Here is a 144,179-nt window from a genome sequence, read left to right on the forward strand (position 1 = left end):
CTGTCACAGGAAACTTGTGCTTTCCCAGAAGCAGGTCAAGTATGCATCCTCATGCTTAATACTCTTTATGTAGTTCCCCATCAGGCTTGATGGAAGGGAACTAGCACCCTTCCAGGTCCTCTTGAGGAGCTAGGACAGGGAGACTGGCAGAGAACCAGCACAGCAAAATTTCTCTTCAATTGAATTGCTTCCAAAAGTTTCTTCCTGTTATACCCTTTCTATGTGAAAGTTGAGGAGGAGTGTCCAAGAACGCTGAAATTTCACATCTGGTGGTCTGCCTTATACTGTAGTATCTGAACCAGGAAAAGACCCATGTTAGCATTCTGGCAAATAGGCAAATCATTTCAGCCTACATTGAAGTCACTTCTCCAATCACTGCAACGGACCCACATTTACACTCAAATTATCATTTTAACAAAAAGTCTGCTACCACAAAATCACAAAATTCCTATTACAGTATTTTTTTTAAAGACTTTTGAAAGACATACCCATTCAACTAAGAATCATACTTTCTTTCCAATTTAAAATAATACCCAGCAATTCAGAAGGCAATCAGAGGATCCATAGCTATGCATTTCAGAAAGATCTCTTATGTACTTACTTCTTTATTTGTGTAAGAGTCCATAATTCCTTTGTGAATTTAAATATTTATTAACTAGTCTTGTGTCATTCTTCATGTCCTCTGAGAGTATGATGTTCAATCATCCTTAGGGTATGGAAAAAGGCACAAAATAAATGTGAATAATGAGGATGATTACTGAGACACGAACCAGGGACAAAAATCTCCATATTCTACATTGAATTTAAATAATCTTCACCAGAGTAGGAAAGTGTAATTCCTTCCAGCAGAGGGGTGCAATGATATAAACTGATGTGACAGATGGCCACTCCATAACCCACCCTGATTAGCATTCATTAGCATACCAGGTTGTATCTTGATTAGACACTGAACACAAGGTGTGCACAGAAACAGAGTCTCCATTAACCTCCCAGAAAAGAAAAATCTCTCTAACTCAGTGGGGGAAATTGGTAGGAAAATGATGCTATGAAATTTGGTGCTGAATCCTGTTCCACAAATTGAAAGGGTTTAGGACTTGGGAACCTGGACTGAGCTGACTATTCCTAAAGAGAAACAGGCCGAGTGGGAAACAGAGGAATGTAAGACTCTGGAGACATGAAGCACCTCTGATAGGTGAAGACAAAAGGGGAGCAGGGGAGGAAAGAAGATTGTTTTCACAGTTGTCCTTGAAGAAAGGTCATTATCTGATATTGAGGGGAGAGACCTTTTTGTTTATGTATCATTTCAGCGAATCTATGTTATCTTTGAAGTTAGTATGAAAAGCATTTTTTATCTGAGCTAAAAAAGAAACCAATGGGGAGAGAGAGAAGAAGGGGAAAAAAAGGAAAATGAGTGTACAACATCTCCTGTTTTCCTGGGAAGATAAAAAGTGCTCAAAGAAAACACGTGTAAGGTGCTTCGGACATAATAAATATTATACATATAGGCACTGCCCTTCAGGATGATGTTGGAAAAAACCACTTTCCTCTCCTAGGGCTGTGGGATCATCAATTGAAGGGAAATTGCTTCTGCCCATTGATAACGTCCAAATCCATATCTCTAATTTCAGATCCCTCTTTAGAGGCTGGCATGGGTATCTATGGGTTTGCAGGACACTCATTTATGGAGACATCTGTGTATTTCTGGAGGGTGTGTCATGCAGCAGGGACTGTGTAGTAAAGAATCCAGAGTTTATTGTTGAGTTTGGAAGGGAGATGAGTAAAGAGAAACTCTGATACAGCTGGGAGAGAGATGTCTGGAGCTGCTGGGCCTTGCAGCCAGAGCCCCACCCTGCCTGGGGTTTTAGACCCGGGGAGGAAATGATGTCAGAGCAAGGAAATGAGGCATGAAGTGGAATTACCCAGGGAAAGTCAAGGAATGGAGGCCATGAAAGATGAAAGAACAGATTCGGGCCACAGGTTTTTCAAATGCCTGGAGATGATAGAGATTATGGTGTATTTGATGAAGAAACAGTGAGATTTGGCCTTGCTGAATATCTAGCGATCTTAAAGCACTTGAAAATCCCATGTGTTGCTCCTTTTGAGTTTTTTCTTCTTGTGAATAGCACTACCATCTTTCCAGTATCTCAGGAAAAGTGACCTGCTCACCCTCCTATTCTCCTTTTCCATTCCTCCCTCAAATCCAGTAAACCACTGCCTTTTTCTCAGCCTTGGAAATGGCATTGCTCTTCTCCAATGCCCTCACCTCTCTCCTAGGTAGCCCTAACCATCTCCATACTCATCCTCCTGTCTTTACCTTGTCTGTCCCCAGCCGTGAATTACATCACATGGCAGTGATCACTGCAGAAAATGGAATCTGTGACCTCATCTGCCATCACCAGCCCCTCCGTGTTTTCCATGGCCCTCACAATTAGCACCCACTCCATCTCAGGACAAACGGTGTCTGGTGTGATCTGACCACTGCTCAACCTTCCAGACCCCTGTGTTCAGCCACTTCCTGACACATATTCTAAGCCCACTGTGTGGTTACTGGATCATACCCAATTCTCAGGTTTTGTTTTGTGCTTATTATTTCCTAAGTGAACCCACAGTTCCTTTTTGTCAACACTAGTCATTCTGTAATTCTCAGTGGAGACCTCACCATCTCTGAAAAGGCTCCTTTGAAAACTTCATTCCAGCCTAGGTGGGGGATCCTACAGGCTTCCAGGCATTCAGTGCTTACCTCTCCCATAGCAAGAAGTCACACCATATTTTTATCTTCAGTCTGTCTGTGTTTCTCATCAGACTCAATGTACTTTGGAGGCAGGAATCAAGCATCTCATCTCATACAATTTGAGTTTGGTACACTGTCCCCAATCTCTGTGCTTTCCACCTCTTCAAAGACAATGTAGCATGTTTCGATATAGTGTCTGTCCCACCCCAAGGCACGTTTCATGTAGTCAGGAGTTTGTTTTCTTAAGTCCCCAGCTCTGACAAAGTACCTGCCTGGAATAGGTGGTCAAATAATTATGCATTTGTTGAATGAATAAATAAATGCATTTGGCATTTATGCCCTTATTCTGACTTTGGCCCATTACTTCTTTATCAAGGAAAACCCTATCATTTCCAGCTTCCACTGATGTGAGGTTTTTCTAGTAAGCAGGTAACTGGCTAGCTAGGTGACATTGGACAAATTATCAAGACTCTCTCTGTCTCAGTTTTCCCTCTTGAAAAATGGCAGTTATAAAAGAATCTACCTTATTAAGTTTTGGGGAGGGTTAAATGAGTTCAAACACCTCCAATGTTTAAACCGTGCCTGGTACGTGGTAGAGGCCCAGTAAGTGTTAGCTATTCTCCTCCCCTTCGTGATCATCATCAAAATTGCTTCCATTTTAATTTTACATTCTCCACATCTTTAAAATCACCCTTTGACACATTTTTCCTCTAACCAAGTCTTCTAGCAATAATTGCCTCAACAATTTTAGAGGCCTTAGGATGGATTCATGCAGTTTTTAGAATAGTGTTAGATGGCTCTTAAATGCTGGACTAGAATGACAATTTGGAATTCTTCTTTTAAAATACTTACATTTTTAGGTACTGGTCATCTTTTTCAGATTGCCCAATACTATCGTGATCTGCAGTATTCAACAGAAAATGAATTTTGGTGAAACAGGTTTATCTTTTCTATTCTCCCACTCCAGTTATGAATAACAGTTATGAGCAGAATAGCAATAGCATTTCTATTTTTATACATGACATCCATCCACATGCTTTTTGAAACCTGACACCTGAGCCAGATACATTTCATCCTAGATTTAGAGAGGAATTTAGATTTGGGGAAAAAAATGTCCTCATGTGCTCCAAGAAAAAAACACATGGCCACAGCAGCATTTCCATAGAGATGTTAAAAAGCCATTCTGAATGTACTATTCCAGGTAGGCCAGACTGGTGCAAGTTACACACAATTTTTAGGCACAGTGGCTTGCGTTACCATTGTGCCAATAAAAACTTTTCTTCCCTGGAAATTCACTAATGATAAAAGCAAGATCTTATTGGTGTCTTTGATGGGTGCTTGTGGATACTTGAGTATGTAACCTGACCAGGTATGTATGTCTGTGTATATGCATCAAGTTTACGCATTGTCCAAAAGGTGGCACTGTTTGTGTTTCTATCTTGCTTAATTGCAAATGTCGTACTCTCTGGGCACATTAATGAAATAAATTGAGATGGAGGAGAGATTATCATCCTCCACACAAATCAAGCTGCCATATTATTTTAGGCCTTTTCAAACTCTTCATTTTATTCCTTAGCAAATTAATATGCCCAAGCTGCTAAATGTAATAACTGCATTGTCAGCAAAACTTTTACTTACTAAATATGTGGGTTTCTGTTTTCTGTTTTAAAGGGGATTCTGGAATTCACATTTGAAATCACTGTGGATGCACTGCAGAAAATGAGTGACTGAGACATATTAAACTTCTCAGTCTTGAAAAGCTAGAAATCCTCCTGATGATCTTTTAAATATGACTACATAGGAAACATACAACTGGTAGTTTCAGGTTATTAGCTATTTAAAAACATTGTTCTTTTAAATTACTTGTGAAGTAAAGGTGAATTTATTAAGGCAAATGGGAAATCAGTTCTGATAACATTGTTTACTCTCAAGATATAGTGGGATACTTCTGTATAAGAGTGGAACTTAATGATAGATGGTCTTTTAGGAGCACTTCTGGTGACATTGTATACACAAATATTTTTGTCTGTCCAGCATGTGTTTTGGAAATTGCCTTTCCCATTAAGTCATTTCCATTCACAGTTCATTGATCAACGCAAGTTAAATGGCAACCCTAAATTCAGCAAGTTAAGGAAAGGCAGGGCTGCCATGTTCCTGTAAGAGGAGGAAAACCAAATGTTCAGATAATGAGTACCATCATCTAAATCAGGATTTGGGTTGCATAGTCCTGGAAGCAGAAGCTAGTGAATGGTTTCACCAAGTTGGGGGAGGCAGGTATTGTTAGATATGGGGATAAATAAAATTCCTGACAAACACTGTTCTCTAATGGCAAAGGCTCATCATAAGGAAATAACACTGGATTAATGCACATACCTGGTTGGATGGGAGTGGTTTTTACTCCAACTCCTACAAAGTCACTTACAACAAAGACTAGATTAGAGCTTTATAGAGCAGAAAACATTTTTCCCTTATGCAAAAACAATGTTCAGAGAACTAATGTCCTTTCTGATACCAGCAGAAAGCAGTGTTAAGACATTTTTCTTATGATAGGTAGAATTTTAAATATGTCAATTATCTCCGGCAATATAAGAGCAGCAAGGGAATGGGGTGCAAGATTTTTGTAGCAAATAATTCTTTTAAAAACCCAATAAAGATTTCACTTATGCATATTTAATAATAGTTGAAGCTTTATGAAAATATCAGAATTTGGGGTTTTTTTCCTGTATATCTTGCTTCTTTTATATCAGTAATACTTTGCAGCATTCTCTCAGTGGCTTCATTATATTAACTTGTACTAGGGTTATCTGGTCACATTTTGTATTTCCTGAAGAACTGAGTATAAGAAAACAAAGACAGGACTCTTTTCCATGGGGAAAGTGCTTAGATACAGAAGAAGTTTTGGAAAAACTATGAAACTAACAAGCATAGAACTGTTTCCCTCAAAATGTTCTGGACAGGTACACATTGATGTTGTTGAGCATTTGGTTTCCCTGTGCTGCACATCAAGTAAGAACTGTTTGATGTCTTCTATATTGCATTTTAGGTACTCATTAAAAAGTGAGTTTGGGCTGGGCACAATGGCACACGCCTATAATCCCAGTAACTTGGGATGCTGAGGCAGGAGGATCATAAGTTCAAACCAGCCTCAACAACTCAGCAAGACCCCAAGCAACTTAGTGAGACCTGTCTCAAAATAAAAGCTTACAAGGACTGGAGATGTGGATCAGTGCAAAAAATTACCTTCCATTATGTGAGTGGACCTCATTTAGTCAGTTAAAGGTTTTAAGAGCAAATGGTTTCCAGAAGAAGAAGAAATTCTGACTCAAAACCAAAACATTAACACTTCCTTGAGTTTTCAGGTTTAGTCTTCCCTAAAAATCTTGACCTTGGTCAGTTATTATAATCACATGAGCCAATTCAAATCAATCTCTCTCTGTCCTTCCTTTCCTCCATTGGCTGTGTTTCTCTGGAAAAATCTGATTAATTCAATGCATAATGTAAAATCCTCCAGAATGTTCTTTCCAGAGACAGGACTACTCCTGATCTATGCACACTCTGAGCTCCAAGTATATATGGTTACTACAGGAGATGGAGCCAATATGCAGAACAGATGCCTCCTCTAAACAGCTTTAATGCCTCAGATGGCCTTTGAATTAGGATTTTGTGTTGCCTCCTCACAACGATAGCATATGCAACTAAATGATAATACAGACCTCCAAATGATGATACAAACCTTAAAAGAGGGACATCCATTGATGTCTCAGAATGTGTAAGCAAGCTATTGACTTTGGACACAAATATTTCATGTAGAGATGGTCCTCTCTCCCCTGACACAAGTAAATCTTCTATATCTTTGTCCCTGTAATTATATAATAAAGGGTCAGGAAATGAAAGTGATGCTTAGAATCACATAAGTGAACATTATTAGAAAAATCAGAAAGAATATCATCTTATAATGTTCTCTTAAGCCAAGAGAAAGCAGATTTATCTTTTCCTGTCAATCCAGATAAGTTTCAACCTAAGTTTGATTCCATAGTACTTCCTGACATCAAATCCAAGAAAAAGAGGTCTCCTTCCTATTTCCCCAGGGAACCTTCTCACTCCTTCCTGTCCTCACAGGGTCCTCATTCTATCAATTACCTCCACCTTCCTCCTTTAACAAACTTCACTAATGACAACGATGTGGGTGACGACGATGATGATGATGGTGATAACCTTCATGTATAAACATCGCACTGTGAAATAATTGTTAGTCTTCTCACTGTATTGATGAGGAACTGAAGCTTTGAGAAAAGTGCAAGTTGTATTGGCTGCAAAATCCCTGGGATTCAAAATCAGGCCTTTTCTATTAAATCTTTCATATCATACTCAGTTTGCTTAAGTTTATTCCAACAGTTACTGTAGTATAAGGTATAAGGTCATGGTTTCCTCAGCCTCTTTTAATTACAAAGTTTAGCCTCACAAAAGTCTGCCAAATGCTAACCTGGGATTTGGAAAATTCTTATGAGATTCTGAGCACTGACACTTCAGGTCTTCAACTCAGGCTTCTCTTATAATATGAGCTGCCAAAAACTGGCAGTAAGGTTGTGGGAGGAGGAAAACTTCCTACTCCTTTAAGGTTGACAGTTGAATTCCAGTAACTTAATATGGGAAAAGGTTTATTAAGGCCCACAATTTTAATTTTTAATTCCATAAAATTTGGCTCTTTTATTCTGGGCTTATGATGGCACAGTATATCTTGTGGGAGCAGGTGGTAGTGGAGACTTGTTCATGGCATGGCTGCCAAGAAGCTAAGAGACAGGAAGGGTCACAATATCCTTTTCCAGAGTTAGTCCCCAGTAACCTAATTTGCTTCAGCTAGGCCCCACCTCTTATTTAAAGTTTCCACCATCTCCCAGTAATGCCATGGACTGGGGTCCAAGGCTTTGGGGGACACTCAAGATACAAACTACAGCAACCTTTGAGGTTACAGGGAATACTGCTGCCTCAAAACTGGAGAGACAAGTGAAGAGATAGAATTACAACTTACCAGAGCAGACAGCCAGGAATGAAAACCTCCACAGGAAACTGTACTGAAGTTGGAAATCCTGAGTTATTATTGACAAATTGCTGGAGGCTCACTGTAGATGAGAATGAAATTAAAAACACTGGGGGAATCTAGTCACAGGAGGACTCCTACACTTTGTAAATTTTACTTTCTGGAGCTCAACTTGGTTTTTATAGAGAATATCAGAGAAAATTCCCTCATGCTTCCAGCAGGGAAAAAAGAAAAAGAACCATTTTGAAATATATGAGAGCATTCTGTTCTTAACCCTCAGGAAAAAAAATTGTTTAACCAGAGCCTAATCTGCTGGGGTTTTTATCAGTGCCTACCTGTCCTAGAGTAAGAAAAATATCCAACTCTAGTGCATCTGACCATCATGTCCTTCTTAAGGGTGAGGGGTTTGAGAAGCACTTGAGAAGTTCACATTCCAGTGACATGGCTCAGAAAAAGCTTGTAGAACTTTAGAATCCTTATCCTTCCCCCACACTTGCTACTGCATAACCAAAGGCCTGTTTATAGCAGATCATTTTATACAGTACCTCGTGTCTGGTAACAAGAAAAAAATTACAAGGCATACTAAAAGGCAAAAACAGTTTGAAGAGACAGAGCAAGTAGCAGAGTCAGATTCAGATATGGCAGGGATGTTGGAACTACTCTAATAGGAATTTGAAGCAACTATGATTGATAGGCTAAGTGTTTTAATGCATAGATAGTAAGCAAGAATGAATGATCATTATACTCAGATATATGGCAATTCTAAGAAAGAAGCCAAAAACCAATGCTAAAAATAAAAAGTGCTGTGAGAACTACTGTTCTATTTACATAAAGTATTAAATAGAATTGTAGAGCAGAATGGTGGTTGTCAGGAGCTGGGAGGAGGAGGGAAATGGGGATTTACTAATTGATGGGCATAAATTTTTAGTTAAGTAGGATGAATAAGCTCTAGAGATGTGTTGTGCAGTATTTTACCTATAGTCAATAGTAATTATTTATTATACACTTAAAAATTGTTAAGAGGGTAAATCTTGAGCTAAATATTCTTGCAACCAAGTCAAATCAAATCAATAAAAACAGGGCAATAACAACATTTTAACAGAAATGAAGAGTGTCTTTGATGGGCTTGTCAGTAGACTGAACAAAGCTGAGTAAAAAGTATCTGAGCTTGAGGATTTATCAATGAAAATGTTCAAAACTGAAAAGCAAAGAGAAAAGAGTTAAAAAAAAAAACCAAACAAAAATTAAAAAGCCTAGAACCAAATATCCAAGAACTGTGGAACAAGATGAAAAGTCGTAATGTACACATCATGGGAATATAAGAGGAGAAGAAAGAGAGAAAGGAATAGAAAAAAAAAAAAACCAGAAACAATAATGACTGAGATATTCACCACAATTAATGTCAGATACCAAACCATAGGTCTTGGAAGTTCCAAAAATGATGAAAAAAAAAATAAAATCCAAGGCAATGTATGTGGGGGAACCTACACATAGGCATATAATATTCAAACTACAAAAAATGATTAAAGATTAAGTGCTGAAAGAAGCCAAGGTAGGGGACACCTCATCAACAGAAGAGCAAAAATAAGAATGACTTCTGTCTTGTTCTCAGAGATCATGCAAGCAAAACAAGAGTGGAATGAAATATTTATAGTGCTGAGAAAACAAAACAAAACAAAACAAAATGCACAACCCAGAGTTCTGTATTCAGTGAAATTATCCTCCAAAGTGGAGCGAAATAAAGAATTTCTAAGACAAAAAAAAAAAAAAAAAAAAAAAGAGAGAGAGACAATTTCTTGCTAGTAGAACAACTTTACAAGACTTGCTTTAAGAGTTCTTCAGAGAAAAGGAGAATGATATAGGTAATAAGCTTGGATTTACATAGAGAAAGGAGGCACGTGGAATGTTTTCACATTTCCTCAAACACTTGGACAGACCTGACAAATTGTAGAGCCGTGATCTGAACCTGTTTTCAGTACTATGAGCAACAACAGCTGTCACTTTAGCCTCCCTGGTCACACCATCTGGCTTGAACACCAATGAGATGGGGAAGAAGTAGATGTCTGGAGTTTGCTCCTTCTTTCATCCACAAAGTCCACTCACTAATAAAAAGGGATAATAATGCTGCTCATGTGATAATTAAATTAGATTGTGTTAAGAATGCCTAACTCCAGCCGGGCACTGCAGCACATGTCTGTAATCACAGTGGCCCAGGAGGCTGAGGTAGGAGGATCTCCAATTCAAAGCTAACTCAGCAACTTACAAGACACTAAGCAACTCAGCTGTCTCTAAATAAAATACAAAATAGGGCTGGGGATGTAGCTCAGTGGTTAAGCACCCCTGGGTTCAAAAAAAAACAATGCCTAACATCTGGCTTCTACTAGGCACCCAGGGGACAGCAGTTAGCATCCCTTGGTTTCAGTGCTAGGTTTAGCTTTGGTGTCCCTTAGCCTGGATGTCTTCCCTCTTCAATTAACATACATTCCTTTCTTGTCAGGGATGCCTTCTCTTTTATCTCTAAAGACCTATGAGGTTTTCTGTACTTTAAAATTCTTATTTATATTGCAGATTTTAAAATACTTAAGCAGAGAATTACCATATCATCCAGCAATTTTCATTTTGGGGTACACACCCAAAATAACAGAAAGTTGGAGCTGGTGTTCCCATGTTCATAGCAGTACTATTTACTATAGCCAAAAGGTGGAAACAACCCAACCATAGTCCTAGTTTTGTCCAAATTGAAGGGTCTTTATTTAGCAGGCCAGCCAGCAACTGCTCCTGGCAGGACCCATAACTGTCTCTGCAAGGAATAGCCCAGAGCCTGACGTTTTAGGATGTTTAAAAGCAAAACTACATCTGGGTTGACGCAGCTGCAAGCAAGCAGGTTCAGAAGCTGAATTGGACAGTTAGCGAGACAATGCAATGGGTACATTGGCATTTCCCACGGGACTTTCCAGGTTGGCATAGCAGCAAGCAAGCCGAAGGGAAATGGGTTAAAATGACCCTAGTTGAGTACAAGTTAGAGAATGGTTACTAATGTCTAGACAATCAATCTCTGACAAGGTACATTGCCCAAGAAAAAATGGAAACCAAAGAGAACAATTTTACATTGTATAAGAATTGCTATTTTTTGTTGCCAAGTATGTTATGCAAGGTAACTATTAATAGATACAGAGGCCAAGCTTTCCCATCAGAGAAGCATTTCTTACATGATGTATAGAGTCTCAGGGTAAAATGGAATCTGTTTGGTCATTGCCCATAAAGCCTGGCAGTGTGCGGCAACAATCAAGGACCTAGGAAACACTATGCTAAGTATGGCAGTCACAAAAGGACAAATACTATATGATTCCACTTATGTGATGTATCTGGAATAAGCAAGTTCATAGAGGCAGAAAGGAACTTAATAGTTACCATGGGCTACAGGGAGGGCAAACAGAGTGACTGTATAGAGTTTGTGCTAGAAATGACAAAAAAGATCTGAAGATGATAGTGTGATAGTTGCACAATCACATGAATATACTCAACATATACTCAAAAGTCAATTTTTAAGTGTGACACCGAATTGCATACTTAAAAATAATTAAAATGCCCTGCTTGGGCATCCTGGCTTCTTTTCCATGTTCTTAGTAACTAAGTTGAAGGGACTGAGTCTGCAGCTCTGGAGTTGCCACCACTCAGCACCTGCTGGTTCTCAAGTGAGCTAGCTTGTGATTAGCCAGTTGAGCTAACTCGGGAGTTAGGACTTGGTTACTTTGTGCTCTGCATTTAAAATGTATAATACATTTGCTGTAGCCAGCAAGGTTTTAGGAAGCCGCAATCCAGCCAGCCTCGCCATGTGTCTGTCCATTTGCGGGCAGCATTCTCACTCCATCGAATGACTGCTTCTTGTTTACCCTTTGGAAGCCCTGGGATGATCAAGGCTCAGGGAACCCACCTGAGACCACTTAACAAGAAGTGAAGGCCACTAGGCTGTAACTAGAAAGAGATGGGGACTTGCCAGCAGATTCCTTCCAGCCTGATGAAATTGCCATCCAGCGTCTGTGTTCCTCATCAGTTAAATTCAAAGTCAGATGATTTGAACTTGCATTTGAAAATGTGACCATTCACAACACCTATCCTGCCTGAGGTTGTGGGAATTTTACACTACAATCATTTAAAGGTAAAAATTAGATAATATGGAGTTAACTTTAATGAGATGCATTATTAAGAAAACATGGAACATACTGAGGTTATAAATGTTGGTTTTTTTGGTTTGATTTCCTTTTTTCCTTAGACTAACATCAAAGCCAAAAAAGACGGTTTTTATCTTTACTGACCTAACTGTAAATATGTATCTAGACTGTTTTTAAATGTGTTTCTTCATGAATGCCTCATTTGGCTCCAGGAAGCCTGTATCACCTGTATAAGTTGGTACTTGGGCACTTTATATTTTTCTAAATATGTGTTTTGGATCTTGTACTCTAATAAATCTAAGTTTCTTTTAAAAAATTTTTCCCAAAGTTTGCTCCATTTAAAAAAGCCCTGTTATAAAATTAGAACTTTCACAATGCTAAAATATGAAATATTTGGATATAGTAACTTCTTCTCTTTAAATGAATGCCAAATTTTTTTTGTATAATGATTAATAAATGGAACTTACCCGGAGAAACCATGCCAAAAAATACGAAAAATTTTGTGTTACATATATTTTATTCCATGCATGAACAAAATCTTACATAGGACGGTTCTAACCAGCAATGAGAATCTGCTCCACTCAGGGACAGCAGGGGCAGGGAGGAGCTATTGCATGGAAAGTCCATTCTTAATTACTACCACAGCCCGCCTGCTCATCACTGTCTCCGGTGGGGGCTGTGACAGCCCCTGTCAGATCCCAATTGCCCTGCAGATGCTGCCTTCTTGGGCTGGAATTGTCTTTTTAGATTACCTCGGTGTGAGGACCATAATCATTTGCTTGAACCTGATTGTGTCCTCCGCATGACACTAGCGGCTGGGCATAATAGATCATAAATGGAATTCCACTGATTTGAAACTTGGTCTCCTTGATTGGCTTTTCCATGCCCCACCACCCAACTCTCCCTGCTCTGCTTCTCTGACTGCAGTGTAGCTTCCCCTCCTTCATCAATATCGGCCAATTGTCAGGGAAGAAATGGCATCTTGGTGCTCATCTGAGTTCCCCATCCATGACATTCATATCCGAAGAAGCTGTTCCATGCCGTAGATCGAAATGATTCTTCCCCCTTCCTCACAGCTGTCAGAAACAGTCGGATCACGGAGAATCAAATCTGTTCTGTGAGCTCATCTATCATCATTACCTACAACACAAATTTTGAAATCAAAGCTGACCTGGCAGTTTTATTGATGCTCAGAGCAGAACGCAGCCTGGGTCACCCTGAATCAGTTGTGCTTGGTTTTGCCTTGCTGACAACAAACACGTCACTGACAAAATCACCAGAGAAAAGATGAATCGGAGAGTTCAGTGCAGAAGGTAACTTGTCAGTGACAGAGGTGGGATATTTTCATCCTTATAACTCAATGCTAATGAAATTGGTGAGGATAACATCTGACTGAAAGCACCTTCCCCAGGGAACAGAGAGAAGCAGAAAGCACTGGAGTCGGCTTGTTTTCAAAGTCATTTTTCTCAGTACAGTCATGATTTAATCAGGTGGTCTTAACAAGCTAAGGAGTTGAGGACCTGAAGCCATAGCCAGGAAAGCCAGGTTTGCTACCCCTAAGGATCACCTAGGAGCAGACAATCTGTCACACCTGGATCTCAGTTTTCTCATTTGTGCAGTGGAAAGAATCACACTTCATGGCCCTTCCCTATGTAGAGGATTAGATGCTGTTTGTCAAGTGATTTGAGATCTAAGAATAGAAAAGAACCATAAACACAGGCACACCACAGTCACATTACCATTATTGGTGAGGCTAGAAGTGAGGAAAGAAAAATACTCAGTAAAGAGGGCTTATTGGTCTGCCAGTCTTTAAGGAATGGAGCTTTGCGGGAGGGAAGGAAGGAAATGACAAAGTGGGAAGAAAGTTGATTGGGGGAAGATAAGGAAGGAAGGAATAGTAAAGACATGATGCTTGGTGTCCCCAAATCCACCCTCAGGTTTGTAACTCTCTGGGAAATCTCATTAGATCCACAGAAGCTGTTGTACTCCTGGTTACAGTTTATTATAGTGAAAGGATACAGATTAAAGCAGTAAGTGAAGAACTGTATAGGTAAGAGTCTAGAAGAAATGTGGCACAGAGATCCTGGTTGTCCTCCCTCAGTGGAGTTATACAGTTTTATTCTCCCAGCAATGATGTGTGACAAAATGTAGGAAGTACTGGCAACCAGAGAAGTTCACCTGAGACTGGAAGGCAGGGTTTTTATTGGCGGTCAGTAATATGGGTGTGGAGGGTTCATGTGACTAACCTCAGCTACTCGGTCTCTATGGCCTGTGGAGGTGAAACTGACACAGTATGGCCCACAGCCTCAGACACACAAAACCGGGAACTTGCTATAAGGCAATTGCTAGAATAAACTAATTGGTGTGGTTATATATCTTATCAGGCAGAATATTCCAAGGACTCACAGGTTACCTCCTAGCAGCCGGTTAAGTCAGCCCTTCCTTTGGAATCTGCTGAGTTTGAGCACCTCAGGCCTGCTGCATGGCCATGGGAAGAAGTAGAGTCCAAATTCCTTTCATGCTCACACAGAGGAGACATGTGCTGGAACCCTTCTTGCTATGGTAACTGCTAAAATGTTAAAGTTGTAGAAGACACAATCCAACTATTATTGCTCCTATCTTTTGAGGTTCTTTTAATCTTTCCTAATCTTCATATTTGATTCACCAATTTTTCTGCAGAACTGAAGCCTAGAAATATGTTCACCTTCTCATGCTAACTTCTCATGTAATTCTTTCAAAAGCCCGTCAGCGGTATTGTGACTTAGCATCTTTTCTCTTATGGCAGAGGAGTCCTGCTTCCCTCATGGCATCTGGGAAGTGAAAAAGAAATATAGGAAGGGGCTGGAGTCCCAATAGCTCTTTCATGGGCATGTCCCTGCCAGCGACCTAACTTCCTTCCCTTTGGCCCCTTCTACTAAAGGTTCAACCAACCCCATAGCACCACAGTTGGGGGAAACAAGCCTTTATCACATGAGCCTTTGCAGGGCACTTGTCCAAACTATAGCTCCTCTTTGTACCCCATAAATGTGTTCAACCATAATTTGTAAGTGAATAATAATAAGGTATTTTTAAATCCCAGCTATTTAATATGATGGCTATATGGCCTTAGAAAAGTAATTTAACCACACTTTAAATGACTTTTCAAAGTGGTTGTGAGAGTTACAGACAAGGACATAAAGTGATTGGTGCTTGGTGGGTACTAAATAAAAGGTAGTTCTTATTACTTTTTCTTTCTTTCTCTTAACTATTTATTTTCATTTTGGGCCTGAGGGGTTTTGTTGTAGTGGTGGTTAATGTTAATATAAACCCCCTTAAGTTACTGTTGTCAACTGACAGGGTGTAAACATATAAACAACTTGTAAGAGTCTGGATTAGTCACTTTTGTGGTGGACATGAGAATAAGTCTTCCAGATCAGTTTGTGCTGGGGACTTGTGGGGCCACCTTCTTAGGGGCTGCTTTCCAATGAGTACCACAGGAATATAAGGCAGGTCATTCTTAGGAGATGTGATGACACTCTGACAAACAGTTTTGATCCCATAGCTATCTTGATTTTTCCTTAAAACTGCACTTCCTTTTGCCCAACCCTCCTTTCTTTCTCTCTCTCTCTTTCCCCTGGGTCAGTCCTACATAGTGGTCTGATGATTCTCTTAGACTCCCTGGGATCCCTCCTCATTTTCTCCTACAGGAGTGTTCTGTAATAAGCTTCTTCCATGTTGAATCTCATCAAGAGATCTTCTTCTTAGAAGCTCTAGAATATGATGATTGACAGAGTGGGAATTATTCTTTCCTTGTTGAGATGAGTCATAGCCATTGGAGACCCAGTGGAATACTACTACCTATATTGTACTGTGATCCTGGTGCTTCTTCTACATGCACATGAAATAGCTGGAGACGCTCTTCCTATTCTTCCTTGGGGTATGTGGTGGCATTTTGCAGCTTCTATCTTGGTCTGAGATTGTCCTAAACCAAAAGAAATGTCAGAAAGAGGGTTCCTGGTCCTCAGGAGGTAGATTTTGCTATTTTAAAGTTTTGATATGAGCGTATATAGACAGCATTTTCCTTCCTTAAACCAAACAACTCCCACCAAGGAATAATTCTCCTTGACTGCCTAAATTGTATTTTAATGCAGATTCTCAGCTGTTTACCTCTTCTGCCTTAACCAATAAGGTACGGAGAGCAAATAGCTTGATATCTATTAGCTGAATCAGTGTGAAAACATTGTTGAGCTTATTACTGCACCTCCAAATTTGTTCAGGTAACTGAAACTAATTGAAACTACTTTAAGGGTTCATAAATTTGGGACAGTTTTGATACTCTCTAGTCTTACTCTCAGCCAGGACAGTGATTCTTCTGAGCATGTCTGTTTTGCTAGAACATTACTCAGACTGACACTCAACAGGCATCATTTACCTATTTCAAGATACAAGCCCCTGTTATAACCAAGGCTCAGGCAAGGAAGGATTTTCATCCACAGTGAAGCCCAAAGGGCCTACTGAGGAGAGAGGGGACAGAGTAAGTACGTGAAGGGCATCATAAGCAGCCAGAGGCAGGCAGGGGGTCACAGGTTTACCACAGGCCAAGAGTTAAGTCTGTGTGTAGAGCCTTTGGAAAGGAATTTGTGGTAGATGGAAAAGACAGAAGAAATCATCATGGCCCATATTCCTCTGCAGCTAACCTAACTCTGGTAGACCCAGTAGTTCAGCTCAGTAGTTCAGTCCTCCTCTTAGTTGGGCCATGCTAGGCTTTCCTGTGTCCTTGGCTTAGTACTGGTCTGTTGCTGCCACTCCAGATTCAATGCAAAGGATGGAGTTTCCACTGGCACTTCAGCTTACTTTGTTAAAAGGATCTCTGATCTTAGGAGTTGTTTGAGTGATGGTACTATGGTCTGGCTACCACCACTATAAGCAATTGGTCTCTTTTCCTTTCAGAGGGCATCCAAGCTTATCTGTCCATCTTTCTTAATAAGGAAATCAGAGTATTTTCCCTTTGCTACCAGCGGATTCTGCAACTATGAGCAACAGGAAGCTGGGGGCTCTGTGGGTTCCAAGGCCCATTCACTCTGCCTTACCCATGGAAGAGGCTCCAGGTGTTCAGCCCCTGTTCTTACAATGACACTTCACTGTCATATCTTTGCTAACTCTTCCTCCTTTCTGAGAACTTCAATTTTTAGCTGCTCATTTGCTTAATTACCTCTATTGCTGATACTCACAAAAAGACTGAAGATGTAACAGATGGTGCCTTGGGAGGGATGGATGTTATGGATGCAGAACTGTCAATACACCTATCTCGATCCCATTTTAACTTTCACATTATGTCCCCCTGTGGACTGTTGGCAATGAACTAAGCTGATGTGTGCTGCTCGTGCCTGGATGCATAGCAAGCTTAGTAATTCTTTTTCCCTTTTTTGCTTTCTCTCTCCTTCCTCTCTATATTTGGCATCCCAGGGCTTTTGTAATGATCTCTGTTGCATCTTTAAAAACTATTCCACCTCATTTAAAATGTGGCATAAATGATGGGGTTTTGACAAATTACGTAATAATAAGAAAACATTTTCGATATTCTGTATTTTTCCATTAAGCTCCAAAAAAAATAGTGATTATAGGAGCACCATTCTCTCTTCACAGTTAACGATGTGTTAGCCTTGGTTTCATTAAAAACCTCATTATTCAAAGATTTATAACTCAGCTCAAAAAATCTCCTCTGAAGTTGGAAATAGATCCAATCTTAGTTTAGAAACTTTCTTTTAGAGTATTTGAGTGAGTATTGAATATCCAATGAGGAAACTGGTTCATAAATTAATGTCTTGGGATGTTGAAATGATGGACCAAAACCAACAGAATGGAATGTGACATGGATTGTGGTTGCATGCTAGGTGAGAGATAAAAGATTATAAAACAGAAAAGATATTCGGAAGTTAAGAGACCTGACTTTTGGTCCTGGCTGTTTCCAGATAACTATTTGAGTTATTCATAGGAATGCTCTGGGCTGAAGTTATCCTATCAATCTAAAGAAAGAGTACCATAGGATCTCTAAGATATTTCCAGGATTTTAAAATATCAATTGATTTAAAAATATCAGTATATACCCACACACATATATATATTTATCATCAACAGATTCAATTCCCCATTAAAAGAAACTATCACCCTTTGGAAAAGTGCTGGATCCAGGGCCAGCGCAGTGTAGATGAGCTTGGAATATTTTGCTCTGCCAAAAAAATAAGGAAGAAAGTGTTCAAAAAAAAAAATGATGGGGTATGCAGAAAGGCTGCCATGGCCAGCTTGAAGAGCTCTCACTGCCCAAGCTGGGACTCTCTGGGCACTAACATAGTTAAATATGGCAGTAAATTATGAGATAAAATAGAGGGTAAAGGATGAAGGAAGGGAAAAGAGAGTAAGAACGAGAGACACACACAGAGGGCAAATGATAAAGCAAATGGGGCAGAATGATTGTGAATCTAGGTAAAGGATATATGAAGTTCTTTGTACTATTACTCTCAGAGACCTTGAATTATTTTCAAAGGAAAAGAGGAATGGGTGCATGTGTTTAATGAGCAGATTCAGAGCTTCCTGGCTTTACGGTTCAGGTAGGAAAAATAAAAATCTGTTGAGACGTGCAATTTGGGGCCAGAAGTTTAATGTGCATTAAAATATCCTGTTTTAATGTTAGAACACAAGTCTGGAATGTTGACATTAGGTCCTGCTGAATTTTGCCATTAAATGAGACCCTGAGACACTGAGATATATTTGTAGTAAATTAACAGAACAGTGAAGGGTTTGGGAACAAGGTATAAAAAAAAAATTAGAGAAACTGGCAAAAGAAAACTGAGGTTGGTGTGAAGGAGATGAAAATTATTATCATATAGTTGAAGGACTGGAATATTCCATTTCAGACATAAGATTTATCCATGTCAGCTCTAGGGGATAGGACTGCAGGTAGATTTGATTTCATGTGAAGAAATAATCTTTCCTTATTAGATTTTTCCACAAATGAAGTAGCTAACCCACCATGCAGTGAATTCTTCTGTCTGAAAGTTTAGCCTTTACTCTACTTGCTCAGAAATGCTGTTCCCAAAAGTTTTACTGTGGGGATGATACCTAAATAATTGGCTATATAACCTTGAAAATCCTTGGATTTATTTCAAAGGATGCTCCAATCCACATTTACACAAAGTATAATCTTTAGGTCCAATAAGTGGTGTGTATTTCTTCATATTCATTGCTATTTAACTGACAAATAATTTCATTTAGTAGCCTTTCAGAATTCATACTATCCATATGATGTTACATCCTTGTTTCAGTTTCCATCAGTGTCCACAACATGCAAATATAATCATGCATGTTTAAAAGGGAAGTAGTTGTAGTAAAAATTGAGAACCTCTGGTCTAGATCAGAAGTTGGCAAAGTTCTCCTGCAAAGAGCCAGAGTTCTTTTTTAGGTTTTTTGACACATAGTCTCTATCACAACTACTTAATTCTGCCATCATAGCAGGTAAGCAGATAATATATAAATGAATGAGTGTGGCTGAGTATCCGTGAAGATTTATTTTAAAAAAATATATGGTGGGTCATACTTGGTCCATGGACTGTAATTTGCCAACCTTTTTTTTTAATCAGTTAAGATTTCATAACCCTGAAAATTGTGCTGATGTGGTTATTGTTAAGGGCTTACCTTTTGAAATTGTTTTTCCTTGTAGTCTCTTATCCTGAAAATAATATTTGTAGCAAATTTATTTGACAGCAGAATAATCTGCTTCATGTGTTGTCAAGTCTAAAAAAAGAAAAGAAATTCTTAATATGCCAAGCCGTTCAACTTTAAAAACTCTTTGAGCCTGAACAGTCCATTAATTCAGACATTTTCACTGGGATGTGTGACAGATCAATGGGCACCTTGCATGTGTCTTTGCCCTGAAAGAGGGAGGAGAATAATCTAAAATTGGTATGGTTGAACTAAATCATGACCTTTTATAAAATTGTGATATTCTATCAACATTGCCAAAGAGCCCAGAAACAGCATTCTTTGGAGGAAAAACCTCCCTTTTCTCAACTTGTCTACACCAATACTCTCATCTTCCTCTAAACTTACAAGCACACTTACCTACACGCACTCACACATGTGCACACATGCATACTGTCTTCTTTTGAAGACCTCAGATTATCAGTCTTTGAAATGGTCAACTTCACAAAGTCAGTTAACCCAAACTCATAATCATATTTCTATTCTATAATGCTCAAGAGTCTTAGTATAGGAATACAGAACATGTGTATTGAGGCTAAGTAGTAGTTGATGCTCCCACTGATGTTAGCTTATCTTAGCTCACCGTTTATCCAACTGGGCATTTTACAGGAAAATAGATTCAGAAACCAGATGTATTTGGAGATTATGAAGGACAATTTTTCTTTTCTTGGAGAATAAGAAACTGAAGTACACTTACACTATGTAAGTTGAACTTACATAGTGCTATGGTATGCATGTAGTCTGAGTGTTCCTGAAGTGTCCACTGTAGTGAAAAGCTATGTTAGTGCTATTGAGAGGTGATAAAACCCTTCAGATGCAAAGTCCAGTGGGAGGTCCTTAGGTCACAGGGAGTGGGGTATGAGGTAGTTTGTGTGTAACTTCCTTGAGTTCTCATGAGAGAAATGTTTATAAGGAACAGACCTGGTCCCCTGCTGCTCTCTTCTAGTTTGAAATGTAATCACTTGCTTATTCCCTGAAGCACTCTCACCATTACTGTCTGCCATGGTATGATTCAGCCAAGAACTGGGCTGATGTGCCAATGCCATGCCTCCGAACCTCCCAGACTATGACTTTATAAAGTTAGCTGCACTAACTCTTTCAGGTATTTTATTATAGTAATGCAGATTCAACTAATACAGCTTGTTAGAAGAGCTCTAATCTAGAAGACCTGCTCATTTGGTGATTAAATTGTCCAATACAGAGAGTTTTGTCATAAAAAAGTCACTCCATAATGTTTTAAAAATATGAAGGACTGAGAGAAAAGCCCACCCACATCTGTTTGAAAGACAACTTCATATGAGTCAGTTTTCAACATGAGCTATTCACTCCTCTCTTGTAAACGTCAGATGCCTATTTTAACTTTAGCAAGTTGATATAGATTGCTCATCTCCATTTTTTATAATATGTGTGCTTTTTTTGGAACTTAGTTATATGCAAATGACCAAAGAGTCTGGATGATATATAGAGCTTCCAAAAATCATACTTCAAGTATGAAACCAAAGTAAAAATATAATATCAAGAAGTTTTTCTTCCAGATTTTATGTGATATGTACTCAAAATAAAATTCCATTTTGTGTGTGTGTGTGTGTGTGTGTGTGTGTGTGTGTGTGAAAACCATACTCATCTCTTACTTAATACCTGTTTTAATACACCTCAGAGTTTTTTCCACATCTCTCAGCATAGGAATTGAAATAACTCATGTTCTGAACAGTAGGAAGGCTGATCTTTGACCCTCTGTCTTCTTCTTTTAAGTGGGTTCTTGCCAACCTCTTTGGTCAGAACATTTGAAAAAGGATATTGTCAGCAAAATCTGGGAACTAGTTATCTTGGTGAATAATGGGAACATCCTGTCTCAGTAGAGGAGATTAATGCTACTTCTGTGGAATGGACTCTGATATCTGGAGGAAATTTAATACCAGAGGCCAAAGTTTCAGCAATGTACCTTGGAGAAAGCAGAGTTCACTTGAAAATTTGGGACTTTCACTGTCCCAATGTGATATAAGATACAAAAATCATTGTTTATTACTGTGGAAAAAGATCTAGCTTCTCTTTTATATTAAAAAAATTGCTAATTTTTAAAAAAGTGAGACAAGAACTATACTTGTGTAGTTCAATGTATGTAGCAAGTTTGAGGATGATGCAGAAATATCAGTAAACATTTAAATAAAAGTTATTGCAGTATAATAATATATAATATATAATTATATTATATATATAATAATAAATAAAATATAATAATAATTATAATATATAATATATAATTAGTAATGAACATATGCTCAGAAAATTCTGGGAAATAAAATATCTAAATTCCTAGGTGGACATGGGATTTGGGGTTATTTATATTTCTACCCTTAAGGAGAATAACATAGTAGATCTTTCAATAGGAGAGTGTTTTTATTTTTGAATTGAGTGTTTTTCAAGCAAGAATACTATCACATGACTTCTCAAAGTCTATTTGAACCCAAAAATTCATGAAGAAGTTTAGGGTTGAGGCTGGAGTTTTAGTTCAGTGGTAGAGCACTTACCTCACAGATGTGAGGCACTGGGTTCAATTCTAGCACCATGTTAAAAAAAAATAATAAAGGCATTGAGTCCATATACAACTAAAAAGATTTTTAAAAAAGTTTCAGGATATCCACAATATCAACTGATTCCTCATTTACATTTATTAAATATATGGGTAAAATATAAATGAAGAACAAAAGATAGCCTTAACTTAAATGTGTAATTTTCAAAAAAACTTGGGGACTTGCCCTCTGATTGAAGAAGGCAGAGTAAACCTAGGTATTGTTATTTTTAATCTTTCTCCTTCAAGTCCCTCATTGAAGCATAATGGTACTAAAAAGGAGGATGGTTTCTGGTTCAACAATTCAAAAACATTGAATTTATGGAAGACAATATGCAGGCAGTATGCAGATATGAATGTTATATAACCTGTATGATAGAATGACTAACGAATAGAGCCAAAATAGCATTTCCATATACATCAAATGTCAAAGGAGATATTTTCACACTCTTAGGGATTTTGCAAATACCCTTCCAATACCAATTATGAAAAAAAAAATTACTTGAGGATGTAGTACAACCAGACAAGGAGGGGAAAGAGGGGCAATGTGACGTCACAGAAACAGGAATAATTTTTAATCAGGAATGAAAATTCCAGTACAACATCCATGCAGTTGCTATAGAAAGAAATGAATCCAACTTAAAGTAAGAAGTCAAAGAACTACATGCTGAATAGCTTCAAAAAGAAAATAGAGTTCATTACACAAAACGTGGATGTTTTAATTTATCAAGTTGAAAATGTGAAAATCTTTTGTTAACAAGGAAATGGAGATACATTTTCCAGGCCATGGGGAAAGGCTGCATAAGAAAGTCAAGGTCCATATATTTAAAAAGTAAAGCAGAGGGCTGGGAGGTAGCCCAGTTGGTAGAGTGTTTGCCTTGTATGCACAAAGCCCTGAGTTCAACCCCTAGAACCACATTAAACAAACAAACAAACAAACAAAACAGGATTACTTAAGGATCTGTAGATTATAAGAGATTTAACATTATCTTAATGGTTTGAATGTTCTCTTTGGAAAAGTTTATGTATATCTACAAAAAATTATATTTTATTTTTAATGAAACCAATTATAATCTGTCATTCTTGGACAAGTAGGAATTATTTGCATCCTGGAATGTAAACCTTTTTTTTTTTTTTTTTGGTACCAGGGATTGAACTCAGGGGCAATTGACCACTGAGCCACATCCCCAGCCCTTTTTTTGTATTTTATTTAGAGACGGGGTCTCACTAAGTTGCTTAGCACCTTGTTTTTGCTGAGGCTGGCTTTGACCCAGTGATCCTCCAGCCTCAGCCTCCCAAGCCACTGGGATTACAAGTGTGCATCACTGGGCCCAGCTGGAATGTAAACTCTTAATGGTAAGAATAGTGTTTGTCTTGTTCAATTCTGTCTCTGTAATGCCCTTGCTGGCATGTGGAATATCAGAGACTCTCAACAACCATATGCAGTTGACATAAAAACTGATTTTGGCAGCTGAAATTTATTGCTTGTAAAATAGCTATTCCTGTCAGCTTGGCTCACTCCAGAGATTGTTTTTAAAAGTGGACTTGGAGTACTAATAATTTTTAACCAAGATTTAGCCAACCCTTGAACCTTTAGCCTCATTCATGTGAGAAAATAAAGATCTGCTATGGTTTGGACATGAAGTGTCCCTCAAAAGTTACTGTTAATGCAGGAATGTTCAGAGGTAAAGTGAATGGATTGTGAGAACTGTAACCTAATGAGTACATCCTAGTTTGAATTGGCAGACTAGACCATAACTGTGGACAGGTGGATGTGGCTGGAGAAGGTGGGTCACTGAGGGGGCATGTCCTAGAAAGGTTCATCTGTTCTGTGTCCCCTCTCTCCTTCTCTCTCTTCCTCTCTCTGCTCTTGACTCCACACGAGCTGAACAGTTTTCTTCAGTGGATACTTTGGCCTTGATATGCTGCCCCATCTTGGACCCAGAACCATGGACTTGGTCCATGATGGATTGAAATTCTAATACTATGAGGCAAAATGAACTTTCTTCCGCTTGTTCTTATTGGGTATTTTGGTCATAGTGACATAAAAAAAATAAAAAAAAATTTAAAAACCTGACATAAAAACAATATCCTTGGTTAATTCTCTTCTAAGTATTTTTAGAACTTTAGAAGAAGGCCTCCTAACTAATATAGCAATTTTTTTCCCCCAGAAGTAAGCTGCTAGAAGTCACAGGTACTAAAATGTGGAATTTGCTGAGGAGTCATTAAGGTAAAGAATAGAGAGGTCAACTGTTTTCTAGGTTGGGCCCTTGGTGGACCCTGTCAGGTGAGGGTGAAATGTTATCAAATTGTACATTGTACCTTGGATTCAGCCCATATGCTGAAGGGAGTTAAAATGTGACAGGAAAAATTAGAGCACCTCTTGAGGCTTTTAGATTTGTCTCATAAGAAAAATAGGCAAACATAGTCCAAAGTTAGCACATCCAAAAGCACAGCATGAAGAAAACACAGCTTTGCTAAGAGAGGTGTTCTCTGGTCAGGGCTTGCCATGTAAGTTCATGATGAACACCATTAGGAAAGCTGCTGTGATCATTTGCAGAGGTTGATGGACTTCTGCCCAAAGTTTGGCTTAAATGTTGAGACTGATGATGCTATACACATGCCAAGAGGGCACATGAAGATTTATTATTTACATGATTGAAGTCTCTGGGGAGAGTAAGGCAGACCTCTTGAGCAGGCGCAAGAAAGAGTGAGGAAAGTCACTGGTCAGGTATTTCTTGAGGTTGGGGGATATGGCCGGGTGACTGTTTGTACCCAGGGAAGGAGTTAGTGTTGTTTGAATCTCCCAATGGAATAAAAGGAAGAGGCACCTGGTTTTCTTATCAGTTTTCCCAGATATAGAGCACAGAAGGAAGAGGGAGAGGTGACACCTAAGAGCTACCAGCAGTAAAACATTTTAAAATGTTTTAATGACTTCTCATTACCAAACCAAGGGTTTATATATTTTTTTAAATTTTTTAAAGTTGTAGATGGACATTATTTATTTATTTATTTATTTTTCTGTGGTGCTGAGGATCAAACCCAGTGCTTCATATGTGTGAGGCAGGTGCTCTACCACTGAGCTATAGCCCCAGCCCTGTATCCTTCTTCTACATAAGGGGAACAACACGCTTGGCAGAAGATAAGACTGGGTCCCTGGGCCTTTCCTAAGAATTAACAAAGGAACATCTGGCAGCCTTTATCAGATTGGGAGTGGATGGGCTCTCCTCTTCTGAATCTATCCTTTCATTTCCTTGAAAAAGGATCATGAGCAAAAGTCAGAAAACAGGAGACAGGAATTCTCAAAGGCCATATCTGGACAAGAGGCTTACCACTGATTATTTTATATTTCATGGAATTACTGGAAAATATCCACTGGAAGCCTGCTTAGTTATTAAGCATAACCAAAGAAAATTCAATGGTAGTAGTGTCAGCCTGTGATTGTTTTGCTTTTAAGGAAACATGAAGACCCTTGAATTTATCTGAGAGAAAGTAAGCTGCTAAATCTCTGTAGCTTTTAGAACTCTCTAATGAACTCTGGTTTTGGAGTGTGATGAGCAAACACTGTTTTCCAAGAGGGAAAAATCAGAACCACGAAGGACAATGGGCAGGAGAAACCGTCCCAGAGTGCAATGTTAGCAAACCAGCAAGACCTGGATCAGTGACTCTACGAGCTTTACCATCTTTTCCTTCTTCAGATGAGATATTTACAAACAAGTTTACAAGTTCCCTTTTCAGCATTGTATGTTGGGTATATTTAGGTGAATAACAATTTTTGAACAGAGGTTTCTGAGCCACAAGAAACCATGTTTAGTTATTGTGATAGCAAACACTGAACAGCTTCAAAGTTATTGAACTTAGAACTTGATATACTAACTGATGAGACTTGGGCTTTATTTCTTTAAGGAGTGACTGAGTGTTTTCTATGTAGGACTTGAGCATTTTTGGAAGTCCCTATATGGGAAAAAGTCTTTGTATAGAGATGAGGTAGCAAAAATAGGGAACAAATGGCAATTAGCTTAAGCCAATCACTAGTCTCTATGTGTCCAGTTTAAGTACTGGCATAGAATGCAATCTTGGCCAATAAGATATAAGAGAAAAGTCTCCTTATGAAATTACTAGCAAAATATTCCTCACTCCTTAAAAGAAACATAGGAAAAGACTGGATCTTTTCTGGTCTTGCATGCTGTTTTATTAAGTATGACTTCTGAAGTTAGATTGTAACTCTTGAGGGGAAAGCCAGAGAATTACAGAAAATCATGCCCAAAGGCTAAACATTCTTTAAATTCAAAATAACCAACATAGCCTACTTATTATGTGAGACAATAAACCCTTTCGTGTTTAAAAGACTTTTAGCTAGTGTCAAAAGACAAAATTACAACAAATTTAGTTATAGATCTAATTGGCTTTCATTTGGAATTCATGAGTCCAGGCAGGCTCCAGTCTACAAAACAGAATGAGAATGTCCCCATCCCCCCTGGGCAATAATAGAACAGTGGATTTTGTAAGATGGGAATAAGAAAACGGAACAATTCAAAACATGCTGATTGTTTGACATCAAGTTACTTATTTAGACCTTTTGGTAAGGTCTAAAGCTTAGAGAATTTCCTTATTATGAGGACTTGGGTAGGATGAAATCTGCTATTTTCAGGAAAAATAGAACTAATTGGCTTGTATTTGGAATCATGAGTCCAGGCAGGCTCCAGTCTACAAAATAGAATGATTTGTTTTGGGATTTATTTGCTTCTTTAAAATTTTAATTTGATTATGTGCCATTTAGCAGGAGTGGCTCCATTTTGGTTGGGTCTGGTTTGTTGGGGCCACTGTAGGAACTCAGTTCAAAACAATGCCCTCCCATATATTAACACTTGATATTCTATTATTTGTAGCCAATGTCAATCTAGTGAAAACATTTATATTATCATGATGTTGTAGGTGCTACAAGAGCAGGAGGATTGTGGGAGGTGGAGAGGCTGGTGGTTGAGGAAGTGGCTTGTGGGAAGCCGGTGGTGGCAGTTGGGCTCTGAGGGTTTTTTCCTGAGGAGCTGTTTTGTTTGGCGTGTGTGGTTCTAAAAATAAAGTTCGTTTCTTTTGACAAGTGGCTCCTGAATTGTGCCCAGCTAGACTGCGGCATTTGGTGGCCCATACGGAAAAAATCCAGCTCCTCAGGAAAAAACCCTCAGAGCCCAACTGCCACCACCGGCTTCCCACAAGCCACTCCCTCAACCACCAGCCTCTCCACCTCCCACAATCCTCCTGCTCTTGAGGCCGATTGGCTGGGTCGCGTGGGAAGAGCCAAAAAAGTCCCCCAATGAGCAGCTCCGTGGCGTGAAAGGGCAGGGAAACAGTCCAATGAGCTTCACCACAGAGGAGGCAATCAGCTGGATGTTGCTGGGGCCGCTGTGAGCCAATCATCAGCTGGCAGTCTGAAAGTTTGCTGGGGCCCCTTCGGCTGTGGCTCTCAACACTACTTCTTCCTTTCAATATTTAGAATCAACATATAGAAACAACATAGTATACTTACGTTCCCAGTTATATTCCCAGGGCCCAGGTCAGAGGCTATTGGGGCCCAGATTAACTGTATTCAGTAGCTCGTTAGAAATAAGAGGAAACAACATAAAAAGGAAAAATGAATTTAATCACACTCTGGCCCAAACTGGGAAGACAGCTAATCTGTCTTTATCAATTCTATAGACATGTTACAATTTCTGGGAAAAAAAGCCAAAAATATACATAAAGAAGTTCATCCAGACTTTCACTAGCCAGAGATATGTTATGATTCCAGTTTTGTTAGCACCACAGGCTCTCAGTTTCCCTTTCAGCACAAGGAAACTGGGATGTAAGAAATGCAGGTTACCAGGAAATAGGAAGGAGAAAACAATTCAGGGGTTTTAATTTCAAAGGGACCCCTTCACAGTTATAAAGCACAGTGTGAATGTTACAGACATTGACAATGTTTTCCCAAAATTCATGGATTAAGAACTAGAAGCTTCAGTATATTATTTATTTATATCAAATATATTCCCACAATAATTCAGGCTATTACATTTTCCTCCTTTCAGGAACAAAATGGAATTATTTTTCCTCAATCTTTTCACGTTGACTTGCTTTAATAAGTGAAATGTAAGTAGAAGTCATATATGTATATTTCGAGTAGAGGTATATAATTTTATATGGTAAGACAAGGCCCTTCATCTTTCCTGAGTGGTGGTGACAGTAGTACACATTAAGATGGAATCACCATTAGCTTAGGTCCCTGAATACAACAAGCAGGAGATATACACTCCAAATCTATGTAGATTTATTGCACAAGCTAGAAGTAAATTTGTGTTGTGTTAAGGCATGGAGCTTTCAGCATAGTTTATTTTCACAGTATAATGCAGCCATCCTGGTGGACGCAGATTATCCCAGTAGGCTTCATTGAAAACATGACATCTGAGCTTGGACTCAGAAGTGAAGGGGTCATCTGTGTGATATCCAAGTAGAGACAATAGCTGTTGCTAAGGCCCTGAGGCAAGAGTGTGCCTCGTATGTTCAAGAAAACATCCATATAGAGCAAGGGTAGAGGAGAAGTAGGTGATGAGGTTGAAGCCAAAAGAGATGGGGGAGGGAGTTGCAGAGCATGTACAACCTTGCAGTTCAGCCTAGAGATTTTAGCTTTTAATCTGAATGAAATATAGAGAAATGTCAGGGGCTTGAGCAGAGGAATGATATTAGCTAATTAAGGTTTTAACAGTGTAGAGAGTGGACTGCAGTGCTAAAAGCAAGGATGGCAATTGCATTAGGTTTCTCTAGAGAACAGAACTAGCAGAGTATATTTATAATTTTAAAAGAAGCAGGGCACAGAGGCACACACCTGTAATCTTGGTTACTTTTAGGTCGAGGCAAGACCTGTCTCAAAATAAATAGAAAAAGAAAAAGTCTGGGTTTGCAGTTCAGCTCCTAGCTTCAATACTCAGTACTTTAAAAGAGAGAGAGAGAGAGAGAGAGATTTATTGGATTGGCTTACATGATCAGAGACTGGATAGTTCTGCAATGCAGTGGTTGTCCGCAGGCTAGAAAGCCAGAGAAACAAATAGCTGCTCAGTTCAAGAAGCTGGAAGCCTCAGAACAAAAGGGATCAATCATGCAACCCCTGTTCAAAGCTGAAGGTCTGAAGGCACCATGGAGAGTCACTGGTGTGAGTCCCTGTTTCAAGGCTGAAGAAGCTGGAGTCTGTTGTCCATGGGCAATGGCAGCAGCTAAACATGCACCCACTCAAGAAAAATAGAGCTTGCACACACTAGAATGCTTCCTTCTTCCAGTTTTTGTTCCATCTGTGTCCCCAGACTGTTAGACCGTGCTACCCACATTCAGGAACCATCTTTCCCCCTCTGTTCACTCACCCGCTTGCCAATCTTCTCTGGAAACACCATCAAGGACATAGACAGAGTTTACAATCAAGACTAACCATCACCGCAGTGAGGGACTTTCCTTCAGCAAAAGGATGGTGGTGCTGTCTGGGATCAGGTAGTAGGTTCAGAAAGGGGAAGGAGTGGTTAGATTCTGTGTATGTTTGAAGGTGGAGTCTACAAGATTTTCTTGGCAGATTGGATGTAAAATGTGGGGACAAAAGAGTAATACAAAACGATTCCAACTTTTTTGGCTAGATGCAAAGGAAATATGGAGGCAAATCATAAAGGTCTAAAAGTCAGACAGGGAAATTTGAGTCATATCCATTTTGGGTTTGTGAATAGCAAGATTCGGGGATTAGAAATGAGGAGATGGATGTTGGAGACATTTTCTGGTGGCTTAGAGAAAGGATGGTGATAGATTAGATGGGCACTGATTTAAGAAAGGTCCTGATCAGTTCCAGGAACATTAACTTCCAGGAATGGCTCAACCTAAGTGTGACAAAGGAGAGGGTGACAAGGAAAAGCCAAGAAGTGGACAACGCGGAAGGGGGAAAGATAGCAAAAAAGTACATTCTGTTTAAAATTTACTTTGAAGGGATGGAAGGCATTGTGACAGCCATCCCGATGGCTCAGGGAGAGATGTGGCTTGCCCTTATTTTAAAAAGAAGATGCAAAGATCTCTTGGAAATGAGTGGAAAAAAGAAAGGGAAGAAGGAAAAAAGAGACCCATTGCTTTCTTTGGTTTCATGCTGCTTTAGTTTAGATAATGTTTCAAAGGCAAGTATTGGAACAGAAGGGTACACAGATCCACTGTTTTAGACTAGAGTGAGTTTGAAATAAATTGACTACACTTAACAATAAAGGAATAAATGGAGCTAATCCACCGATAAAAAATATGCTTTGACCTTATCAGAGCAGTGATAATAATAATCTCTTACTTTCATAAAGTACTATATAGTAGAAATAAAACTGTTTGAAGATTTCAGAACAGTAAGGCACATTTCTATAGCACAAACCACATTTTATCCTAGATATGCAAACTAATCTAGTCTTTGATGAAAAGAAAAACAACAATGATAAACAAAACAACATAAAAATACAGGTTTAGCATCCCTAACTGAACATTCAAAATCTGAAATGCTCCCAAATCCAAACTTTGTAAGTGCTGACATGGTAACAGGAGTGGAAAATTCCACACCATGAAACTTTGTTTCATGTGCACCATTATTTAAAATGTATAAAATTACCTTCAGGCTATGTATATAAGGTATGTATGAAATTAAAATGAATTTAGTGTTTAGACTTGGGTCTTATCTCCAAGATATTGCATTATGTATTGGAAATATTCCCAAATCTGAAAAAAAAATGTAAAATGTGAAACATTTCTGTTCCCACTCAATTTGAATAAGGAATACGCAACCTGTATATATAAACATAAATTTAATATTTCTCTTAAGAAGCAAAAGTTCCTTACTCTTTCCTGGTCTTCTGTTCTGTTGGTTAAATAGAGAACAAGTCAAATTATCAAATAACCTGTCTTAATTTTAGGTGTGAAAATTCATGAGTTCATCCATTTAAAAAAAAAAAAAATCTGACCTTTTTAGATGGCCTCAAGAAGCCCTAGTGGTCTGCCCCCTGCTTACCTTGCTATTGCCATTTCATGCCTTTCCTCCTCACTCACTGGTCCTCATCTGTAAGCCCACCTCCCAACTGTGCAAGCACCCCAAGCCCTTCCCACCTTGGAAGTTTCACAGAGCTTTCCTGCCCAGCATGGCTCCTTCTAACTCCTTCGTGGGACTAACTAACTCCTATTTCTAACAATCAAAATGCAGGCTAGAAGCAGAACACACACCAGATAGTCCAAGTGAAGAGACTTTAGAGGTGATGGCTAAGTTAGGAACAAACAAGAAGGGTCAGATGCCCAGAGACTGCTAACACCAGGAAGCCATGACCACATCTGAGATTGAAGAGACAAGGACAAGGAGAGGAGGTAGCACTTTCTGAGCCTTATAAGAGCTGGAACATGGGGAGGGGTCTGGGCATGCTATATATGTGGCTGCAGCCACAGATGTGACATCAAAGCCTGGGACATCTGGATCTCTATTCTTCCGACCCTCATGCTCTAGCCATCATCTCACTTTGTCAGAGCTGCCAGGAACAATGTTCATACAGTAATGGGGTCTCCAGGGATCCAGCCTCTCTGAGCATGAGCAAGGAAGAGAATGGCAGAGAGTGGAGTGTATGTGCGTAGATGGGCAGGGAATGGAAACCAATTAGTACATTGTTTTTTTAGTTCTCTGTTTGTTTGTTTATTAAGTGATGTTGGGAATCAAACCCAGGGTTTTGTTAGGTAAGCGTTCTACAACTCAGCTACATCTCCCATCCCTATTTCTTTAGGGAAATTATCACCTCCTCACAAAGTTCTTCTTGACCGTCCTGTCCATGAAGGTTGATTTTGGAACTTTCAGCATCTTCTTTTCTCACTATAAACACAGATAAGTCTGACTATTTGTTCACATGCTTGCTTCTTTTAACAGATGGTATGTATCATGAAGACAGGGACCTGCTGCTTTGCTTATTACTGGGGTAATTGGTGCTGGGCTCATAGGAGAGACTGAAATACCTGGGGGAGAGCGCGAATAATAAAGGGAAAAAGGTTAAAAGGGAGAATGGAAAGGCCTTTTTTAAAAAGAGAAAGAGTTTGTATTCATATATATAGTAATTTTAAACTTTTAACTTAACACATTACAAACAAAACCAAAATAGTTGAAAAGCCTAAAAAACCAGAAAAATAGAGCAGTCTAGTTGGGGAAAGATGATGAAGTAGTATATATGAATTGTTTATTTAGTGCCAGACACTCTTGCACATTATTTCACTTAATCTCTGTGACAGTGCTGAAAGACAAGGGAACATCATTTTCCATATATATATATATATTTCAGACATATTAAATTGCCTATTAATACTGCTCTGGTCCTGGATGGTATTTAAGCCCATTGCAATGTGAAATTAAAAACTGAAGCCTCTTCCATTAACTTCTGGGTGCTCTGGGTATTGTATAGGAAACATCCAGGACACTGTGTACCTTTTGTCCTTTTCAGACGACCCACTGTTGTGTCTCCTGGGCTTTTATCTTAAAACATAACACTTATCTATCTATTTGTCTACCTAAAAGTAGCTTTTGTGAAAGGTAATTTAGCAAGATGTTTTGTTTACGGGAGAGAAACAAAACCAATCAAGCTATAAAGATGTTCATCCTTGGGAACAAAAGTAGACGAGTAATAGATTGAATGTTAATTGAGGCAGATGCCTGTGAGAATAATTTGAAGTAATCTGTAAGCGATTAAATGAAAGAGGTACTCTTTCCCCTTGTCAAGCTTCCCCCACCTAATATGCTTTCTTTCTTGCAACTGCCCATGAGGCAAAGCTCTTTACTACGTCCAAAGAGACTCCTTCAAGCCAACAATTCAAAATTCTTAATTCTTGTAAGCCATAAAAGAGTGTACAAAATACATAATTACCTCACTACATTGTCATTAATTTTTTTCAACATACACCAAGTCTCCATAGCATTCAGTGTTTTAGCTGTGAACAAACATATATGTGTGAAGGCAAGATCAAAATATTCAAATCTCATACACATACGCACACGACTGGAAGTAGTAAGCTGTATTAGTAGCATGCACATGTGAATTCAGAACAGAGGTATGTTTGAAGCATTTGAGTTCCTATTGTCCTTTCCATCCCATTCCAAATTACTCCCTATTATACTACATGAATTATTAATAACATTATCACTGTTTCCCTTTTATTTGGATAGTCTAATTTTAACATCAGAATTTTCTCAACTTAATTTTTATCTTTTAAGCATAAAATAACATATTATTTCATTTTTCTTTGTTAAACATTGAGAGTAAATGTTGGCCTGTTGACTTGTTCTGAGGACTCTATCAGCACCAGTACTTGGGAAGGCTACACTGATTTGATTTATTGACTGATGCTAATGAGGTAACTTTAGGTTCAAAAAGTTCTGCCTTTACTTACTTAAAACAACTCTCACTGGCTTTTTATCCTATCTCAAATTAGAATTTTTAGTTAAAAATTACTTGCAAAATTAACATCAATTTCTAAATAATAGCTGCATATTTGAAATTTGATGGCCTCGAGAGCAGATCTTCTGCTACATGAAGAAATACCTATTGGTTCTATCCATTGCTATTTACCAAACTCAGCTGTACCTCTGAGAGCTGTGACTGATCTCCTTCCCTGAAATTTGGACAGAGCCTTGGGAGTGTTCTGACCAATGTGACAAAAGTGATGTTATTTCACTTTGAAGTTTACATCATAATAGCAATACAGCTTTTGCCTTGCTTTGTCTCTCTTTCTCTTGTTCTTGAAACCCAGTCACTTTACTATGGAGAAGCCCAAACTAGTCCATGTGGAGAAACTGCATGAAGACTCCAAAGGAGTCTCTAGCCAATAGCCTGCAACAATCATTAGACAGATAAGTGAATAGCTGTTCACTATTCTACCAGCTTTTGAACTGCTCTAGCCCACACCAAGTGGAGTAGAAATGAGCTGTTCCTATGGAACCTTGGCCAGCTTGCAGATTCATGAGGGAAATGAGTATTGGGGTTGCCTTAAGATAAGTTTTGCTATAACAACTTTAATAATAGTGTAAGAAACTTCCTTAAATTAATTGGGTAGTTGCCAATTCATTTTTCTTCTAAACACAAATATAATTTCAAATTTGATGCTTTCCCCATCTTCTCTTAAAATTTGTACCAAATTAAAAAAAATGTACAAAATAGGAACTGTAGCTTGGGATCAGCATTACAGAGGGGTCAGTTCAGGGCTGTTTTTAAATAGTGATTAGAAGATAATTTATAAGAAAGTTGTTTTCAAAAAACTTCAAATACTTGGTCTAAAATATTTTACTTTCCCAGCCATCTTCTTGTTAATGAATGCATCTAAAACTTGCAAAAAACCCCACATAATTTATACCCTTAGTCTCAAATACTTCTTAGATTACTAAATTTCAAAAGAACAATCTCAAGCTATAGCTCGAGTACGTACTGTTTATAATATGTGGGGATTTGGTTAACTAGGTCACACTAGCCCTATCCACATTGGTCTCACTTTGGGTCACATATAGCCCTGTTCATTTGCATCTGTCACTTCTGAGAGACTAATCTGCCCATCTGTCCTTGATAGAGTTTTATAACTCTCCTTACCAAATTACAAGTCATCTCTGAACTCTTCTAGCTGTTTCAAGCTTTTTTCTTAAGATTTAATAACCAGGATTTTAGAGATCTATTTAATGCCCTAACAAAGGTTTATTTATTGCCAACTATTTGTCAAGTTCATTGTGGGAACACAATAGTCAACAAGGAACATACAAAGTCTCTGGTCTTGTAAAATTAACCATCTAGTTGGGGGCAACATGAATTAAGAAGATAATATAAATATTTAGTTTCAAACTGAAATAAAAGCTATGAAGGAAAAAAAACATAGCTATGAGATAATGTAATGGGGATTTGCACTGATTGTCCATTTATTCCATGGATTGAGCACAGTAAAGTGCAAGCAGTTCACTTTTTTCTCTCTACTACCCTTTAACCTGCCACTCAACTGTTTTTCCTTAACTTGGTTAAAATTTTGAATTTATTCCCATATTTTTCTAGCCATTTTCAGCTATTAAATGCTCAAAGTGGTCTAATGACACAAACTTAGTTTCTCATGATCTGAGACTTTTCCCCTTCTCTCGCTGGCTTTCACTCAGAGCCTGGCCCCAGGGAAGGGCAGCATGGAAACTTCTTTCTCATTTCTGTTTTCTACCTCCATTCTTTAGACTAGAGGGTGTTCTTGGGCTCTGCTTTGGGCCCTGTTGGAGGAAGACAAAGAATTCTTTTTCTCTTCTCCTTCCATTGTTCCCTGATGATATCTGTCACTTTGTGGCACACCAATGTCTCCAAGAAGCAGTGAGGAGGAACTCTAGACTCTTTCCTATATATCTTGGTTGTGTAGCTCACATACCTTTTCCCCCCCATGTAACCTAGTTTGTGGAATCTTCACAAAACTTCACTCCAATTCATCTTTGTTATATAATACTTAGCCACCAGGAAGGCTCTAATATTGCTTACAGAGAGGGCAATGTCTTGGTACACGCCCTCATTTGGGTAATTTTTATATATGTTAAATAAAATGGGTACTAATTACTGAGTCTAAACAAGCTCTAGCTTTACATTATTGCATCCAACTTTTCCTTCTCTTAGCTTCTTTCTCTAAATTGATCTTTAAAATTTGTTTTGCAAAACATTTTTTAATACTTTTTAATTGTTTTGAGGATGGGAAATTGTCCACCTTTCTTCTTAGACTCTAAGTAATTGACACTTACTGGTTATGATTCCCTTGCTTATTTATTCCTTCAAAAACTAAAGAATTAGCTTCATGTTTCTTATCTAGAAACCACATAGTTTTTTCCACTTAATTCTCAATAATTCTAATTTTTGCTATTCATCTACCTGTTTGCTTGAAACCACTACTTTTGCACTCTATAAATCCTAGGGTCCCATTTATATTCTTTTCCATGAGTATGCATCACGATCAAGGGACATTGGGGTCATTTGTACTAAGAGTTGCAAAGTTTGGCCAATGGTTTTATAATTTCACTATTAACATTCATCAAAATGTTCTTGGAGTAGTATCCCTTGAATCAGTGTATTGAGTGAAAAGCTTCTGGGATTAATAGACGTGGGCTGAGATGCGGACTCAAGCATCAGGCATATCATACTGTAGGCACTTATTAAAGGTAATTGTCTTTGTTTTTGCTACACTCTAGATCAGCTCCAGAACATTCTGTGCAATAGTGATAATTTGAATTATAAATATTAACTTTTCAGATTCAAATGTTAATCTGGGAGTAGATATTATGTTAAGGTAATTTTAGCAACCAACTAGCCAATTAGTGCTTTTCTTCTCTTCTTTCTCCTTCTCCATCTCCTCCTCCTCCTTACCACCTCCTTTTCCTTCTTTTTTCCTTTATGTTCCCAGGCTAGTAAGTGTGGATTTGCCTTTTGGCTCCCACAAGTAAACAATAATAATAAGTCACCGAAAGGGGTTGTGACAGAGACAGAGGAGACCTCAACTCAGACCATCCAGGCTTTTGATGTATCACGGCAAAGAATTTAAGGATGTGTAAGTTTTAACAGAGAGAAACGAACTTTATTGGATAATAAAATGTGAAGATGCACATTCCCCAAGCAGAGACATGCTTTTGGGGTCTCAGGCTATTCTTTAAAGGAAACATAGTGAGGGTGGGCATGGGAAAGTGTGGAGGAACCACCTCAGTCTGGAGAACTCAGTTCTTAGATCCTAGAGCACAAGACATTCATTATGGTCTGATGCTTACCAGGATATTCAGGTTGACATTGTCTCCTTTAATTAACATTTGTAATGTACCTACATCATAGGTTTCTTAAAATACATCTCCTTTGTTTTATCTAATCTGAAAATACATTGTGTAGGCAAAAAAAAATGCATGTAAGCTTTAGTTAAAATAAGGCAATTTTCATAAACGTGCATTGATAGTAACTCTAAGATTTGTAGATTTCTCAGAAATTTTCTGAAGAAAAATGGGTTTGAGGAATAAGTCTGATCCTAGGGCTTGTAGAAGTGTAACTATGGTCGCCTTTCTACCTATCTTTATTTCTGCTAATCTGCCTCAGTAACACCCTTTATAGCAAGGGCCCATTTATTTAGAACTAAACCCTCTAAGGAAGGTGGCAGACCTGGACACGGTGTGTCTGGATATGTGACCTGTCTTGCCCAGACATTTGCCCACAATATTTGAAGGGATTGGCTATTTGTGAAAACCATGCAAAAGATAATCAATAAATAAGAATGTATTGATTATAAGAATTTATAATTCACTGATAATAAGAATTTATCCTATGAAATATATATTTTAGCATATAATTAACAATAGTTTATATAGCAAAATAGAATATGATAGTGTTCTGATATTAATTTTCAATTTCCCATCCTATGAAGTTGGAATCTGTTCATGTTTAAGAGATTTTTATCTTCTTTGGATTTCTTGGATTTCTCTTCTTGAATCCACCATATTTTGCTGGCCCTTTTTTAATGTGTTACAATTTTTTCCAAGGCTGATAGAATCAAATCAAAATTTGTTCAATAGGATTTTTTCAATGTTACATGTAAGGGAATTTCCATCTCACAAACTGCTGTTCAAACAGCTCCCACTACAGATGGTTCCCAACTTATGATTTGACTCACATTTTTTTTGACTTTATAAAGGTGCAAAATATAAACATTCAGTAGAAGTCATACTTCAAATTTTAAATTTTGACTTTTTCCCCTGGGTAATGATATGCAATAGGATACTCTCTTGTGATACTGGCAGCAGCAGTGAGTCACACTTCCTGGTCAGTCATTTGATCTCGAAAGACAACTATAGATACTCTGTGGGTGCGCTGTGTGGCTATGCTATGGTATTCAGAAGGTCAGGTGTATTAAATGAATTTTAAACTACAATATTTTCAACTCATGATGGGCTTATCAGGTTGTAACTCTATCATAAGTCTAGAAGCATCTGTAGGCACTTATCAATCAGCCCAGGGATGTCACACTCTGCTCTCTACCCTGAGCAGCTCTGTGTGATCAGCCTTCCGTCCCATAAGTCCTGTCTAAACTGTGATGAAGTGATAAGGTTCTTACCTCTTTTCCAGCATGAAAAATATTTTTATGATTGAGGCTCCACTAGAAAATAGGTTCCCCTCTGAGCAGAAACATGAATGTCGCTATGCTTTCTGGTTAATTCTATTAAAGGTCTGCCAGGCTGCTCAGCTCATTTACACCCACTGTAATGTGATTTGAATTTTAAGTTTCAATGTGTCCCAGAAAATATCCCCTGAGATGCTTATTGAAAAATGATTCCAAGGTAAGGTACATTGGACAGCACTGCTTTGATACTACTCTCTTATAAATCCTTATTGCACATTAGGGACTTACAGGCTTTGGGAAGTCCTTCAGTAAAAACACTTAGCCTAATCTAAAATTTTCCCCAACCTAATTTGAGCTGGAACTCTTACTTATTTTATTTTTGCAAAATACCTATTAACGTCTTCAGATACTTATTTCCTATGGGATATGTTGAGAATGCTGGTTAGGCTTTGAAAGTAAAAAGTACTCTTATAAGAGATTGTCATCTAAACACCACAACATTTTATCATGATGCAGAGACTAGGATCTAATTTTGCAAAAGAAGAATCTGATTCTTCAAGTAGTTAAGTAAAAAAACAAAAACAATTTTGATGTTGCCAGCTATACCTGGCAACTAACTATGCTATAGGCTTTGAGAAATGCTGCTGTGTCACTGTGTTTCTAAGGAGTATAAATTTGGTTGCTCAAAAAAGAAAAAATGCAATCTTCTGAGACCGTGTGTGTGTGTGTGTGTGTGTGTGTGTGTGTGTGCGCGCGCGCATGCGCGCGCATGTGTGTGTTTGTGTGTGTACATATATGCTTATTTATGGGTGCATGAGCTTGAGTTGAACTCAACTAAGATTTTGAAAAGATAAGGACAGTTGAACTCAATGCTTGGTCTGTTGGGTGGTCAAGTTCACAAGTCCAAGCCCTCAAACCAATGCTCTGAGGACCTCCATCACAGAAGTCATCATATTTTGTGGCCTGAGAAATAGAAGGTCTACTGATTTGAGCACAAGCCCAGAAACACACATTTTCTTTATACTAATCTAGTTCTCACAGTACTTAAGAAATTTTAAGTATAAAACCTATCTCAGTAATTTGGACATGAATCAGAAAAAAGAAGCCATTGACTTCATTCTGTTTCCTTTTCTTTGATGCATAAGTCTGTGGTGCCACACTGAAGTCTGAATGCCTCACAGTTGGATGGAAACTCACCAGACATTCATGGGCAGAATTTCCATTTGCGAACAGTAACCACCAAAGGGACATGTGGTTTTAAAGGTTTTTCCATGTTGGTCAGCAACCAAAATGCCTGACTTCCTGTTGCAGCTTATTAATAAGCCCAAATCTTGTTAAGTTGGAAATTTCCTCCATACAGTCTTTCCACAGTTTCTGCTGATGGGACTTTAGCAATCCAATTGTTTTTTATGACTTTAAGTGATCTTTTAGCACAGCTTCATTGCTTTCATAGCCAAAAGCTGTTCAGAATGGAGCTATTTTACCCAAACCCATGTCTGACAAATATGCTTATGTGCCTATTCTATGGGAATTTTAGAAGGGGGTGTCATGTTTTCATTATTTGTAACTGTATTTGAATGATTCATAGAAATTGAAGAATATTGATTTCTGTGGTACTTATTTTTCTTCATCAGGTTCTCTCTCTCTCCTATTCCCTGTCTATCTCTGTGTGTGTGTGTGTGTGTGTGTGTTGTATCTGGATGATCTGAATCCAAATAAACCTCATAAAATATCAGATTAAATCATGAGTTAGTTTGACCCTTGTGTCTAGTTACCTATGGGGAAATGGAGTTTATCATTAGGTCTGCCTGGGGTATTTTGACATCTAAGCGATTGGGCAAATAACAGGATCTGTCAGGTAGTTTTGATAGAAGGACTTTCTTTTGGTTAGCATGCCAACAAAGCATGTGTGTTAAGGCACCTGGATCTGAGCCTCATAGGCAATTAGCTCCTGAGCCCAATGTCTGGCCACTATCTTCCATTCCATTTACTGTTGTTCTTGTTTAACAAACTGCCACATTCCTTTCCATTCAAGACTGATCTCCCAAATAATTAGATATAAAATATTATTTATATCTAATAATAATTAGATTTAAAACATGTTACAAATATTTGGTGTTATATGGAAATCGTCTTATTGAGGAAATTGACTTGTCCAAAGTTTTGTGTTTTTCCAAATCTACCATCTCACCTTCCTGTATTATGGAAACCCCAGGAAGTGAAGGGTAAAGATGAGGGTGAGGAAAGATGTGTCTAGCAGAGTAGGGACTGCTCCGTAGCTGAGACAACACATAAGGATGAAGAATTTCAGGAACTGTGCATGATCTCTAGATTAAAAACATATACACATTAGAATGACTATTGGGCTCTAAGATGTTTATTATAAATAAACATTCAAATGAAATATAATGGTCTATATTTTTATAACAAAAAAACAAAGGATTTCTGAAAATGAAAAAAAAATTGTTGGTTTTCAGAAAAATCTTTATCACTTGTCATTTGATAACACCTAATCTGAAATAACAATAGAAAGGTTGATTATAGTAGTATTTTTTCCTTTGTGTGATAATTCATATTTTTCCTGGTGCAATATTAACACATTCTATTCTTGGAACTGGCTCAACCCCCCAAAACATGTTTTGTAAGCACCCCAGTACTGTATTTTAAAATTTGAAAAATTTTAATTTTGAAATATATCTGGTCCTAAAGTTTTGAATAAAAAATAATATCTTTTGTAAATTGTTTTTACAAAAAAACTAATGCTCATTGTAAGTTGCCAAGCAATATAGAAAAAATAGAAGGGGTTTAACTTTAGTTAAAATTTATTGTAAATAATACAACCCATAAATAATCATTGCCTATATCAGATGAAGATTCTCTGTATTGTTTCTCCATGCAATTATACAAAGAACAAGATGTTAAGCATAATTTTTATATAGTAGGGAAAATGTTTCCTCATCATGAGTGCTCTTAGTTTCTAAAGCATTTCTCCAAGTTTGAAGAAAGATAATGAAAAGCAACATGAGATTAGGATCATGATGTAAGTATGGATTTACTAATATGTGTCAATTTTAATCTTATCAATTGACTTTCTACTATAAATATGAGAAAATTAATCCTCTTATTCTTATCATACCTCCCCTTCTCTCAATTTCTCAATTTTTTACATATACATTCTATTTTGTTCTCATAATTCTCTCAGTTCTTTGAAATTTGATAAATTTTGACAGTCAGGCCTTTTACTATAGCTTATTCATTTCTGGTTTTCTTTATAATTTTAATTTATTTATGGTTAAAAAAATATAATCAAACTTTTTTTTCCAAGGGATTCTCTTGGTGCATACTTGATTTAAAGGACAACTTGGTTGGGTATAAAATTCTTGGGTCTCACTTGTAATAAAGTTTTATACACATTTTTGGGCATTAAGGTGATATAATTTTTTTAAAAATTTTAAGTAGTTCAAAATTTCCAGAGATTTCCATGGGATCCTTTCTTTATCACTTAAATTTATTAACTTTTCAAAGATTCAATACTTTAAGAACATTTGTCAATAACACACTGAATCTATGAAACATTTTGTAGTTATTATTTTGAGAGGCATTGATTAGGCAGAAAATGTTAAACATTTTTATCTTCAGTATGTGGAATCTTATTTCTAATTACTTGCTCTTTTTCACAATTTTTATTTTATATGATTTTTCTCTTGTTTTCCACAAATATTGCTGTTTTTAATCATGTTTTTCAGTTAGTTGTTTCTAGTATGATTTTTATTTTTCTCTTCTATTTCTTTCCTAAATTCTGCTATCTTACTTTTCCTCTTATGTGGTTTTATCATCCCTTCCTTGAGTACTGTAACTCTTCCTTGAGCTATCTTTTAAGGAAAAACAAAATATTCTGTCTTAAATTCCTTTTAAACAAACAATCTGTCTCAAATCCATACATTCTTTACCATGACAAACTTCAGGGTAGTCAGCCACCCTTGCTGCATAGTCTCTCACTTGTAACCAAAATATTCATGTAGCTGCATTTGTATCCCACAGTCTCCAGGGGACTCAAGCAAAGTTGCTTCAGTGATCACCTTGAAATATCTCTCATTTGGTTTGAGATGACAGAAACAGACCTCTTTCTTCCACTATGGCAGAGTTAGGGTGAGGATGTGAACGTGCAGGCTGGGAATAGAAAAACACCATCCATATTTATCACCCTTTTCCAGAGGCAGTCATACTCTCACTTGAATCTCAACCTATAGTGGGTGTTAGGTATAAAGAGAAAAGTCCAATTTTCTACATCATCTTTTGTAAGTTTTGCATTAGTCATCTAGCACCTCACTTTGAGAATGTTGGGGAACTTGGCTATTTGAAGCTCTGCTAAAACTGAGTCACAAACTTTCCCATGTTGACATTACATTACACTTACTTTTAAAAATCTTTTGCTTTTTGATTGAAGACTGAAGAAGTTTGTGTCAACTCTCAGGATCATTCCTAATTTTGGTCCAAATTTTATCAAATTTGGCAAATAGTCATTAAGTCTTATGGTTTGGTGTCATAAGTGTTTCATTTGTTTCAAGAAAATAATGATTTGACTCTACCTTTTCATTCATTTTGTTTTTTGATGAGTTTTGAGGCAAATAAAGTAGAAAATGGTTCACCAATTTTATCCAGAAGCATGTAAGTATATTTCATGGTGGTCTTATTGCAGGCACTCCCTGAGATGTTGCAATGGAAGAAAATCCTAGTATTGCAATAAATATGATCAATGATGCTGTTTTATACATAAAGTTCCTTTGTTTTCAGGCCATCACATTATAGGTGGCTTACTTACTAGTAATTTCCAGTACTTCATGTATCCCATGCTCCATGTGGTTTCTATTGGCAGCAGAGAGGAAGAAAAGGATCCATTCACTAAATTAAAGCAGAATGATTTGGTGTATAAATATGTTCTCAAGTTTTTCCTTGATAATCAAAGGCTTATTTAAATAATACTTTAAAACCTGCTCTCTGTTAAATCTGTTTCTAATTTCTCTCTGGGGCCCCTGGAACAGAACAATTTACCCTCTACTTATTCTCCCTTAGAATTTAGTAAGTGATTTATTTATTATATGGTTAAATTAGATATGTAGATGTTTTAATAAAATATGTCCCAAACTGAACTCCAAATATTGTCCCCAAATCTCATTCTTTCAGTTGCTCCAACTGAAAATTTTACTTCACTATTTCTCTTTCTCTTACTTCCCTTATTGATTCATCACCATTTTCTGTTGGCTCTATCTTCATGAGTGTATAAGTATTCTAGGCTGCTGTAACAAACTGCCACAGACTCTACAGTGTAAAACAATAGAAATTTTATCTGTCACAGTTTGGGAGAATAGAAGCCTGAGTGAATAGAAATCAGAGTGGGGGCAGGCCTGTGTTCCTTTTGCTGAATGTAAGAAGGAATTCTTCTTGCCTCTTCCTAGCCTTTGTTGGTTGCCAGTAGTCCTTGGTGTTCCTTGGCTTGTAGATATGGCACTCCTCTCTCTGCCTCCATTTTCACAGACTGTTTATTTTCCTGTTCATCTCCATCTTACAAGACCTTCTTAGAAGAGCAGCAGCCATTATCCAAATATTACTGTGCTCTGACATTTTGAATCATTCCAATCACTCTTCTCTATTTTTCTAATTTGTCTTCTCTATTTGCTATCTGCACTATGAAATAGAAATCCCTTAGGGAACTGATGATTTCTCTTCACTGCTCTGTAGCAACTGTCTAGAAGAGCACCTGGCAAGTAGTGGGTGCTCAATAGAGATATGTTCAGAATGAATGAATGTTACAAAAGTAATGTCTCTAGTCATATGTGTGGGAACAGAAAAGTGGTTACATTACATTTCATAAGGGACAGAATTGATTGTGATTTGTTTTCAAGGCTCCTTTTGAATGGGTTGTCGGTGGCCTTGGTTGCTTATCCATCACCCCTGTCCTGGGATGACTGAAGCTTTCCCATGGGCTCTGTCAGAACATGGATTAGTGGATTAAGGGACACGTCCTTTTTGCCCACAGTGAGAAAGGGCCTTTTCTATGAAAACAAGGAGAGTATGACAGGGGACTTCTTTCCTTCCTCCATGATAGTCAATGAAGAAGGGTTCCCATCCTCAGGGCAGCTATGTGCTATCCTCCCCCCAAAACACAGTCACCCCAGAATTCAGCTCATCATATTCAGGTATTGAGAAGACCTGAGCCAGCAGTAGACAGATTTGACATTCCTTGATGAGTAAGGGAAAGAAGTTGCTAGTGATTACATGCAATTTACTTCTGGTATCTCAAGGGCAGAACGAAGGAGGAGAAAACAAGATCAATTAGATAAGCAGAGGGTGAATTAGCCATTTAATCAAGTACCTACACCATGAAGCACACAGTTCTTCCAAGAGACACCATTATCTTTAATGGAGTTCTTTAGAGCATCTTCAATTTTTCTAATGAAGACAGAAAGCCCCATCTTTAGTAAAGTGCTACTCTTTGCTTGTTTGACCACAGGATTATCTATTCCATTCAGTTCCCTAGGGAGCTGATATTCTCCCCCTTTATTCCTCATAGAATTAGAAAGAGAGGAAATCTGTCCAAATTATTTAATCAAATTATTCTTTCCCTGGCCAATATAAGTGCTTAAATATCCACATTTAATACTTCTCCCTCTAATGATATTCACTTATCTAAAATTACCCCTTAATTGATAAGATATATGAGCAAAAATACTATTAGGCAAAATGTTAAATGAACTCAAACCATTTAGAATGTTTTCACGCCAACCCTTGAATTTACTTAATCTCCAGTGAGCGATCTAAAAAGATAGGACTTTATCTTCACTATGACTAGCCTGAAATAGCAAAGGGAAACAGGTTGGAGAAGAGGTGGCAAACAAAGAGAGGAAAATCTTTTTGGTTATTAATTTCCTTGCTGCAGAAAACTGTGTGATTTTTATTTGGTTCCTTCAATTTTCAGTTTTGAGGGGAGAAATATCTCAATACCTTTGGAAAGAGTGTCCACATATATGATAATGTTTCACTTGACAGTGGGAATTAGTTCTGAGAAGCGCATTATTAGGCAATTACATTGCCGTGCTGTTGTCACAGAGTGTACATTTTAAACTAAGTGATGCCAATGTCACTGAATGATACAAGCTTATGGGACTACCTGACTGAAATGCTGTTAGCAACATAAGACTGTGTTTCATAGAAGATGACTAAAATGCTGTGGAAGACATTATTAATTAGACTCATTAGACACTGACTAATTAGAATAACAATCTATTTCAAACCAGTTTTATGAGATATAACTTAAATAAAGTACTTATTGCCCTTTACTGTGGCTAGTTTTATGAATTTTGACAGATGCAAATGTCATGTAACCACCACTGTGGTAAAGTTATAGACATTTCCATCACTCCAGATTCTCTCTTATCTCTGTGGAATCAAACTCATCTCACTTCCAAACTCTGGTAAACACTTAATCTGTTTCTTCTCTTTGTTATTAGCATAACTGCAGCCATCTTCTTTTTCTCCACCCTTGCTTTATGAATGCTATTCTTATTCCCAAGAAATAGAAACTAGCCTGAGATAAAACCTACTGGCCTAGAGATGTGCTGGTCTCTCCCTGTTCTCTCACTGAGAGATGGGAGACAATTTACTGGCCCCCTGAGATGGGGACATACTGGTTTCCTTGTTCTCACCTTGAAAAGATAAAGGGACGGTTTTCCTGCTCCCCCTCTGAGGGAAACAACCTGTCTCTATTCCCAAGAAACAAACTTTCCTTCCACAAGATCAGGGAATGCTTACTCTGTCAGCCAAGACTGAACCTGCCCCTAGCACGCGACCATGATTCTAGCCTATAAAAGGTAACATTCAAGGGGGGAGTCGCTGCTGCTCTCCCTCCTTGCTGCTGCTGTCCCTCTCTCTGTGCAGAGCAGCTTTGTCAGACTCCTGACAATAAACCCGCTTCTTACCCAGGTGTGTGTGTGATCAGTCCTGCACCACTTTTCTTTCTCTTATAATTTTCTTCACCTTTTCCATAATGTCCTATCAATGGAATCATATGCTAAGTAGACTTTTAAGACTGGTTTCTTTCATTTATGATAATAGACTTAAAACTTAACCATGTGGTTGAATAAATACATCAGTAACTGATCCCTCTTAGTTGCTAAGGAGTATTTAATTTTCGCTATGAATAAAAGTTTTCTTTTTATTTACAACTTGTTGGACTTTGGATTTGTTTGCAGTGTTTTTTTTCCAAAGATAAGGAATAAAGCAACTATAAGTAAGTGTATAGTTGTTGTTTTTTTTTCCTGTGTATATACGCATTCATACTTCTTGAGAATGGGATTGCTGGGTCCTTTCGAAGGAGTAAGAAATGAACAACAATTGACTATGATTCTCAAAGCATGGTCCCAGATCCTCAGCAGCAGTCTCACATGAGAACTTGTAGAAATGCAGCTTCCTGAGTCTCAGTCCAGTTATAGTGAGTAAGAAACTGTGGGGGTGAGGCCCAGCAAGGTGCTTTGACAAACTTGCCAAGGGGATTTGATGAGTGAAGTTTGAGAACCACTGGTCTAAAACTATGCAGCTCTGGCCACAAACTTGCCTTCCCCATTCAGGTAAACCATCTCTTCCCCACCTACCTACAAATCTTAGAGGAGAATGTAGCAACCACCTATGGATCCTCAAGAATGCGCTTTAGCAATTCCATCCTTTATTCTCTAATTTTGCCTCAGTTACCACCATGATCAGAATTCATACTGGTAATGCTCCCTGAGAGGAATTTTGCTAAATAGAAAAACTTCCCTATTCTGTTACATGACATATTGATAACCTGAATTGATATCCTGACCCTTCAGGCCTTTCATTGTTCTATGTGACAAAATAGTACTCTACTGAGGTGTTCAGAAACTCCTAGGGTGGTGGTGGGTGGGTAGGGAGAATACTTTTTCTACTTTTGGTCTATTGTTCATTATTTCTTTCCTAAAATTAGTTGTAACTATGAATTTTGCAGTAGAGTTATTTCAGTGTGTTCTAAGGGAAAAACCAGGGTCTTAAATGACGGATGGAATGTGTTTAAGGGGTAAAGCTTCCTGTAGGTTTATGCTAAAATACAGATATTATGTTCACAGATTTCACAGTTTACATATTTAGAAGGAGGAGCAGGAAGAGAAGAAGGTCAAGGAACATACATATAATGCTTTGTGTGGGCCAGATACTCTGCTAAATCTTCAAGTGTTGCAAAAGAGAAAGTTGAGATATTGAGGAAGTAACAAATCTGGAAAAGGATTCCATATTCACATAAGAAATGGAGGTAGCTTCAAATTCATGCAGTCTAACTTTAACTTAGCTGTATTTGTAGACTGGATCTAATTTAGCTTTATATTTTATATTTATATATTCTAAAGCTTTATATTTTGCTGAACTATTAGTAATAAACATTGAATATTCTTAGTTGCTAAAATAAATATGATACACTTAATTTAAAAAATCAACATTAAACTATTAATGAAAAACAGATTTGGCTCAAGGAATAAAATGCTCTGACCATTATGTAGATAGACAAAATGAGGCAAAGAATAAATCAATTTGTGAAACATCACATGGCTAATAAATGGGGGAAAGCATCAACCAACTCTGATTTCAAAGCCCATGTTCTGAATTTCTACATGATTTTCACAGCAGACAAGATAAAGTCCAAACAAATTACAGCTGCTTAGGAAAGAAATGGTATTTCACATGTGGTACAGTGATGGGTGATCTATGAGAATGGAGTAGATAGAAAATTTAGATGCTTCGGTAGATTCTTTAGTGCTAATTAAGAGAAAGAGCACAGAGGGGAGTTATGAGCAACTGGCAAGGTAAAATTACTTAGTGATCAAATGGTAAGAAATGGCAAGAGTAGGTAGCTTACACAACTGAGTCTGGTGATGTCAGCCAATTAAGGAGCAAAGGAGGAACCAGTTGGGGGTAGGAAAAGCTAGTGGGTTTAATTTAAATATATCAAGTTGTAGGGGCCTGTGGAACATATCCAGGTAGAACTGTCTGGTGAGAAATATAGATAAGAGTTCAATAAATAGATTAGAGTCAATACAAATTAAATGGTTGCAGTGGATCAATAAAACAGTGTGGTCCACCAAAACATTGGAAATGATGCTTCACCCAAGGAGAAGATATAGAATAGAAAGGGAAGATAGCCATGTAGAAACTGACCAATTAAGAGAGGAAGAGAAATAGAAACCAATGAAAAAGACTGTGGAAGACTATGGAAAGGTGACCAGACAGGTCATGAAACGAAAAGGAGTTGAAACTGGAAGTCAAGTGAGAGCACAATTTCCAGAAAGAAGCAGCAGTCCCATGCCATATCTCTAACAGTCCGGGCATCCATCCTGGCTGAAGTTCAGCATTCATCTGTGACTTAAGAACCTTTGCCTCTTCCTATAAATATCCTGAGGTCCTTTCTCTCTCTACACTGCTATTCTTCATCAGCCACATGCCGACTGAAGTCACACTGTAGAACCACAAAACAATAATTATGAGCATATTAGTTCTCTTTGGGTTAACAGATAATTTTGCTGATTCAAGACAATTTTGCCACAAGAGGTTTAAGTTATGCGACATTTTAAAACTCAATTCTGTCATATATTGCAGTGACAAAAATCGATGATTAATGAAGGGTGCTCAAATGAGACTTGCTGAAGCTACTTTGATACACAAGGGAGCTGGCAATCTCTACTTCTGCAAATAGACACTATTAAAAGATGCAAAAAAAATTTAGATGTAGATTAAATAGGCTCTTTGAAATATTGTTTGTATATTTTTTTTACTTAGGAAATCCTTTGCTGAGAATAGTTCAAATGCTTCAGCCTCATTTGAAGAACTATAGTTTTTTTTATTGTTTAGTACAATTCTATGAGGTTTTGTTATTTGTGAAATTTACTGCTTCCTCCTGTCTTGATGGCTTTTTTCTTCCTTCTTCCTTGTTTAGTTGGTTGTATATCCTCCCCAAATCTTTCTTGCTCCCTCTCAGATTTAGACAGACCATTTCCTCTATTCTGAGGGCAACACTTCCTATTAAATAACACACTCTAGTGCTGGCCCTCACACATCAGGGTGAGGGGCGGATAACTTGTTTAGAGGATTGGAAACAGCTAAAAGTGACATTTAAGGATTCAAAAACAACATGGGTGGGAAATAAATCTTTGGCTGGGGAAAAAATGACTCTCTTTGCCAGGCAATAGCATTATAATTTATCATTTATTGAGAAAGAAGAATGCATTTTGAGAATCACATCAGATTAAAACTGATTATAGATATTAAGCAATGTCTCTGTGAGGCATTAGTCACTGCGTTTGTGAAAGCTATGTGCCTCTGGAAGGCGCAAGCTGATGAGTCACGGAGTGTGCTACAGCATTGCCATAATTGTTAGTATCATAAACAATGGTATATGATGGCAGAGAACAGATTAAAGAGAATGAAGTGTTTTGTGCCGTCTCCTCTAGAAGAAGAAACAAGATGTTATTTCACTGCGACATTAACTATTGATTTGGGCTTTTGTTTGTGTATAGTTCTTAATGGTTATGATAGCTCAAGAGAAGTATTCATGGCTTATTCATTTCAAAAGCCACCATAAATGATGGTTTAAACTGTTCCAACCTTGTGCTATGGCTTTTGAAATAACATGAAGGCTTCTTTTTCAATGTTAGAAAAGATTCAAGAGCACTGAACTAGTGTTATATCCTCAGGACCCCAAAGACCTCAGATCTGGATAAAAATGACTATAGGAGCTGAGGGCTGTTAGAATCAATGAGACCGGGCAACTCTCACAGAGAGTGCACAAGGTTCTTATTCATATCCCTGTTCGGCATTTGTCACTTTTTATATATTATATTTGTTTCAGATCATAGTTAAGCTATTTTGCTGGACTGTAAATATCTTGAAACAGAGATTGTATCTTATAAAGTTTTGCTCTCTCCTTAGTACCCAGCTCAGTAATGTATCAAAGTTGAATAAAAACATTACATCATTGATAAATAAATGGCATGAGTCACTGTGTTTATTGCAGCTCATTTCCATATCCTCAGTTCTGAAAATCACAAAAGCTAGATTAGCCAATCTTGCATAATAATAAACTAGCATGGTTCTTAAAATGAATGTATGTAATTATGTTTCTTTCTGACAGTCTTTAAATTTTATTATGTAAAGCAATACTGCTATTTAATAATATGTAAACATCATTTGGAAAGAGTTTTATCTTTGAGGACAAAAGTATGCCCTCAGAAAACATTTTAATGTCAAACCTTTTACAAAACCCACACCTCACTCTTCAAAATATGAAGCAAAAATTAGAATTACATAATTCCCTCTGGGGCTGTTAATTAAATGTGGGTATCTATGAAAATAAAACAGAGAGCCTGCGAGTATAACCCTTGTAAAGGCCATATCTAAAGGATCACATATGTGACATTTGTGCCTTCTGTTAGGTACATCTTTTTGCAAAGAGCTGGGCTAGTGATTGAAGGAAGCTCAGGTAGCCAAAGAATGCCTTGAATTAATTCCAAAATCTTCTTTCTGGAAATCCTCAGCCCTCCTACTTTAACTATCTCCAATTCCTTATATTCCTTTTTTTCATTTCTGTTTTATTATATAGTACTAATTATTATGACAGTGGCTCTAAATAACATTGACTAAACAATTAGAAGTTTATTTCTATCCCACAAGTCAAAGCTGCATAGCCAAGATACCAGTCTCCTCCTATCTTCTTGTTCTGATATCCCTGGTGAATTGCTATGTTTATCCTGATCAGAATGACTCACTATTGTGTCTGCATCCCAGCTAGTAGGATGGGTTTTTTTTTTGTTGTTGTTGTTGTTGTTTGTCTGTTTGTTTGTTTTTAAGTCAAGAGAGGGAACCCTCCTTTTCCTTAAGGGAAAGATTTGTAAGCTTCACATATTACCTCCTTTTCCATCCATTGGCTAGCATAGTCACATGGCTGTGACTGATAGAAATATCCTTTTAAATATGTAGTTAAGCCCACAGAAAGTTAAGGATAAAAATGTAAGACAGATTGACCATGGAACTGGACAACCAGAATGGTAAATGAAAGCCACACTTTCAGGGTGCTGCGGGCATTAGCAAATCTTGCTACCAAGAGTCTTAAGAGCTATATGAGGAATGAGAGATAGGTTAGGTCTCTGCAGGATGGATAGATAAGAGTGACACCCCCAAATAAATCTGGGACTCTGGATGGATTCCAATCTCAATAAAAGTTTGTATTACAAAATAACCCACCTAGGTTCTAGATGGGAAATAAAGCTTTGCTTGAAATTAGTAAACTTAGACTTGCTCTCAGATAGGTTTGGGGCTCAAATCCATAGTGAAGTGGTACCCCCTTTCCCCACAGAAAAGCCATCTTCACCATGGCTGATTTTAGGACTTTCAGCAAGAGTCTCTGCAAAAGAGTCCAATGTAGATTACTGTAAGCTTGGTCGAGTTCATTAACAACTTGAACATGACGCCAGCAGATTGGGCTAATATGTGTAAAGCTGTGCTAAATGGAGGACAATACCTGTTATGGAAGATTGCCAATGAGGAATTTTCCAAGGAGACGGCTAGGCGAAGTGCAGCAGCTGGTTATCCTCAGAGAAATCTAGATATGTTGTTAGGAAAGGGACCTTATGAGGATCAGCAGCAACAAATTGCATATGATCCTGGTGTATATTCACAAATTGCTGTAGATGCAGTTACGGCATGGAAGACTTTACAAGGACATGGAGGTTTACAAGGTCAATTATCTAAGGTAATACAAGGAGCTAATGAACCTTATGCTGAATTTGTAGATAGGCTTATTCAAACAGCTACCAGGGTTTTGGGGAATACAGAACAAGCAATGCCATTACTAAAACAACTGGCTTATGAGCAAGCGAATCGTTGGTGCAGAGAAGTCATTAGACCATGGAAACATGAAGATTTAAACACATATATTAAATTATGTAGAGACATTAATGAACAAGAGTAAGTCGTGGCAGCTGCAGTAAAACAGGCTTTAGATGCCAGAGACATTAATGAACAAGGGCAAATTGTGGCAGCTGCAGTAAAACAGGCTTTAGATGCCAGAGACATTAATGAACAAGGGCAAATTGTGGCAGCTGCAGTAAAACAGGCTTTAGATGCCAGGCCAAGAACATGCTACAATTGTGAACAAACAGGATATTTTAAAAGGAATTGCCCCATAGGAGGAGGGTTTAACAAAACTAGGTATCAAAGGAGTAGAATACTGGGTATTTGCCCACGATGCTGTAGAGGGAGACATTGGGCTAATGAATGCTGTTCTCAAACCACCATAGAGGGTACTCCATTATCAAAAAATGAACAAGGACCAGGTGTTTATCCACGATATCGTGGAGAAAAGCATCGGGCTCCATTGCCAAAAAATGGACAGGGGGGCCCAATGCTCCGGGGCCCAAAACCACAAATATATGGAGCACTGGAGGAACCCAGCAACCCCATCAGGGTAGTGCCCAGGACACATTGTCCATCAGATCCCTCATCAGACAAACCAGAGGGAGCGCAGGGTTGGACATCTGCGCCTCCGCCAGATCAGTACTAACTCCAGAGATGGGAGTTCAAATCATTCCCACAGGGGTAAAAGGACCTCTTCCCAAAGGAACAGTAGGCTTATTATTGGGACGCAGCTCTTCTACTCTAAAAGGACTTATGATAAGTCCTGGGGTAATTGATCCCGATTATGAAGGTGAAATAAAAATTATAGCCAGTTCTCCAAAGGGTATATCAGTAATTTCACCAGGAGATAGAATAACACAGTTACTAATAATACCCAGCCTACATGATAAATTTTCCAGTCGTACTGTAGAAAAAGTTTCCAAGGGATTAGGCTCCACAGGTGTAGATTGGGCTATGCTTTCTTTAAATTTAGATTATTTATTGCCCTTTCCCATATCATGAAGTTCTGTTTTGTTTTTTGAGCTCATATAGACCTAGGTTAATGTTTTGCTGATCAGTTCTATTTTTTTGACTGTAGAGTTTTTAAACATTGCAATGGAGATTTCACCTGTAAAAAGTTATAAGGCCTTTACTATTATATTATGTGTTGTATGTATTATATTATGTGTGCACACTTGTGTTTTGTGTTATATGTTTGAATGTATGTATGTCCACATATCATATATGATGAGCACTCATGAAAAAATGGATCCAAATATTTTTTTTTATTCACGTGATTTAAATGGTGTAATTTAAATTGCTAAACAACTGTTGAGGATTGTTTTAATATGTGAACAAAAAAGGAGGTTAACAGATCTGTTTGTTTACTTTCACCTTTCCTTTTCATTATATTTAATAATTCTCTTTAAGATAATGTAAATTGTTAAGAAAATTGTTTTCTTTTAGTGCGTTCTGGAATGTCACATAATTTTTTCTTTAGCCATTATTGCCAGAATTCCTATCTTCATCCCAGTGCCGGTGAAGACAAAGATAAAACCAATCTACAGCTTCTGCAATAGCTATCACTGAACTGCTTGCAGAACTTTCCTGGACTATGTATCACTTGTATGCATTGTGAACTCACTTTTATGCATTGTGAACTATCTGTTGATGCAGTGACTTGTGGTAGTGTTGGGGTATTTTTGCTGATGATGTCATCGGTGGTACAATTTTTCCAAAAGGAGCCGTCAATTGGCTTGGTGTATCTTCCTCCCTTCTGCTTGTCATGATCATTCAGCTAAAATTTGGGGGCCAACAGAGGTGAGGCAAAGAACCTCACCCCCCCCCGCTGGTACAAAGACCTATTCACAGGTGTGGCTGTATACTGGACCGGTAGTCAGTGATGGGTAAGATCCAATTGCAATGGTACCAACCTAAGACAGGAGGCTGATGCCTTGAGGTCAGCTCATCCGATAACGGGTAAGAACCATATGTACTATTGGACAACCTAAGGCAGGCACGGTCCCTAAGCCACATGCTTGTTGTTTAAACAGAGAGGGGGAGATGTTGAGAGCCACAGCCGAAGGGGCCCCAGCAAACTTTCAGACTGCCAGCTGATGATTGGCTCACAGCGGCCCCAGCAACATCTAGCTGATTGGCTCCTCTGCGGTGATGCTCATTGGGCTGTTTCCCTGCCCTTTCAGACCACAGAGCTGCTCATTAGGGGACTTTTTTTGGCTCTGCCCATGTGACCCAGCCAATCGGCCTCAAGAGCAGGAGGGTTGTGGGAGGTGGAGAGGTGTGTGCTTGAGGGAGAGGCTTGTGGGAAGCTGGTGGTGGCAGTTGGGCTCTGCGGATTTTTTCCTGAGGAGCTGTTTTGTTTGACATGTGTGGTTCTAAAAATAAAGTTCGTTTCTTTTGACAAGTGGCTCCTGAATTATGCCCAGTCAGACTGCAGCACCTGCTATCTTTGGTGCCTTGCCTCGTTTCTGCAGGATGGATAGATAAGAGCAACACCCCCAAATAAAGCTGGGACTCTGGATGGGTTCCAATCTCAATAAAAGTTTGTATTACAAAATAACCCACCTAGGTTCTAGATGGGAAATAAAGCTTTGCTTGAAATTAGTAACTTTGGACTTGCTCTCAGATAGGTTTAGGGCTCAAATCCATACTACTTAAAGATCCCAAGCCAAGGTACTTGGCTCAAGGAGTCCTGAGCTGGTAGGACCTTGGAACCATGTTAATCCTTTCTGGAAGGCCCCATAATCCAGGTAGGCATCATGAAATTTCCATAGATAAATGATAGTCAATCAAGTACTTACCATGTTTGAATTTTCATTCAAACACAAAGGCAAAATAAAGACAGTTTAAAACAAACAAAAAAGGACAAGTTATTCCCCAGAATTTTGCTAAAAACATCCAAAGGGCACACTTCAAAAAGAAAAAATAAGCTTACTCTTCCCTCCTCCAAACAAAGTCAGATATAAAAATAAACGTGTTTTTTGAAAATTTTTATTGTTGGTTGTTCAAAACATTACATAGTTCTTGATATATCACATTTCACACTTTGATTCAAGTGGGTTATGAACTCCCATTTTTACCCTGTATACAGATTGCAGAATCACATCGGTTACACATCCACTGATTTACATATTGCCATACTAGTGTCTGTTGTATTCTGCTGCCTTTCCTATCCTCTGCTATCCCCTCTCCCCTCCCCTCCCCTCCCCTCCCCTCCCCTCCCCTCCCCTCCCCTCCCCTCCCCTCTTCTCTCTCTACCCCATCTACTGTAATTCATTTCTCTCCCTTGTTTTTTTTCCCTTACCCCTCACTTCCTCTTGTATGTAATTTTGTATAACCCTGAGGGTCTCCTTCCATTTCCATGCAATTTCCCATCTCTCTCCCTTTTCCTCCCACCTCTCATTCCTGTAAAAATAAATGTTGATAAAATAAATACGTAAACTTGTAGGTAAATCTTAAGAAAATGCTGACTATATCATCCATAAATAATACTGTCCATTTTGTTGAAAAGACACAAAATAATATGGCAGAACAAAAAATGCTATACAACCATAACATGTAAGATGTATGGGAACAGATGATTTGATTTAAAATATCCTAATACCATGGATTGTTTCAGAAGAGGACAAAAAAATTAAAACTTTAAAAGTTAAATACACAAATTAAAATTTAAAAAAAATGGTTCCATAAAGTAAATAGACATAACATGTAGCCATTATAAAGAAGATTTATACCACAATCTCATCCAAAAGAGGAAATAAAGGGAGAAAAAGCAAGGAAATAAAGTAGCATAGACAAAACAGAGTACATAGCATAAATGAATATGAGAAAAATGAGATAAATCTAAACATATCAATAGGATACTAATCTCACTATTGAAATGATAGAAATTGTCAGTTTGAAATTTTAACCCACCCATCACTAGACACACACACCTAAATTACACATAATATTTGAAAATAAATCAATGATCAAGCAGGCAAAAATTCACAAACATATAAAAATAAACTTAACCTTATTATGTACACCATACATTGAAATTTGAAGTCTATAACATGATCATAAACACAAAAACATATGAAAAAATTCTAAACGTTATCCATATGCTAGGTCATAAAACAGAACTCATTAAATTTCAAAGAATTGGAACCATGATCACATCATGATGATTCTAAATTAGATTTTTAAAAACCAAAGAACAATGACAAGAACATAAATATTTATAATTTGAAAATTTTAAAACTTGCTATTGGGGGACAATTATCTGTTGGGTCTCTTATGTTTATTTCTTGAGAGCAGAGGTCCTGATTGCTTATCATCTGGATATCTTTACATGGAGATTTGTATGATAAGCAGCCTTGGGAAATAGAGCTTGTATCTCCCTCCAGAGTAGCAAGCAGGTATTTCTGTTATGGTATAGTAGCATAAAGACCATGCCTTCCTCTAAAGTTAAGATTAGGCATTCCATCATAAAAGATTTGGATTCTTTAAGCTCAGGGTTCCTCTCCTACAATGTAACCCACTGCATGTGAAGGCATCACCTGGTCCTTTCTGTACTGGCCTATCTGAATCAGAATTCAGGGAACTGGCACAAAGGCAGATACTCTGGATACAACTATTACTGTGAGCAATAAACTGTCCTTAGTCTCTGACCCAGACATCTCATGGTTTTTGCCAGCGTCTAGCATTCTGGCAGGCTAAACTTATTAGCTTGTAAGTAGAGTAAAATCTCACCCCCTTCACTGTTCTTGACACATGCTTTTAAATACTTATGTGTATTATGTAACAAAAATACAATATACTTATAATTAAATGATGGCAAAATCTTCCAGGATGAATCAAAACTAATCTTTAAAGACATACAAATAGACAATGTTCATATCAGAAAAGAAAAAGAAAATGAACTAAGTACTCACATGAAAAAGTTATGTTGTAAAAGACTAAAGTCAAAGAAAATAAAAATTACTTTAAAATAGAAGCAGAAATTAATTTGTTTTTTAAAAAGTAAAAAAATGGAGAAGACTAGCAAAGCAAAGATAGTTCTCTGGAAAGATTACTGTAATTGATAATTTCTGGCTACACTGATAAAAACACCCCACAGACATCACAAAAAGAAGTATAATATTTAGGAATGAAAAGGGGCATGTTATGTTGATATAAATTAAAGCAGTACATTTTTAATACTGGAATTCCAACAGTTACTGATAAGCTACTTAGATCATAGGAGAAAGATTTCTTTTAGCCTAGATATTCTTGCTTCATGTCTCAGTCTATAGCCAATGTATATTAAAATGCCATTACATTAAGATGACTAAAGGATTAACTCTTCAAAAAAAAAGTCATAAAAGACAAGCTGTATCACAATAATTACTTACTCTAGCTCTGTGCAGTGTACTATTCTAAAGTTTGCTCCATGGCTATTAATTCTAGGATTCCTAGCAACTCAAAATAGGCTGAAGGTTGGTGTATTAGTTTCCTGTGGCTGCTGTAACAAATTACCACAAATTCAATAGCTTAAATGTATTCTCTCATAGTTCTGGAGGCTACAAATCGAAAATCAAGGCAAAAACAGGGCTACACTCTCTCCAGAGGCTCTAGGCAGGTCATCCTTCCTTGTGCCTTCCAGCCTCTAGTGATGGTTGTCATTCCTTGACTATTGGCTGCTTCACTCCAGTGTCAAATCCCATCTTCCCATGACCTCTTCTGTGTCTTTCCTCTTCTGTCTCATAAGGACATTTGTCTTTGGCTTTAGGGTCCATCTGGATAATCTAAGAAGCTCTTATCTTGAAATCTTTAACTTAATTACATCTACAAACACTATTTTTCCTCAAATAAGATAACATTTACATGTTTGAAACATTAGGTCATTGGCATATCTTTGGGGAAGCCCCATTTAACCCATTATCAGGCAACTATTTCCAAATAGCACTGATTTCCAAATAGCGCTGTCTACCAGCCTTGCAATGTTGAAGTGTTCAAAAACACTCAACATCTTTTTTAATTGATTAATTAATTAATTTTAATTAATTCATGATCTAAACAGGATTTTATCTAACTTTCATCATCCTAGTGCCTTCCAGTGCTCTTTAAATTTTCATTTTTGTTTAAGAATTTAATGATATAATTTGGTTCTAAATTCCAGAGAAAATTCGTAAGTTTTTTTGAGATAAGTTATATTTTAATTTTAAAACAATTATTTCAGATTTCTGGCTTCAATATAATTACTGCTACTAGCATGACTCAAGAGGTAGCAAATATAAAGTGAGGTGATTTCCCTTTGAAAAGTCAGTATATTGTACTCAGAGTGCTTTGAAAAGTTACCCTATTTTGATGAAATAATACAATTCTGGGTGTTGTCACTAAGAATAAAGAATTTTCTCCATTTTTTTCATAAGGAATTGCATGTTGAACACAATGTTTTACTTCCCATGAGGGGACAATATCTCTTGTCAGGTAGAATTTTTCAGCTACTACAAAGTTTTATAAAACATGTCAATATTTTGTTTCAACTTCAGTGTTAAAGGACTGTGTAAAAAAATTTTACCATCATGAGTAATGGATCAAGAGACTGAGTGTTATATGATACGACATTCTTTTTAAAATAAAATACACATTTTTCCTGTGTAGTAGCAAAAGATGAGTTTGGGGGAGTTTTCATAATTTTTTATTATGTATATTATATATATTTTATCATGTATATAGCTTTTTGCTATACAACTTAATGTAACATAAAAATAAATTTGATTACAATGATTGGTATATGCTCCATATTTATATGAACTCATTTTCAATCAGTGGATTTTTATTAATAGATCTACTTTCATTAAAACTGCCTGGTAACTTCAGTGAATGTGAGCACAGAGGTAAATGAACATTGAGAAATGTGTGTCTGACATGAATTCACACCTTGGCCTTGTATTTAAAAGTGTTATGGTCCTACTCTGTAACTCTATCATACCATCTCAAAGGGGTACTACAGATTGTTGACAATCTGATTAATTGCTGGATGAAATGAATACTTGAATACTGGGTTCAGCACACTGGAAAAATAATAACTCTATTTGCCTTTTTCTAAAGTACTCACTTTTTTATTGAAGGGAGTCAGCTACCCTGCATTTTTTCCCTCCTTCAGGGATTAAATCATATTTAGGTGAATAGTCAGTTCATACCAGATTCAAAATGATCATACCAGTGGCTTGGCTTCATCTCTGTCTTCTTCAAAATTTTGAAGTTGCAGAATTTGAGATGGAATAATTTCTAGAATGTCTTATACTTGTAGATCTCACTGGTCTCTTCTGAGTTTTCCAAGTGCTGCTCCCACCCAGCCTCTCTCCTATTTTCTTGAATATAGATTACCATGTTGTATCACATGTCCCTGACACTCTAGCTTCAGCAGATTAGACCAAGGATAGATGTTTGCATTTGTGAGCTGGCCAGGGCCCTCCAGGTGCCTACTGCAAGATCTCTGCACAATGAGGACACACCATGAGCACAAGAACTAGTGGGCTGGGCAGGTTTCTTTGGGGGAAATTGAAGGCAAGACCTATGAAGTCAGCAGGGTGCAAAGTGACATAAACATGGAGAGCACAAAAGTAGTGTGCAGTAGCTATAAAGCTCCAAGCCATGAACAAGCAGAAAGTATGGAAAGTAGGGAGCATGACAGCAGAAAAAGGGAGGGAAGAAAATAATGGATATCAAAGTGGTAAAAAAAAAAAAAAAAAAGGACTAGTTGAAGGGAAAAGCTGGAACTGAAATATAAATTTGCCTCTGAAATAAGATTTTTGTTACTATCCTCTGGCTATTGTCATACCAAGGGAACTGGTGGTATATGCTGCATGTGTGAATGGTGTCCCAATTCTGCATGATCCCTTGTTTGCTTTATAAGACAGCATCAAGTCTTTCAAACTTCCTTTGTATTCCATTAACTAAAGTAACCTCAGCCTATTTCTACTCTTTGTTTCTATGAGAACCTAACAAAATGGTATCCTCCAGATGAGGCAAATAATATGGACAGAACTTTAATTAAAACCTAAGACCATAATTTTGACACAGAAACATGATCATTTAATAATATTTTCATTCAATGCTGTATGTGTCAGGCAGGCAATGTGCTTGGATATTTCATACATGAGCAAAAGATGTACTCTGGAAAAGGCAGTTCTGAAGGCAGAAAACCTGTTTTAATTTTGGGTTTGAGTCACAAGTGGCTACTTTTGGGGCTGGATTACCCAAAAGGTAATTAGAGTGTTTGTCCAGGGACCTTTCAGATGAACGTGATTGTCACCTTTATAAGTAAAAGCCACAGGAGAGAGTTGCCCAAGCAACCTTATTGCGTCCTAATGAAGATCTTTCCATCCACATTATATAATTGATATTTCTTTGTCCCTGCAGAATAATAGAGAGCAGTCTGTGCATGATTGCCTGTCTGGTGTCTCATGATCAGCATTTCTCATAAACAAGAGGTGATGGAGAAGCGGGGATGGTTGTGAGACTTTCCTAGTGTGCTGAGGTTTCCTTCCTCTGAAACTACCTTCGAGAGTTCTGTTATTTGAACAACACAAGCACACATTTTGCATTCCACTTTTTATGCTGTCATTTTAAAAATCAGACTCTGTTCTTCACAGACAAAAAAAAAAAAAAAAAAAAAACCAAAAAAACACACACACACTTTGCTTCATTGTCTTTCTTAGTTGAATTCCCCTTAGCAGTTGAAGGAAATTATTTGCATTTATTAACTACATCTGAAGCAAATTTCATCCTTCTGTGGCAATAAATGGCTTATCTATCCCTAGTGGGGCAGAATATCTTCTTCATTAGGAACAATTCCATTGTTTGCATGGCTCATTACATTTTGGGGGTACAACAACTGCTGTGTACTGTTTTCCAAGGTGAGCACAGAGCTAGAAGTCCCTGGGAATCATTGTAAAAACCAAGGGTAGAAAATGCTGTTAATAACCTAAATATTTATTCATAATTTAATAATTGTCAATGATAATTTCTAAATAGAGATTGTCGGGGTGGGGTGAGGGGAAGAGTATAGGGTTTGAAATGAGAAGACAAGGGCTAAACTTCCATATCTTCTGCTGGGAGCCATTAGCCAAGTAGGTATGACAATTTCCTTGCCAGCGTACCCCCATGTTGCTTAGTGGAAGGACTCCTAGAAGGTGACCTTGCTCAAGGACCAGGGCGGATCCGTGTTTAGGGTGTTCCCAGTTTGGGATAATCCGAGTTTAGGGCGTCCCGGTTTAGGAAGATTATTCCTGCTGGGAGTTCCCCTTGAGTTCTCACAGGATTCAGACAGTATTTTTGGGAGACAGAAGCCCAGTGGAGGTGTGGATTTGGGCAGAGAACATGGATTTCCCCAGAACGTGTTTGTAGAAGGCCCGTGTGAGATCAGGAATAAAGAATTGCTGTTTGAATCTACAAAGCTGTGAGTGGCTCGTGATTTGTGCCCAGCCAGACTGCGGCAATCTTCTATTTCCTAGAGATGTAACCTGGAGAGTCCCTGAGCAGCTCAGTTTCCTTATCTGGAGGGAACTGGTGATATCTCCCTGATCCTCCAGGCAGGCTGGTTGTAAATATCAAAAGGGACAACCTTGTGGAGAGGTCTATACAAATGAAAATTCCTTTCAAAAAGCATGGTAATAGGGTGGCAAATGCTGTGGCAGAAGGCTGCTTCAGTTGTTTGTTCCTAGTAAAAGTTACTACTGAGGGTGAGGGGGTGAGGGGTGTAGGCATAGTGGGAAGTATTCACAGTGAAATGCTCAGAATGCCCAATAAACAATCAGAACTTCACATTTACATAATTATTTCTATTTCCAAATTGAATTTGGGGTGACTATCCAGCTTTTTTCATTCCACCCTTTTCTCTAAAGTATCTATAGGAGTTGAATTTAACAAAATAATAGCAAATATTAAGTCTAATTTTTTTTTTACCCTATGTCTTAAAGATGATAACAAAGTGACCAGTAAGATTCATCCCTCCCCCCCATTTCTTTTCTGCTTTCCTCTCATTTGGGGGAATAATTTACATGCTATACATTTTGAAAAAAAATAATTATAGTAATCAGAATTTGACTTTTTATGAGCTATAAATTGAGAACCCATTTGTTCCTACTGACAACATAATTTTAACTAATAAATACCTTTAATTTGCCAATTGGACAACATACAACTAATGACACAGATCTATGTTGTCCTGTGGTTAATCAATTTTAAATGTGCAGGAGTTGGTAATATAGACTCTATCCCCTATCTGAGTAGTTGCAAAAAGAGCCAAGGAAAGGAGCATTTTATAAAAAGGTCTTTTGGGAAAAAAATGAAAATGGGGTGTTTTATTTTCCTGGGTACTTTCTTATTTCCAATCACATAACAGTTTTAGGGGATTAGTGGCTGTAAGAGACAGAAAAATGTTAGATTGCCAACTCAACAAAGTTACTCCAAAGAACAAAGACCCAGAGCTCAGAGTAATGTCACTACCATCTTCTAGTTCTATGAAGTGGAGAGCTGAGTAGGATCTTGACTTTGGATCCTATATCCCACCCAAAAAGCTATGTCCCATATAATTCCATAACATTTATCTGAAATATGAAATGTTTAAAGCTCATTTCTTCATGAGAAAAATTTTAGAACATGCCCCCCCTGGTTAAAAAGAAATATATTACCCTGATATATGATATTTTTCTGCACATTTGAATTTCTCCCAAACACAAGGGTAGATGCCTCATAGACAGCATGTGAATGAAGGAGGAGAAGGAGATTTTTACCCAGAAGGGGAGAGAAATTTCCTAAGGCCTTCCAGAGCTTAAGGCCCCCAATCAGAGGCTTACCATCTTTCAACTGCTGAGAGGGTACCCTTAGACTCAATTGCTGTAAAATGAAAGGCTTAGGAGATCCCTAACGTCCCTGCTGGCTCTAAATTTCTAGAATTCTAAGTGTTTCTGAGGTTTTAGCTGTTGCTTTATTTAGCTCTTGCTTGTGTGGACTTGAATGATTCACCTGATTTTTCTCAAGCTACCTCTCTTCTTCCTTCTGAAATAGTACTACTGCTGGTTGACTTTCTCTGACAGGAAAATATGCTCAAATACTTAGAAATGAGCAAGAGAAAGCAGGGTGTCCTTCATTCTGGGTATGCAGGACACTGTCTAGTGGATCCTCAGAGAATTCTTGGATTTTATAGAGGTGGCATATTCAGTTGGTTTCTGAGTTATTTTGGAACTCTGGAGAGGCAGAATTAAGTTGTAGAAAATTAAGAGTAATAAGAAAATTAAGAGTAATTTTTATCCATAGCAATATAAATGAATTCTGTTTGGTAAGTATATACATAATTTTGACCTGTAGAAACAAATTACTTCAAACATTACAATTTATTGTCTTATAGTTTGTATTAATTAGCAAATCCATTTCAATGATTTCTTATTGCCTGATTTTCAAATTCTTCAAATTCTTTGATAACAATTTTTGATCCCCCCTTTGAATAAAGAAATAAATAAAACATTTTACAGGAGTTTAATTTATGTAAGAGTTGTGATTTTTAACATTTTGCAAATTATACTTGAGCAGCAATTTAGCTAATGAAAGGTGTGTGTGTGTGGGTGTGTGTGTGTGTGTGTGTGTGTGCGCGCGCGCGCGATCGCACATGCATGTGTGCCCATGTGTGGTTGGGAGAGAAAAAAAGTGCAATTACTACAAAATTCCTTGCTCATTTGTTAACATTTATAACGACAAATAATCAGCTACCCCCACTGGGCTTTAGCCATATCCACATTAAATCAGTGTATTGTGTCTAATTTAGAAAGTTCATCATAGCCTAGGTAGATTGCTTTGCAGCTTTACAGGGTTCAAGAGGGATCACAGAGGCTGGCATTTAATGTAATTATAGAATAATGATTACCATGTGTAAAAAGAAATTCTGAGCATAAAGAAGCTAGAACAAAACCTGTCTTCAAACCAGATGGAGGTTATGAAATGGCTAATTGGTTCAATTGTCATTTCCTCCCACTCAAAGTTCAGTCCCTGAACCTTTCCTCTCCTGCATGAGGAGTCTGGTTAGCAGGAGTACTCAGTCAGGGGAACAGCTGGTGAGATATACTGATACAAATCTGAACTTGAGATATCGTAGACAGAGAATTGTAGCTCTAATGTGGAAATTTTGCTGTTGATATCAAATCATATAATTCCTATTCAGTCCTAGTCTTTCATGAATTGCGTAAGGATTAAGCCTCTGTTTCTATTGCAGGCTTTCAAATAAATGGGTAAGAGACAATTAACACATGGATTTTGGAATCAGACACAGGGCTTCTTCAGCTAATCTAACATCATTCTGGTGAGAGGATAGTACTCAGTTCCAACTGGAGAGAGGTGTAGCTGAGTCCCTCTTAATTTAGTCCAATTTTCATTTCTCTTTAAAATGTGTCAATACCATGTGTATTATGGGCAATCTTTATTGTTAGCTTACTGAATTATCTGGGGGTAGACATGAATAACAAATTAACCTCTCGAACCACTATTCACTCTTTCAGTTAATACGTTTTCGATTCACATACTAGGTATTTAAAAGTCAACTCTTATTGAAATGGAAACCTCATAAAGTGATTTCCAGACTGGAAGGATAATAATTGAGGAGATAGGGAAGTGATATAGTTTATTTTCTTGTGCAATGATTATGACAGGCTATGTAAATTGTATAATGCAAAACCCTAAATATATGGTTTTGCACAGTCAAGTTTTTGATTAAGCACAGATACTTTTTCTTTTTACAACTTGTTTTGAAATTTTAGAACATAATATTTCATGGTTTTATCCATTTTCCACCTGGATAAAGTAGAAAATAGAGACTAAATCGTCCTTTTGTTTGATTACTGAGAATCTGCAGTATTTTGGGGTTATTATAAACAACGGTGATCATTGAACAGTGGTTGCTGGGGAAGCAGAAGAATAGGAGTAAGAGAAGAATCCAGGACCATATAAAATGGCCAGTCCCCTAGAGTCATACAGTGCATACATAATCCATACAACTCAATCCTGGAGGTGGCTAAATTTAGCAGAGAGGATGGGTCTTGAAGAGGAATGTAAATGTGATCCTACTTGGAATAACCATATCTCAGAGACTCTGGATTGAGTATTTCAACACAGTCTACAGTCTTTACCCCAACAGTATGCAGGACTGGCTCATTTTAGCTCCTAAGGCGATGAAAGGTATAGGTAAATACCCCCAGGGCAAAATGCATTCCTACCTTATGCAGCTGAAAAATATTTTGCTCTGGGAGCAGTGGACACACAGCCAGAATTTCTCTTTCCTCTCTCAAAACTATAAAGAAATGCCACAGAGATGAAAAGATCTCTCACTACCTGGAAAGACTCTTTGGAGCCTAGAAAGACCTGACCAAGTCCTCAGCCCCATGCAATGGTATCACCAGCAGTTTGTACTCTGGTTTGAAAACTGTGGAGGCTAGGGAAACTGCATCTTTAATCCTGAACTTATTGCAAGGCCACTTGCCCCAGCCCAGACTCTTTTTCCCATGAAGTTCTTGCTTGTATGCCTTAAAGGAAGATAATTTGTATTCTTTGCTGGGTTGTTGGCAGCTTTCTCTCAATCACTATCCCTCTGAGACAACCGCCCATCAGCACATCCCTGGAATTAAAAACAACATCAACAACATCATTTGCCTCCCTGATGGGAAATTTTGTTGTCATGTATTGTTTTGTCCTAAAATAGGGAATAGAAAATGTGGGAGGGGGAAGGTGAGAAAGGGAGTTTTATTTGACTGTTACAATTAGTTAGATTTCTGCTAATGGAGGTCTTGCATATTCTTTTTCTTTTCTTTTTTGACATTTCTGCAAGATTGACTTCAGCTGGTGCAGAATATAATTATGAGCCTCTCCTCAGTGATATAGGACATTGATTTGCCTTCTTCAAGTGGTAAATTCTTAGTGACAGGAATTATCTTTTGTCAATTTCTTTTGTACAATGCCCAGAACGTGGCTAGACACATAAAATAATTTTGGATATATGTTTTGATTTAAATCAATTTGACAAGATGATTTGGAACAAGTTATTGAAATTTTCAGTTTTACTGTCTATGATAAAGACAGCATAAATAATTGTAAAATGTTTTAAAAAACCCTCATCATAGACCATTTGGTTATAGAAATTTATGTAGACTGACGAGTACATACTGCGTGGCAGATAGTAGGTCATCTCTAAATAGAAGTTGTATTAGTCAGGCATGGTGGCATGTGCCTAAAATCCCATTGACTTGGGAGGCTAAGGCCAGAAGCATCAAAAGTTTGAGGACAGGCAATATAAAGGGCTGGGGATGTAGTTCAGTGGCAAAGCAATAATGGGTTCAATTTCCAATACCAAAAAAAAGATAGTATTTGTATTGCCAATATTATTACTAATATAAACTTAAGCGCAGGGATTAGTTTTTAGAGATTATTATTAGGTCTAATGTCATGTGTTCATCTAAGGATGAGGTACTCTTGTTATTGGCAGGAGCTGGCATTGGGTTTGTGTTCCAAAGATTTGAAGGCTGAACACCATGAATGCCACTGAGGTAAGCAAGCATGCAGGAATTTTATTTAAAAGAAGAGTAAGATTCAGAACTTCTGGCACAGCATGCCTGGGAGGAGCATGAGTGCCCTTTAAATCTTAAATGCACTTAACTGTATTCCTTCTTTTAAAGGCACTTAAGAAGTTGACAAGCTCCTCTTGATTGGTTCTTTTTTTCAGTACCGGGGATTGACCTCAGGGGCACTCAACCACTGAGCCACATCCCCAGCCCTAGTGTGAATCTCAGAGACTCAATGAGTTGCTTAGAATCTTACTTTTGCTGAGCCTGGTTAAAAGACTTGCTATCTTCCTGCCTCGGCCCCCTAAACCCCTGGGATTATAGGTCTGGGCCAGCGTGCCTGACTCTTGATTGGTTCTTGATATTTCAGTTGTTCTGCAGAAGGGTGAGGACAGTTGCTTTTGGATGAAAATTTATGCCCTTTTTGAGAAATAGGAACTGTTTTACAACATGTCAAGGCAGGTTGAATTGGTTATTCTGCTTGCCTTCTTGTCGACCTTTACTGTCCCTTCTCTACTCTACATAACTATCCTTTTCTACCCCACTCACAGGAGTATCTAAGATCTGGACTTACATCCCAGAAGAAGTAAATCACCTTGGAGGTGGAATAATAATAAAAATGATGGTTTCAATTTATTGGGTATCTAATAAATGTCTTTTACCTTCATCTCATTGAATTTTCAAAATAATGCTAAAAATATTATTTTCCCCATTTTTTTGGTTGGTAAATTGAGGCCCTAAAACTTGCGCACGATCCTTCAACTAGCTAAGTGATGAGAATGGTTACTGTGAATTCAGTTAGTCCACTCTAGGCCCCATTTTTTTTTCTCTTCAACTTGCTGAATGAAAAGAGGTTCATCCAACCCTTCATCACTCAGAATCCTACAACAAATACAAAATGACCACTCAAGTTTATTGACTTTTGTTGGTACTGCCCAACTTTGCAGATATCTTCCTTGTCAAAGTGCTGTTGTTTGGCCTCACCAATGGAAGACTGCAGAATGAGCCATGCCTAGGAGAGGAGGAATTTAAAGGCAGGGATTAGTTTTTACAGATTATTATTAGGTCTAATGCCATGTGTTCATCTAAGGATGAGGTGCTCTTGTAATTGGCAGGAGCTGGCATTGGGTTTGTGTTCCAAAGATTTAAAGCCTGAACACCATGAATGCCACTGAGGTAAGCAAGCATGCAGGAATTTTATTTAAAAGAAGAGTAAGAGGATGACAATAGCAAAATGATCATCCAGATAAGCCAAGATAAGCCAAACTTTCCTTACTGGAATAAGATCTCTTCCATTCTTCTAGTTTTCATGGTCTCCTTGCAATCAAATTTTGACAGCACAAGATCCATTTTCCAGCACTTGAAACACTCAACAGTCTTGGGACTGGGGATATAGTTCTATTGGTAGAGTGCTTGCTTAGCATGCACAAGGGCCTGGGTTCAAACCCCAGCACCACCCACCCACCCCCCCCCCCAAAAAAAAAGAAAAGGAAACCTCTATGGTCTTGTATTATTTGCTGGTCAGAGTTAAAAAATAGAGCTTGAGGTGGACATAGATCATATACACAAATTGAACCATCTTAAACTTAGAAAAAAGGTGTTTCTTGTATGCTGGGTTCATCTTCCTAACTAGATTAGAGGTTCACTGAGCACAGGGACTATGTCTTACTCATCTTTATGGACTCCTCTCTTCCATATGCTAAAATAGTCCTGGGTACATGGTGGGTATTCAAAATGATACTAGGTAAATAAATCACTAGCATATTTTACCAGGAAAACTTCATACATTAAAAAAAGGAATTTTTTCCTCTTTGTCTTTCAATCTTCAGTTGTTTCACTACCTTACTCTGGGGAATATATATGTTTCACTCAGGACACATCAAAAGGCAATGTGGAGTGTTTTATGGTCTCCCAAATGTCCTGCTATCTTTGTTCAACAGGCACAGTGGGGTTACTTTTATTTCTTACTATTTATCTGTCACTGGAACAGCACTGCAGCTTCCCATTGATGATAGATTGGCAATATTTCATAACTTAAGCTTTGGCTTCTAAAACCTTTATTTTGATTAGCTAAGGGTTTCACATAAATTTTTTAAAAAGTTAAATGCACAAATGAAAAGCAACACAACTAAAGATCTCCCTCCTACTCTGTTCCTTGAACTCCCAGTTGCCTCCTACAAGAGTGACCACTGTTACCTACTCTAGTTACCATTCCAGAAGAAGCATATTGTCTTAGTTTGTTCAGGCTGCTGTAACAAAATACCTTAGACTGGGTAAACCATGAACAACAGGAATTTATTTCTCTCAAATCCAGAGGCTGGGAAGTCTAAAATCAAGACAACAGATTTGGTGTCTGGTATGGATCTTGTTTTCAGCACCCAAGATCATGCTGTCTTGCTATGTCCATGGCAGACTATAAAAAGAGATAAACTTTCTCCCCCAGATCCTTTTCTAAAGGCATTATTCCCTCACAGTCTGACCATTTTCTAAAGACTTCATCTCTTAATGCTGTTGCATTAAGAATTAAGGTTTAACATAAATTTTGGAGGGACACAAACATTCAAACCATAGCACAATCATATGAACAAATACACATTATTTGTCTCCATCTCTCCACCACCCCATTCTTTATTCTCTAACACATGATTACTATTCTTATTTTTTTGCAAAAAATAATTTGTAAAAAAATCTACTTTTTTCACTTAACAAAATTTTATCACTTATTAGCATAGTCATATCTACTTCAATATTCTAATGCTTTTTAAAAACTCCATTCCATTTCAATTCCAAATAATCAGGCATAATTTCTCTCTTGTCATATGACATTTGGTTTCTTTCAACATTATTAACTGCTGCTGCTGATAACCTTTTTATATGCATAATTACGGACATCTTGAAGAAGTTCCTGCATGATCAAGATCAAAATTTCCTACACGAAATTTTGACAGATATAGACAAAATTATTTTTGGAAATACTTGTGTTCATTTATTTCCCCATTTGCAATATGTGAAAGTGCCTTAGCATGAGTACATTATCAAAAAAATGTATCTTCACCAATTTCATGGTTAAAGTTTGGGTTTTTTTTAATATGTCTTATATTCCCTTATCATATTTGAACTGAAGTAGAGTGCCTTTTAGAATGTTTAGAGCCATCTATAGATTTTTTTTCTCTGTGATTTGTCAAGATGCTATGGCCATTTTCCTACAGAATTATTCTTTTTTCTATTGTTTGTACAGGCTTTTTATATGTTAAGGAAATCTTCCTCTTGGGTGATGAATTGCAAATAGTTTGTTTTGCTTTTTTATTTTGCGTGTGTAATCTTTATCTTTTTTATGTAGAACTTTAAATATTTATATAAATTTTTAAATTTTATATAGTTGAATTTATCAACTTTAAAAAATAATCATGTCACACTGGATAGTCTTTACATACTCTGAGACTTACAACAAAAAAAGAAAAGAAAAGAATTCTCATGTTTTTGTTTTGTTGGATTTTGAGGTTTTTCACGTGCAATTTTAATGGTTTGCCTTGCATAGAGTCTTTTAGGATTTGAGTTCATTTTGTCATTATTATTCTTTTATATTGTTTTGTTTGGGTATTGTTATTTTTCTAATATTAGAAGGAAAACAGTGTAGGCACATGTTGTCTAGCTACATCCTAATTGTATACTCCCTTTTATAATAAAATCTCTTGAAAGAGCTATATGTATTCACTATCTCTATTTCCTCTACTTCAAATATATGTGAGTGTATATATACAATTGTTTTTACTTTGTAAGGCTACACAAATAGCAAATGATATTTAATGGGTAGAAGAATTTCAAAGGAAAAAAGTAAACACCTGGATTCCTATAACCCAGCTTACAAAGTAGAACATGATTAATATACTGCCATTCAGGTGTGTGCTTTCTCAGCCTCAGCTCTCCCTTCTTCACACCTCAAGGGTGGCCATGATCCTGATTATCACAATCCAATTCTCATTCTTAAAAATGTTGCTCCACTTGTACAATTCCCAGGACCAACTTCATGGGCATGCACACAGTGCAGTTGCACAGGTTGGCACTCAGAAGGAGCCCCTATGGTTGCTGTTTAATACTCTCTGGTTGCCTCTTGAAATTCATAATAACGCTATCCTATCCTTTAGGTTTTGTGAGTGGAGTTGACAGGACACAAGAGCATGCTTCAGGGCTTGAAGCCTCAGTTTGTGTGGTCCTCCCTCCTCCTCCCACCTTCCCTGGGATAGATTTGTAGCACCTGCTCCCCTGCCCTAGTCCAGTGGCTGCTGCTACCCTTCACTCTTGGCAGTGACCTGGGAACGGGAGAGGGGAGGATCAATGAATCTTGTTAATGTCACTGTCCATTTCCACATTGCCAAATTCAATATTACATTTTTAAAAAATATTTATTTATTTATTCTCATTTGTTATACATGGCAGCAGAAGGCATTTCAATTCACAATACAAATATAGAACACAATTTTTCATTTCTCTGGTTGTACACAAAGTAGAGCCACACCATTCATGTCTTCCTACATGTACTTAGCATAATGATGTCCATCTCATTCTATCATCTTTCCTACCCCAACTCTGCCACCTCCTTTCCCCACTCTCCCCTTTGCCATACCTAAAGTTTCCTCCCATGCTTCCTACCACCCCATCCCCATTATGGATCAACATCCTCATATCAGAGAAAACATTTGGCATTTGGGTTTTGGGGATTGACTTATTTCACTTAGCACAATATTTTCCAACTTCATCCATTTACCTGCAAATGCCATGATTTTATTCTCTTTTAATACTGAGTGATATTCCATTGTATGTATATATATATATATATATATATATATATATATATATATATATATATATATATATACCACAGTTTCAGTATTACATTTTAATCCTTTTTCTTCTCATTAGGATGCCCCAGATTTCATCTCTTCTCTGTATATCCTCATACCTTAGGTGATTTAGTTTTAATCCTTAGTTTAATCCTTAGAATGCTATTTATACAACGATTCCAAAATATTTAGCCTTCCCTGAACTCCATACATAAATACCAATTGGTTTCTGGTCATCTCTAATTGGATGTCTTCAACAACCAAAACTTCACAAAATTGAACACTTGATTACTTCCCCCATCCAAAACTCAATACTCCCCTAGCATTCCTGTTTTGAAAATAACCAGTCACCCAGTTGCACAGTACAAATATTTGGAATTTTTGTTGAATCTTCTTTCATCCCCTATATCTAACCAATCATCAAATTCTCTTGGCTTCACCTTAAATATATATTCACAATTTCACCTTCACTCACCATTCCACTGCTATTTCTAATACACGCTTAGATGGAAACCAGAGAGGTCATTTAGGGATTTGGTAACGCATAAACTCAAACCCATTGTGGTCACTTATGCTTCAACTCCATGTGTTTCATAATTCTCACCTATAAGGTAAGGATGATCATCGTAAGCCCCTCATAGAGCTCTGATAGGATTAAATATGTTAATATAATATGAAACTCTTGAAATAGTGGTTGGTCATCTGTTATCATCATCATTATTACCATCATCAATCTCTTAATAATTAGTATCCTTGTTTATACTTACTTCCACAGACTTGTTTCTACTTGTACTTTGTACAGCAGCCAAAGGGATCCTTTAAAGTATAATTATGTCAATCATTCCACAAAGTCTGTTGAGAGCCACGGCCAGGTCAAGATGGTGCCTGGCATTTTGCCAGAAGGAGCGGTTCCTGCTGCCTCAGGTGCCCGCTATTTTTGAGCTCTTGCGGAGTTCCTAGAGAGTTCATGTGGGTGGAGTTCGCAGGTTGAGTTTCGGTTGAGTGCTTATGAGGTTCTCGAAGTTCCAGTGGAGCTCTCAAGGAGTTCCTGGAGAGTTTGCGTGGGTGGTGTGCGGTATGGGTTCTAAAAATAAAGTTTGTTCCTGCTTGAATCTTCAAGTGGCTCGTGATTTGTGCCCAGCCAGACTTCGGCATTTGGTGGCCCGCACGGGGAACGCCTGAAGCTTGGGAGTAAGTGAAACTGCTCACCCCTGAGGGCAGGGCGAGAGAATGGGTGACCATTTCAAAAAACAATGTGTTCTTGTTTTTGATTTGTTATGTTTCTGTTTCAAGCTACCTGCCCCTAGAAATAAATAGGATGCTAGAAAAGTTGTTCGGCCCTGAGGAAGAGATAGAGATAGACCACGGATATACATTTCAAGAAAATAGGAAAATTGATACAATGCATATTTGTTCCGTTTTTGTTTCATTCTGTTGCGGTTTTGTTTTGTATTATCTTGTTGGGTTGTGTTATCTTTGTAGCAGAAATATGGGGTCAGGAAAAAACAAACCGAAAGAGTGTTAAGTAAATTGTTAGAGGAAGGAGGTGCCCCAGTAAAACCAAGAAAAGTTAGGGCATACGTTGATATGATACAAAAATGTAGCCCATCACTTTTTAAGGAGGAGTTGCTGAATATATCACAATGGGACCATCATGGTGAAGACTTAAGGAAGAGGGAAAAGAAAAACCCAGGAATTTTCCAGTTGGCACATTGCCATTGTGGATGGATTTTGTTTGCCTAGTCCAAAGCTTTCAGTTCAGATTATGGTAGAAGACATATTAGATCAGGAAAAAGAGGAGGCCTCTTGAGATAGTCAGAAAGGGGAAGAAAGTTTAGAGGAGAAAAAGCTATCAGGGGAGAAGTTACAACAGGAGGCTGCTACTAACACAGTTCTATCACCAGAGGGCGTAATTCAACCAACAGCTCCATCTATGGAGACAACATATGCTGAGTGGCCCTCAACCCCCGTAGTTGATAGATGGGATCCTGAGACAGGACCTCAAAGATTAGCATGCCCTGTATTTGAGGAGGCAGGAGGGCAGTGAGTTCACCATGCTTTAGATTTCAAAACAGTGAAGCAGCTGAAAGAGGCTGTGACAACCTATGGTCCTCAAGCACCCTTCACTGTAAGTATGGTCAAATCCATTACCAACTTGAACATGACGCCAGCAGATTGGGCTAGTATGTGCAAAGCTGTGCTAAATGGAGGACAATATCCGTTATGGAAGGTTGCCAATCAGAAATTTTGCACGGAGACGGCTAGGCGAGATGCAGCAGCCGGTTATCCTCAGAGAAATCTAGATATGTTGTTAGGAGAGGGACCTTATGAGGGTCAGCTGCAACAAATTAGATATGATCCTGCCATATACTCACAAATCACTTCAGCTGCGGTTAGGGCATGGAAAACTTTACAGGGGCATGGAGATTTACAAGGTCAATTATCTAAGGTAATACAAGGAGCTAATGAACCTTATGCTGAATTTGTAGATAGGCTTATACAAACAGCTACCAGAATCTTTGGGGACGTAGAACAAGCGATGCCATTAATAAAACAACTAGCCTACGAACAAGCAAACAGATGGTGCAGGGAGGCCATTAGACCATGGAAACACGGAGATTTAAACACATATATTAAATTATGCGGAGACATTAATGAACAAGGGCAAGTCTTGGCAGCTGCAGTAAAACAGGCTTTAGGTGCCAGGCCCAAAACATGCTACAATTGTAAACAAACAGGACATTTTAAAAGGGGTTGTCCCATAGGAGGAGGGTTTTAAAAAACTAGGTATCAAAGGGGTAGAATACCGGGTATTTGCCCACGATGCCATAGAGGGAGACATTGGGCTAATGAATGCCATTCTCAAACCACTATAAAGGGCACTCCGTTACCAAAAAATGACAAGGACCAGGTGTTTACCCACGATATCATGGAGAAAAACATTGGACTTCATTGCCAAAAAATGGACAGGGGTGCCCAATGCTCCAGGGCCCACGACCACAAATATATGGGGCATTGGAGGAACCCTGCGGCAAAGTCCTAAATGGCTTACCAGAACACTTGGAATGAAATCCAGAATCATTATCGTGGTATATTCAGTTCTGTTTGAGCCAGGCCCAGCTAACCTTTTTAATATCATATTCTATTACTCTTCCCTTAGCTCATGATGTCTGGCTGTGCCGCAGTCTGGCTGGGCACAAATCATGAGCCACTCAAGCAGGAACAAAGTTCATTTCTGAACTCCACCAGCACATTCCACACACGCTCCCTGGGAACTCTCCCGAATGCCACCCACGCGACTCCTCCAGGAATCACCAACTGGGAATCCCTCCTCTGGCACTTCCCTAACCAATGCAAACTCTCCAGGAATCCCCGTGAGAACTCCAAAGTCGAGTGAGAACTCCAAAGTAGCGGGCTGAGGCAGACAGTAAAGGAAGGTCTAATATACAATTGAATCAATCCAGCATCATCTTAATGGCTCGCCTCTCAACCAATACTATTGGCAAAATGCCAGGGGCCATTCTGATTTGGTTGTGGCTGTCAGCATCTCCCCCCTTCTGTTTAATTAAACAACAAGCAATGTGGCTTAGGGACCGTGCCTAGGTTATCCAATACTACATATGGTTCTTACCTGTCATCAGATGAGCTGACTTCAAGGCATCAGCCTCCTGTCTTTGGTTGGTACCACTGCAATTGGATCTTACCCATCACTGACTACCGGTCCAGCATACAGCCATACTTGTGGATAGGCCTTTGCATCAGTGGTGGGGTGAGGTTCTTTGCCTCACCTCTGTTGGCCCCCAAGTTTGGCCTTGGTGCCAGTGGGGGGGTGAGGTTCTTTGCCTCACCTCTGTTGGCCCCCAAATTTGGCCTTGGTACCAGCAGAAGGGAGGTGGATGCAAAATGCCACGACACCAAGCCAAATGACGGCTGTTTTTGGAAAAATTGTACCACCGGTGACACCATCAGCAAAGATGCCCCAACACTACCACAATTTGCTGCACCAATAGATAGTTCACAATGCATACAAGTGATACATAGTTTTTTTGTTTGTTTGTTTTGTTTTGTTTTTTAGGTTCAAACAGCAACTACTTTATTTCAATTCTCACCGGCACTGCATGCGTGCTTTTCCGCCAACGCCACCCACGTGGCTCCTCTAGGAACCACCAACTGGAACTCCCTCCTCCAGCACTTCCCCAACCAATGCCAACTCTCCAGGAATCCCCTCCAAAGTAGCGCCAGAACTCCAAAGTAGCGGGCTGAGGAGGACAGTAAAGGTCTAATATACAATTGAATCAATCCAGCATTATCTTAATGGCTCGCCTCTCAACCAATACTATTGGCAAAATGCCAGGGGCCATTCCAACTTGGCTGTGGCTCTCAGCATGGCTGGTCTTTTTGTTTTCCTCAAATTCAGCAAGCATACTAGTATTTCAGAGCCTTAGCACTTGATGTTATCTCTACATGAGATGCCTTTCTTTAGACATTTCCATGGTTCCTTCCATCTTTGTATCCAGGTCTCTACTTAAATGACACACAGCCAAAAAAGTCTTCTTAAAATAGCAGTTTCTATTCCTTAGCACTTTTTCCCACATTTTTTTCCTTCATGGCATTCACAACTCCCTGATATTATTATATGTTAGTTGTTTTTGTCTTTATTTCCTGTGTTCCCCATTAGAATGTAAGTTCCAGGTAATCATAACTGCATCTTGTCTATTATTAGACATTCCAGGACTGGAACAGTGAGTGCCTCACACATAATTGTAATCCAAGAAAAGCTGAATAAATGAATGCATGGACTTTATCTCTTGAAATTCTTCAGTGCACATTCTCTCTTCTATGTCAATGGGCTACTAGCTGTCTCCTAAGTCCTTTTACCCATGCCCCCACTTGTGCTTTCCTCCTGGTCTACAACTGCTGGAAAAATCCTCTCAACCACTCTCTCCAAATATTACTTCTCTCTCAAGGTCCATTTGAGACTCACCTATTTCATGAAAATTTTCCTCAATAAAAACCAGAACAAAATCTATGCCCTCTGAAGGCCTATTGAATTCACTATACATGTTCTTCATCTCTGTCCTTCATATTTACATTACTAATTATATATCTTCATAAGTCTTTCATTTGAAACCCCTTTAGAAAGGGTTCTGTGTTCTTTATTTGCCAAAATATTTCTAAAATGCTCATCTGTAAGCTTAGGATGAATGCTTATTTTTAAAGTTTAGACATTAGGTGTCCCCCAAAGCTCATATGTGAAACAATGCAAGAGGGTAAGAGGAAAAATGGGTTATGAGAACCTTAACTAAATTAGAGAATTAATCACTTGATGGGACTAAATGAGTAGTAACTAAGGGTTGATAGGGTGTGGCTGGAGGAGGTGGGTCTCTGGGGATGTGCCTTTGTATCTGGTAAGTGGAGTTTCTCTCTCTGGTTCATCATGTCAGCTGCTTCCCTCCACCATAATTTGGACCATGATGTTCTGCCTCACCTTGAGCTCTGAGGAATGAAACAGGCTGTCTATGGACTGAGACCTCTAGAACTGTGAGTCCCCAAATAAACTTTTATTCCTCTAAAATTGTTCTGGTCAGATCTTTGGTCACAGCAATGAAAAAGGTGACTAAAACACTTATTGAATAAACAAATGAGAGAATGAATGAATGAAATTAAAAAGTGCCCTAGTAGGGGCTGTGGCTGTGGCTCAGTGGTAGCACACTTGCCTGGCATATGTGAGGCACTGGGTTCGATTCTCAGCACCACATATAAATAAATAAATAAAATAAAAGTCTATCAACAACTAAAAAATATGTATATAAAATTTTTTTAAAGTGCCCTAGTATGTAAATAATAAGCTTTAAACAAACTAGATTTATTGCAAACTTTGAGATGGTTGTTTTCAAAATAAAGATATATTCTCTATCTGGTAAATTTCTTTTCATTTTTCATAACCCAAGTCATACCTCAAATCCTCCATGTCATCCATCCATTCATAATGATAATATTACCCTTTGAACTTGTGTACTCTCTCTACTTTGTTTCATTATATATATGAGGAAACTGGGTCTCAGAGAGGTTAAGCTCATATTCCAAAGGAGCAGTAGAAAAACAAATAAGTAATTATAAGACAATGTGGCCTTGCACAGTGGTGCATGCCTGTAATCCCAGTGGCTTGGGAGGCTCAGGCAGGAGGATAGTGAATTCAAAGCCAGTCTCAACAAAAGCTAGGCACTAAGCAACTCAGTGAGACTCTATATCTAAATAAATACAAAACAGGACTGGAGATGTGGCTCAGTGATTGGGCACCTCTGAGTTCAATCCCTAGTACCCCCCCAATAAAAAGACAATGTGACATATTAAGTAGGAAAATTTATGGGCTGTCCTAAGAATAATAAGGATAAAGTACCCAACTCTACATACCATTTGAGAGGATAGAGTGTGATCAGAAAGGATTCACAGAAAAAAGTGACTTCTATTGAACTCTGATGAATGAACAAAAGTTAGGTGAAATAGTCAAGAAAACAGCATGTAAAAAGTTCAGCAGCATGATACTAGAAAGAACAATTCCATTGTGGTGATGTCATCTAACACCTTCTAACTCTTCCCATCACTCTGTGAATACTTTTATCACAAGCACTTGATGTGCCATATTGTGACTGTGAGTGCAGGAGTCTGTTTCCATTACTAGGTAATATTCTCTTCATTTATGTAAGAATTCTTGTGCCTGATGCTGAATTTATATTCCCCAACTTCTTTGGCTGGTTAGGCAGCTACCAAGACTGCTGGCTGGCAGGGTACACTGAGACATCAATTCTGGGTTAGCCCTTTTCAGGGCATCTCCCTGTAATTAGACATGTCTCAGAAAAAGTCACAGAGTGCTGGGATAGGATGCAGTAGACTGAGGCATGTTCTGAGCCCTTAGACTAAGCATAGTTAGGTATCAGGTCCTGGAGGAGAGCTCCATCTGTAATAGTCCACTCATTAATCTGGACCTTTCTGTAGATTGAGAAATAACAAGATACGATTAAGAATATCTGAATTGGAAGATGCTAGGAAGATATGCTTATTCTATAAAAATCAGAGAATCCAAAATGCCCTGGTTGACTAATTAAAGTATCTTTCTATTTTCTAATTCTTTTCCTTTCTAACTGCAAGGTGACTGCTGGCAAGAGCTGCCCTCCACCGCCAGCTTCTGCACAAAGTCAAGAAATCAACATTATAATCATGCATTGTTTCCATAGCAAGCACTCCCACAGCTCCAAGCAAAACAGCACTTTCTAGATCCTGCCAGAGTGTATGTGGCAAAGAAAGATTAATTAGCCGCTCACTAATTGACAGTATTTCCCACTACATCTACTTGTGCCTGATGTGAGTTTAAATGTCTTCATTTAAATGCTTAAAGCTGATTGAACATTTATAAAATTTAATGTCCCTTTCCAAACATCAGAGACACCTGGTACCTAGGTTCCCTCTCTTTAGACAACAGAAATGTTGGTGTGGGGTTACAGGATGGGGACAGAGTTGGAGTCCAGTGGATTAGGGGATATAAGATACAGCTCTAAGGCTGGGGTTGTGGTTCAGTGGTAGACAGTTCACCTAGCATATGTGAGGCCCTGGGTTCAATCCTCAGCACCACATAAACATAATAAAATTATTGTGTCCATATACAACTAAAAATTATTTTTAAAAAAATACATAGCTCTAGTTCTTCAATAACCTGCCACGTGGCTGGCCAACCATATTACCTCTTTGGAATTCTCTTCTTGCTCAGGTGTTAGATGAAATCACTGGTTTCCTGATTGTTTTTTCTCAAAATTCTAGAGATTTCAAATCTCTAAGGAATCTCTCATCTTTACAACAGTGCTATTCTATAGAACAATGTTTTGTTTTGTTTTTCCCAAACAGAACTTTCTTCCTGCAATTATGGAAATATACCACAATCATGCAGTCCAATTTGTGGTTAATGAGTGCTTGAAATGTGGCTAGTGTGACTGAGAAATAGAATTTGAAATATTATTTAATTTTAATTAATTTAAATTTAAATGGCCCCATATGGTATGTGGCTACTATATTGGACAAAGCAGCTCTGGAGGGTCTGACTTGGGGTCTAAGTGGAGAGGGTCCAGAATGTCTCTACTTTTGTTTCAATCAGAATACATCTGGTTTTCCCTATTCTCAATAATGTGCTTCCATGATAGTTTACCCTGAACAAGAGTTCCATAGCTAAGCACATTTAGAAACCATTCAATTAAATAATCTCCAAGGCTCTTAAACTCTGAAAGACATTAATCTTGCAATCCTAAATTTACTTTTTGTGCAGATGGAACCAAACACACTCACCTGAGTGTGGAGAAAACAAGAAATCAGCCTGACTTATTGTCACAAACCATTTTGCCTAACATGGGGTGGGGGAGATGCTAATGCTGCTGATATGTTCTCAATTAAAGAATCCTGGCCTTTTAACAGGGCAAATGCCTTCCTTTATGCTTGTAGCTACTCTACCCAATTTGTTCCCAGGAACTGCTCATGACCTCTGGGGCTTTGACTGTCCTGCATACTCAGAATATGGAGAGAAAAGGGACCAGAAGGGACTGAAGTAAATTTTCTCAGTCTATTAAGTCTCTATTCCTGCACAGCCGAGAAAAAGTTTAGGATTTCTCAGGTAAATATGCTCAGAGTTTTTTCAGAGTTATCCCAGGACTCCTGGAGGCTCCAAGGCCAGTGCCTCTGTCAATGCAGCTTATGGTGACTACTGCTGGGGGTTGGGACAGGACTGGTGATGGAGTGTGTGTGCATCTGCTGCTGAGGGATGGTGGTCAAAGCAGAGTCATACATAGTTAGGTTTTAAGGGGGGATTATGTCAAGGTGTGATCCTTGAGATATGAGCCCAAGCAGGTTGTCAACCGAGAAATATGACTCTTCCTTGTGGAAGAACAGGGAATATAGTTTAGAGTATTTTATATCCCAGAATCACCTACAAAGTGTACGAGCCACATAATGCAAAGCTTGTCTCATAGAAAGGACTAATATCTGTATCTGTGACTCTTGGAGAGGAAGATTACACAATTCCTGGAGCAGTCATCCAGGTAAGGGGTTAGAGGAAAAGAACATTAAACTCCCTCCATGAAGTAAAGGATCACACAGTCCTTCCATTATGCTTCCCCAGACTCCCTTCTAAGCTTTCCCCCAAAGGTAAGTAACCACCAGTAACCTTCCAGAAAGCTTCTTCAAGAGGAAAAGGCTGTGATTTTCCATCTTTTCCAACCACACTAAAATAAACAGTAGGACTTGTCTTAAGTCAATATTTTAACCAAAGAATACAACCGTGGGAACCATCTCACTTTTTATATTTTCTCAACCCTTCCTTCCCACTTAGAGCCTAAATTTTTGGCAGGAGTTTTGTCTTTCATCGTGAGTTTAGGTTAGTATTTCATAAAAATACATAGTGTGGCATTTTGAGGAGGACCAGCCACACAAAAGTGTCATTTGCTGTTAGCTTTTCTTGGTTGTCTTTTGTTGCAGATCTACATGTTAACTCACTTCCACAAAGAAAACTAATTAAGGAAATACTCATCTAAAGACACTAAATTACAACCATGCATACTTCCTTCTCTCCTGTACTCTAATTTCCTTCATTCAAGATAGCCATCTATATCCTTTACACACACAGCAAATGGTCACTCTTATCTCCTTCATTCCACCAACATGAATATTCTTCACAACAATTAAACAGAAAATAAAGTATGAGAACTGGCAGTTACTCTGTTATTTGGTTTGCAAGAGCATCACAATCTGCTAACTTGCTCTCTACTTTGTCATCCAACCATCAGGCTCGGAGGGCTATAGTGAATTTCCTTAGGATTTTCCTTCAGAAAAAGAAGTTGGTAAGACACCAAGAACTACCCCTGCAGAGATGTCTACTAAGATTCTCCCCTGAGAGTAGCTGTCTTCAGCTGAGACTTTCCCCTGGTCCTGGCAGCACTTTCATCAAGTTGCTGATATGCTACCTGTTCCAGATACGTCTCCATTGAACTTGGATCCCTAGTGTAACCATAACATTTCTTCATTCAGGTAACCAGTTGCTTCCAGAAAACTGCAGCACCTGAAGTGATGTTATTTTAAAGGAAACCCTCAAGTGGAAGCAGAATCAATAATGAGCAACTCTTGCTCATTTCCCCTTCATCTTGTGCCTTGCTCACCATTCTACATGAATGCCTAGCACAGGCTCAGGTCCATGGTGAATAAATCAATGCTCTAAGTCGGCCACAGTTGGAAAGTTAGGCAACATTTTCAAATTAGGAGTTTTTATGCTTTATTTGTAGGTTTTTGGCTGAATTATACTCAAGTTATTAAGAATTTCTTTTTAGAGTGGCTTACGAAGTATGATAAAATATACATACTTTGTGTCTGATGCTCAACCTTTGCACTCAACAGCTTCATGCTTATTCCTGCAGGGCTGGACATTTCTGTAAGGATGGGGCTGGAAAGGTCTATGCACAGTGAGAACTCATGTGGCTGCTTATACTCAGTCACTGTGCCGGCTGCTTTGGATACTGCTTCTGTTAGCAGCTCAGTATGAGGAGCTTGGTTTCTGATGGCAGTCAGCAAGGTTAAACTGTCAATCTCCCTCAGTTAATAGCTATACTCCTTGGTAGAAGCTGGGCTTCTACGTGTCCATCTCAGCTCTGAAATCCTGAATGCTAAAGCAAGGGTAATATTCTGTCTTATTTCTGAGTTTACTATTCCTAAAAGATGTAGGACAATTGTCCAGTCTACCAAGAAAAGATTGTAGATTGATTACAAGTCAAAATCTCTGCCAGAGCTTTCAAACACCTTGTGGTAATAATTACATGTCAAGTCTGGGGTTACCCTCTAAAGACTTTTCTTTTGTAGTGTGAATATCTCTTTATTATGGGTTGTAGTCCATAAATTCATCATGTGGAGCTGGGTCACAACTAAGTAAAAGCAATTTAGAACTAAAGGGTCCACATGGCTCATTACCTTTCCCTGTGGCACAGACCTCTGCTTTAATAAATCTAACTCATGGGGTAGACATTATTTCTGAGAAAAGATGGTGACCTCATTGGACTGGCAGCACCTCTTTATGTCCCTTACTCACTAGAGCACTCTTACTTTCTACCAACTATACAAATAAACTCCTCAGAATCATTTCCTATGATTGATTGAAATGATAAAACTGAAAGCTATTGAGATTTTAAAATAAAATGAGAAACCTCAGGTTAGAAAAAAAAAATAGAAAACTTCTTTTTTTCTCCATTCCATAAAATTACTTATATCCTCACAGGACTCAACAGAGGATTTTGCTTGATACCTGCCTGCAGTCACATGAAATTCATTTTCCCAGTTGTTCTCAAGGAAGTGATTAATGATGAGCCAGAAAGTCACCACTCAGGAAGTCTGTTCTTGATGACTGTGGCCTACTTTTCTGAAAATGGACTCAGAGGAGTCTCATTCAAAATGCCTGGAAGTGAAAGTAATTTCCCTGATTATTGGAACCCCGAGGACTTGGGGAGAGGGAGACGTCATGAGCAGAAGCTAAAATAGAAGTTAGGTTTGAATATGAAGAAAAAGTACTTTGGCAGGGGAACATGCAATTAAAAGCACAAAATCCAACAAGTAAGGAGAAGCAGTTCGGAAGACAACGTGAAGGTGTATGGATAATGTAAATACAGGCTAAATAACCTCCTCACTATGACTCTGTGGACACAATTAAACTGGTGGCTCACAATTAAGTTGGAGCCCCTTGTAATGAAGAAAACAAGCCAACCGCTCGGGGACTCTCGCGAGAGCACAGCCTGGCCTGCCCAGCATGCCCTGCGGTTTGAGGCCCAGAGGTTGGGGGAGGGTGGCAGAGCTGCCGCCGCCATGTTGTATCTAAGGCAGCCGCTGTAGCTAGGGGGCGTGCCGAACGGTATCTGCCTCTGCTGGGAGGGGCAGGGGCATCATGAGCTGGGGCACCCCTTACCTCGGCAGCAACATTAGCCTCATCTCTAAAGCGGAGATCCGCTATGAGGGCATCCTCTACACCATCGACACCGAGAACTCCACTATAGCCCTCGCCAAAGTTCGATCCTTTGGTACAGAAGACAGACCAACAGATCGGCCCATACCACCTCGAGATGAAGTCTTTGAATATATTATCTTCCGTGGGAATGATATTAAAGATCTGACCGTTTGCGAGCCTCCCAAACCACAATGTTCTTTGCCTCAGGACTCAGCTATCATTCAGTCTTCGCTAGGTTCATCTTCGTTCCAGTCAGTGGGTTCCTACGGACCTTTTGGCAGCATGCCAACGTACAGTCAGTTCAGTCTAAGTTCATTGGTCGGGCAGCAGTTTGGTGCTGTTGCTGTTGTTGGAAGCTCCTTGCCATCCTTTGGAATGGAGACCTCAAACAGTGATATCTTATCCCAAAGTAGTGCAATTGATTCTGCCTTTATACAGGATACAAGAACTATAAAAACACAGTCATTTCAAGGTCATTCAAGCCCTCAGTTAGACCCTCTGAGAGAAAGTCCAACCATGGAACAAGCAGTACAGACTGCCTCGGCCCACTTACCTGCTCCAGCACCTGTTGGGAGAAGGAGCCCTGTATCAATCCTGCCTTTGCCATCTACCAGACAAAAAACAATAGAGAATCAAGAGCACAAGCAAGCTGAAGTACCCAAAGTTTCAAGGTCAGAAAATGAGCAACCCAGAAATCATAGCAAGACACAAGTGGTTCCAGGTGCTTCGTCAGCTCCAAGAAAAGGGCGTGGGGGTCATCGATGTGGCAGGAGATTTGGTATTCAGCGATATGGTCCAATGAAATTTGAGAATGACTTTGACTTTGAAAGGGCAAATGCACAATTTAACAAGGAGGAGATTGACAGAGAGTTTCATAATAAACTTAAATTAAAAGAAGATAAACTTCAGAAAAAAGAGAAGCCAGTAAATGGTGAAGGTAAAGGAGTTGATACCCAAAACAGTGAAGAAGACACTGATGAAGAAGATCCACTTGGACCTAATTGCTATTATGACAAAAGTAAATCCTTCTTTGACAATATTTCTTGTAATGTTAATAGGGAACAGAGGCCAACCTGGGCTGAAGAAAGAAGATTAAATGCTGAAACATTTGGAATTCCACTTTATCCAAACCATGGTGGTGGGAGGTACAGAAGCAGAAGAGGTCTGAGTTACCGTGGTAACAGAAGGCCTAGTGGTGGCAGAGGTGGCACATTTACTACCCCTCGAGGATTTCACTGGGGTTTTCACCGCGGATTCCGAAGAGGGCATTGGGGCAGGGAGTTTGCAGATTTTGAATATAGGAAAAACAACAAAGTTGCTGCATAGTCTACAACAAGTCTTTGAAAATAGGTGAATTTGTATCCCTTTATGGTTCTGAAAATTGGTGTCAGTACTTAGGAAGAATGAAAAAGTGAATTTTCTGTATATTTGTCACTTGCACTGTTTTTTTTCATTTTTTAATTTTTCTGTGTAATTTCAAAGATACAGTGCAGTTACTTTTGTGGGGAGGAAGATTCATTTTAAAAAAGGAATAGTAAATGTATTTGGAGTGCTAGAAGCCTATATATAAGAAGATTCTTATGAAGGTTCTTATATATAGTTAAACTAAAGCAGTACTTTGATGGAACTTATAAGTATTTTTTCACCATTGAAAGGATTTTTCTTATCACTAAATTGTATTTGGCAGTTTCTGCACGTTATCTGCAGATAGGGCAGTGATACTGTGTTTTCAGCCAAAGAAGCTTTTATATGTGTGTATGTGTGTGTGTGTGTGTGTGTGTGTGTGTGTTTATCTTTCTTTTCAGAATTCCTGTACTATGAGGTAGATTATTTTGTCAATTAGGGTGCTGGATGGTAGAGAATTTGTCAACTGTATATACACAGTAAATACTGTTTCTTAGGCCAATGTTAACTTTTTATATAGTTGTAAAATTCCATTATATTCCATTGTGAAAGAAACATTATGACCTTTGTATAGCTGTATAACAAAACAACTAACTTTTAATTTAAAGAATAAATATTTAAAGTCAGCAAATGTGTGTCTTGGGAGAAGTTGATGTGCTCAGGAGTAAAGTTAACAAATGGGTCTCTTTTTCTTCTTACTTTTACAAGCTAAAGATTTTTTAATTTCTTATTTAATTTTGGAACATAAATGAAGATTTGACACATATTTTCATTATCTAAAAAGAACAAACTGTTTATGCTCAGTGTTAGAATTTCATTTTGTAGCCAATGGCATATCACAGGATTTCTCCAAATAATAGGTATTTTCAGTATATGAATGCAAGCAATCATAGGTAAGAATGTGCTTAGCTGTACTTTCAAAGAAATAATCCTTCACCCCAGGTGCTAACCATTTTTTTCCTAATATGCCTAGAATTTTGTTGTGATAACATTGACTCATTTTATTATATTTTGGGAGGATTGAAAGTGTTCAAGATTATTTAGATGATTTGCAACACATCATGAACACTGGTCCTTGGGCCTGTTACCTACAAATGACATTTTAGAGTTCATCCCCAATTATAAATTACTAATAAATCTTTTTGATATTTTGAATTATATAGGAAAACAATCTGGCCATTTAGGGGTTATTATGAAAGCTAGAAAATAAAGAGTTTCAAAGATTTAAACATTTTTATGTTTTTATTTTTGCCAACTTTCTCCTTAAAATATTCAGTAATGATACATATGTTGAAAATTGTACTATAGGAGAATTGGAAAATTTAAAAATGGTTGATGTATTTAATTTTATATACTTTGTATAGCTCTAAAAGAAATACTTTGTAATTTGGTTTCATTATTAAGATCCAGTACTTGGCAGTTATAATTTAGATAATGTTTAATACTATTTGCTTGTATGTTAACAACAAAACCTTTTGGAAAATGCACAAATCATGATGGTGAATGTATTTCTGAGGCATTCAAGCATCAAAGCGAGTGTTGTATAAAAACCTGTGTAGACTGAGATATCCCAGGCCAATTTGAAGAAGAAAAACTGTAAATGGCATTTCTATGTGTTCTGAAAGTATGAGTTCATGTATTTTCCCAGCTCTCTGGGTCACTGACTAGGGTATTTGTTGTCCCAATAGTAACTGGCAGCCTGGCATACCTGCAGTGTACCTTATAATATTAAAGCAAGGGTTTTATTCTAAAACAGAATGAAACTGTTCAATTTAAAAATGCTTGGGAGGTGGCACTGGGCTGTGGTTTGTTATTTTAACACTCAGCACCATAACAGCATATGCTTTTCTGTTTTGCAAAATGTCATCCCATTGATAGATGTGTATAATTTGTTTTCAAAGGGGTCTGTGTTGCTTTTCTGAGGAAGCAGTACCTCCATTTATGATTACTTAGTTGCTTGGAACATGCATGAACCTAAACAAGAGCACCAAAAACATTTCCAAGTCTGGGTTGACTCACTCTTCCCCTGTAGATTGTAGGAAGCTCCTTTGATGAATTACCTGGTTCTTTTTTCCCACTAGTCCATGCAATGAGAGTATAAACAACTGCAAAATATATTCTGCTATCCAATTCAGGCCCCATGTAGGAGGGGCAGAAATGGCAGCCATTACTGACCTGCTACATAATGACAATTGGGAAAATCAGGGGAATCAACATAGATCCCCAATAAATAAGCACAGAACACAATAAGATCTAGAGTAGGGTATTACAACTAGAAGAAACTATGGCAATTCAGAGGAGGAGAGGGTCAGTAAGAAAGGCAATGATACAAAAGAAAATGTATCCTGCAGTAAATGGAGATAGTAGAGCACAGTATGACTTTCAGAGTCAGGCAGACCTATGTTTGAACCTAGCTATGATGAATGAGTAATTCAATATTTCTAAACTTTGTGCTCTTGCTTACTTTTTTTTTTTTTTTAAATGGGGGGTATTGTATTTGCCCTACCCTGTCCTAAGGGTGAAATGAAAAAACATACACAATGTGCCATGTTTGGCACATAGTAGTTATTCAACTCATGGGACAATTATTCCTCTGGGACTTTGCCCAGAAGTTTAAGTAAAATTTAGATAGATGATAAAAGAATTCTCTTCCAAGCAGAGGGAATAGAAGTAAAGCCCATAGTTCTTGCACTACATATGTAAATTTTCAAGAAGCACCTTTTTAATGACCAAATGTTTAGATGCAGCAGAAAGATCAAGCTCCTGTAATGCTGAAGGATTCTCTGGATTAACTTGCAGCAAAGACTAATGAGTAAGGTCAAAAGTAGGAAGTGTTGGGGTCAGGTAAGTTAATTAGATATTCACTACATTATTTCACTACTAGCCTGCCATCAATCACCAAAATAACCTATGAAACTGGCATAAGAGGGTAAAACCTCTGATGTTGTTCTCCCTATTTGTGGAATTCCAAAGATAAATGGCTTCCTTGATCCCTTTATCTAAGGTAGAAACAGGCAAAACCAGGAAGAAGTACTTACTGACGGGTATGTTTTATTTCTGAGGAAAAAGTTTTGAGAAAGCTAATTGGTCTTGTTAAATCATTTCTTTATTCATTATTTTAGTAAGTAATTTACTGTTTATCTATTATCTACCAAAGGTGTGCCATAAATAAATAGTAAGAAAACCCTGGCCTCTTCCCCTATGCATTTTAGAATCTATTTGGCTACAGATACAAATGATTGCACAGATACAGATTTATGAATTGTGAAAACCATCAAGAAGGAAAAATTATGTGGAGAACTAAGAATGTATGTGGAATATGATCTGGTTGGGGCAGTGAGGTTGCACATCTATGAGAAAGTGACTTTTGGGTGGAGAGTTGAAGGATTCAGAATACAGTGGGGTGTGGGTCCACATGGAGGGAAACACATGTGCAGAGGCCTGAAGGCAGAATGGAACCTGGGTGGACCGAAAAATCAAAAAATGTCTGTGGTCATGGTGGAAGAGGCCCAGGGAGCCAGGGGATATGACAAAACTGAAAACATGCACAGGAACCTGGGCCATAAAGGCCATGGTAGAGTTTGGGACATAATAAAAGCAATGGGAAATTCTATGAAGATCTCCCAGGCTTGATGGGGAGAATGAATTGAAGAGGAACAAGAATGGAAGCATGGAGACTAAAAATTTCAAGAGTCCTGGGGAGCAATGATAGTAGCTAGAATGTGAGTGATTGTGCTGCAGATGATCAGAGGTGAGTAGACTTGAGATGGATTAGGAGGTAAAATTGAAAAATAAGGCTAAATTGCCTATTAGAGGTGAGCAAGACGGTGTCAGGATAGAAATATGTGAAAAGCAAGGTCAATGACCCAAGAGGCTGTATGATCTGAGGAAAACCTTGGGGGAAATGGTACCGAAGGTTTTTTTTTTTTTTTTTTTTTCCTTGAGTGCAATAAAAAAAAGCAAGGGAGGGGTAATTCAACATTCTAATGGAATCTTTGGCTTCCTCTGCCAACTAGCGGATGCTTACTGGAATATTCTGGGAGCCTGAAAAAGACCCTAGCAGTGGAAACATCAAGGGCTTCCTTCCAGAAGGAATGGAAAGAACAGCCTTGGAAGTTCTGAGAAGTGGTAAAGCTCAGAAAGGAGAACCCTTCTGGGGGGTGGGGGGGTTGTCTGAGAATTGATCACTATCAGAGGAACTTCATCAGCAGCTAATGGCAGGCAGTCTTTGCCCAGTACTCCATCCTACTACCAATGGAGTGAAATGCAGAGTCTCAGATGCAGGGTGTTGGAACTTGATCACTCCACCCACCCACCCACACACCACAGGGAGCAGGACCAGGCCTGGAGGCATGTGGAGGTGATTATCCAGCCTGTGAAAAGCAGGCTCATCTGACTACATGTTCTCCAACTTAAAGCATTGAATTTTGTCTGCCTCAAATTCCCAGACAACCCAATGTATAAGGTTGTCTGCAATTATGAGAGCAGGTGTCTCTGGAGGGCCAGTTTATATACTTAAAAAGCGTCATTTTCCCAAAACCCTGTCTCTCTCCATCAGCTGCATATTTTATAACTCTGCCATTCTTCATTCCAGATATTTTTGTTCACTCATCAATCTTCTCTTTCCTCAGCCAGCAGTACCACATCACCCACATAGATAAACATTCCTTAAAGATCCGCATGATCAGAAATGCAAATTAGAATGACACTGAAAATTTATTTGTCAATCAAGTTGACAAAAAATAATTGTTAATGTTATCAAGTTTCCAAGAAAATGGATATTGCTTTATACTACTGGCAAGCATATAAATTGCTCAAACTTTCTAGAAGGTAATAGAGCAATTTTATCCCATCTCTTGAAGATATTCATATCATTTGACTAAGCACTTACACCTTGAGAATCTATGATCAATCTCTTAATTTAATAGTCACAATAATTTCACAAGGTAATTATTATTATAATCATCGACCAATGATAAAACTGAATTCAGAAAGGGTGAATAACTTGTTAAAAGTTGCACAGTAAGTATACAAAAAGAAAGAACTCAAATTCAATGCTCAAATCTCACAGCTAAAGGCTGGGTTGTTATGCTCAATGCAAGAATTTCCATCAAAACTTTACTTAAGTAACAGGCAAAAATTGAAAGTAATCTGAACATCCAATAACAGGGTGTTGATTTAAATAACTAGAGTGTAACCATAGAGTGAAGAATGTATATTTTTTTAAAAATGGCATTGCAGAATATTTATCGATATAGAAGTGTTTTCATTATAGACAATTTGGTGAAAATTAGGTCACACAACAGAATGTACAATAGAATCACAACTTTATAGTAAATAAGTGTATACATACATGAAGAAAAAGATCAGATGATACACATTAAATATTAATAGTATTAATCTTTTATTGCTGGAAATGTGAGAATATTGTCTTCATCTTTATTTGCATTTTCTATAATGTATAATTATAATGTTACTAAAAATATAAAAAGCCCATGTTTCCCCTTTTAGCCTAGATGAACTCTAGATCTATAGTTATAAACAACAGCCTCCGTCTATTAAGCATCTACTACCTGCCCAGCCAGTAGGCTTTAGGGGATAACTCAAATATTCTCCCCATCAAACTTATTAGGTCGGGCTGGGGATGTGGCTCAAGTGGTAGCGTGCTCGCCTGGCATGCGTGCGGCCCGGGTTCGATCCTCAGCACCACATACAAACAAAGATGTTGTGTCCGCCGAAAACTAAAAAATAAATAATAAAATTTATTAAAAAAAAAAAAACTTATTAGGTCATGCCATAATTAAGAGAGTTAAGGTTCCAAGATATTACATAACTCAAAGATGATGCAGCTAACTAATAAGTGCAGAGCAGAGTCCCTAGTCCCTTGGTCTGATTGCACAGCCTATAGTGCAGTGATTGAGTACAAGGACCTGAAAGCCAGTGGTTTGGGTTCAGATTCTAGCTGAGCTGCTTGCTAGCTATGTGAGGAGTTATTTCCTCCTTGTGCTTCAATTGCCTCTTATGTAAATTTGGATAACAATGGTGTCTACCATATGATGAAGAGGATTAAGTGAATTAATTATGTGAGGTGCTTAGAACAGCATGCAGCATATACTGCCCAAAAGGTTAGAATCAATAAAAGGTCCCTCCTAGCTGATGCTGCAAGGTGGCATGGAGTGTTTGAAGGAGCGTGGAGCCAAATACATCTGGAACTGCAATCAGTTTTGATCACTTAACTGAGTGACCTTGAGCAAGTTACCCAATTTCTCTATGCCTCTATTTCATTATCTTGTGTGTCAAGTGCCCAGTTCACAGTAATTGTTAATGACAATTATCCTAATCATTCTATCAGCCCTTCCCTATTTTTTCTCCCACACAATGTGATGCAGTCACTGGTTAGGAAGTCACCCTTTGCTCAGGCTGCACTGAAGGGCCTTTGCAAAGATCCATATAGGGAAGCTTAAATACAATGATATATGTCCTGTGCTCTTGATCTTTCTCAGGAAAGAGATCTCTTCTGAATCTGAAGCAGGAAAAGAAGTTTGCCAAATAACACCTTTCTACTTTACATGTAGCAACAAAAACAACCTTCAGCTGTGCCAGAACAAGAAGCCCAAAATGTTTTGCTTCTTTTAATAGTACCAAAAAAAAAAAAAAAAAAAAAATCTGCCTGCCATTTGCCTTCGGAGTCTGTAAGCACTGCAATTCCCAAAGCAGCCGTGGTGGAGAGAAAAGAAGCAGTTTAGCAGCAGCAAGGGTTCGTGATTGTGTGCAATATGGGAAAATAAATAGCAGCTGCCATTAAGGTGTCTGCATGTTCCCCAGGGAGGGCAAGAGAGGGGGAGAGGCAGAAAAGAGGTTAGCATCTCCAAAATAGCAGGACTCAAGCATTTTTTTTTAATTTTCATATTAGAAGCCTCTAACGTTTGCTAATTTTTTCACCCACTGTTCCCTGTGCTGTCCTGACTGTGCCAAAACACATATTTTTTTGTTCCTTAGACCACCCAGAAGGTGTGACTTGGAATGGTACCTTGTCCAGCCCTCAAGGAGTACCCAACCCTCATAGAACAGCTCCAGATGGTGGTGGCTGTGGGGATGTGACCTGGTCCAAGATCATCTCTGCTTCAGATGACTCTGGAGGGACCACCTCAATCTCATACTTTGGGTTTATTTGGGGCCAGCGCCAGGGACTAACTTCAGCATGGATTAGACTACCCATCTTGGAAGTGAAGTGGCTTAAGTACATTCCTGTCAAGGTCGAACAGAGACTGAGTCAAATCTCAGGCTGGAAAGGTAGGCCCTGGCTGTCGGCCTCTCTCTGTCAGAACTAATAGCCTAGTTGAGCTCTTTTCTCAAGACTTGGCTTCAAGAAAGAGTAATGACCCAGAAAGTATAGATCACATGGGAGCCTCAGAAAGCTGTCTGAACTAAAGACAGAACCATCAACAAAATATGTCCTTAGCAGTAGCAAACCATAAAAATTCTAGGGCAGGGGTCTTCAACTTAAATCCACTATCCACTTTTATGCAGCCTATGAATCAAGAATAGTTTTACATTTTTAAATGGTTGGAAAAATTTTAAAAAAAACACCATATTTTCTAACATAAAATTCAAATATTAATGCCTGTAAGTAATATTTGTATTAGAATGCAACTGCATACATTTACTTACATATAGTCTGTGGCTGATTTCATGTTTCAACAGAGTTGAAGAATTGTAACAGAGTCCATGTGACTCAAAAAGCCTAAACTATTTACTATCTGGCCCTATGTAGAAAATGTTTGCTGACCCCTTTTCTAGGACAGCAGTTTTTAAGCTTTGGTGTGCATTAGAAATCACCCAGAGGGCTTGTTTAGCCAGATTGCAAGCCCATTCTCAGAGTCTCTGCTTTAGTAGGTCTGGAGTAGAGTCTGAAATTTACATTTCTAATAAATTCCCAGCTGATACTGATGCTGCTGGATTATGGTCCATACGGAGAACCAGTGTTCAAGAAGAACAGGAACTCTTGGCCAACAGTACAGAGAAGGGATAGGAGGATGAGGAGGCACCAAGGAGAATGGAGTCCAGTGGCATACTGAAGTTGGAAAGGTAGGTAAAATAGCATATGGGGAGAAAAATATCTGCAGCTTATTGTAAAAGGGACAATTGGCTGATTAAAATATATGGCTAAAATGAAGCAAATTTCCTTTAAGTTCATGGCTTTCCTTAGCTTCTAACAATCTCATTTCTCTAATCGTGATTTCAAAGACTTGATTATGAAACAACTAACTTGAAAATGATGAAGATAATTCTCAACCTTTTGGGTGGGGTTATTTTATTTCATCAGAAATTTCTTATACCTCTCTCTTAGTCGAAGGAACCTGTTCCTCCTTTTGGATGCACAGCAACCATGTCAAAACTTGGTGGCTTGAAACTCAGTAACTGATCTTCTTTCAGGACCAGGCAGCTTGTTGCTGGTCATGCCAGTGGCTCCCTGGGGCTCCATCAGCCACTGGGTCTAGAGGAATACTGGTTAGCTGGGATCTCAGGGCCTCTTTCTTGCCTTGTGTCTTTCCAACAAGGTAGCCAGGCTTTTTACATGGAGGTAGGTCACAGATCTCAGGAGCACAAAAACAGAAGCTGTTGGGTCTTTCCAACACTCAGACTCAGGGACACTTCAGTGGCCCCCATGCTCTGCTGGTCAAAATGAGTCATGACCGATCCAGGTTCCAGGGGCGAGAACCCCATGGGTATAAACACAAAAGGAAGGTTTCTTAGAGGCTGCTGGGGTAACAGAGTAGAACAGCACTTGTTGAGAAAAGATGTCCACACAAGGAAAGGAAGATGAGGAAATGAGAGTGCTCCCTGGGGACTATATGGCTCTGCGTAGGTAAAGCTAAAATCCGTGACAATATTTTTTTAGTGGTTTCCTAGGACCAAAAGCACTGGAAGCTTTTCAAGAGCACTAACAGATGCTTTCCTTTTTTATTTCTTAATTGTTTCCACACAAGTTCTAGAACAGCAAAAATTTCCTAATTTGACTAAATCCACCTAGTGACTGGCAATTACCTTAATTATCCATTCATTAAAAACTCACCAAAGAGGTGAAATAAGATTGCCTTGAAACTGTGCAATTGGTGGATTTGGGGTGCTATTGTTTTCTTTTCATTTCAACATAGCACACAAATAGGTGCCTTTTGCAGTGTCAGCATATTAGACCTGGCACTGGGGAGAAGGGAAGTATTGAAACAATTGTTTTCTGCCTGGGCATTCCTTTACCACCTCCAATTTTTATTCATTTTGTTGTTTGTAATTTTAAAAAAGATTTCTTTATACACATTGCAATGTATCTCATATTTTTGTTTAACATTCTAACCATATGAACATATACAACTCTAGATTATTCTTCTTAATGGTTCCATAGCAAATTTTCAATTGTAAGAAAATTAAAAACATATGTTCACACAAAAACTTGTACATGAATATTCATAGCAGTATTATTCATAATAGCCCCATAGCGGAGACAACACTAATGACCATCAACTGACAAATGTATAAATAAAATGTGATATATATATATATATTGCAATATTATTTAGCAATAAAAAAAACTAAGTTCTGATATGTGCTGCAACATTATGCTAAATGAAAAAAGCCAGACACAAAAGACACACATATTTTATGATCCCATTTATCATAAGCTATATCAATCCCATTTATATAAAAAGAGAAAGAAAAAAGACTCATTTCCTTCATTTGTAAGTGTTCTCCTTCCATAGCTTCCTTTGACCCTTCTGTCTGGAAGTCCTCACTATATTTCTTACTACTTCCGCTTCAAGAGTACCACCCCACCCCACCATGATCCTCAGTGACCCTCTTCATCTCCAGTTCCATGTGCTTCTTGTAGAGCTCTTAACTGCTGTGACACACTTGCTGATACTACGACTTCCAGATTTATTCCTCCAGCCTTCACCTCCTCCTGAGTTTCAGATTCTTTTGCCATTTACCTACAGAGCTTTGCTTTTGAGGCATGTCACAGGTTCAAAACAGAATCCATCATCTCCTAAACCATTCCATGTCTCTGTGCTTTTGTACATGTTATCTACCACCCCCTGCATCTGAAATGGGCTTCTTCACTTCTCCATTTTGTGAACTCTTACTCATTTGTCAGGCTGTACCTTAAATTTTACTTCTTTCATGAAAACTTCACACTGTACTTATTTTAGATAATCTGTTGCCTCTGGACTCCTAAACATTTTACATGTACCTTTCTGCACATTCATCACATTATACTTATTTTTCCAAAGACTGCCATCTTGTTTTACTTGTCTTGTGTCCAACACTTAGTGCAGTTGGAGACAATGAGTGTTCATCATGAATGGGAGAAAATACAGTAATGAATGCTTACACGTTCATTGTGCTCTTTGGATACCAGACACTGTCTTATGTGTTTCATTTGCACTAACTCATTGAACCTCCTAAACTACTTAAGGAATGCACTTTACAATGCCAATGTTTAAAACAGATAAACTGAGATGAGAAAATTTTGAGTAACTTTCCCAAGGTCACACAGGTACCAATGACAGAGTTGGGATTAGAATCCAGACATTTTTGCTAATAAAGCCTATGATCTTAACCTCTATGGTGTATTAATATTGAGGGGACATGTGGGTATTCCATTTCCTCCTCCCAAGCCCTCAAAATTCTAATATTGGTAAGGGAATATAATAGATTTTCTCTTTGTTTCTGTCTATAGAAAGTGACTTTCTCCAAGGAAGTTGTTAAGCGTTTGTTGCTCACTTTCCAAGGGATTAGTCAATTGATGGCACGGCCTAACCTGACTTTTGTTTCTGTTTTGAAACAAAATTTCTTTTTCTTCAGATAAATGCTACTCTCTAGTGAATCCATTCATTACTGAGCACCTTATTTGTGCCAGACACAGTCCTAGGCATTGCAAATAGATAGGTGAGCCAGAAATGAATCATACCTTCTTGAGAAGAATTTAGGTATAATGACATTTTCCACTTTCCATACATAGGTATCAACAGATCACCTAAAATCTGTCTGCCAATTAACTTCTGGTTAAACAAGAGTTGAGATAAATCTGTGATGCTTACTATATTAGTCAAGGTTCCACAGAAAATTAGAACCAATAGGACAACAGGAGATAGACACAGATATTTATATGTGTGTGTGTGTGTGTGTATACACACACACACACACACATATATGTGTATACGTGTATATATGTGTATGTATATATCATACATACACTGATATTAAAGAGTTGATTCATATAATTAGGGGGATTTATAAGTCTGAAATCTATAGGGAAAATTGGTAGCTAGAAACTCAGCTAAGAGTTGATATTACAGACTGTAACCCAAAATCCACAGTCTAGACCAATAGGCTAGAAACTTAGGGAAGGTTTCTATATTGCTGTCTTGAGACAAAATTTCTTTTTCTTCAGGAGACCTCAGACTTTGCTATTAAGGTTTTCAACTAATTAGATGAGGCTCACCCACACTCTGGAGGGCAATCTGTTTTACTTAAAGTCTGACTATTGCAAATGTGAATCACATCTAAAATATCCCAACAACATTTAGTTCTTGACCACACAACAGGTAACATTGTCCAGAAAAGTTGACATAAAATTAAATATCACACTTGGCCTATTAACCACATGTGCCCAAGGCAGGGAAGGGAAAATAGTCTCAGTCTCAGCACATTTAATATGTGCTGGTTCATACCTCCAATGAAAGAGGATTGTTTTATGCCATGGCTTAAGTTTTACTGTATTAGTCAGCTTTTTCACTGCTGTGACTAAAAGACCCAGCCAGAACAATTTTAGGGGAGGAAAAGTTTATTAGAGGGATCATGATTTCAGAGGTCTTAGTCCATAGAAGGCCAGCTCCCTTTCTCAGGGATGGAAGTGAGGCAGGATATCATGGCAGAAGAGTGTGGCAGAGGGAAATAGCTCATACAATAATCAGGAAGCAGAGACAGAAAGACACCATTCTCCAGATACAAAATATATACCCCATAGCCACACCCCCAATGAACCACTTCCTCCAGCCACATCCCACCTGCTTCCAGTTACTACTCAGTTAATCTCTATCAGGGGATTAATCCACTGATTATATTAAGGCTGTAACCCAATCATATCTCCTCCAAGCCTTCTTGCATTGTCTCACACATGAGTTTTGGGGAACAGCACATCCAAACCATAACATTTACTAAGAGCATGCTTAAAGCTACCTTATTTGAAAATTTCAAACAACCCTGCCATCTCTTTCCAGTATTCCCAAATACTCTATTCTTTGATCAAACAACTGCATCTACTTTCCTATCTCCCTGGAGTGCCCTTGTTGTCCTTTTTCACATGTCTTCCTCAAGAAACCTGTCTTACAGGGCTGGGGATGTGGCTCAAGTGGTAGTGTGCTCGCCTGGCATGCATGCGGCCCAGGTTCGATCCTTAGCAGCACATACAAACAAAGATGTTGTGTCCGCCAAAAAAACTAAAAAATAAATATTAAAATTCTCTCCCTCTCTCTGCCTCTCTCTCTCCCTCTCTCTGCCTCTCTCCCTCATTCTTAAAAAAAAAAAAAAAGAAAAAAAAAGAAACCTGTCTTACATATTTTTTGTGACTCTTTTTATTTACCTTTAGGCTTCCCAGATGGGGTACAACTCATAGAATTATGGAATTTCAGAACTCAAAGGGACACTTAGTGGCCAATATAGTCAAATGTCCTCAATTTACTGACAAAGAAACTGGATGTAATGATTTTCCTAAATCTGAGGTGAAACCAGGACTAGAATTCAGGTCAATTCTGCTAGTCTGAGGAATTTCAGACGTGGTAGATAGAAGAGAGTCACTGCATTTTTAAAAATAAGACAGTCTGATAGAAGAAAGTAAAGTGGTCTAGATACAGCTAGTAGAGCTTAATCCAGAGTTTTAACCTTCCCAAGTCTTAGTTTCTTAATTTTAATGGTTTAAATCAGTTCATCTGGAACTTTGTTATGCATACAGATCACCTAGCCATATTCTTAAACACGGCTTCTGATTCAGTAAGTCTGGGGTGGAGCCTGGGATTCTGAATTTCTAACCAGTTTCCAGATAATGCCTATTCTACTGGATATCTGCGGATGATCTTTTGAGTAAAAGGGAATACATTATCTCTAAGCCCACTTTGAACTTTACAACTCTATAATTCAGAGATTCTAGGATTGGGATGGCAGTGTCAAAGGTGTATAAATGGACAGTATGAGAAAAAAAAATTTAATTTTACCTATACTTCTCTGTATACTTTTGTACACAGTACTTACTTCTACATAAGGTCACCATATATTCTGGTTTGTCTGAGAAAGTCTTGGTTTATGCCTGCTTCCCATTGTGATGAATTATAGAGATACTTTCACTCTCAAAAGTGCCCCAGTTTGAACAATAAATTATATGGTCAACCATCTTCTGTGTTTCTTTTGCTCATTATCTATGTTCACAGAATACAGAATGCATTAGGTTTTCACTGTTTGCATATTTCAAGCCAAGGAATAAAGTATGTCCCAGATAGTTTTCCTACACAGTATGTCAGAACCCCATGATTTGTGAATTTCTATTTTCTTTCCTTACCAACAGCAGACTCAGTTCAGGGATTTTTGGCAAGAGCCCCCTGTGTTCAGCCCGCCCAAGATGTAGGACCCTGGGAAAAACTGCATGTTGTTTGTTTTGTGGTGACCGACAGCAAAGATCACTCAGAAGATTAAAAGCTAAATGGAAAATACCTCATGGGTGATTTTCCCACTTCCTATTCTCACAGAATCATCATCTGGGTATACAGTTTCCAAGTTCAGCGGGGAACCTCGACAAGTGAGATTCTATGCCCACCTAATTGAAGGAGTTCCTCAGAACACTGGCAGTGGGGTCACTACCCAAAACTACAAGCCCACACTCTACTACTGTTCCTCCCATCTACTTTCTGTCTTAGTGTTTCTTCAAAGGATCTCCTTCAAGAAAATATGTTCCCTGGGGCTTCAATATCACTCGATAGCTATCACCTTCTGTTGTTAAGCAAGTGGCCCTTTTTCATTTATCCATTCATTTAAAATGTATTTGCTAAGTGCTTACTATGTGCCAAAAAAAAACATACAGCTGATTATTTAACAGCTGAAATGAAGAACTGAACATACCTTTAGTCTGTAAGTCAGTCCTTGACTAAAAGAAGGTGGAGATAGTGAAGGATGTTAATAAAGTACTGGAATGGCAATAAACGTGACATTCTCTTTTTTTCTACAACTGATTCAGAACGTAAGCATTTATGTATGAAGAAGAGAATGAGAGATGTGTGATTTATATCAATTACAAAAGACTAGCTCACTGCTCACCTGCTTCAAGTCTCTGCTCCTTCATGGAGGATGCTGGGTTACTGAGGTTGCCTTGAATGCCCTACTTAAAATTGCAACTCACATCCTGTATCAGTCAACTTTCTGCTGCTGTGACAAAATACCTGAGAAAAGCTTAAAAGGAGGACAGGTTTATTGAACTCATGATATCAGAGGTTTAATTCCATAGTCAGTTGGCCCCCTTGTTTGGGGTTCTGTGGTAAGACAGAACATCATGGTGGGGAACATTTGGTAGAATGAAGTTGCTCACCTCTTGGTGGTCAGGAAGCAAAGAGAGAGGGGAAGGGGTTGAGGCTTTCAAAGTCACTCCCCCAGTGACATAACTTTCTTCCACTAGGTCCTGCCTTTTAAAGCTTCCATAACCTTCCAATAGTGCCACAGGCTGATTATTTTAGCACATAGGCCTTTTAGCACATAGACCTTTGGGGGACATCGAAGATCCAAAATATATAACCACTAACCTAGATATTCAAAGGTCTGTGCCCTCTATTTTCCTACTGTGCTTACCATATATGATATAATTCATCTGTTTGTGATGTTTATTGCCTTTCTTCCTCCATGAGAATGTGTGCCCATAAATGTGTTAAATAAATTATCTAGACTAGTAAAATAGTGTTGGGCAACATTCCAGCATGAGTTAAAATTGCAAACAATGTCAGAACATCAGAAAAGGATTTTTTAAATGTGAGAGGTAAATAGAATAAGAAACCAATACGCACACATAGGAATGTTAAGTACAATTCAACAGATGACAGCAGAATTATCCAACTTCTATTTTGCTTCTGCCTTCTCCAATAAGAAAAACAAAACACAAACTTAAAAGGATAGGACAGAACCAGGAATTGCAATTCAGGGCACATACCCTGTAAGTGCTCACATCTCCAGACCTGGCTGACTGGCACTCCAGGTACTAAAGGTACTTTTGATCAACATCAGAACAACTGTAGGCAGTCTTGAACAATAGCAAATGTGGCAGAGGTTAGGAAAAAGTATCCTGATTTTCAAACGGAAAAGCAATGGACTGTATATCATTTATTCATAGTATGTTGCAAGTTTTTGACACAAAGATTAGCCAACACAAGGTGCAGCACTGAATTGTTGTGTGTACTTATAGAGACATCAACTAGGCTGATTTCAAGTCCCACATCAGTATTTTGGGGACACAGATGTTCAATAAGCAAAGCATTTCCCTAGCATGTACCATCCTAAAGATCACAGTTCACATTCTTATTCACAGCAACATAATAGGAGATTTTGTTAAGAATAATTTGTGTATGGCATTCTTCTGAGTAATGATCCTACTAAAGGAAATGAAGTTAGGATGTGCAACCTGGAGCTCATGAACTCACGCTGGCTCTGAATGATCACAATCTTTTCTAAAGGCTCATAAACTGCCAGGAAAGCCTAGATTTCTGCTAAGAATTGATTTTGCACACGTAAGAATTTCAGATTATGCAAACATTTGAAAGTAACTAATATAAAAGATAATATAATCCATAATCATTGGCAGGATTGAATGCAAGTGTAAAATTAATAAGATAAAATTTAACAGGGTTAAAAATAGCAAAATATCTATTTTTCTATTGTAGGATGAGGATGATTATTCCTGGAAGGTTCTCTGGTGATGGTTTAGTTGATTGAAAATTTCATTTGATTCAACATGGCTCATCCAGATGTGGCTTCTAAGAGAACCAACATGTTCCAAAGTAGTATAAAAAGGAGAATTGGGTCCAGATTATGGAGAGTTACTAGGCTCAGGAGAGTCTGCTCTGTCACTCATGAGGTGAAATGTTTTGATAAGCTAACTCGGTCTCTAAGAATACAATGAGACTTAGGAGTTTAGAAACCACAGGGAGACTGGCTCTAATTAGCCCTAATCAAGAAACCTGTCTGTTTATGTCTTGTCGGGTGCTGACACTAAATTAGAAATCTGGAGTGACAAAGGCAGTTCCTAGTGAGGTGGGAAAAAAGAGAAGATTTGGGCACAGGAAGCAAGGCAAGGGAAAGGTGACACATTTATCTTCTGCATAGGAGGGTGACAGGAGAGCACAAGTTGGTAGTTTAAGAAAGCAGGAAAACTGACCTCATGCAAGAAAAGGAGCCTCAGTCTTTTTTGCATTTCCTCCTCTATCAAGGCTATGAAGGAATGGACAATTACACTACTACTGAGCTGCCAATACAGGGCAAACTCTAGAGCCAGCCAACCTGGGTTTAAATCCTGGATGACCACTTAACAGCTATGTGAATTTGAGTGTGTTGTTAAAACCTTTTTGTGTCCCAGGTTTTTTCCATGTATCAAATGGAGTTAATAGTAGCTGGCTCATGGGGTTGACACAAGGATTGAACAAGATTATATACACAAAAATTCTTAGATTTGTGCTTGAATGATAAACATTATGCAAATTTACTATGGGTTAAACACTTGTTGTATCTTATATTATCTCATTTAATGTTCACGACCATACTAGTATATATAGAAATTATTAAAAGAGCCTTCATACAAATGAGGATGCTAAAACTTCAAGAGATTAAGAACCTGCTTAGACAACAATCATGAATATGAGTAACAATAAATGTGTGGGGAAAGGGGACACTCATACATTGCTGGTTGGACTTCAAATTGGTGCAATCACTCTGGAAAGTAGTATGGAGATTCCTCAGAAAACTTGGAATGGAATCACCGGTTAATCCAGTTATCCCACTCCTCAGTATAAACCCAAAGGACTTAAAATCAGCATACTACAATGGTGCAGCCACATTAATGTTTTAGCAGATCAATTCACAGTAGTCAAGCTATGGAACCAAATGAGGTACCCTTGAACAGATGAATGGATAAAGTAAATGTGGTATACATACACGATGAAATATTACTCAGCCATAGAAAAGAATGATTTGATGCCTTTTGCTGTAAATGGATAGATCTGGAAACTATCAGGCTAAGTGAAATAAGCTGATCTCAAAGAACCAAAGGCCAAATGTTCTCTCTGATATGTGGATGCTAACACACAATGGTAGAAGATTAAACAAAGGAGAATGAAGGGAAGGGAGAAGGGATGGGAATAGGAAAGACAGCAGAATGAACTGAACATAAGTTTTCTGCATTCATATATGAATACACCACCAGAGAAACTCCACATCATGTATAACCACAAGAATGGGATCCTAATTAGAATAAGTTAGATTCCATGTATGTATAATATGTCAAAATACACTCCACTGTCATGTATATCTAAATATAACAAATTTTTAAAATTAATAATAAGAAGAAAAGAACATGCCTGAAGTTGCTTAGTTTAGAAGATATGGAACCAGTGTGAAAACTCAGTAATTTTGACTCAAGTATCTGAGATGTTAACCTCTAGGCTTTACTGGCTCTAATTCAATGCTAAAACACTGGAGGCCAACTCAGAATTGTAGACAACCTGCCAGACCAGAGATCGTATTATTACCTGTGGGTTTTAGAAGGGGTGTAAGTGTTGACCAAGAGGTCTAATCTCCAATCTTAGAAGAAATGGAAGGTTGGAATTTTGATGCTTGTGTCAATGGTTAAGGCACAGAACCCTGAGCAAAAGATAAAAGGACAACAATAAGAGGCATCATCATAACATTTTCCAGGTTAGCTGCACAAGGTGAGCTGTTTGGAAATGGATCACTAGATCCAAATGTAATAATACAAGAAGGACAAGCAATGCTAAAAATCCCTTTCTCAATTATTGGAAAGAAAAATAAAGCTGTGATTCACTAAGCTACTCTTCTTTGGGTCTCATACTGCATATTGAATAACCCATAAAAGGTTAAAGGAGTGAGACAAAGAACACAAAAGCAGAAGACTTAGCAATTGTGGGAAAGAAGAAAAATAAGCAACAAGACTGTATGTCCACCAAGCATTCATATATTGACATTTAATCCCCATTGTGAGGTATTAAGTGGGTGGAAAGTTAAGCCAGCTGATTACGATGTTAAGAAGTGGGGCCTCGGTGGTGATTAGGATTGAATAAAATCATTAGGGTAGAGCCCCCACGCTTGAATCCTAGTAGCTCTATAGGAAGAAGGAGAGAGACCCAAAGAGACACACATGTGTTCTTCCTGTCTCTTGCCATGGGATTCACCTTGGGACTCTGCCACCAGGAAAGCTACCACCAGATGTGGCTCCTCCACCTGGCACCTCCAGAACCACTAGCTAAAATAAAATTTTGTTCTTTAAAACTTACCCAGTCTGTGGTATTTTGTTATTAGCAACGGAAAATGCACTAAAACAAAACTTGATGGGAAATTTAACCGCAGAATGGATTTCAATCCACTACATCTGTGATTTGGGCTGCAAGGGACTTTCCTTAGGTCATTGATGATGGTTCCAGTAAACACACGTTAGTGAAATTTCTCTGAACCAGTCTGATTTTTGTGGAGTCTCCTGGTTCACTAGTGGTGTTCCCAGTTGCATTGTATATGTACTTACCAAGGTGGGTGTTCTCCCAAACCTGTTTATGTTATCACTTGTTATTGTAAGTACATGCTTTAACTAAATGCTGCAAAATCTGATTACAAGAGTAGTTTCAATAAAAATTAAGTTGGATGACTAGGAAGAATTAATGAATGAGTCACTAAGGACTGTGCAGCCCAGTGGGATGTGGGTAAGATAGTTGCAAATGACAAAAAAAAAAAAAAAAAAGAAAAGCTAGGATGGACTCTGTATCCTGTGTGTTTCACAAGTGTTGTCCAAGATCTGCCTCCATTTTGAAAAAACAAAACTGGAATTCATAAATAATGCATTAAGAGGATGTTTTATGTTTGTTGATGTGAAATTCCACCAGCTAAATGACCCAAGTCTTTTCAATAGTAGTGTCATTGACATATTGGATTTGAAGGTGCATTTATCAGGACTTTCCAGCATTAAGACAGCTTCTCTGGTCTACACCTGATGAACACTATGTGGCTCTCTGTTGTTGAGAAAGAGAGCTCTCCTTGCAGGGTGCCAAATGCTCCTAATAAACACCACCATTTTAGTACTCCCTGCCCCAAATTACAGACTGTACTCAAATAAAAGGCCTTGGCCCTGCCTTCAAAGATTAGAAAATAGTTTAATACCTACCTAAATAGTTTAAATAAAAATATTTAAGTTTAAGACAGATAAGCTTTTTAAAAATATTTTTTATGATACCTGCTTCATTTGTCTTTCTTTGATTCACCAGTAAGTTACTAGTCCTGATTGTTTTGGTTAAAGGGTTTTTTTCTATACCTGACTACCTGAAAGGCAGCATTTACAGAGTTTACACATATGATACAAGGACTAGTCAAAGAAACCATTTTTAACCTGGAGAGGCCGTAGCTTAGAAAGACAAAATAATTGATCTGACATACATAAAGAACTATCTTGTTTGAGGGGAATTAAGTTTCTTCTATGAGACTCTACATAGAATATTCTAGAAATAACTGTTAAACACACTGAACAAAATATAATAAAGACAACATGGCATAATAGAAAGAGTAAAAGCATTGGTGCCATACAGACTTGCACATAAATCCTGGCTCTACCTTGTATGAGATATATAAATTGTCAAGTTACTTCCCAAAGTCTCCATTTTTCCCCTCATAAAACTGCAATAATAATATTTATTTCAAAGGGCTAGGAAGAATAGATAAAATAGTCTATCTTAAGTTCCTAGCACAGTTTCTGGCATATCCTAGACACATAATAAATGGTAGTTCTTACTTCATCTTCTTCCCTCTCCCTTGAGGTGCAAAACGTGAAAAAAAAAAAAAGACAATTATCTGCTTAAACACTACATCCTCTTGCTTTCATATTTTAGGACACAGCTAGAACTATAAAAATTCCTTCTGGATCACTGGTGACATTGTTCCTTGCCTGACTGAAAGCCTTCTATTTGTTTCTTCTCTGTTAGCACCCCTCCCCGGATTTGCTGCAGGTTAGATAACATCCTTTGGTTTCCGTGAAGGTCAGTCTGTTCTCTGGTCTAGGAGTTAGTCTGATTCAATCTTTTTGTGACGGATTAGAGTGCCCTTCAGCAAATACTCCACTCTACTTACAGCCTCCACAAGAAGTGACTATCTTCATGCCTCCTGGATTCTGGACTCGGAATATGGATGGAAAGTTAAGCCAGTTAAAGCCTAGGCCAATTTCAAGCCTAGGCTTGCCTCTCAGGGCATCACCCATAACAAAGACTTGCCCTGGGTAACCCAGGTCTCAAGACTAAGATACACAGGAAACTGCTTACCTGGCTGACCTAACAACCAGCAGCTGAGGCAGAACTATCCCAGCTGATGCAGGACAGAGAAATAAAGGTGTATCACATGTTGGTTGGTTGCTCTGCAATAATAGCAATAAATGGCAGATATACCTGCTTATGAGACATTGGGTAAAACTGGCTGGGAAGCTTCTGGGAAATCATTTTCCTCCTTGGTAATAGAAAGATGCATGAAGAGCAAGGGAATTGCAGGTAGCAGTCAAATCAGTGAACCAATACTATACACCATCTTCCTTCATTTCATGTAAAATGACAACAACAAAAAAAATCCTCCATGTTTTCTTGGGCACCTCTTGTTATCTGCAGCTGAATGTAGCCAAACTGATATGTGGAAATATTAAAACCCTGAACTACTTAAGTCTAACTCTGTTAGCTCTGTTTTTATGACATAAACTGCTATAGTTTGGCTCTTGAGTGTTCTCCAAAGTCCTGTGTATTGAAGGCTTGGTACTCAGCCTGTGGCACTGTTGGGAGATGGTGGAACCTTAAGAGGTGGGGTGTTACGGAAACAAGTAGGTTATTGGGGTCATACCTTTAAAGGAGACTTTGGGGCCTCGGCCCCTTTCTGTCTCTCTCTTGGTTTCCAGGTTGCCATGAAATAAACAAGCCACTCTGCCACGTTCTCCTGCCCTAATATACTGTGCCACTATAGGTCCTAAGAAACAGGGCCAAGTGACCATAGATGGGAGATCTCTGAAACCCTGAGCCAAATTAAAACTTTTCTCCTGAATTTTATTATAGTAATGAAAAGCTGACTAGAACATAAGTTAACATTGGACAATTCCCAGAATCAGATATTATATCTTAAGTTTTATTTGTGACTTCACACTGCTGACCCAGTCAACAGTGCCTGCAATTCAGTAGATACTCAAGCATTTAGAGTATTTCTCCAGGGAACCATCTTCCCCATAAGCACTGAGTAGGTATAGAGCTTCATTTCCTTTAGGAAATTCTTATTCATTTTCAGGTACACCTTCTTATATTGTAAAATATTCTCCTTATCACACCTGGGCCAATGAAATATAAAAGTGAAATTCTTGCGCAAAAGTTAAGAAGAAATGAGATAAGCACCTTTCCATTGACTCCTCATTTCAGAGCTAAACACATATCATGAAGAAAGTATAGATGCTAGAGGGAGTGGGTCTGCATGAGTTCAGGTTCCAGTTCTACCACTTACAAAACTGTGGGAATAACAAAACACCACAGATTATGTGGCTTAAATATTTACTTATAGTTCTGGAAGCAAAGAAGTTCAACATGAAGATACTAGCAGATCTGCTTGCTGGTGAGGGCCTTCTTTTTGGCTTGCAGATAGCTGTCTTCTCACTGTGCTCTCATTTGGCGGATAGAGAAAGTCCCTTCTTCTCTTCTTGTAAAGACATTAATCCTATCATGGGATCCCCACCCTCATGACCTCATCTAAATCTATTTACTTCTCAAAGGCCCTGTGTTGGTTAGCTTTCCATAACTGTGATGAAATGTCTGAGATAAACAACTTAAAGAAGGAAAGATTGATATTGGTTTGTGATTTCAGACATTTATGTCCATGATCAGCTGGTTCTTTACTTTTGGTAGGGCAGAAACATCATGGTGGAAGGTGGGGCAGAAGAAAGTTACTTAACTCATGGAAACCAGAAAACAGAGAGGGAGACAGAGAATAAGATATATCCTTCCAGGGCATGTCCCCAGTTACATACCTCCTCTCACTAAGCCTCTACAGTTTCTGCCACTCCTAATAGTCCATTTAATTATGAACTCATCAATAGATTAACCCATTAATCCATTAAATCCCTCATAATCCAATCACTTCCCCAAAGCTCCCACATTAGAGTGAATTAGAGACCAAGTCTTTAACACTTGAAACTTTGGAGAACATTCCAGACCCTAACTTCAAAAGAGTCCTACCTCCAAGTACCATTAAGTTGGCGAGGGCCTTCTTCTCGGCTTGCAGATAGCCATCTTCTCACTGTGCCCTCATTTGGAATGAGAATGAACAGATTTTGTTGTTTCTATCAAATCTTGGAATGCTAAAGTTTATAGGGAGAAAGATGAACAGGACCAGGAAGGGCCAGGATGGCACAGTAGCAGTGCTGGTGAGATGGGACACTGACTAATACATGGATTTTGGAATGACAGAATTTATAGGGCCAGAGCCCTGGTGCAATACTTGAATACCCTGTTTGGTACTCTCATTGTTATGGTTTAGAGAGAGAGAGTGAGAGAGAATGATATACCCTTGTTATGTTTATGAGGTGTCCCCCAAAAACTCATGTGTGAGACAATGCAATAAAGATTAGAGATAAAATTAGTGGGTAATGAGCACTTTAACCTAATCAGTGCATTAATCCATTTATAGGGATTAACTGGGTGGTAATTGTAGGCAGGTGGGGTGTGGCTGGAAGAGGTGGATCATTTCAAGTGTAACTTTGGGATATATATTTTGTCCCTGGTGAGTGGAGCAGGCTCTGTCTACTTCCTGGCGGCCATGTCCTCAGCTGCTTTCCTCCACCACACCTTTTGGCCATGATGTTCTGCCTCATCTTAGGCCCAGAGCAACAAAGTCAGCCATCTATGGACTGAGACCTCTGAAACAGTGGGCAAAACTTTTCCTCTTCTAAAATTGTTCTTGTCAGGTCTTTTGGTCACAGTGGCAAAAGAGGTGACTGAAACACTCATCAAATGAGCCTAAGTCTTTTAAGACTTCTGGAAATGAGGAGTTTATTCCTTGCTGAGGTTATTCATGTCATAAATTTGTATCTCTATAGTTTTCACTTATTAATTCTAAGTTTTAATTTTAGTGATATTCAGAGTAAGTTTAACATTTCTTGAATAAATTAGTACTTTGGATATTTTTTTGCTTACCCATATCTGCTTCTCCATAGTTCTTTTCCAGGGTTGATAGCTCTAAGATATGTGTCAATTCTTCCTCTGATATGGCACCTCTATTGCAGCCACAGAGCTCACTTTTTCTCATATTCCTTGTATGAACACAAGAGCACAAAACACAGCAGAGCAGTCCCAAGTTCTCCCAGGCAGTTGGTAATGTCTTACCAACTATACTTCTGTGGATGTAGCCTACATGCTCATGAATCCCTTTGGCAGTCTCATTAGTCATTCTGCACTTATTTTCCCTGTGCCTAAGCTTAAACCCCAAGTCTTCTTTTCATATTTATCCAACTAACAGTGATGTGCTATGCAGAATCTTGGTTTTATTCCATTAGATACATCCAATCACAGTAACCTGTCCAATTTTTTTATTCTGATTCTGTCTCTCATCATATCATATTTCCATTCCACCTAGATGTCTGTCTTCTGAAAACTTCGTAAGTTGCTTATGTTTTCTTTCAGATCCATGATAAAAATTTGTTGTCATTGATCTGTTCCTCAACACTTTTAGCATAAAATTTAAACAAGTTTCAAATTTGACTTCTCTTTTTTATTAGTTACACATGACAGTACATTGATCTTGACATATCATACATTTGAATAAAATGTGGTATTTGACTTCTCTATCCATGAAGATTTTACAAGGCACTTTATCAAATACAGAAACACCAGGTCTATAGTATCTAAAAACCCCAGGACCCTACTCCTATTAACAACACAACATCAAAAAGGATTGAGATTGTTTGAATACACAGCTGTCACTATTGATTTTGTAAAAATGTTTGTAAAGTTGTAACATGATCCACTATAGAGTACTAGATGGTATTCTTAACAATGTGTGTGTGTGTGTGTGTGTGTGTGTGTGTGTGTGTCCCTTTGGATATTTTTTGGAGAGAGAGGTCACATATACATTTCTAAATTTTATATTCATATCCATTGTGAATTTGGACATGAGTAGGTGGGTTTGAGTGATAAGAGTACCTTTTTGCAAGGAAGACTTCCCAAGAACTTTATTAGGTCAATGACTTAACATAATAAGACAAACATCCTGCTCCATAATTATGACAGTTATGGTTTGGACATGAGGCATCTATCCCCAAAAGCTCCTGTGTTCATGCAGAAATATTCAGAGGTGAAATGATTAGATGATAAGAGTAACCTAATGGTCCATCCTAATTTGAATGAACTAACTAGGGTGGTAATTGTAGCCAGGTGGGACATGGCTAGAGGAGGTGAGTCAGTGGGGGGTGTGCCCTTAAAGGGCTCATTTTTCCTGTGGTCTCATCCCCCTTCCCTACTCCCATTCTCTCTGCTTCCTGGTTGCCATTAATGGAACAGAACTTTTCCACCACACCCTTCCACCATTATGTACTGCCTTACCTTGGGCCCAGAGCAATGGAGTCAGCCATCTTTGGACAAACCTCTGATTCCAGGAGCCAAAATAAACTTTTCCTCCTCGAAGTTGTTCTTGTCAGGAATTTTGGTCACAATCATAAAAAGCTGACTAACACAATGACTTTAAGTCTTTATGAAACTGAAACCTATTCCAGCTGGGAAGAGAACGTATGCAATGACAGAAAAAAATCAAGACTCCTGAATTTTGTCTGCAGGTAATGGCTGTATAGTGTAATACAGACTCACGGAGTCTGCTTTTGATAAAGCCCTGACTCTTCACTTGGGCTTGGAGACACCCCATGGGTAACTAAAAGCATGATAAAGCTTGGGCATTTCTGTCTTCATTTTGTGTGTGTCTTCTTTATTACCTTAAACTTTGGGTCAGATTCTTTCTCAGCTCTGCAGATAAGCATGCTAATACAAGGTTTAGTAGCCCTAAATTGACTTAACCTATCTCCTTACTCTTATCACCAAGATAAGAGTAGCTAAGGTATTTTCAAGATTTGCAGGGACATTCAACTGCAGGCTTTTACAAGATCCTACTTCACACACTTAGAGTGGCAACTAGAAATCGCCAGTCATTGCCCTATACCTTCCAAGGAACAGTGGAACCTTGCAGGCAGATCATCCCTGATAAGATTGCCCCCTTAATCAGGAGCAATCATCTTATGGAACCACATTGTCCCCTTCCAGGATCACAGGCCTGATTTGTGAAGCAAATGAAGACTGGCCTCTGGGTGGCAGCAATTTCCTTGACAGTGATAAGACTGTGTGACTAGAGCTGAGATAATGATCAACAAGATCAGTTTGACCAGGACTGTTTAATCATGCATAGCTCTTGCTCCTCTCTGTCATTTTTCCCTCTTCTTAAACCCAAAGTCATACCTCAAGACAGGGCTGAGACTTACCCAGTATGACTATATTGATTAAAGTTCCTTTCCTGTTTTTCAACATTACTTTTTCCATTTGGTTTTTAGGGTGAGGCCAGACCTAGTTTGTTGGGACCCCCAGAGTCAGGCCTCTGGATTAGGACTTGGTAACAATAGGAGGTATTTTCATTATCATATGGTATATATTGCTTGAATTTCTCCTTAGTTCTAGAGATCATATAGAGAAATCATGAATTTCAGGCATCCATGGATTTGAGTGCAAGCTATACCGCTTAACAGCCATGCCATAGAACGTGTTTTTAGAAAAGCATTGCTAGTCCTTAATACAAAATATGTTTTGGTGAATTCTTACGATATTTTTTAATGACCTGGCCTCACATTTAGAATTGTCTGGGATCTCCCAGTGCAACTATTGTATTTTATTTTGCTATCTTACCTCTCTCTTCCTTTGAGTTTATTTGAGATTATAGGGTCAAAATTAAATTTCTGGACATATCACTTCTGGAATTATATTACATTTTATGTTTTTTTCCTGAACTTTTTGAAATTCATTTTCTCAAACTCCTTAGCACATATCTGACCACGAATAGCTTTTCTTTTGCAGATAATCACTTCTTTGTCTAAAGTAGTTATCACTCACTAAAAGTAGTTCTTGTAGTCCAAAAAGTGAGTTTTAGAGTACAAATAAGTTTTCTTATTTGGGGTGCCAATGACTCCTATGAAGTTGGTATGTGTGAATGCTTTTGTTTTGGGATCCTGGAAAAGCAGTTTTCTATGAATATTCAGAAAAAAAAAATGCCCAAGATAATAGAGGAATAATGTAGTCTTCCCCTTTTGTCAAACAAGCTTGAGCTCAAGGGAAAATGCAGCAGAGTCCAACAGAGACGATGTTAGACTCAGATTGGAGTGCAGGTGAGAAACAGTGGTGCAGAGTAGAAAATGGGACCCTTCTGCACTTTATTATGGCCCTCTGAGCACTTGGGTAGCCAAGGAGAGATGTTTGTACCTGGTAATTATCTCCAGATAGACTTCTAGAGAAGATGTTGGGGCAGAAGGATATGCATTATAAAATACTCTGCATTCACATTCTTTTTAAAAATTAATTAATTAATTAATTAATTTAAATTAGGTACATATGACAGCAGAATGCATTTTGATTCATGGCACACAATTGCAGCACAACTTTTCATTTCTCTGGTGGTACATGATGTGGTGTCGTACCATATGTGCAGTCATACATGTACCTGGGGTAATGATGTCCATCTCATTCCACCATCTTTCCTGAGTGTAGGTTCATGGGCTCTGGGAAAAGCCATTTTATTGCTTGTCTTCCAGCTGTAGGTATGATAGTAGTTTAATGTAATAGCCAGTCCTTGGATAACCTAAACTTTATCATTTTACTCCCATAGCCAATTCCAATATTTCTATAATGGTTTGCTCATAATAAATGCCTTGCTTACTGGACATCTAGATATGTTACTATTTTCCTGATTGAGTAGAAAATGAATATCTTTGTTTTTCAGGGAATCATTTATCTCCATAATATCTAAAGACACACTGCCTCTTATTCTAGCAGACTGTGTTATATGAATTAGGACTAAACTTCATCTTGGATTCCAATCACAGGTCTTTCTTCCACCCTTAGTATTGCTGGACAAGTCTCATTTGCCCTGCTCTTCCAGAAAAACACATTTTTACCCATGTGCTAAGCATGGGTAGGGAGGGATACCAGTACTTTAGGCATCATGTATGTATTAGTCAACTTTTTGCTGCTGTGACCAAAAGACTTGACTTTGCTGCTGTGACCAAAAGACCAATTTTAGAAAAGGAAAAGTTAATTTGGCACTTATGGTTTCAGAGGTCTCAGTCCATAGATGGTTGGCTCCATTGCTATGGGCCCAAGGTGAGGTAGAACATGAGAGGGAAGGGTGTGGCAGAGGAAAGCATCTCAGGACATCATAATCAGGAAGCAAAAAGAGAGACTCACCATTGACAAAATATATACCCCCAAAAGCACACCCCCCAAGGACCTACTTCCTCCAGTCACACTCTACCTGCATACAGTTACCACTCAGTGACTCCATTCAAGTGGATTAACACACTGATTAGGTTAAGGCCTTCATCATCCAATCACTCTACCTCTGAATTTTCTTACGTTGCCTCACACATAAGCATTTGGGGGGCACTTCATATCTAAACCATATCAATGTCACATTGCCATACCAATGTTTTAACCATGGAAAAGTATGTGTCTGATAAGAGAAAAATTCTGAGATGCTCTCTATTTACTTATAAAAGAACAGAGGATGGAAGAAAGAACAGATGGGAGAAGTTAGTTAGTAATAAGCAACAGGCCAAAACAAACAAAAAACCATTTCACATTCCTGTTTGTGTGATGAAACCTTAATTCAAAACCTATCACCACCCAGTAGGTGCCACTGTGTCCTGCTGATAGCTCCCAGCCAATCTGAGGCAACATTTGTTTCTCCTATCCCAAAGCTTTCCTTGCTTCCTGTAATCCCACCCATCTTATCTCTAGCCAATGTAGCTTCAAAATAAACAACTGCCTATCTTCCTCAATTTTTCATTATAAAATATTCTGACTTTTTAGATCCAGTAAACATTTTTTTCCAATTGCTACCTAGGCATGCTCCTGGAGACTATAGGAACTTGTCCCAGGATCAGTCTTTTATTTCATGACTAACATCTGTAATGACTCAATAAACCGTTTTATTTCAAGATTTCTCAGTGGGAATTTTGGGTTAACATAGCTCTTCTACTGGTAATCTTCATAATTAGATTTGGAGGTTTGTCTTCATTTTGTTGTTGTCAGTTTTAATCCCTTTTCTCAAGATAGTCTTTGGAGAAATAGTGTTCTTTTGTTTTGTTTTTATCTAAAACTGGGGCTATACACTATTCCTCATTCTTAAAATCTTAAGTTATTGTCTAAAAAAATTCATGTCTCATTCTTTGATATCATCTATATAGCTATAGCTAGTCTGTCATTTCATTTTTTTCTTATAAAATTCCAAACTATAGTGATCTAGCTAAACACTGACCATATTTGCAAGTCCTTTAGCCTCCTTCAGAAATCCCAGAGGTACTTCTTCAATTTTTGTTGATGTGTTAGTCTCCATTATCTCTTTTTCATGCTTATCCTTCTACATCCTTTTCACCATAGTAGTATGAGACTGCAAAATACATTTTCCAGAACCTCTTGCCTGTTGGCATTCAATGGGAGACACAAGATGGACAGTTGGAAGAAAGAAGCCATTTTTTTTTAAATGCTTCTGCTTACATCTCTCTGTGTTAGATACAAAAGCAGAAGTCACACCAGTGTCAGCAGCAGCAAGGATAGGAATAGTGGTGACAATAACACTAAACTCAGCTGTTTGAGAACATAGAAGCCAGGGTATCTGGTGAATGCAGATTCATGGGTTCTAGAAAAAACTTTTTTTTTTTTTTTTTGGTCTTTCAGCTCTAGGTGTGATAGTAGTTTAGTGTAATAACCAGTTCTTGGATAACCTAATTTTCCTCATTTTATACCTATCGGCAATTCCATTATTTCTACAATGAATTGCCTATAATATATAATTAATGCCTTGCTTACCAAACCCCTAGATTTGTTACTATTTTCCTGATTGGGCAGAAATTATAAAATGTGGTTATAAATCAGCATGTGTGTGCAACATCAGCTGATAAGGTGTACCTTAGAAGGCATCATACCTTGAGAAACATTCAAGGAAGACTCAATTAATAATATCAACTCCACCTACAATTCTTCTTTATCTCTTAGTAGAGATACACCTGGAAACTCTTGAGTCCAGTTTAATTTTTTTTTTTATTTGCTGGCATTTAAACTCTTGTCTGTGCTATGTTTATTTCCCAAAAGGTCGGCATTCAAATTTTTGACAAAAATTGCAAACCTTTTGTTTGTTGATTTTTTTCTTCTTTAAGGCATATAATTCACCACTGTTATCTTCCTGTACTTTTTTCCCCCATTAGGCTCTTAAGAATTTTGAATTTGTGGTTTTCCTTTGGGGTTTCTGCTTCTGTTTTCTCTAGGAACTCTTCTTTGCAGATAAGCTGGTATTCAGAAGGAGAATCCTTGAGAAAGAAAAGACTTTTCTAAAGTCTGTAGCAAAAATGCTATTACAGAGGAAAACACAAGGTCAGTGTGGGTAATGTCTTATGCCATAGGTTCATTATCATCATATGTAGCTTCTAACCAAGATCACATACAGAGAAACTCTTACCCACTTCCCCTCACCCAAAATGAAAAAGGAGCATTATATCTAAACTATGGATAATTCCATAAGTTACCACAGTTGAATTATGCACATACTTCTACATTTAGGAGTTATTCCTTCATCAATCTGAGCAATGGAAATAGGGGATACTGCTCCCCAATTTGGAAACCAGTTACAAAATGGCCTATGGTGCTGATAGACTCCTTGACCTTTAATACTCAGCATTTGAGTCCACATACTTTTCTCCCCTTGTCTGCATATAATGAAGATATGGTAGTTTGAGAAGTTGACCCTTGATTAGACAAAAAACTTGGAAAAAAATTAACTGCATATTTAAATGTCACCCAGAAGCAGGAAAAGGCAAGCAGCCAAGCTTTTCTAGTTCTTTATTCCATCATGTGATGTTGCTTGGATATCAGTTTATCCACAGACCAAATCTCTACCACCACTTCGTGAGTAGAGAGACTTGTAAGAAAACTACATGAATGGCAGCTTTTAAAAAGAAGGGAACTACAACACAAGGTAGGTTATTTTTAAGCAAATCCGTCATTTTGTTTTAGATTTAAATTATTCTGTAGATTTTTTTCCTCCTTAAATTCCACAAGATTTTTAATCAAATTTTATCAGGATATAAACCACTTAAGTAGAGTAGGTAAGGTAGGTTTCTTCAGCAATAGCCTGAGTAAAATATACATGAACTGCTGTCACAAGAAAGATCATCAGTCATTTCCTTATGCTATTTGAGTACAGAAGAAATCTTTCCTGCTTTGGAGAATATTTATTATTTGCAGAGCTTGAAAAATGGGAGGAGGGATATTAAGATGATTTGAGTGCAGGTTAGAGCGTAGGTTTCAATCACAGAAAATATTAATACAGTGTATCTTGACTGGTATGGTTTCTGGACTGCCCATCAAAGGAAAGTAGTATTAAGTAAAATATATTCATAGTTTAATTTATAAATTTATATCATGGAAATAATACACAGGTAGCTGATGGATGTTTCTCTAATTTCTCTTCTGCAAGATCTGAGCTTTAAGATTCAGGAACTCAGACTGATCAGAATCTTCACACATTTTAAAAGACATTAAGTGTGTGTGTGTGTGTGTGTGTGTATGTGTGTGTGTGTGTCTGTGTGTCTGTGTGTGTACGTGTGTGTAGCTATATGTGTGCACACAAGCATTCACTAATGTAGGGTAGAGAGAGAAGAAACTGTTAGCAAGTGAGATCATTCTATGTGTGTTATCTCAGTGAAGCAGCTGATGAGGTGTGCATTATAAGCACCATCAAGAGATGAAGGGCCGGGCTCAGTGGCACATGCTTGTAATCCCAGTGGCTCTAGAGGCAGAGGCAAGAAGATCATGAGTTCAAAGCCAGCCTCAGCAAAATCGAGGCCCTAAGCAACTCAGTGAGACCCTGTCTCTAAATAAAATACAAAATAGGTCTGGGAATGTGGCTCAGTGGTCAAGTGCACCTGAGTTCAATCCCTGGTACACGCCTCTTCCCCTGCCAAATAAAAGAAGAAAATGATGAGGGGACAGGGGATGACAGAAGTGAAGAAACTCAAGTCTGTCCAGTTCTAAAGGCCACCTGATATCTATTAGGCTTCTTCTGTTAGCCTGTCATACAGGTATTGATAATAGTATAATATGCTCAGAGCATCTGTTACTCTATGTGATTTGTTGTGATCTTACTTCCTGTAGTTTGTACTCCTAGTAAGTGCAAAGGAATGTACAGAGTGGAAAATGCTCAGCATTTCTGCACTTTGCCTTGGATACTCTGTTCCAGTATATCTACTTTTCCAAGATTAATTTTTTATTATTATATAAACCTCAGATTCAAGGCTCTAAATCAAATGGAAAGGAGACTTAGAGCAGGTACAACTCCTTCATTCTGTATCTTTGTCAGGCAAGTGGAAAGAAACATGACTAAGTTTAATATTTTATTTTATAGTAACAGTGCTATAAAATTGCAGATCTAAATGTGCAAGCAGTGGAGAATGATGTAATGATATACTACACTGCTACTAAACATCATATTTTAAGGAATATTTCAGACCACGGAAGGTTCACAACACATAGATATTGTGATCACCTCTTTCTAAAATTAAACAATGTACATGGAAAAAATAAACAAAAGGAAACCAGATACCAACAACAGTTAGCTATAGGAAATCTTAATTTCTTCTGTAATTTAAAACTTTTTCAAACTTTCCAAAATAAGGTATATATATATCGCTTTCAGAATCAGATAAGATGATAAAATTATTTAGAATGTTTCTAGAAATAACTACTATACACATGGTATGAGCTCTACAAGCCACCTGTTCCAAGCACACTGAAGCAGAAAGATAAGGGCTCTGAATTGTGCCTTCCAGGATGAGGAGTGAAATAGGACAAGAGGCAGAACTAAGTAGCCTGGTGAGGTCTAATTACTTGGAAATGTGAGAAAATATTCTTATTCCTGGAGCAAATAACATTTATTTATTGACTTGTTTACTTAGGTACATCACCCAAATTGGTTGCACAGAGTGAAATTTTATGTTACCGAACAAGGAATGGGAGAAAACAGGAAAAGATGACAAAGTCTAGGGGTGTTGCACAAATTCCTTGCAATCGAGTCCCTCCCTCTGCTTCTGATACTTCATTATTGAAAGTACAACAGTCTATTCACTGATGGAAAGAGCTTGTCTGTCTCTCTTGGAGGCTGTATGACTTTTTTCTAATATCTGTTTATCCAGCCTTAGGAAGAATATTTGAATCAGGGCATGCCTGTAATCTCAAAGGCTCAGGAGGTTGACGCAGGAGGATTGCAAGTTCAAAGCCAGCCTCAGCAAAAGTGAGGTGCTAAGCAACTCAGTGAGACCCTGTCTCTAAATAAAATACACAATAGGGCTGGGGATGTGGCTCAGTGGTTGAATGCCCCTGAGGTCAATCCTAGGTACCAAAAAAAATGAATGTTTGATCCAAGGTAAGTGCGATAAGACATCTGAGTGAAGAATAAGCACTCATATGACCTAATCTTAAACCTGTTCAATTGCAGGAGTTCTGGTAAACTATAACCTCTTCATGGATGACACCCACCAGTGTGGAAAACTCACTAATTAGCAACATGGTGGCTTCCTGTTAGTGCACCCTCAGCCCCTTTGGGTCAAAGTTGTTATAGCCACTCCCTTCCATTCCCTCAAGGAAGGATAGGCCACAGGTTGAAATATGAGGAATGTTAACCTCTCATTTAAAATGTGTTTTAATTAATTTAAATTATATTTAATTTTAATTCTATTAAAATGTATCTAAATAGAATTTAAATTTTAAAAATTTAAAATTTAATTTTAATTTTATATATATATATATATATATATATATATATATATATATATATATATATATAAAACATTACTCCTGGTTTAGGATGTTTGGAATTTTACTAAGGAAAAGAAATAGACTTTCTTTTTCTTTGTAAAATAAAACTGTAACTTTAAAGATTTTCTCATATGATGAAAATTCACATTGTACTTTTGGAGCTTTACTCTTCAAATTGGCTTGCAATTTTCATATTATCTTGTTCTCAATCGTTTGAGAAGCTTAATTAGTTGTGCAGGAATGGAATCCTTTCTCTTCCTCAAATATGTTACCTTTTAAACTATCTAATTCAGAAACTGTAAGACTAAAGTGAGGCACTTGGCTTTGCTACTTTTACTCTGAGTTTATTTTCAATATCACGTTTAAGGTCTCTAGAGCTCAAAAAAATAAAATTAAAAAACTGCCTAGTGTATTTCAATTCTGCACAAAATTTCTAACAGGTAAATGTCATCTTACCCTACTGTTATATAAATATATATACATGCACATATGTATCTATGTACACATGGACATATGTGTATATATAGTTTTTATTGTATAGCTACATATATTATATAATTATATATTATATAAGATTATTATATATTATAATTATATAGTATATACAAAGTATGTATATTATATAATTATATTATATATAAAATTATAAATTTTTTTAAAATTATATAAGAATTATATATAAAATATATAAAGTTACCTGGAGATCAACTAGTTTTTAAAATTCTATCATTGCTTTTAATTTTTTTCACCTAGGATGAGATTATTTTACCTTGATTTTTCTAGAACATTGATGCCACTGTCTCAGTTTCCCCACCTATAAAATGAGCACAATAAATTGACCATTTCATTGGATTGTTATAACTTGGGTTGATGGATTCAAAATGCTTAGTATGGCATAGAATACACACCTAATACATAATAACTATTGAAGACATGGCCCTTTTTATGATGGTAGCTTTTTGATGGATGATAGCCTAACCAACCATCTATCTTCCCTCAAGCTTACTGTCTATAGCAAGACTAAAGTGATCTTTTTAAAATGAAAATCTGATCAGTGTAAAGGATGACATTTTGAGTTAAAGAATTATTTTTTGCAAAGGAGTAGAACTGCCTATGCTTTGCAGGATGCTGAGCAGCATGCCTGGCCTCTACCCCTAAGGACAGTAGCACCCTTTCCCCTCACCCCAACTGAGATGATCAAAAATTTCTCCAAATGTGTATTGGGAGTCAAAATCATCCCTGTTGAGTATCACAGCCTCCAATAAAGAATTTTAATGACTTCTCATATGAAACCTAATCTTTAAACCTAACATGGGATAAAATGCTTTCATCATCTTCCCTTGCATAATTCTACAATTATGAAATCAGAGTCTATGCTCCCTTTGAACTTTAAAAAAAAAGTCTGATTCCCTACATATCCAGATATTTCATGCCCCATAGGAGAAATTGTACCACTTTATCCCTCTGTCTAGAACTAGCCTTTCTTCTCCTTCTAGTATATTCAAATTTTAGCAGTTCTCATATTTTAGTGTGGATGAATGAGAATCACCTGGAGGGTTTGTAAAAACAGAGTGCTGGGTCTCAGCAATACAGTCTCTTATTCAGCAGGGCGGGGCCTGAGAATTTGCATTACCCACCCATCCTCGGTGGTGCTAAGAATTAACTCCAGACATCTGGGATGGTAGGCAAGTACCTTATCATTGAGCTATATCCTCAGCCCTGAGGATTTGCATTTCTGCGGGATGCCCAGGTGTTAACCATACCCTTTGAGAACCAATATTTTAGCTCTTCAGAGACTCCTCCTCACCCTTAAGACTAGGGTTATTTCATTTAGGACATTGGCCATGATTGCCACAGGCAGTTTGCTCTCCTCTGTTTTCATAGCTCCTTTTTATTACAGATGTTGACCTCTTGCCCTATCACTCATTTGTTCATCTGTCTATTGCTCTTGCTTCCTGGGAACTTTCCACTGAAAGTTGCATCCACCCTAAAGCCTAGCATACTTCCAGCCCAGTGTAGATTCTCACAACCCATTTTCCTCAATAAGGATCAATCAGATCCTAAGAGCTTGAAAATCCTTAGATCTCCTTCAGCAAAAAATCATGACCTATTTACCTGGAATCGTTAACTTCCCATTTTCATCATTACACAGGCCGGTGGAAGATTGTATAAACAAACTAAGGAGGGAAATATGGCCCACTTATTCTTTTCCAATTGTTGTTCATTAGAAACATGTATGTTTAGTAAGAAAAGCTTCTTATTCCTGGGGAAGTTAGCTTTGAATGCATCATACTTTCAATTCTGTAGAGACTCATCACACTCACCTGCTATGCTCTGGCAGGAACTGACCTGAGGGCAACAGCCCTCCTTTTACAGCATCATGAGGATTTATGACTTCAGGCCCAGCAGGAGGCCCTGCAGACCCACTACCTCCATAGCCTTTGGCACTAGCAGTGGCTGGGTGAGTTTAACTAGCTGACCTGAAACTGGCACCTCAGAAAGGGATGTGCTGCAGCCGGAAGTCATTTTCTAGATAAATAATTCAGGTAGAATAGCCTCTGCCAGACTATTTTATCAACACGGTTGGCTAGCCAAGTTTAAAAATCATTATCTCCGATGGTAAAGAGCAAAGTTTTATGGGTAACTTAAGAGGGCTTAAAGAAATCAGAGTATGGATTCTTATAAAATGTGAACAACTCTCTGAGATTTACAGGAATTTGATCTAGTAGATCAAGGGCACTGGGCTTAGAAAGCCAGTCATGGGTTCAAACCACGGGTCCACTCCTTACAGTCTCTGCAAATGCAGAGGTTTGGTTTACTTACAATAATGGCTATGTTCGTTGAATATTTATCATGTTCAAACATTGTGCTGAGATTTACATATAGCATTTCATTCTCTCCCCACTAAACAGTTGTGGAAAACATAAGCTCAGGCAGATTTATAAATGACAAAGACCACATGGATTGTAAATGTCAGTAAGGACTTCCTGTCAGAGCTGTTACCTCCAAAAGCCATGCATTCCCCCACCCACCATGCTCTGCTCTCTCTCCTCTTCTAGCAACTCCTTTAGATCATATGAACCACAGATGGATTCAGGGTTGTGAAAGACACGTTTGAAGCACCAATCAACTGAAAGGCGTCATTATTATTGTTTTCTTTTTTCTTATAGAAAATGTTTTCAATTCCCTGCCCTCTCTACTATATTCTTTCCTAATTCTTATAGAGCATTTTTTTTAAAAAAATCTCATCCACTTGGCTTTAGCACAGCTACCTTAAATTGTTGTTGTATATTTCTACAAGCAGAAAACATCATTTTTGCAAACAGTTTACTAAAAATAACAATGATAAGAGTCATCTTTCATTAAGGACTTCCTAAGTGGCAGACAATTTCTAAGAACTTAGCATGTATTGTCTTATTTAAAACTCAGACACCCTATGTGGTGCTTGTCTTTGTAACCTGCATATTACAGAAGAGAAAACTGAAACATGAATAAGTTAAATAACTTGACCAGGGTCATGAATCTAGGAATTAGAGAGGCCAGGATTCGGGCAGGTCCGCATGATTATCTGAAAGCCAGTTGACAATTTAGAGTCATCATCTGATAGCTTTGTTTTCAGAAAAAAAATGTATAGAATACAAAAAAAAAAAAAATCCAGAAGCAGAAGCATTCAACATTTAGTGCACATAAAATCCACCTGTCACCTTATTAAAATGCCGATGTCCAGGCCTGGCCCTCTGAGTTTTTGATTCAGAAGGTCTTTGGAATACAGTCAGAAGTCTGCCTTTTAATAAGCAGTTTTATAAAGCACGTGGTTTCAGTGAGGCGATTCTCAAGCAGGTTGTCTGCAGATTGCACTTTGAGAAACACTGAGAGAGATCAAATATTTCTTTTGCTGAGTTGAAGAAAGTTTTGATATCAAAGACAAGTTATTCATGTGAAGATTCTTCATGACTCTAGTCCCTTTCCAAATGATTTGACATGCTAATCAATGACAAAATATTTGTTAATTTATTGAGTGAAAAAATGCAAAAGCAGAAAACTATACTTTCTGTCTTCAAAGGTAATATAATCAGGGAATGTTAGCCATAAAAGTAGAACTCTTGTACACTCACCTGAATATTTGCAGTTTTGTTTTGTAAAACGTAGGCTTTGAAGTTTCTCTCATTTCTCTTTCCCAGGCTGTAGCACTCAGCAGGAAGCCTTGTCTTATGCTGCAGTACTTAGAGATTCCACCAAGAGAGCTCAGTCACGGGAGATCCTCAAAGGAAGTCTTCGGCTGTGACAAGAAAATGTCTGTGGGCAAGACCCAAGTTTGTGGTTCTACCCAGGGTCCAAAGCACAGGGCACTGAGCCCTCAGGAACTGGAAGTCTGTACAGTCTCTACACAGGCAGTTTGCCCATGCATCTCTGGCATCTGGTGGATGTTGGGTGCACTGTTGTTGAATGACAATGAGTTTTAAAAAAAAATAACTTCTAATACAAACCTCGGATTTGGACCTAATCTCATTCACAGAATTTTTATTTTTTACCAACAAGAACAAGTTGAAAGGTTTTAAAAGCAATAGAACTGAGGGCAAGCTTTTCCATGTTCAGTCTATAGAATAAGGTGATTTTCAAAACTTTCAAAATAAAAGCTTCCTTGGAATTTGAGCCTCCCAGAGAAATCCCCCAAACAGTGAAAGACACAAGTGGTCAGAAGGTAGCAAGCCTCCTGTCTCTGCGTGACCATTCTCTGCAAGCCATCTGCTACACACACTGAAAAACACAAACCAGCACAGAGTGAAGAGGGATCAGGTGGGGCTTCTAGAGCTGTATCACCCTAGCGACAACTGGTGTGTCCCTCTCCTCCTTGTCCTCTTCTCCATTAGGCAATAACATTTGAGTTGGTCCCAAAGTTTCTGGTTCTTGCTGGGCTCAATCACTTTGTGTCATCTTGACACTTGCACTTATCAACCGCTAGGCTGATTCTACACAGCTGTAATTGGCCTTAACACAGGGAAGAGAATCCATGCACACATCTTCCCCTGGCAGTTGAGCAAAGACTCTGAGTAAAACATGAAACAGCCCCAAACAGCTAATCCAAGTCCACCCTTCCCATGGTCTCAGAGGTTGTAAATAAAGCACACAAGACCATGCAAATGAGCAAAAAATGAGATAACAGTGAGTCAGATCATTGCACAACTGAGATTGTATTATATTATATTTAATAGCTATTTTCATCACCCACAATTTTGTGTGTGTGTTAAAAACTAGTCACCAGAATTTGCAAATAAAAAATGTCTCTTCCTCACCTTTCCTTTTAAAAATTCTTTACTGTTGAAATCAGCCAATGACTTTGTCATGTGCATGAAGGAATCGGTTGAAACAGAAAATAAACTTATTTGACAAGTGATGTTTCATTGATCTGAAAGAAAGATGTTGCAAATTATCAGAGGGAAAAAACTCATTAATGTTAATTACATTCTCTCCATAACCATTAACATAAAAGATGTTGAATTGCCAAAAGATTCTGAGAACCCGCACCACTGGTTCTGATTTTTCCTTGGAAGGGTGGAGGGGTGTGGTTGGCCCACCACTGTGATCGGAAGTCTTGGCCTCTCTGGGGTCAGTTAATTATAGAGAAACTTCTCAGCAAATCTGGGTCCTGACTCTATACTCTAAGTAATTTTCAGTGAAGAATTGTTAGGTAGCCTTAAAAGAAGAAAATATCTCAAATAAAATTGGGGTGAGCTCTAGGGTAACCCTCTTAAGGACAGTGGTTTGTGGAAGCCCTAGCTTAACCCAGCTTTCCTTCCCACTATGTCCACCGTGGGCCTTTCATCCCTTCAAACTGTTTACAAACACTTTTATCCCAGACCATTGTTTTTTTCACGGGCACAGATATTGGCTGGGTCAGCCTTAGCTAGTGATGCAGAATATTAAGAAGGCCACTTAGAATTCAGAACTTCAATCCTGCATCAAAAATCTCAGAAGCATTTTACAAGCCAACAGGCAGGTGAATGTCACAGGCCCTTACAAAGAACAAACTGGTACAGTTGATACAGGGGGTCTCACTTGATGGCTCTCCTTTCTGAGATGTTAATGCTCCTTCACCCTATGAGCCTCACACTTGAAGCTTATGAGGAATGTGGCATGTTCTGGAACTGGAAGAAAGACGCTTACCTGAGAGGACACTGAGAAAGATGAACAAAAGAGAAGAGAGGACCTCTGAAACATTTAAGCAAGTCTACAACTTTGACCTGACGGAAACATCATTGCTTGCTCTCATAATGTCAATGAACATCATCAAAAGTCCTGGAGGTCAATGATCATTTCACTTCAAATGGCTAGCACCTAGAACAGAGCCTGGTCTGTGATAAGCAATCAACAACACTTATTAAATAACATGAAGTTCTCAAAGATTCTGCCAGTCAGACTGGGCTCTGACTGGGTGATGTTATTGTAGGGTCCTAGGAAGCCACAACTACTGATGAGGACTGGCAGTGGTTTATCAAATACAGGTGATTAGAACAGTCCACTTCACCATGGTAACAGAGAGTGCAGGTCCTTCCCTAAACCTTTTTTGGTCTAAGTTCTAAACAGTTGTTGAGATTACTGTTGAGTTTTTTTTTTGTTTTTTTTTTTTTGTTGTTGTTGTTGTTTTTAAAGAGAGAGACAGAAAGAGAGAGAACTTTAATATTTATTTTTTAGTTTTCGGCGGACACAACATCTTTGTTTGTATGTGGTGCTGAGGATCGAACCCGGGCCGCACACATGCCAGGTGAGCACGCTACCGCTTGAGCCAAATCCCCAGCCCTACTGTTAAGTTTTAATAATAAATATGTAAGCTTCAAAAGTAGCACATTTTCAATGTTTTACTTTAGTCATTTTACCTTACATGAAAAACACTTCCAAGAACTCCCCATGCTTGGACATGGTTTAAATGTGTCTGTCCTCCAAGAGCTGACATGTCAGGAGCCTGGTGCTCGGAGTGGTACTGTTGGGAGGTGGTTGTGGAGCCTAGAAGAAGTGGAAGCTAGTAGGAAGTCACTGGGAACGTTGTCCCTGGAAGGAATCGACACACTTCTCTTAGGATTCCGGTTAGTTCTCATGAAAGGATGGTTGTAAAAGAATGAACCCCACCCCTGAGTGACTCTTGAACTTCCTGTGGTGACATGTGAGCACTCCCTCTAGCACATGTTCCTGCCATGATGCCATCTGGGAGCCCTAACTTAAAACCCAGCTTTCCTTCCCACTATGTGGGAGCCTACTACGTTGTGATACAGTCAGGTGAGTCCCCACCAATGTCAGTATAATGCTATTTGGTCTTTCAGAATCTGAAACAATGAGCTAAATAAACCTTTTTTCTTTCTAAAGTTTTCAGCCTTGAGTATTTCATTATAGCAACAGAAAACAGACAATACATTTTGCAATATGGTTGGCCTCCAACCCACAGAGTATTAGCTCAAAATTCCCCAACCATGATGTTACTACATAGTACCATTCTAGTATTTTTTTTACTTTTTAAAATGTTTGTTCTTTTTAGTTATACATGACAGTAGAATCATTTTTACATAATTGAAAAGGCATGGAATATATCTTGTGCTAATTCAGTTCCCAGTATCTTTCCTTCCCCTTCCCTCCTCCCAATCCCTGCTCTCTTCCTTCTATTGATTTTTTTGCCATTTACCCAGGGTTTTTTAAAAATTAATTTCTTGTGGATGTACAAAATGGTGAGATTTACTGTGGTCTATTCATATATGTGCATAGGAAAGTTATGTCAGATTCGTTCCATGGTCTTTCCTTTATTTAAACAATAGATTTAAAATGAAAAAATGAGTGTAAAGATAAGAAACAAAACTCTTATGACTAAATACATTACTCCATAGACATTTAAAGTTTTAATTAAAAAAATAAAGATATTATTTATATGCAGTAAATGTACTTAAAGTTCAATGTATCTTGACGAATGCATAAAGTCACATAGAATATTTACACTCCTCCCAAATTTCCCTCAAGCATTTTTGTTTTCAACCTCCTCCCCCAAACTCTGACCTAGGGTAACCACTAATTTGCTTTTATCACTATAGTTTTGTCTTTTCTAGAAATTTACATAATTAGAATTGGTATATATACTCCCAAAGACTATATCTTTCATGTTGGTCTCCTCACACCTAGCACAATGATATTGAGGATCATCATGTTACCTATATAAGTAGTTTATTCCTTTTCATTTCCTGGGAGAATTCCACTGTATAAATATACCACCACTTGATTATCCATTCACTGGTTGATGAATATTTGGATTGGTTTTAGACTATTATGAATAAAACTGCTATAAACATTTGAATTTAAGCCTTTGCATGAATACTACATTTCTACTTATTTTAACAGATACCTAAGAGTACAATTGCTGCATTATATAATACATTTAAGTTTAACCTTGTAAGACACTGTCATACTGTTTTCCAAGGTGGTCTACCATTTTTCATTCCCATTAGCAATGTGTAAGAGTTCTACTTGTTCTATATTCTTGTAATTGTTGAGAGCCACAGCCAAGTCGGGATGGCGCCTGGCATTTTGCCAGAAGGAGTGGTTGGGAGATGACGCCAGCGAGCCATTGGGATGATGGTGATTAAGTTAAGCTGTGTATAATTACTGGGATGGTGACTGATTGCTGTAACTGGATGATGCTGGATTGGGGCAAGCTATGTATTCAGTTGCGTATGTGGACCTCTGCTGTCCGGCAGTGGGGTGGCTCCTGCTGCCTCGGGTGCCCGCTACTTTTGAGTTCTAGCGGAGTTCTCCTTGGGTTCCCGTTGGTTCTCTTGAAGTTTCCGTGGAGTTCTAGAGAGTTCCCGTTGGGTTCTGGCAATAAAGTAGTTCCTATTTGAACCTACAAGTGGCTCATGACTTCCCGGTTATTTTGTGCCCAGCCAGACTGTGGCATTTGCGGCAGCAATGACAGATATCTTAATTTCTGTATTCTAGTGACCATTTCTGTGAGGTAGATGAGAACTTGGGTTTGTGAAGAATAGTGCCACTATGGTTATATTATGGTCTCCTTCTTTCTGTAAACTATGGAAAATTTCATGAAATAGGGTGAAACAGATATGGAGATGGCGATGGTGATAATATTGGATATTTAACAGAAGAAATCTTAAGGGTTAGCTATTTACCTGCTAAGGCAACACTCCAGCTTATGTTTTATGTGAGGAGGGGTTGAAGCAGGTGAGGATGAGGGGAAAACAAAAACCCCTACATGAAGGACAGTCCCTGGACAACATGGTAGTGTACATTCAGTGTGTTCTCATTAACTTCTTACCTCCTTGCTTATATTGTTCTCAGATTTAACAACCAATACCCCTCCACCATCACCAAAATCTTTATTGCACTGAATTACTTATTTACTCCTGCATGATAAATTAGTCAAAGCTTAGTGACTTAAAACGGTAATACTGTCTCACAATTTTTGTGGTCAGGAGTCTGGGCATGGCTTAGCCAGGCTTCTGGCTCAGAGTTCCACAATAAGCTGCAGTAAAGGTAACAGCTGAGGCTGTGGTCTCACCTGAGAACTCAACCAGGGAAGGAGCACTGCCAAGCTCACTCATGTGGTTATTAGCAGAATTTAGTTCCTTGGAACTTAGTAGTAGTTTTTTACTGGCTGGCATCTGCCCTCAGTTCCCACCACTTAGGCTTCTTAATACAGTAGCTCACAAGTGATGGCTTGCTTCATCAAAATTAGGAAACAGAAGAGAGAGTGCATGTTTGTGTAAGGGGAAAGTCACAGTCTTCTATAATCAAATCCATCACTTGTGTGAGTGATGTTCTATTCATTAGAAACAAGTCACTGGTTCCAGCCCCCACACAAGGATGAGTGCTAGAACGTAGGGCTCATTGGGAGCCATTTTGGAAATGTCTACCAAAGTCAGGAGTAGGGTAAAGTGAGCACCATACCTAGGGGTGCAAAATTGAAAGAAAGACTTGTTCTTGCACATCCCTGAGAGTGAATCCCTCTAATCTCCTCACACACTCACCTTAGTCCTGGTCCCATTGCCTGCGAATGTAACCAAAGCACTAATGGTGACTTCTGATCACTCAGTCAAGGCTCCCTGCTGAGACACCCAGCCTGAGCCTGTCTTCAAAGGCAAAAAGGTCCCATCCTGCACACTGTTCCCAGTGGGATGCTCTCTTGAAACCTGGCTACTTTGTGTTCTAGTCCTTCAACATTTTTTTTTTGGGGGGGGGGAATATCATATAAGCCTAAGACATTTAATAATTAGTACCTTATTCATTTATAATCTATATATTTAGAGTAGTATTTATCAGAATATAAACCATATGGCAGACTCACTGAGGATGCTTTTAAAAATGCAGATTCCTGGGTTTCTCCTAGACTCCATGAATCAGAACATGAGAGAGAGCATCCCAGGTGATAGATAAGCTTACAAAAGTGCCCTTTGCCTTTAAGTAGTGACTTCAGTAGACATATGCTTTGACTCTAAACATGTGAATTTCTGTCTAGCAAATTTGGCAAAAATTTAGCGACAAACTGCATAATGACAGCAACTTTTTGGGTAAGGGAAATCTCTCTCTGAAAACTCTCAATATCCCATGTAAATAAACTATCAGTTTTACTCAAAAGTCAGGTAGAACCAATGGTATCGTGATAACACAGTTTTTGAATCTGCTGGAATGATTTCTTTTCCTTAGAGTTGGCATTACTAAATATGCATTACGATTCCACAGAATGAATGCTGCCTGGGTTTTCACTACCAGTTCCTATTTTGTGATGAACGCCATAGGAACATGCCCAAGAGTTCCCGCACCTTTTCAATTAAAATGAGTTGCTAATTGCGTCAGTGCTTGTAGAGGAAACCATTATATCAGCCTCATTGACTCGGCTTTCCCCCCTAAATTGCAGTCAGTTGCCTGAAATGTAATCAATCCCTATTTTGGAAATCAATCCCTTGTCTGCCTCTGCAGAACTGTTGCTCATTTTTCTGCATGTTAGAGCTGTCCTACTGCAGCAGGTACACGATGGACTCAGGTTGGAGGAAGAAGAACTTCCTGTAGCTATTGAAAACCACAGCTTAGGTGCAGAGTTGGAGGCAAATTACCAAACTGTAATGGGGCCAAACACTCAGATGCTGCATGGTGTGATTTCCTGAGCATCCTCTTGGCTCATGAAGCATGGCAGACCTGAGGGCAACTGAGTACCTGTTTATAAATAGAAAGTCCTAAAGAAATGAATTCCCTACTTTAAAAATAGTGTAATGAGTCCAGAAGGACAAACAAAATGACTTCACAGATATCATTGAAAGTCAGTGATGTTTCAGAAGTCCAGTTTTGTATAAGAAAACAAAACCGCCATTATAAATATATTACTCATTTAAATTCAATAAACATGCATTATGTATTGCATATGTGTTTCAGTGTGTACTTATGTAAGAAAGCAAAGCTCAGAAGGTAAAGTCCCATATTTCAGAGGTCTGTTTGAAGTACATCTAAAACCAGATAAACCAAGAGGTGTTGGCAGAGTGGGGCAGGGCTCAGAGGGCTGCTGAGAGCTTAGATGATGGAAAAAGGCAGACAGAGATGTAGCTCCATTACCTGACTAAAAAATCAGAGGGCTGAAAAAGTCAAGAGATATAACAAATGGGTTGTGACTAGGATGATGCAAATGTTAGGAAATGCACTAAGGCAAACATGAGTTAATATTAAAAGAATATATATCTCATACATATATTTGAAATACATTTAAGTTAAATGACCCTTAATGTTTGGAGGAGAAGGTCAGGTATAAGATTCAAGCCATTTAGGTTCTTTTCTACAACAGATTTGTGAGAATACACAAAACAAGAAGTCATTTTAAGAATGTAGCAAGGATGGTGGAATGTGATAGACATCATTATCCAAAGTACATGTATGAAGACACGCATTGATGTCAACATACTTTATATACAACCAGAGATATGAAAAATTGTGCTGTATATGTGTAATAATAATTGTAATACATTCTGCTGTCATTTATTTTTTTTAAAAAAAAATCAATAAAAAAGAATGTAGCCATACTTCTTAAGAGACTCTATACAAAAGCATAGAAATTTACAAATATTTAGAGATGTTTTCAAATTTATACGCTTAAGTATCTCATGGGGAGATGGGTTACATTAAGTGGGTTCTTCTCACCCTGTTTTGTCATATGGCACATATTTGCAATACCTGAAGGCCGAGGGAATAGTAACAGTTAACTCATGTTTACAAGCACTTAGGTGTGACTGAGGTACAGAGAACCTGTAGACACAAATAGTAAGAGACAAGACTAGGAAGAAATTATGGCTGGGTCATGAAGAAACATCAATAAGCTTTAATGAGTAGATAATAGGGAGTCATTGCGCCTATCTTTAGCAGGAGATTGGCCTGAGAACATGCTGGGAGAACGGTTCTCTAATACTGATCAGGGCGAGCCAGAGAAGGAAAAGAGGGAATCAGGGAGGCCCTTCCAGGGTCTGCCTTAACATTGCAGGAGCAGGAATGAGGAGGACTGAACTTGGGAATGAAATGTAGGGAGGCAAAGCAAAGGATCTGGGGACAGAAGAGTCCATGACTCCAGCTGGGTGGATGTGCACGATGGAGGAGACTGATGACAGGGAGACCAGGGTGAAAGCACAGGGAAGATGCCCATCAGAAGAACTGCTGATTTGGGGACAGTGAAGGAATGTCTGGTGTGTGGCAAGTTGAGTTGAAGGTCCTAGCATTTTACAGGTTTTGATATAGGTGCTCCAGTTCACGAGAAAGGTCAGCCATGGGGGTGGTGAAGAGATGAGAGGAAGGCAGCCCCCCAAGGAGATCCAACAGCCAGGGACAGGACCTGGGGGCAGGCAGGAGGTAAGTATGGAGCTCTGGAGAAGCCAGGAGTGATCATGCAGTGATAGGAGGACAGCCAACCTCACAGAGACCCACAGAAGAGGGACATTGAGAAAAGGAAGGGCTAATAACCTTCATTAGAAAGATGAAGACTAAGATGAGGTTATGGGGATTGTTGGTGAGCTTAAAAAAGATTCCAAGTGGGAAGGAGCAACTGGACTCTACGGGTGATGGTTGGGTTGGGGTGAAAATGCAGAGGACACTCCAGTGAATGTCAAAAATGTTTACTCAGCATCCATTCAAGTTTCTGCACTTTTTCCACTCTACTCGGTCTGCCTAGACATTCCCATTTAATCCCACTTTCTCCATTCGCTTCTACAGAGCATCTCCTGGCCACCAAGATGGGAGGCACTTTCAAAAGCTGATACCAGCTAAACGTGTTAATGGAGTCTCGTGATGAAATTCTATCAGGCAGAGCATATTGTTATTGCAATATATTTTATTACTGTATTAGTACATGTTATAAAATATGTACTTATGAACAATTACTGCTACAATTTCATATATCCAATCCATTGATGCAGGAATGTGTAGCAACAGTCATTTCTAGTAAAGAAATTGAGATGAGTAAAGGTGAAATTCAAGATTCTATAGCATGTGTGAAATGAAATGATCCATTTTAAAGACCAGATATAACTACGTCACCATAGATACACTTCGATTTAAGACAAACCATTCCATGTATAACTGTTAAGAATACATTAAAGCTAGGGAATTAAAGTCAAATGAAATTCTCCTAACAAAACGTCAACTGTTTCATCCACAAAGAACAGCAGGAAGCCTTTTGATTTCTTTAAAGTCTCTTCTTTTTTGTCTAATGGTTTAAAACCTATACTAATTTCAGAAGATGTAAGAGATGATTATAGTCAGCACTTGGAAAATGAGAAAATGAATGATTTAAGATGGAGACTATATTAAAAATAATCTAGTTCTCATAGAAATTATCATCCCAGCAAAGATCTGGGAGGTAAAAGAACAGTAAAATCTTGTGCAGAACAGAGATACAGGAAAAATTTTATAGTGAGAAAAAGATGAATCCATTAAAGCAGGAACCATGCTGTTTATTGTGATAAATCATATTAATAGAACTCTTCTTAACAAAATATTCAATTGAAACACAAAGGAAGTATAAATAAATCAGGATTTTAATTGACTGCCTTTGCTTTTGGGTTTGAGAAGACAGTGCCGAACCTTCACAGCTGTGTCTAACAACTGCAAACACATGCTATGTCAGGAAGCACTGTGTGCAGCACTGTTTATGAGCAGGTCCTGAAGAATAGCATGTTTCCAAAGAGGAAGTAAACATGAAAATCTAAACTTTGCTCAGAATGATATTCTAATGAAAAGCAAATGATTAATTCAGTTTCATAAAACCAGTCAAACCAGTTTCACATATTTTCTTCTAGCTCACTTATCAGGCACTTACTGAGTCCCAGCAAGCAGACAGGTCCTATGGTAGGCATAAAGATTTTCTATGCAATAATATATGTCTATTTAGGCTATCAGTGCTACTTACCTTATAAACTTGGGGAGTCATTGCTGCAGATTGCAGGCTGCTCTGGTGTGAGCTCTGAATGAGGATGTTTGCTTGGGGTCCTCTGCCTTTGCAGGACCCAGTACAGTTGAGGAACAAAATGTAGAGTGCTAATAAGCTTCCAGGGGCCCACCAAAAGATCCTTCTTCTGCCATGACACAGATCATTGTGTCTGTATAGTCATGTGAGTTTTTGAACAGAACTAAGTTTTATATGATTTTAAAAGCATTCCCTGATCAGAAATATCAGTTTGACCTTTTTCTCTCAATGCTTGCTTCTTAGCTGAGGTGCTCAATGAAATTGTTGAGCACACAATTATAGGGAGCTGATCACCTAAGGCAGAATTCTAGGTATAATAGTTAACAGCTATATAACTGCATGTAGGGGACTCCACCTCTGTGCCTCTGCTTCTCACCTGTGAGGATAACCCTACATTGAAGAGCTTTAGAGGATTACCTCCAACGTCTAATATTGTACACATTTATTAATGTTAGCTAATTAACCTGGGTTTAAAAGTGTGAAAATGGTGACAGTGGAACAACTAATGCTTGATATTTTTTATCATTTACATGGCACTTTTATTATATGATCTATATGATGAAAAGTTAATTTAAATGAGTTCATAAAAGAAAAAGTTTCTCATAGCCATCAGTAAATAAGCTCTTCTTGTCTTCTATTTCAAACTATTAAATTTTGTAAAATGCATTACCAAAGAGGAATGGAAATGAGTGAAGAAATGGGAGGTCTCCAAATTAGAATTTACTCAAATGTCCATCAACAATAAAAAGGCTAAGTAATTGGGGCTTTAATGTAGACAGTGAAATGTTAACACAGCAATGAAAATGATGAGACATAGCACACAATGCCATGAATGAATGGTAAAAACAACATTGTATGAGAGAAAAGAGATCCAAAAAATATATAAAATTATTCCATTTACAGAAAGTTCAGAAAGTTTGATTTTGAGTGATACCTAGTGATAGTCATGATAACAAGGGCTGGAATTACTGTGGCATGGAGAAGCTGGTGAAGGAGCATGTGGGGATGGGAATGAGGGACGTCTGAAACTCTGCCAATGTCTCATTTCTTGGTCTGTACAGAGAATACCTGAGTGTTGGCTCATAATAATTTGTAATGCTATCTGTTTATGTCTTGGTTACTTTTCTTTCTGCATATTATAATTTACCAAAAAAAGAAACTTAAAATCGTGTCAGATTTAAATTTATGATTGTTTAATAAATGAAAATTAAATTTTATGATGAAAGCTATTAGGAACCTAAGCTTTGTGTTAGTGCTGTCAATGTCTTGGTCTATCCGAATACCCACTGTCGGCAGCCTTTTCTGCACATCTCCCTCCAACTCTTTATTCCCCTTGCCAGCTCAGTTCCCAGCATCTTCCAATCATCAAAAATTGAAGGACAACTATAAATAAATGGAAGTGACTGCAATGCACTAAGGATATTCTCACAGGGCACATAAGGGATCTCATTCTGCTTAGAAGTAAGGAATGAGACCTGGGTAGTCAAGATGATGAAACACACTGTTGAGAAATGCTCTTTTTGATGAGAAAAATGACAGACACATGTTCTAATTTGGAGAGTCTGCCCATCTTCTATTTCAGACGCTAAGTTCACTTAGCTAACCTTTTTGCAGAGACAGGAAAAAGACTTGGATAATAATAGCTCAGTACAAGTCCATCCCCATGTTCCAGATAATGGCTCACAGCAATTCTGTTGATGTATTTGTTACATTTTCAGCAAGGAAAGCTTTTTCTGGCCTGCACTTAATGACATGGAAAATACCTGCTCTATAATGTTGACCTCTTTAAGAAACCACTTACATGTATAATAGAAGAGAAGCAAGTTAAACAAAATTTATAAAATAAGAGAAGAAAACTGTTTTAGGACAACAGTCTGTGAGGCCATCATTATTGCCCACTGTAGGGACCAGAGTGCCATATATGTTCTACCTCATTGAAGTCTCTCTCTTTTATGATGATATGGAAGGGTTATCAACCTAAGGATTTATGAGGATGATGAATGGAGGAATATTAAACTCATATAAAACTGCAGTTGTACAATTTTGCTATACTTTGACCCTTTTGAAAGCCAGAGAAGAAAGAGTCCAGTGAAATTCATTTTATTTTTTTATAAGGAGATTGTTAGCGAAATTGTTCTCCACACCACACTGGGAATGTTCAAGTATCAGAACCAACACCTGCCGGTTTCCCCTATGATTAGAGTTTGTCTTATAGACACTGTGACTCAAGCAACTGTCTCATTCTTAGCCTTGGTTATAATTTTGGTATAAAATTTGAAGTCTACTGTCAGCATAGGCAGGCTTTGGTTTGACTCTCATATCCATTTTTAAGTTTCCATAGACTTATTTATTTGACCCTTTTTTATTGTGTAATTTGCATGTTCCAGAACATAAAAGCAAAAGCAATTACCAAGCCCCCATACTGAAGCATCTTAGTGGATTAGCGGTCTGTGATTCTAGTCCAGAATTTCCAAAAAAATCCATCTACAAAGCAGACTCCACAAGGATTTGTTACAAGCCAAAGATTTCATATCATATTCATCACAAAAAACATCCCAAATTTCCTAAACTTAGTTTTTCCTTATCCCTTTCTTTGTCTTAATAAATACAACCATGCACTTGGTTACCCAAGTCAGAATCCTGGGGGTCCTCCCTAATTCTTTTTTTCTTCCTATGAAATTTTGTTCCAAAAGCCAACAGTTCCTATCACCACAATTTGTAAGAATCTTGAATCTATTTGAATCACAACACACACACACACACACACACACACACACACTCTTGACTCCACACATGATAATCTACACTGGCTTGCCTAACACATCCAATGCTGTCACCGTTGGGTTCAAATTTTTTCTCAATGACTCCCTATTACAGACAAGAAAAAAAACAAAAAATTTTATAATGATTTATAAATGATCTTTATAACCTGAACTCCTAAACCTTTACCTCTGCTACTTGAATATTTGTAGTTCTCCAAATATGCCAAACTGTTCTTTCTTTCTTTCTTTCTTTCTTTCTTTCTTTCTTTCTTTCTTTCTTTCTTTCTTTCTTTCTTTCTTTCTTTCTTTCTTTCTTCTTGTATGCACTATCTCCTCCCCCTTTACTCCCCTTCCCTCTTTGGTCAGTGGGAATACTTTCATTTATCCCCAGGCCCCAGTACAAGGCTTGCCTCTGAGAGGCTTCCCAGGAAATCTTTGGCACTCCTTCTCTTGTGTTTCAAGAACAGACACATATGTCCATTGTTGAAATCACCATGGTGTCTTAAAGTTACTCCTATGTGTACCACTGCTTAGATAAAAACTCCCTTTGTTCAAGCACTATGTCCCACTTTCCTTTGTGTCCCAGGGGTTAGCATAGAATGCATTCAGTTTAATAAATTCCTAACAAGTGATGGATAGAAGCATTATGTATGATGGGGCCAGATGCCAGCTTCAGAAGATTAAATCGGGGTCAGCAAACTATGGCCCATAGGTCAAATCTGACCTTTAGCCTATTTTTATAGTGCTTTCTTGGAAAAGTACCATATCTATTAGGTTACATATTGTTTATAGTGCTTTCATGCTCCAGTGGCAGAGTTGAATAGATTCGGTAGAGATTGTATGACCTATAAAGCCTAAAATATTTACTGTCATGTATGGAAAAGTTTGCTGACTCCTGAACTGGAGATGCACTATGGGCCAGAGTCACGGACTTCAGAGTGTGTCCTGCTCTAGCACAGTATCAATCACACCAAATACACAGATTTACCCTCTAAGACTTCCTTTCTAATCTCTCATTCCTCTCAAAAGCCAAGATACCCCACCTCTGCAACCTAAACACAGATCAGTATTCAAGCTCTATATAGTCTACTCAAGGTTTCTGAGACTTGGGCTTGTGTTTTGAATATGAGGTGTCTCCTGAAAGCTTCTGTGTTAATGCAGGAATGTTCAGAGTTGAAATGAATGGATTGTGGAACTGTAAACCAATCTGTCCATCCTAGCTCAGATGGACTGACTAGGGGATAACTGTAGACACATAGGGCATGGGTATGCAGGTGTACCTTGGAAGGACTCATCTTCCCAGTGGCCCCCTTTCTTCTTCCCTCTCTCTGCTTCATGACTGTCATGAGGGGAGCGACTTCCCTCCACTATGCCCTTCCAACATGACATGTCGCCTCACGATGGGCCCAGAGCAATGGACTCAGTCAACCCTGGATTTATCCTCTGGAACTGTGAATTAAAATAAACTTTCCCTTCCCTAGGTTGTTCTTGTCAGATATTTGGGTCACAGTGACACAAAGCTGACTAACACAGGATTTCTTTGCTTATCTATATATAAGTACAGAGACTGCTAATTATTCTTCAATTTATAGTATTCTGTTTTTTCTTTTCTTTTCTTTCTTTCTTTCTTTTTTACTTTCTTTTTGGTAACATACTCCCTGAATTTTATCTGGCACAGAACCTCCCAGCCTCCCTTGCAGCTAGGTATGGCCATCTGATGATGTTAAGGCAAGTGGAATGTGAACTGAGTGGTGTGCACAACTCTGAAATCCTATGCTCTGGCTTCTTCTCTGATCCCTCATTGGATTGGACTATGGGTGTGGAGGAGAGAAGACAACCTAGATCATGCAGACAAGGACAATTCCAGAGGGAGCGACAAGGTAGAAGGGATATGAGCACCTTTGTCAACCTCACAGAGCACCTCCATCCTCCTGGAGTGCCTTCAGTTCAGGACTTTTTGTAAGAGAAAGAAATCTTTCTTCTATTTTATACCACCCTTGGTTTGGTCCCTGTTCAAGCAGCCAACCAGCTATTTCACTTAGATTCTTTCTGTATCTCGCTTTCCCTTCAATACTTGGTGGAGATTTTTCTCTCCCAAAATTAGACCTCAGTCTATTCCTACTTTTCAGCTTTCCTGCTTTTGAGTTCGCAAATTGCCCAGAAGTTTCACAGCTTCACTCTCAAGAACTTTCTTCAAAGTCTTTCTCCAAAAATCTCACCCTTTCTTAAAGCCCTTATCTGCTCCCTCCCCTTTTCTATCTTTAGTCTTTCTTCTCTTACACACACCAAAAAAAAAAAAAAAAAAAGAAAGAAAGAAAGAAAGAAAATTTCCAAATCTTCGGATGCTTCCTTATCCTAACTTTTCTGCTTTTCTCTCTCCATTGTCTCTATAGGGAACTGAGCTGGCAAGGACATAGCTCTTAGAGGAAGAAGGGGGGAAGCAGAGCTCAATAAGACTTATTACTCTTTTGTGCTAAAGTGGAGAAGGCTATAAATACAGCTGTTAATTTTGGCAGTTTCACAATGGCAGAAGTTAAGAATTTGGAATGTGATGAACCTAATAATATAAAAGTGCTATTAGATTGCTGTGAAGGCCACTGAGCATTGGCTAAGTGGTGTTTTAGGGAAAGTATTCAGGAGGCAGCAAATAGATTGAATTGGATAGTTTTGGCTGGAGGCCAGGAAACCAGTTAGGAGATGAAGAAATCCGGGTCTAGGGTGACACAATGGAAATAGAAAATAGCAGGGGTGCATATCCATCAGATATTTAACAGAAGAAAAGACAGTTTTGATGGCACATTGGATATGGAAGCTCCATAGTTGTCCTCTTTTCTAACAGGAATATTTTCCTTAACATTTTGTCCTCTGCCATTTAGAGGGTGTAAGGAATTTAAAGAAGGGAATAAAATAAGTGACTATATCTCCAGAGCACAGCACAGTAAAATATATGCAAATGAAATTTCAAGTATGCAAATGAGTGAACTTGGATGAAATGCCACTCCTTACATAAAATGGTTAACATGCTTTCCAAAGGGCACGTCAGGTACATGCTGATGAATCTAATTCTCTTCTAGCATGAATAGCTTCAGGTTTGGGTCACCTCAGTGAACAGTTTAAATTTCGCCTGCTTTTAGTTTCTCTGCACAATCCCCTCCAAGTTCTGCATGACATCCAGCCTTCAGTGATTATTAAATAAATCTAATGAAATAAAAGCTTTTCCCCAGCTACCTAGCATTATGCAAATCATACTTAATCTTTAGTCTCTCTAGAAGTTTGCTTATGATCCTCAGTGGAGTTGAGACTGGATTCTCACAAGTAAAACAAAAGGAACTTTTGTCCTCCTTTTCTGGAAACCAAGATTCCCTACTTATGAACAAAAGCACTGAGAGTTGAGGGGTAAGGTGCTGGCTCTGCTGCAGAAAACACAGGCTCTAGTCCGGTGTCATCATCTGCAGGACACATGAAATCCAACACCCCAGCTGCTCAGGGCTCCGAAAAAGCCGAAATACTGCAAGCAATTCCAATCTGCTAGGAAAATTCAAAAAGTCTTTGTATATTCTTAATGCAAAGTTTAACTTTACAATCCTTTACAGACAACAGTCTCTGCTCTGTCTCTCTCACTTCCGCCCTCCATACATTCTCACCTTCCATGACAGCCCTCCTCTTTCAGACACATCAAATTCCTGGCTGTTCCAGTATTAATCCGTTACCTCAAGTCTTTGCATTACCTGGGGGGAAGGAGGAGTCTCTTAATCTTTTTGATGTTTTTGATACCATCTGTTTTTGATACCATCTCTAGTTGTCTCCTGAATCTTCATTTCAATAACTATAAAATGCAGATACCACCTGTTTACTCCACAGGATTGTTCTGAAGGCTTCGTGTCACATTGGACATAAAACCATTTTTAATTATGTTAAATTATTATAGGGTAGCAAGTCATCGTTGTTTTTAGACCTGATTTTTTTTTTCTCACTCTCCATGGACTTAACCTCTCAGAGGAGAAACTGCTTGAATTTCTTCCATCACAGGGCATTTGTGAGTGGGAGGTGGGAAGAGAGCCCTGCTGGACATTTGTATCTGCTTTGAGTGACATCCCTCCCTTTCTTTCCCTTGAGAGCCAAGATTTCAGGAAGTGCTACCCATATCCCTTCACTCTCCTTTCTCACCATCAATTCATGTCCCCCACGCCACTAAAGCTACTGGGCTTCTGCTATAGCCATCAGTAGTTGGAAAAGCAACCTAACACTGTTATGTCAACCCCCCTTCCTTCTTTTGAGCCCATCTCTTCTGGCTTTCTTTCCTTTCCATCCTATTCTCCTCTTCACTGACACCCTTCAAATATTTGCATGATCCTGCTAAGTGGTGTTTTAGGGAAAGTATTCAGGAGGCAGCAAATAGATTGAATTGGATAGTTTGGGTGCTCCTGATGATGGCAATAGTTCCTAACTCATCCTGAGCACCTACCATATATCAGACACTTGACATTTCCCATCTCACCCCCACAATATCCTGTGAGATTTGTTTCTTTTCTTCATCTTTCAGAAGAAGAAAGAGAGGCCCTGCGAGGATAAGAGAGTTGGCTGAGATCACACGGACCATAAACCACAAGCTAGATTCAATCCTCAGTCCCCGCTCTCCAGAACTACTCTGTCTCCCTCCTCTCTTCACACTTTCTGAGTTTGTTTCTTGATTTTGCCATTTATTTGTTGTGCTCTAATCCTAGCATACTTAACCTCTCTAAACTTCCACTTCCTCCTCTGTAAAATATGGATAATAACACACAGACCTTTTAGGGTTGCTATGAGGATTTTATTAGATAGTGCTTGTAAAGCGCTTAGCAGAGTGACTAGCATAAATGTTACTGCTGCTTTTATTATTATGTTCAATACCATTTTTTTTGTCTTGTGCCTCCGTATAATTACTCCCACACAGCTTCCAACAGCACCTCCACATGACAGCTCCCCTCTCCATGGTCCGCCCAGACTTTTCTGCTGAGCTAGGTCCATATTTCCAGTCAGTTCTTGGATTTTCCTCCCTTTGATAGTCCAACCCCATCTCAGCTGTGACAAACTCATAAACAAAACTCATCTACATCCTCCTGCAAACCTATTTCTTCTCTGAAACCCCAAGGTTAGGACCGATGAGGCCACTGAGTCATAAACTTGGACTTTCCCCTTGACTCCCATGATGCCCTAATCTTACTCTTTCTGCACATTATGTCCATCATCTAATCCTCCTAAACATACTCTGAGTCATTCAGCCTAAACATAGTCATTCAGCCTCTCTTGGGCATTCCCAATGTCACTGCTGATTCTGTCTTTAAAATTTTGATATTTTGATTATCGTGGATTTTTTTTGCACAAATTTTGATTTGTTAAAATAGTAATTGAATTCCTGGGGGTTTTGTTGCACCCTTAAAAAATTGCATTTGAGATGAGCAACTCACTTGCCTTGCCCTAGTCCTGGCCCTGTTTTTCCAATTCTTCTCCCAATGAAATATCTTGTAGTATCCAATCAGAATTATATTTCTAAAACAGATCTACTCATGGCACACCTTTGTTTAAATGCCTTTGGTGGCTCCTCAAGCCTTACAATGTCTCACCACCTTCCCTGCTCCCCACAGAGCCTAAGACATGGATTTCTCCAGCAAAAGGAATCCAGGTCCTTTCTCTGAAGAAGTGGCCCCATTGCACATCCATGCTTTTGCAAACATGGCAAATACTCTTTTAGCTACCCTTTAGTGACCTAGGATGGTTAGAAACTGGTTATACTTGCAAATAGCTGAATGTTTATACTTTCACAGATAAAACTTAAATTTCGACAAGAATTTATTAAAATCCATCTAAAATTTATTACACAACTCTGCAGTCTTCCATATAATACACTCATAACTGAAAATGTTCTTGATGGCTCAGCTTCATCATTCTAAGTGTCAGTGATAGTGCTCTGCTATAATCCAGGGATGCCAACCTCAGTGGCCAATGAATTTGCAAGTGATGCTATGGTTTGAATTTTTGTGTCTCTCCCAAAATTCATATGTTGAAATCTCCCCTCCCCCGACTCTGCAAATGGTGGTATTAGGGAGTGGGGCCTTTGGAAGAGGAAATTAGGTCAGGAGGACTCTGCCCATGTGGGATTATAACCCTCTTAAAATAGGCCCAAAGAAGTCCGTTGTCCTCTTCTACCACGTGAGGACAAAGAGAGAAGGTGTCATCTATGAACAAGGAAGTAGGTCCTCGCCAGACCCCCTGTCGGCTGGTTCCTTCATCTTAGACTTCCCAGCCTTTACCACAATGAGTGATGTATTCCTGTTGTTTATAAGCCACTTGATCTATGGTATTTTGTTTCAGCAACCAGAATGTACGCAAACAGCTAGCTTACCCTTGAACCCGTTTATGAACGATAACACCTTCTTCTCCCTGTTTTGTTGTGTTCTTCCACTCCAGGTGTCTCCTTGTTCCTCCTGATCTCTGCTGTTGTTGGTTCTGCTTTGTACTATTCATCCCTAATTGCTTGGCCTCATTCCATTTTCCTCGTCCACATCACTCCAGCCTTAACTTTGCTCTCTTCTCACGTCACACTCTCCACTAACTCTGCCATCCCGGTACTTCTCTTTGTTGGTGCTGACAGGGCAGAATCATCAGTCAACCTACAACTGCCCTCTTTTCTTCTGCTCTGTTAACTGACTCATCCTTTTTACTATTCAATCTTTGCATCTTTATCTCTTCTCATCTCCTTTCATTCCTGAGTTTGCCACTCTTCTGGTTGGTTGAGAGGTGCTGAACAGATATTTAATTATGGCCGTATAATCCATGGGATAATTGTCAACTTCTCTGGTTGGCATTTTTCCACCCAGGGAATCATGGGCAGAGTAAGAAATAATCTAACCTCAAGACCCTGAGGATTTGCCTTAGTTCTCATCTTCTATCCCTGTGCTCATCAGAAAATGCCCAGCCTAAGATTTGGGTTGGGGTAGGGAAAAAGGGCATGGATAGCATGTGCAGTTAAAAGCAATGTTGAATCACCAAATCTTACCTACATTGGAATAAGTTCACTCTCTGTTCTTTTGGTTCTTCTTTAAAACAGGAGAAAGCAGAGACTCAGACTTCTAATTGCCCCCCTGAAATCTAATTTTGGGTGCATTGACGTGCTCTGCTGAGTGACAAGTTAATTTTTATTATCAAGAGTTTACTTGTTGTTAGAAAATGTAGAAAATATACAGGCGCACTAATGAATAAAGCATGGGAGCACTAATCAATTTAAAAATCCAACAGGTTCCTCAGCAAATGACACAGACACTGCTCAGAGTGAGATCTTGAAATAGATATTCTTCCTGGTGGCTGAGATACTTAAGAAAAATTGGCATGGAATAGGACCCAGAATCTTCTGTTCACTCATTTTTCTGGCCATTATATTCCTCCTTAAAAATAGGCAAAGAAAGAAAGCTAAGGAGATAAAGTACCTTTTAGATACTGAGTTCAGAGTCTCTTGTTTGGTTACCATGGTCCTCCCTATTCCTCCCTCTGTACCCTTGGAAGAAAACATGGGATAATAAAAATAGCCAGCAAGAACCAAGGGCAATCTCAATCCCACTATTTATTCTCCGGGTGGCCTTGGGAATGTCACTTTCATGCTGGGAGCTTGACAAAGAGTTATAAAAGCACAGTTCATAGACTTCCTTTGGGGAGTCGACAGGAAACACTCAGGACCTTGAGCTGCTGAAGTGCCTGGCACACCATGGGAATGCAGCGAGGGTTGGTTCCCCTCACATCCTCCTCTTTGCTCTCACACCATCTGTGCAGGGGCCAGGGCACGGTGCCAGTTTTTTTTTTCTCCTGTCCTGTGCCAATGCTTGCCCTCAAGAATGGAACTAAGGAACCATTTCTTCATAATATGTGACTAACCATCGAGTGACAGAAAGACTAAGAGGTAAAATTTAGAGAATGACTGACCCAGGTTCTTAGGGTGACTTTTGAAAAACTTCACTTTTTAATATCTTCTTTCCTCTCCTGATAACACTGAGGGAAGAAGGATCGGGTGATTTGGAGAAGCAGTGAGGGATTTGATGCCTATGTGAGTGTAAAGAGAGGCCAGTGTGAGGTAGTAGGCAGAGGTCCCTTTTGGTTTGGCTGCCTTTTGGTGGATGAGGAGGAGGCATCCCCGTGTGTGGCAGGGAGATGGTCAGTTGGGAGCTTAGTTTCTCTCCTTCTGATGTGTGTGGAATGGAAGTCTGGGCAGCTCTTTTTTAGCTTGTTTCTGAAACCTGAAAGCAGGGGAAAAACCAATGGGACTGGCTGAATGTAGAGCAACAAATACA

General features: G+C 38.4%; 1 protein-coding gene across 5 annotated transcripts; it reads left to right on the forward strand.

Annotated features, from left to right (window-relative positions):
- The first annotated feature begins 83,728 nt into the window (after positions 1-83,728).
- On the forward strand, positions 83,729-85,114 carry LOC143411572 (protein LSM14 homolog A-like). Of its 5 annotated transcripts, XM_076872387.1 has the most exons (3): positions 83,729-84,260; positions 84,438-84,509; positions 84,684-85,114. In XM_076872387.1, exons 1-3 carry the CDS (start codon positions 83,729-83,731, stop codon positions 85,112-85,114), a joined length of 1,035 nt encoding a protein of 344 aa, XP_076728502.1. The 5 variants fall into 5 exon arrangements, with proteins under 5 accessions (XP_076728502.1, XP_076728499.1, XP_076728500.1 ...); XM_076872384.1 differs by having other exon boundaries at positions 83,729-84,509; XM_076872385.1 differs by having other exon boundaries at positions 84,438-85,114.
- The last annotated feature ends 59,065 nt before the right edge of the window (positions 85,115-144,179 follow it).

The sequence above is a fragment of the Callospermophilus lateralis genome, chromosome 12, assembly GCF_048772815.1.
Source record: "Callospermophilus lateralis isolate mCalLat2 chromosome 12, mCalLat2.hap1, whole genome shotgun sequence".
Taxonomy (NCBI): Eukaryota; Metazoa; Chordata; class Mammalia; order Rodentia; family Sciuridae; genus Callospermophilus; species Callospermophilus lateralis.

What these genes read in the sequence shown, in the direction of transcription:
- LOC143411572 (XM_076872383.1), top strand. Translation starts at nt 83,729, where the DNA reads ATGAGCTGGGGCACCCCTTACCTCGGCAGCAACATTAGCCTCATCTCT.